Below are 144179 nucleotides of genomic sequence, written 5' to 3'. Positions count from 1 at the left end.
TACTATCGCGTAAAGAATGAAAACTTCCCTATTTTTATATAAGAAATTACGCGATACAAAATAAACGAGTGAATAGGATTTAGACAAAATAGTTGATTCATTGCATTGACATATTCTAAACAGTTGTTATAAAATCATTTTAAATCACCAAATAAAGGTCAACAGATTTCACGCGCGTCTTTATTTATTATTTATTGTTCTTTATTATTTCCGCTTTCTTATTTTAATTACTTATTAAAACTATTAATTCGTTATATTGGTTGATCTGGGCAGCCGGCTACCAAGAAAAATATTAATTTATTTTTTGAAATATTAATATCAAGTGTTTTTTACTACGTGTTCAATATTGTCTCTGTTATTAACTTTGTAATATCAACGGATTTGCGCAATAGTTATAGATTATTTATTTATTTATCATTCAATTTATAATCCTGACAGACAATCAATAACATGGAAGAAGAAAACATTCCAAATTTCAAACTTTTTTTCGAAGTTAGACGGAAATTGATAGGTTGAATGAAGAGATAATTTAGTAAAATTGAGTAATCAGAAGTAAAACATTGAAAATATCTGATAACTGAAAGGAAAAAGAAACTCCTGCAATTATCGCCTTTTACGACATGGAAGCAGGAACCTAGTGGATCTATTCTTGGTTCATTTTTTTCCGCCGGATTCCACACGGCATCTAGGCTGGTACAGTCCGGAGAGAACTAATAGGTACTATCAATCTCCTAGTGGACCCCAGCCCCAGAGAGAATCTCTCCGTATTGGGACATAGATTTACGAATATAAGGATCGATGACGCTTGAGGGAAGATCATGCACACGCACTTCTATAGCACTATCTTCCATATATACTGGAATGTTGTACTGCACATTATTATTCTCTTTTGCGAATTGAATTGCATCCAACTCTTTATAAAACTGGATGTAAACAACATTAATTGTCTTATTGCATTGAAGTAAATGCACACGTTTAATGTCAAGATGCATTTGTTCCTTAAGCAAACCTTCAAGTTCTCGTATCGAAGGTCGAATTTTGCACTGCCGGAAGTCAACAATAATTGTATTCTTTCGTACCGGCGGTAGCTTTTGTTCGTTCGGTTCACTCATTTTCGAGGTCGTTCTATTGTTCACTACACAATACTGTACTTGGTTTCTTTCGTCCCGAACGTAAGCGGTTTTGTTTTATCGACTGTCTTGGATGAGATGTGAAAGCGAACTGACTTTTTCTTTAGTTATAAGTGGTATATTTTCAGAGCAAAGGAGCTATGCCCTAAACGCGTTACATGCGTTACTTCTTTGTAAATTATAGGTGTTGAAAAGCTTTACACGGGCTATTTTTATGATAGTTGTAGGTGTTAGGAAGCGTTACATGCGCAACTTTTTTTTTTGCAAGTTATAGGTGTTACGACGCGTTGTATGCGTTAGTTTTTGTAAGCTTTAGGTGTGACGAAGCGTGACATGCATTATTTTGTCGTGAATACGAGTTACTTTACTATGAGGAGCCTTTTCAAAAATTACCCCATACAAGAATGGGTAGAACTTAATCGTAAATATCTATTGTTGTACTTAACGCAATCGAATAATTTTTTCTACAAGCTATCGGAAATATGAGATGAAATGAGATAACCACAGATAACTCAAAAACTAAGTTTTCTCAAACTTTTGGAAACTATGAGAAAATTCATTACGCTTGCTTGCCTTTTTCGCACTGGGACTAGTAATTCTAGATTCTGGAGCTAGATGTTTGGAATCTGAGTTTAGAATTCTTATCCAAAAATCTCATTATGGAAAAAAATCAGAATTCCGAAACAAAATTCATGATTTGAATTCTAGATCTGGATTTTGGAACAAAATGTAAGATCTGAACCAAAATTTTGAAACTGAATTGAATGGAATTCGGTTCCAGGTTTCTAAAACTAAATTAATGAACTGAATGCTTGATCTGGACTCCGAACCTGAACCTAGTCCCATGTTCCGAATTCAGTTAAAATTGTAGAATCGATATGAATGATTATTTCTATTAGAAGTTTTGAAAGAAGGATGTTTGTTTTGTTCGTTCTCACATCCTCCAGTTATGTCTCAAGCATAACCCACCCGCCTTTTTTCAGTAGGTTTTAAGCGTTACGAAGCGTTATTCGCGTTACTTCTTTGTAAGTCATAGGTGATACGAACCGTTACACGCGATACTTTTTTTGTGAGTTATAAGTGTTACATGCGATACTTTTTTGTTAGTTGTAGGTGTTACGAAACGTTAAATGCGTAGCTTTTTTGCAAATTATAGGTACTACAAATCGTTACTTGCGTTACTTATTCGTAACTTAGAGACGTTACATGCGCTACTTGTTTTTAAATTATTGCGTTATATGCGTTATTTTATAGTAGGTTTTAAGCGTTACGAACCGTTACATGTGTTGCTTTTTTGTTAGTTAGAGGTGTTACGAAGCGTCATATGCATTACTTTTTTTGGAAGTTATTAATGTTGAAAAAAAGCAAAGTCCTGGCATTACATTCATTTTGTGGAATTTGGCTTTTCTGTTTCAACAGACTTCGCAGCCGATTCTTAGTGTACAGAATCATTGCATGGCTAGTACTATGGATCCTACTGACACTAAGAAGCCTTCCTGGTCGGGGCTCGACAACTGGCTTGTACGACAACCCGGGCCGGTGTTGAAAAGCGTTACTTTTTTGTAAGTTATGGGCGTTACATGGTTAGATGCCATAAGATGTTACATGCGTTGTGTTTTTGTAAGTTATAGGCGTTACACGCGTTACGTAGCGTTACACACGTTACGTTGTAAAAACAAGTTTTTTTTGTAGGCTAAAGGCGCTACATGCGATACTTTTTGTAAATTATTAGCATTACATGCGTTACTTTTTGAAAATCATTAGCGTTACATGCGTTACTTTTTGTATATTATAGTCGTTACGAAACGTTACATGCGTTATATTTTAGAAAATTATAGGCGTTGTGAAGTGTGATGTTCTTAAGGTTAGGTGTAACGATCCGTTATGTGCATTACGAACCGTTATGTGCGTTATTTTTTCGTAAGTGATAGGCGTTAGAATGCGATACATGCGTTACATTTTGTGTAAATTACAGGTGTTACGAAGCGTTACATGCGTTGATATTTTGTAAGTTATAGGCGTTACATGCGTAAATTATTATTAGGTTGAAGACGTTACGAAGCATTCCTTTTTAGTAGGTTTTAGGCGTTACATGCGTAACTCAAAAACGTTAAAAGCGTTACTTTTTTTTAAATTTTAGCGTTACATGCGTTATTTTTAAGCTTTAGGCTTTATGAAGCGTTTTATGCGTTACTTTTTTGTAAGTTATAGGCGTTACACGCGTCACTTTTTGTATTTTATAGTCGTTACGAAGTGTTACATGCGTTATATTTTAGTAAAAGATACATGCATTATTTTTTATGGTTAGGTGTTACGAACCGTTTTGTGCATTACGAATCGTTATGTGCGTTACTTTTTCGTAATTTAGAGGTGTTAAAAAGCGTTACATGTTTTACTATTTAGCAAGTTATAGGCGTTGCATCCGTTACTTTTTAGTAAGTTATAGGCGTTACGAAGCGCTACATGCGTTACATTTTTGTACATTACACGCGTTACTTTTTTAAGTTATAACAGTTCGGCTGAAAAGTTCGTATCGTTTAATAGAAACACACATTTTTTGCCAAAATTCGTTTTTATTATTCAACATAATTGCCATCAGAGGCGATACAGCGATTATAGCGATCTTCCAACTTTTCGATACCATTTTTGCAGTACGATTTGTCCTTTGCCTCAAAATAGGCCTCAGATTACCTCTTCATTGCTTCTAAATTTTTTACCGGCGAGCATTCTCTTGAGGTTTGAGAACAGGAAAAAGTCACTGGGGGCCAAATCTGGAAAATACTGTGAATGAGGGAGCAATTCGAAGCCCAATTCGTTCAATTTCAGCATGGTTTTCATCGACTTGTGACACGGTGCATTGTCTTGATGAAACAAAACTTTTTTCTTCTTCAAATGGGGCCGTTTTTTGAAATTTCGCCCTTCAAACGCTCTAATAACGCTATATAATAGTCACTGTTGATGGTTTTTCCCTTTTCAAGGTAGTCGATGGAAATTATACCATGCGAATCCCAAAATTCAGACGCCATAACCTTACCGGCCGATTGTTGAGTCTTTCCACGCTTTGGGTTCGGTTCATCGCGTGCAGTCCACTCAGCTGACTGTCGATTGGACTCCGGAGTGAAATGATGGAGCCATGTTTCGTCCATTGTTATATATCAACGAAAAAAATCGGTTTTATTTTGATATAACAGCTCCAAACACTGCTCAGAATCATCAATTCGTTGTTGTTTTTGATCGATTGTGAGCTCACGCGGCACCCATTTTGCACAAAGCTTTCTCATATTCAAATATTCGTAAATAATATGTCCAACACGTTCCTTTGATATTTTTAGGGTGTCAGCTATCTCGATCAACTTCACTTTACGGTCATTGAAAATCATTCATCAAGCCATTTTTTGGTATCGGCGGCACTGTTTTTCATCCAAAAGTAGTGTTTCATCAACACACGAAATTCCTTTTTTTCCATTTTTTTTTCACAATAACAAAAGTAGCTTCACTCAAAATGCAATATCTCACAAATTAATAATCAGACAGCTGTCAAATTTATACACATATCTTTTGAAGGTTGGTACTAACTGAAAATGGTATGGATTTAATTCTGGTGGCACCCTCTCATAGAAACGATACGAACTTTTCAGCCGATCTGTTAGGTGATACATACATTATTTTGTTGTAAGTTATAGGCGTTACATGCGTTATGTTGTTGTTACTCTTTCATAAATTTTGAACGTTTCTTGCGTTACTTTTTTGTAAATCATAATTGCGTTACTTTTTTGACAGTTATGACTGTTACGAACTGTTACATGCGCTACGTTTTAAGATTAATGTGTAATGAAGCGTTTCATGCGATGCTTTTTTGTAAACTTTAAGCGTTACATGCGTTACTTTTTATCGCTTATTCGTTACAAATCGTTAAATGCATTACTTTTTGAATGTTAGGGTGTCAAGGCGTTGCTCCTTCGTTAGCTATAGGTGTTTCGAACCGTTACATGCATCGCACATTTCTAAATTAATCAACTTGGTCTATACAAAAAAAGAGAAAAAAATTTAGTGACCGGCTAAAAGATGCTCGGATGGACCACTAAACTCACAGACTCCGATACTGAAGTCTCGGGAAGTTTTGATTCGCAGTTCTTATTCGTGGAAACTGAAGGAAAATTTTAAATACCATCGCGAAACGAATAAAAACTTCCCTTTTTTGTCTAAATGGAATTGCTTGCTACAAAATAAACAAGTGAATAGGAATCAGACAAAATAGTTGTAGTTGTCAATGTAGTGACATATTTTATAGATTATATCAAATCATTTTAAATCACCAAACATAGGTCAACAGATTTCACGCGCGTTTTGATTGTTTATTATTTCCCCTTTATTATTTACTGCGAAAAATAATTAACAGGTTATATTGGTTGATCTGGTCAGAAAAAAATAATAATTTATCAAACAAACAAGTTTTTTCCTACTACTTATTCAATATACTGATTATTTCAGTACAGAATTATTTGAAGTCCAAAAATCAAAGCAATATAGTTATGGTACATGTTGTTCTAGACTACGTTTTCAGATGTATTTTCTTTATCTTTAAATTGTTGGTAGTTGTCTGAAGTCAGAACTGCGGTTTTTTACTAATTTCCAATATTTAGTACATTTGATATCGAAGGATATCGATCACAAATACCGTTAAATCGACATTTTAAATTTTTACTTTAAAAATCTGACTAGTCAGTTGGTATTTCATTTTATTATAACTCAAAAAAACTGTTGTTCAATTTTCAAGGACCATTCCAATAAATCGACATTTTATTCTTTTCACCTTTTCATAGATTCAGCGACAAACCAAACGAACTCTTCACGAGTCATATCAGTCGGTCCCGGAGTCGGTAGAAAAGGAGTCCCGAAGCAGAAAAGAGCTGTTACCGATCATCCATCCGCAGTCCAGTACCTAATGGATTCAGAAGACAAGCAAGTAATGTGGAAAAAAAGCACTGAATGAACTCCAAGAGCAGCAGTTGAAGGATTCGGCACTTATGAACAAAAAAAAACCTGGCCATAGGACGCAATAAAAAACCGATAAGACAACCAACAAATGGTAGTACCATCCCACCATCAGTCTGAGGCCGGCGTCTCGCTTATAAATATAAATAAAGTGGGTAAGGAGGACAGGCGGAGAAAAAATCATTGAGATTATTTTTTATATGTTTTAACGCGTCGCGACAATTCGGACCGTTTTATGCACTAAAGCCGCCGCCGTCGCCGCTGCTGTCGTCGTCGTCGTCGTTTTCATGCGGTACTCCACGCAGCATAAGAAGTTTTGCCGCTCGGCAGACGTTTGTTGGATGGATCCAGGATCGGTAGCCGGCATCGTTGCATACGGTATTAATGCCGGCCGAATCATACAGCTTACTTTATCTTAACTAGCCAGGTAGCATTTAAATTTCCCATTTCAGTACACTGCTAAATGATATTGATAATTACGTGAAGCGGTATTATTTGTTCATAAACTGTATAATCTTGGTGTTTGATGCTTCTGGTTCGAAATGTCAATCATCTTAATTTTTTCATTATATTTTTATAGCCACAATAATTATTATAATTTCACAGTGTATCAGAATTATTTCCCTTATTTAGCCAAAAACAAAACAAAAACAAGGGCAAATGTTGCTGGCATTTACGTTGAAAAATTGTTCAAATTGATGCTACTATAAGCGCGATCTGCATATATTTACACTTACTGTAGAGCCGGCCACATCATTTCGCGACCTGTGGTCTTCCCTCTCTTTCACTTGGGAAATCCGAGACCACACCAGTGCGCCGGAGTTTCTGCGTCAGTTAAAATGTGTGATCCTCGTCGCGGATTTCTGAACATGCTGTTTTTATTCCGTTCGCCGTGATTCGGTTTTTGTTTTACTCGAACCTCGTCCAGCAGCTCATAACACGACTGCGCGAAATTGAGTCCAGTACCTCCAGAGTAGAAAATCAGTATAATTAACTGATGGGGTCAATGATAATAATGGCCAATTCTGGCTGGCAATAAGTCCGACGTTGAGATTGGGAATTGTACGGAGACTGCTTCGAGAGGAAAAAGTTTCTCTTGTTAGGCTGCCGTGTTTCGAGGTCTGAAGCGACGGAGACTGTAAAATGGGGTATAATTTTTTCAAACTTTCGACTAACAGTATTTGGCGATTTGGACATCATTCTCACGATATTTTCCGACGTTTCAGTTTGTTTTTGCATCTCATAGAACAGGTAGAAATGATACCATTCGAATCAGTTTTTCTGATTCTGAATTGATTTTCACAAACTTAGATTCTTTCTCATAGAGCGGCTTCGAATATTACCAGAAAGAGCGTATTAAATACTAATGAAATTACCATTGTGGCAAATCTAGTAGCACTGGTTTCTTTCCGCTATCGTCACCATAACACTGTTAAGTGTGTGTGTTTCATCGGCTGTGCACAGAGATGCCAGATATTTTTATAGAAAATATGTATCTGCTCTATCTGTTTTCACTAATAAAATGAATCACTTTAAATTGGTTTAAAATTTTAATATAAATGTTTATCAGTGTTCATAATCAAATATTTGCACAAAAGATTTCCATTTTAACGTGTGATTTGTCCGTTGATTAATAAACTTTTAAAGAAGTACTGCAATCAAATACTAACGGATACTCAGAGAGAAAAGTCTAACTTCTTACTTCTCACTTTTTATGAGCCTTTACAAATCTGTATTAAATTTAGAAAATCTGTAATCTGATTTAAATCAGTATGAGAACGCAAAAATCTATACAATACAGCTAAATTTGTATAAATGGCATCTCTGGTTCTGCATTCTATTTTTCGAAGGGGCTAATACCTAAATAATAACAATTCTTTTTTTGTTGTTTTAAGTTCTCCAAATTAACTGCACAGTAAAATTTTAAACTTAAAACGAAAGGTAGCGAAAACGATCCAAAAATTTGTAAACGTCGAAATGATTCCAAACTGTTTCTAGAATTATCGTGTGTTGTCTCATAATTGGCATTAGACCCTTTTTAAGGAAAATTCTGACATTTTGAAACTGAGAGTGTAACAGTGCAATATTTTGGTTTTGATTGCTGTCGCCATTGCTAATTTATGGGATGAATAAAGGACCAACGATAGGATGAATATAAAACATTTGAGATGAAATTAGGAGCACAGCAGTGAACATATCAGAAGTGTTTTTAGCTGTTTTTTTTTAAATATTATATTAATTTCCAAGGAATGTGAATCAATTCCCAATGTGGTGCAAGGCGAATTAAGTAGAAAAATGAAAAAATCATAGTGATTTTAGTGGTTTTTAGTTTTTAAGATAGCGTCCTTATAAATGTGATGAAATAACAGTTCGGCTGAAAAGTTCGTATCGTTTAATAGAAACACACATTTTTTTTTATTTTTACGTTTCGCATTCAGCTCATCAGTGCGTCAGCAGTTTACGTTGAACTGCTAACGCCACCTTTTTTGCCAAAATTCGTTTTTATTATTCAACATAATTGCCATCAGAGGCGATACAGCGATTATAGCGATCTTCCAACTTTTCGATACCATTTTTGTAGTACGATTTGTCCTTTGCCTCAAAATAGGCCTCAGTTTCAGCGATTACCTCTTCGTTGCTTCTAAATTTTTTACCAGCGAGCATTCTCTTGAGGTCTGAGAACAGGAAAAAATCACTGGGGGCCAGAACTGGAGAATACGGTTGATGAGGGAGCAATTCGAAGCCCAATTCGTTCAATTTCAGCATGGTTTTCATCGATTTGTGACACGGTGCATTGTCTTGACGAAACAAAACTTTTTTCTTCTTCAAATGAGGCCGTTTTTTTTAAATTTCGTCCTTCAAACGCTCTAATAACGCTATATAATAGTCACTGTTGATAGTTTATCCCTTTTCAAGGTAGTCGATGAAAATTATACCATGCGAATCCCAAAATACAGACGTCATAACCTTACCGGCCGATTGTTGAGTCTTTCCACGCTTTGGGTTCGGTTCATCGCGTGCAGTCCACTCAGCTGACTGTCGATTGGACTCCGGAGTGAAGTGATGGAGCCATGTTTCGTCCATTGTTATATATCGACGAAAAAATTCAGTTTTATTTCGATATAACAGCTTCAAACACTGCTCTGAATCATCAATTCGTTGTTGTTTTTGATCGATTGTGAGCTCACGCGGCACCCATTTTGCACAAAGCTTTCTCATATCCAAATATTCGTGAATAATATGTCCAACACGTTCCTTCGATATCTTTAGGATGTCAGCTATCTCGATCAACTTCACCTTACGGTCATTGAAAATCATTTTGTGGATTTTTTTCACGTTTTCATCGGTAACAGCCTCTTTTGGACGTCCACTGCGTTCATCGTCTTCGGTGCTCATATGACCAGTACGAAATTTTGCAAACCACTTACGAATTGTTGCTTCGCCCGGTGCAGAGTCTGGATAACACTCATCAAGCCATTTTTTGGTATCGGCGGCACTTTTTTTCATCAAAAAGTAGTGTGATGAAACACTACTTTTTGATGAAAAAAAAGTAGTGTGATGAAACACTACTTTTTGATGATGACACACGAAATTCCTTTTCTTCCATTTTTTTCACAATAACAAAAGTAGCTTCACTCAAAATGCAATATCTCACAAACTAATAATCAGACAGCTGTCAAATTCATACACGTATCTTTTGAAGGTTGGTACTAATTGAAAATGGTATGGATTCAATTCTAGTGGCGCCCTCTCATAGAAACGATACGAACTTTTCAGTCGATCTGTTAGGGAGCCCTTACCCTATGTGCAAGAAATATGCATTCAATTTTCTCCGAGATGACAGAACCATTTTTCTCAAAAATAGGCTTAAATGAAAGGCTTTACAATTCCATGGAATATTATTGAATTTTATCTTGATATTACTTCAGTTTCCGGAATTATAGGATGCTAAGTGAAAAATTGATTTCTTATTTTTTTTAAATATAAATGACGACGTTTGTTAGTTGAAATGACGGTGTGCAATTTTAAGCACACTTTACTCTATGAAAGCATAAATAAATTCAATAGCAACCTATGGATAGTGGTTTGAATCGATAAAAACCTGTTTGAATCCACCTAGTGGTGTAATGATGCCTTTCGTATATTACTCATGACATAAATATTACATCATAATCTGAGGAATTCGCTTAAACAACTGTTCATTGAATAGAAATAGGAAAGTTTGTTCGGACCTAATCTAACAAACTCTACAAATCCTGTTTACCCTGTAGTTCCGGAACTGGAAGTAGTATCCACAAGAAATTTATTAAATCCGCATGAAACTGTAAGCCTTTTCATCTGAACGTATAGATTTGTGAAAATCGATTTGGCAATCTTTAAAGAAAGCGAGTGAGATCCTTTATGCAGTTTTCAATCGCCATTTCCAATTCTTCCGAAATCGGAACTGGAACTGGTTTTACTGCACTGGTTTTACTGCACTACCGGCTGTGAAAATGGCATATTTTTTCAAATAAATTTAAATTCAATGACATTCGTTTATTCTTTCGGTCGCACTTAAAAAAGAATAGCTAAAAATTTTATCAACCGCAGCACCGTCTTTTACCAATATCACACACCAGTAGCAGACATCTGTAGCCGTTTCTTTATAGCGTGTACGAAATAGAACAAAGCATGCATCATTTGTTTTGTGTTTTCTTCTTCTTTCGGTGTTGTACATATTTTCAATCTACATGGCGATTTGAAAACTTTGACACTCATCGCCCTGTAACTGCGGAACCGGAAGTCGGATCCGGATGAAATTTCAAAGTAGCTTTAAAGATAATATGAGCTTCAATTTTAGTCGAGATTTGTGAAAATCGGTTCAAGCATCGCAGAGAAATCGAAGTGAGTTCTATTTTAGAAGTTTGCCATCACCATTTTCGGTGCTTCCGGAACTGGAAAAGGGGGGACCAGTAGTGCCGAATTAAGTTTTTATACCCACAAACTAACAAGCCCTGCAAACTAGAAAATTGTGTCAGACAGTTTTATGGGTAATTTTCCACTTATCACGCTTTAGTTCCAGAACCGGAAGTCGGATCCGGATAAAAATTTCTAGAAATTTTCCGGAAACTATAAGACCTTTCGTTTAAATCTTAGTTTGTGAAAATCGGCTGAGCCGTTTTAGAGAACATTGAGTGCACACTTTTTCTCTAATTTTCACATATTACCATGTAACTTCGGAACCGAAAGTCGGATCTAAATGAAATTCGATAGCAGGCTACGGCACCATTAGACCTATCATTTGAATCTAAGTTTTTGAAAATCGGTTTAGTCATCTCTTAAAAAAGTTAGTGCATATATTTTCCATATTTTTGGTTTATATCATCCTATATCTTCGGAACCGGAAGTCCGATTGGGATAAAATTCAATAGCAGGCTATGGGACCATGAGGCCTTTCATTTGAATCTTAGTTAGTGAAAATCGGTTCAGCCATCTCCGAAAAAACACACCCAGTCATTTGCTCAGTTCGTCAAGTTGAGTCCAATGGTATATGAAATTCGGTCCTCCGGGCCTCGGTTAAAAAGTCGGTTTTCACAGTGATTGCATAGCCTTTCTATACGAGAAAGGCACGTTTTGCACGTTTTTTGAACTTAATTAAGTAGCTGCCAATAATTAAATTTCAGATATGTACGAAATTACTCACAAATATATATCGCGTATTACATTACTGAAAGCGCATTATTCAAAACAAAAAATGTAATTTATGAAGAATAAATGAGTTGTAGGTTCTTTTAAGGATCAAATGTAAATCAAGTTTACTTGTGTTGGTAACTTGTGTATTACGTACACTCCAAAAAATTTTGAATTTCACAGGTGACTTAATCCCTTTATACGATGTAATTCAATAAGACCTAATTTGTCAAATGACGGAAAATTTTATTTGTAATGAGTTAATGTTAAGTTAATAATGTAACTTGCGTTCTGCTAGCAGGTGTGACTGCATGAATTTAAATGCACATTTTACCAGCCAAGCAGATGCATGCTTCTGTGGCTCAGTTGATTAACAGACGTACTTGCGATCCAATGATTCTCGATTCATGTCGCGGCGGTTGCTATCAGTATTCTCTTTTTTATTTCAATGAATTTCATGTATGGAGTTTTAGACATAATATTAAATGTTCTTCGACGTAAACTTGCGTGAACTGCGACGCTCCATTTATGTTCATTTAATAAGATGTAAAGTCACAGGTTTTTGCCTTTCTCATATAGAAAGGTTATGCGATCACTGTGAAAACCGACTTTTGAACCGAGGCCCGGAGGACCGAATGCCATATACCTTTGGACTCAACTCGACGAACTGAGCAAATGTCTCTGTATGTGTATGTGCGTATGTGTGTATGTAACGTTTTCTCGGAGATGGCTGAACCGATTTTCACAAACTTAGATTCAAATGAAAGGTCTTGTGGTCCCATACAAAAATTATTTGGATCCGTCTTCCGGTTCGGGAGTTATGGGGTAAAATGTGCAAAAAAAAGAAAATATGTGTTCTAACTTTTCTCATAGATGGCGCCACCGATTTTAACAAACTTAGGTTCAAATGAAAGGTCCTGTGGTCCCATGCGTTATTCTTGAATTTCATGCGGATCCGACTTCCGGATCCGGAAATATAGGGTAAAGTGTGTTAAAAATTTTATACCATCACTGAAAAGAGCGAAAAACCGTAAAAAGTTTTCTAAATCGACCTCTTGCAGCAGCCCTAATTTTTCCATAGAAATCTATATCTTAGCTAGTACAGACAGTAGATCAGTAAAGTTATTGCAATGCTCACGACTGGCTATTTTAACACATTGCATCAGCCACAAAAAACTGTATTACCGATCGAATTAATTGATTATGTACATAAGCGACGCGATCGCAGTGAGTTCACGTATACCCATAGCTGGTAGTTATAGGTGGTAGTTAGTCAACCAGAGATATATATAAATATAGCTTTTTGTTAGGTACATATATTTGAGTATAAAAGGGTCGGTTTTTGATTTTATCGGGGCTTCTTGGTTCAACTGTTGGACCCAGAACATCGGATCTCGTCGTTGGTTTTTTCCACTTTGCATCCGTTGGTCGATCTACTTCCTTGTTTGTAACGCAGGCGGGGAATCAGATTAACCAGACGACCAGAATTAGTATCGGCTTGTAATGCAGGACGGTACTAACTGGACGAAGGACTCCACCCCAAAGACTATAAGCGTGTAGCATTTGTTGTGCAGGTGCTGCAAACTATAGATTCCATCTAGACTTAGAGGTGGCTTGTGCCGCAGGACATCTCTAACTAGAACCTTGCTCGACCGTCGGTTAACCGGTAGAAGTGATTACCGTAGAAGTTAGGTCAGGCACAAAATTATGTGCTGTAGGAAAGTTAGGGCATTAAAGTGTAAAAAATTATTAGAAGAATAAAAAGGAAAGATAGAATTTAAAGTGCGGTCTATAAGTGCATTGAAAGAAATACCCCTCTCGCCGCTCGGGTCGACGCACTCTAATCTTTTCCAATTGATAGTTTTTATCAGTAGACGGTCAAACAAATCTATTTCGGTTATTCTTTTAAGAATCGAAGAAAAATAATTTTGAAGAATACCTCAGTATTATATATGATACTATGATTGATATGAGAAAGGTATCATTACACCACTAGGTGGATTAAAACAGGTTTTTTTTAAATGTGTGCATTTTATTTGGTACGTATGTCATAGATCTATGTATTTAAATATGCAGTGCGATCAGTTTATCATAGTGGCTTGAACGATTGAGTTTAATACAATCTTGTTAGCAATATTTTAATCTCAAACCAATTTTAAGTCTGACTTTTTGGATGAAATATCAGTTTTGATCAAATTTTCACCAATGTTTGATGAAAAATTTCTTATATTCAATGAAAGTACATTTAAATTCCCTATTAAAAAGTTAGCAATACTGCTTCAATACGTTTGTGTTAGATCGCGCCACAAAATAAATAAAAATAATTTTTTTTTAAGTTTTCCGGAAAAATGAATAGTTTTACGACAACATTCCATATATTGCCTTTCGCGTGTTAAATTAATGGATCCGATTTTGCGGTATTACTATGTAAATAATTATTTCGCAATAATTTCTGCAAGAGAAAATCCATATAGGAATGTGCTCGTTACCAATCAAATGTGTTAGTGGAAGTATGCTGAAACTGAAATAATTTTTCTCGAGCAAGTTTTAGAAAAAACGGAAGAATTTAAGACTAAGATTTTCGCTTTTCTTGAATTGTAATTATAAACAGAATGAATTGATTTGTTGTTTTTTCAATCATATGGAAAATTTATTGATTAAAATCAGGAAAAGAAGCACAGGAATTTGATTTTACGCACACATTGTTAACATTACTCATACGCTTGCAAAGTGTCTTGCTCCTCAACTCAAATTGATTTCACTGTCAACTACCTGAATAATTTATTGCAACATTTATTTATCATCCGAATCGATATTACTTTCAGACGAATCGTATGAAAACTGTGCTTCGAAAATATTATTTCAAAATCCGCCGCCTTGCTGGACCAACTACTTTCGTTCTGTACGACTGTTTACCCCTAAATGACCATACCTGAATCGGCCAGTATTAGCTGAAAATAACGTTTTCGTTCGGCACGTCAGCAAAGACATGGCACTTCGGTGCTAATTAATCGGTTCGGTTCAAGTTGAACTGTTTAAGTTTGCATTAAGCAGTTCAATTTGAACTGCTCTGCACTGACGCGTCTAAGACGAAACGTAAAGAAAAGTATTATCGAAAAAGTTATCTGGTGACCCGTTAACATAGGAGCATTCCAATATAGTCTATCTGTCTTGAATGCTAGAATCAGATATCTAATTAAGTAACGCTTTGGATTCTCCCTTAAATTGCCACAGGTTTGTGGTTGGACTTATAGTGTTGGAATGATTCATGAACACTAGCGATTTAAAACTTTACAGAACTTTTACTGATTCCTTGAATATTTTCTACATTTGGGATATAAAATGGAAGTAAAGAAATGGATCTGATGCTGAATTTGTAAAGAAACGTAAACGTACTTTACAGCAACGTTTCAGACTACAGTTAAGACTGACTGTAACAAATTATGCCACGCGCTAACGGAGCCCGATCATCAAACGATGGGAATACTGCTCGTTGTTCTTTTGAAAATGGTACTGTTTCTGTAGAAATCTTAGAGACACAAATGCAATTATGCGTTGTTCGACAATCTCACAAGTGGTCTCTTCTGGACAGTGGATTAAATTAGAAAAAAAACAACTGTTTGAAAACTGCTCATATGTTAACCAATATGTATCCGTGGTTTTACTTGCCAGGTTCAGTTTATAAAATACTAATTCACGGTCAAGACAAAGTACAGTTTTTCAAAGTTTCCATTGGTCAACTATCGGAAGAGGCACAAGAGTCCATGAATAAAGTGATGAAACGATTCAGACGAGATCATACTCGTAAAACATGAAGAATTGAAACAAATTACGATCTCATTCACCGACTCTTGATAGCTTCAGATCCATTAGTTACCTCTTCAAGAGTAATTTCCCGTGAAATCCATGAAGAATATTCTGTGGATGCACAGTATATATTAGATTAATTTAAAAGTGACCTCGATTTGAATGATGATTAAATATTGAAATAAATTACTCAGGTAATTGACAGTGGAATCGACTTGAGTTTGAAAAACCTGCAACTCATTTTGTTCTTCATTTATAGAAATCACATTGTTTGTTTGCGGCTTCAGTAATGGAATAGTTTAATTTTAATGAGTAAATTATTCAAAAAACAACTAAAGTGTGTATGTACCATTCACACATTATGACAAGGTCACGCTACATGCTTCGTTACTTGAGAGCTCTCAAAAAAGTGTTTTAACATGGACTCTGCCTTCTATAAGTAGTCAAAGAGTAAAAAAAATGTTAAACTGTTGCATAACTTTGGAAGGAAAAGGTACATCGAAGCACTATGTTCTACAAAAATATGAAATTTTATATGCTTTGCATTTACTCTCAACAAAGTATGGGTGAAAAATCAACTCGAAAGATGCTATGCTTTATAAACTGATTTTAAAGAGGTTGTCAAAGAAAGCGCTACATATATCCGCAACGGTGCAACCTAGCCTTATGGTGTTTCCGACAATATTTTTTAGTAAACATTTAGGGGTTTTTGGTTTGTACAAAAGCACATATTTTATTTCAGCTTTCTTCACGTTTTGCTCTCGGCTCATCAGTGCTTGAAGCAGTTCAAATTGAACTGCCGTCTTCGCCTAACGGTTGAATTTTAACTGCTAAACAGACTCAAAGTTTAAACTATTTATATAACGACCTTTTGGATATTGCACCGTGATGCAATATCCTTTCTGATGGCTTGAACGAAAACGAGTGACGACTAACTACTGGTCGCCGCAAAGCGTGAATATTTAGGGGTTTTTAGGAATTTTTAGTTGTTCTACAACTTTATAGAAGAAGCCATATTTCTATCTCTCCAGGCAAAAAATATATATTTTGTCATAGTAGACCATGAATAATTTTGAATGCAATCAGATTACGCGTCATATATTTGTAAGTAATTCCGTAGAAGCAAATATTTGTCTGAAATTACTGTTTGGCAGCTACTAAGTTCGCATTTTCATCGATTCATACCACTGTAATTCGGGACTATGACAATTTTTATTTGAGCCTAAGCTTGTGATAATCGGTCAAGCCATCTCTGAGAAAAATGAGTGACATTATTTGACACATGTTCGCTTACATACATACATACATACATACACACAAACATTACCCAGCTCGATGGGATCAGTGCAGTAAAAATGTATTCATTTCATCTGACACACACAACGTTCGCTGACGTACCGATGTTCTTCAAAACACAGCTCAGTTTAACCACCGTCAGTTGATCTCTTGAAATAACAAAATATCTCTTTCAATAGTGTGAGAGCGGCCTTCAAATGAGGTTCATGTAACCATTCAAATTGGTTCAAGATAAAATATGAAAGAGTAACCAGGTAGCTGAAATATCAGTTACTGAATACACATAAATTAATAGTTTCCTCCTTCTGTTTTTAATACTTTACTCCATTTATAATTCTATTCATTCAAACTTGCTCACTACCAACAGCGAAGACAATAAAGCAGCTAGACTACTTGGCACTTAAAACTGAGCATGCAAAACTTCAAATGACTAGGTACGATTATTTAACTGACGATGAATTCTGGGAGCTTCACTTGAGAATGGCACCAAAAGTCATATGAATTTCTATCGATATGCTGACGGTCCGTTGCCATAAATTTCATTTTCATCTGATATCATTCGATTGAAAATGAAATTTTACCGCACTGGATGGGATAGGACACTTAACCCTCCGGGCCAATTGTCACTGGTCAATTTTTCGAGTGACTGCTTAGCTGAGAATGGCAAAAAGTATACTTTTATGGAACCGAATCGTTATCATGATTTTGTGATAATACTAACAAGTGGGTACCAATGAAATAAAAGAAAATATCAAGAATGGTAAACACTACAACTGGTTCCATCTAAGGTTTATCTGTATTGGCTTTTCTTGTAATTATTGTAGTGTAATTCCTTATGTGTTTTAAAATTCCTTCTGATAAGATAGAAAGATGGTGGCCTTGGTAATAATGTAAGATAGTAAAAATAAATGATTGTCAAATATAATAAGCTACCTCTAATAAAAAAATAGCTGTCTTTTTCAGATTCGAATAAATATTTTTTTTCATTTCGTTGCGCTTTAAGTTGTTATCATTTTCATATACAAATTTTCAATACAGAATTTCGATCCCTCGATACAGATTTACAGATTTTTTTTTCTGAAAAAAAAAAAAAGAAAGATTTATATGTGGCAGCCCTGCACGCTATACGAAAACGAACAAAGCACGTTGTGTGATTCATTCGAAAGGCGGTGGTGGTATCTTCTTCCGTACCAGCACGTACCGATGCGGACCGATTTTGCATCATCATTTTGTATGCCGGTTCGAAAGTTTTGACACTCATCGCCATAAAATTTCAGAACCGGAAGTTGGATCTGGATGAAATTGCACAATTTCTTTTAAGACAGTGATAGCTTTAATTTGAATTATGAATTGTGAAAATTGGTTTAATCGTTGCTGAGAAATTGAAATGAGTTCCGTTTTTGTAGCTTTTCTTTACTATTATCGGTGCTTTCGGAACCGGAAACCTGCTACACAGAACAATTCCAACCCAAAAGACAGATTTGTTTTTAAATTTTATTTTTGCATATTTTGATTAGGCTTTTTTTTTTGTTTCGATTATAGAGGTTTTAAACCTTAAGGTCATTCGCCTCTTCGGGCCAGAAAAACTTTCTGACCCTATGTGCGGGGTTGGGAATCGAACCCAGGCGGGCTGCATGAAAGGCATCGACTTACCCATCACACTATACCCGTCCCCCGATTAGGCTTTGCATAAGTATTATTTATGGTCAAACAAAACAATTTCAATCATCGATTTGCTATTTCTACTGTAGCCATACTTTCGAGAAGGGACTAAGCTAAAATCCTTTAAAAATGTTCAATAATATATGTTTCAAATAAATTTTTCATGATTTTCATAAATTTACATCATTTTGAAAATATGTAACTTTTTTAAATTTTATTTCTCCATTCCAGAAATTTGACAATGTTTTACTTTGGACTTCAGCTACAACATATCGAAAAATAAAAATCCCTTTTTTGAGATATTTGAACTTTAAGTGTTCTTTTCAAAATAAAAATCAAACAAAAAGATTGTTTCAACTGTGCTAAATTTTTTTTACATAGTCCTTATAATTATCAGACGATGACTCCTCAAGCCATCATCAAGCTTTTAGATTTTAGACGATGACTCCTCAAGCCATCATCAAGCTCAGTAAGAAAGGGACATGCAGCGACCCAAAAAAAATTCTACATTGCGAATTTTAATTATTCAAAATATGAAGGTATATATGTATCATTCAGAAAGCAGCAAAATTCATCACAATCACAAGTAGACTCATGTTTGCTATTGCATCAGCCACCACGGTATAACCACATTTTCATGAAAACAGAACGTTGCTGAAGCATTTCGAAGTTAGCAAAATATTCTTCTTTTCTTTTGTTGAAATTCTCTTTTCGCCGCTCAGGTAACGCACGCATATAAACTCTAAGCCGTAGACTTAATATTCAAACCTTTCTTCTATTCACTAAAATTCAGAAACTCTCGCTCGGTGACCGTTTTTAGCAAAAACCTAAACGGAGTACATTCCCAACCTCGGGACGGTTCATTGTTTCCATTCGATCCACATTCACCCGTAAGGCGCCTCCGTTGATTCGACTGTGTACCGCATGCGAAACACGACGCACAACCGAGCACAGTTTCGCGACTCGTGAAGCCAACTCTCGGTCGCAACTCGCCAACCCGATAATGATATGCTTCATGATTGGGACCTCACGCATCATCAACGTTATTATCTTTCGCCAGTCCGGTCGGACGCAGCATAAGCCAAGTAGGTATGCGCTTCGGAGCTCCATCCGCAGATTGCTTCCCGGAGGTACAATACAGTGCAGTGGTACCACTCGAAAAGGTGGAGACCCACTTGGGCTGCTGGTCTTTGGTTGTGGCTCTTCCTGACCACCCGACCGGCTTCAAATGTTGCGCGGTGGGAGAGAAAACCAAAACGAGACAAGGCACATGCGCCGGCGACATAAAACCCGCAACAAGCTATCTGGCGAGGACTGCACAGAACGGTCACTTGGGCGGGTGCCTCACTTGAGTACTCCAGCGGGTACTTAAATCTTAAACGCTATCTCGCCCAAGTCTTGTAGCTGGTGTCCTACCCCCTTCCCGTGCGTACAAGTAGCTAGACCTCGAGGCTGCTGCCCAATGAGATCGACCTCCGGGATGACCGCCGGACAACGATGTGTTAACTAACGATTGTTGTGTAATGAAGTTTTATTGATGTGTGTTCTGACGAATTTGACCTGTTCGACGTGAAGGGAAATTACGACACTGTTAATTGGATTTGAAACAAGCGGGAAAAGGCCGTTCGATGATAATGGGATTTATATTTATTTCCGGGCAACGTTATTTCACATAAGCTTGCGAATCGAATTTGACGGTAATGAATTATTTTGTTGATTGAATCAAGCAGAAACTTAAATTCTAGTCTCAAGTCAATTGCGTGCTAAGAGAGCGAAAATGTGATTATAATAACTTTATTGAGTATTTCGGTACAGAACGATTTTGCAACACGATTTGCTTCGCCGATTCAATGTTTTCTTCAGTAACAGATGTTGTTGGGCGACCAGGGATCTCATCATGATCCAAGCTTGTACGACCACCTTTGAAGCGTTTATACCATTCGTATGTCTGTGTTTTTCCTAGACACGATTCACCAAAGGCCTTTTCTAACATTTTCAACGTTTCGGAACACTTTAATCTATTTGCAACACAAAATTTGATGCACGCACGTTGTTCTAAATTTTCATCCATTATAAAAATCGCCACACGAAAATTTTTCAACTTCTTTGTATAGACGCCAAACAAAAACTAATCGTACGATATGCGTCAAAATTTGACAGAATGTGTATAAAAGTGTTACCAACGTTGAGAGAATAAAAGTTTACCGATTGGACAAGCGCGGGAATTTTAAAATGAAAATTCCGGTTCTTTTTTGATCTTAATGTATTATCTATAGAAACTAAGGAAGCAATTTATTTTTCTATAGGAAGCAATTTATTTTTCAAGTCAATCGAAGCAAAACTTTGCGCCTAGCTCTTGCCTTTTCGCAGTATGAGATAAGAAAAGATAACAACCCATAACTTCCAGAGTTTTGTTCCGATAGGCTTGAAAATTTGACAAAACATTCTTGATTTGTTTCTCATTATAACAAAATGCAAAAAAAAATGAAAATATGCACCCCATTGTATTGGTTCTTAATTTTTGTGTGAAGCTTTATAGTATAGTTTTAAACCATAACAAATTCGGTTTAGCCCCGGATTTCCAGAAATATTGTATTGTGGGTTAGTCACTTCTGCGCGATTTCGTATGAAAACCAATGCATATTCTTCCAAATCACAAATTGAAGGTTGAATCTACTCATCGTTAGAGATAACTTGGGTAAAAATCTAGTTGAAATGGATGTTTTTTTTTCAATTTCCAAACAGTGTCCGGCTTAGCCCCGGTCCCCCCATATATTTTGATAACTCTTTTTTTAAGATGTTCAAGTCAATCATAAAATGGATAGTAAATAACTTTATTGGAAGCGTAAATGAAATCCTTATCACAGAAGAAAAGAAATTTATTAGAAAATATTTTTGAACAAAATTCTTTATTGAATGCAGAGATAATGTAGTTAAACGTAGAAAAAATCTGATAACTGAAGGAAAAAAGAAACTCCTGCAACTGTCGCCTTTTACGACATGCAAGCAGGAACCCAGTGGATCCATTTTTGGTTACGTTTTTTCTCGCCGGATTCCACACGGCTGGTCCTGTCCGGAGAAAGATAATATGTACTATCAATCTCCTAGTGGACTCCAGCTCTTGATTAAACGATTATATATGATTATATAAATTTAATATAAAAAGTCAAGTCAACTTTCAACTCAGATTGGATACAATATGCACTTCTTAAATTGTCCCAATGTACCTTGTGTCATTATCTAATAGTGGTTAGCCTCAATTTACGAACTGAAGCGAAAGTTCGTAAAGCGAATAAGTTCATACCTGTTTCATCCACCTAGTGGTGTAGTGTTGCCTTTCTCATTAACATTTCAGGAGAAATCTATGCAAGTTTCATGCTGGGCATTTTGAAAAACTGTTTTCGGAACAGGAATCGGGAAAATGTCGTAAATGCAGTAAGTTTTTAGGGCCATTAACAAGCCAGGTCTGTAAGTTCACATAGTTTTACAATCTGTTTTAAAAGTTCGTACATTGTTGTGTCGTAATATATATGAAGGCTAGAAATTTTTCGACATTTCTAAAACAAACCTGATTGCTAGAGAAATTTTTTGGCTTTAGTTTTAAGCTAAAAAGGGTATAATTTTTGAGGTTGCATGATTGGATTTTTAATCAATTCATTGGCACAGCATGTCTGTAAATATTATTTAAAGTTTTCATTGATATTACATCACCGGTACGATATTACTCTACTGCCGGCTGTAAACATCATTGAAATTTTTCTTTCTTTTGGCTGCACATCTTGAAAGGTGGTTATGATTTGACTCTACCTCAGCACCGTGTTCAACCAAAATCACACACCGGAAACAGACATTCGTACTTGCACCGTGATTCTGATTTCTTCAACAAGGTCGAAAACTCGACATTTTGCCTACTCAACAAATTGAGTTGAATGGTATATGGAATTCAGCCTTCCGAGCATCGGTTCGAAAACCGGTTTTTGCAGTGATCGCATAATCTTTCTATATGAGAAAGGCAAAATAGTTTTCATTATTTGGAACAAATTATTTGGAACTTACAATATATCTACGATACTTAAATTTTGCTTCGCAAAAAAAGTTTTGAGTAATGAATATTGTAAAACCTGACCTTACGGATACTTCCGAAACTGATGTGCAGAATAGGTGCCGGAAAATAATATTTAAATTCGTTTCGAAATCTAAGATGGCGGAAACGGAACGAATTCGATGACTAGATGCCGGATAATGATGTTTGAGGTCGTTCCAAGTTCCAAGATTACAACTTCCGGTTAAACTAATTTCTTGGAAAAAACTACAAGGATCAGCCCCATGTGGTTGTTCGAGCCATTGATGTGGAACAAGGTAACCAAAATTTCTAATGATTTACAATCAAACAGTTCAATCAATCATCACACTTTTGAATCCGCTATTGCACGAGAGTCTGCCTAGATTTATCTTGATTAGGAACCAACACCGAACATTGTTTGTTTTATAGACTACGAAATTACACCAATATCCCAAATGTATGCAATTATATCTTTATACATATGTGCGATACGGATTTGGATATTAAAGCTTCTCTTCGTCAATCTTGTGTTCAAGTTTTGTATGCAAGCATTGATTTTTATAGCGTTAAATTTCTCTACCATTCTGCGATTTCTGTTGAAGCGATAAACTATTTCTCATTATCAATCTTAGTTCATCTTATATAAATTAGAAATTAATCTTACGCACTCAACATTTACCCTAGGGTAGTTGTCAATTTCTCAGGTGGAACGACATAACATGGAATTTCATCCGATCTTGCATGACACAAGATCAAAGCATACCAATTAAAGCTTCAAATAGTTTTATGGCACTTTTTGTCTTCCTGTCTAGCAACAACCTAACTCTAGCATGCTACGCGTGGAACTGAAATGTTAGCTATAATTTTGCTTCTATTTATAGATTCGCGTGCTTCCAACAGCTTCGCTTTTGCATCGATTGACCAATCAGAGCGATGCTATCCAGGGTTGCCACATTTAAATCTGCATTTTTCAGAAGAAAAATCTGTAAATCTGTATCGGGAGCTCAAAAACCTGTATTGAAAGTCTGTATATAGAAGTGATAAGAAATCGAAGCACAACGGAATGAAAAGTCTTCAGAACCCAAATTTTAATTAACCAAAACTTTTCTTAGTCTGAATTTTATGATGTTGTAGTTGAAAAAACGCTGGAAGTTGTTTTTGCGTTTGAGCCTCTCGAAATAATGATTTGCGAAAAACTTTTAAAATCCAATCTGAAAGTGAGAAGCTAGTTTGATTATTTTCACTTTCGTTCATTAGGAATAGTGCAATTGGCAATCTTTCTTCTTTACTACCTTACGTTATGGCCGAGGCCATCATCTTTCCATCTTATCAGAAGCAATTTTTGAAAGCATACGCAATCACGCTACACTAGTTGTAACTAAAAGTAAGCATAAACAAATCTTTATTAGCAGATATAACATCTGTGTTTACTGCCCTTAACATACTCTTTTATATAAGTTTTATCCTCTTTTTAGAATTAACACACAATCAGGATAATGTTTCCACTTTGAAAAATAAAATCAATACCATTATTTAATACATTTTAACACGATCATTATACAATTTTTAATCCACGCTATCAAAAATCTGTACAAATCTGTATTTTTTGGCAAAAATCTGTAATCTGCATATACTGAATCTTTGTCACAAATTTATCTGAAAAATCTGTAAAATGCAGATTAATCTGTATATGTGGCAACCCTGATGCTATCCCTTTGATATATCGCTTACCTTTTCAAAACCGTCGTCTATGGCAGGGAAATCCGATATGCCGGAGATTTTTCAGCAGACAAAATAGGACACTGCTCGCTACTAATCGAAATTTAATCATTTATAGTTGAAAATACGTGGCTTGATATATTCAAATCGAAACTTAGAAATATTTTCAATCAAATAATGAAATAATATTCATAATTGATACAATTTATACTGAGCTGTAAGTGTTTAAAACCTGACCACATTTCTACGTATATTTTTCCTTGAGTTTCTAATTTGCACCCCTATATAAAAAAAGATGTGTTCCACATCAAAAGATTTCTGTATCGGTATATCCAAGAAGGGGATGATGAATAGTTGCCTGAAAACGATGTTTGATATCGTTCCAAAATTCAAGATGGCAACTTCCGGTTAGTTGATGTTCCATGAAAACCTTTACAAAATTATTATTTTCGGAACGGACGATGTTTGAGGCCATTCCAAGTCATTCCAAGATTCTGTTTTATTGGTATTGTTTTGAAACCTTGGGTTCCTGAACTATCTTGCTCGTTTTGCTTCGGGGAAAAAGATTACGTTATTTGGGATTTGTTTCATAAAAAAGGATACTTGGACCCAATATTTCGTAAAATGAAGACTTCGTAAATAGAAATTTGAATGTTTGAACTCTTTGGTAAGTATTTTTGCTTAATTTTGTGATACTCCAACTCGAATAGTACACGGATACAATCACTTGTTCCTCTGTTAGAAGACAGTTCTCTTAGACGCCATGTTTTTCTACGTATAAGAAATCACGATTCTATTACCGTATTTTCTTCCACATTACGATAAAAAGTATTTAACCATTTTGCAGTCGTTTGGAATTTTTCCGAAATTTATAAATATTATTATTATTATATATCATTTATTTAATCCCGGTTTCAATGATAACAGGCCGTTCGCCTATATCGAATTTATTTTCCATTGAACTGAACTGTGAAAACGGCTATAATCATTAGTTTTTTTTACGATAGTATCGGTTCTTTTGCAACTTAATCTTGACAAAGTACAGTAATTGTCGAATTATTGGTACACATCATTGACCAGTTCAATCAAATAGGACATCTTGAATAAACCTTCGTTTTACTGAGCGCTCCTCAATAAATAAATTACTGACCTAATAGTTGGGCGATCAGTTGTTTAAAAGTCGGTGAAAAACTGCCGAGTTCGGTAAAGGAAACTATGGCCCTTATTACCGGTATCACTACACGGTGAAAACCAAATGAAGTGATTGTGACCCTTATTATCGTTATTACTGAAGTGAATTAGGGTTTTTAGTATGGAAGTCGCTTCAAAGACAAAAGTAATTATTTGGATGAGCTTGATATCATTGTGAACATCACTCCATCAACATTTCGTTGAAAAAATGATTTTTTTTCAATACAGTGATCACTTCACTATGCGTGACACTGGTAATAGGGAAAATCAAGTGAAGTGACATGTAAGTGAAGTGAATGAGAAAGTGCAAGTGAGAACGGTAATAAGGGCCTATAGGCAGTCACGTACCCAGAGGGGGGGTCAGAGGGGCCCTGGCCCCTCCCGAAATCATAAACAGACAGAACGGCTAAAAAGTTCATATCGTTTCTATGAGAGGGCGCCACTAGAATTAAATCCATACCATTTTCAGTTAGTACCAACCTTCAAAAGATACGTGTATAAATTTGACAGCTGTCTGATTATTAGTTTGTGAGATATTGCATTTTGAGTGAAGTTACTTTTGTTATTGTGAAAAAAATGGAAAAAAAAGGAATTTCGTGTGTTGACGAAACACTACTTTTTGATGAAAAAAAGTGCCGCCGATACCAAAAAATGGCTTGATGAGTGTTATCCAGACTCTGCACCGGGCGAGACAACAATTCGGTTTGCGGTGGTTTGCAAAATTTCGTACTGGTCATATGAGCACCGAAAACGATGAAAGCAGTGGACGTCCAAAAGAGGCTGTTACCGATGAAAACGTGAAAAAAATCCACAAAATGATTTTCAATGACCGTAAAGTGAAGTTGATCGAGATAGCTGACACCCTAAAGATATCAAAGGAACGTGTTGGACATATTATTCACGAATATTTGGATATGAGAAAGCTTTGTGCAAAATGGGTGCCGCGTGAGCTCACAATCGATCAAAAACAACAACGAATTGATGATTCTGAGCAGTGTTTGGAGCTGTTATATCGAAATAAAACCGATTTTTTTCGTCGATATATAACAATAGACGAAACATGGCTCCATCACTTCACTCCGGAGTCCAATCGACAGTCAGCTGAGTGGACTGCACGCGATGAACCGAACCCAAAGCGTGGAAAGACTCAACAATCGGCCTGTAAGGTTATGGCGTCTGTATTTTGAGATTTGCATGGTATAATTTTCATCGACTACCTTGAAAAGGGAAGAACCATCAACAGTGACTATTATATAGCGTTATTAGAGCGTTTGAAGGCCTCATTTGAAGAAGAAAAAAGTTTTGTTTCATCAAGACAATGCACCGTGTTACAAGTCGATGAAAACCATGCTGAAATTGAACAAATTGGGCTTCGAATTGCTCCCTCATCCACCGTATTCTCCAGATTTGGCCCCCAGTGACTTTTTCCTGTTCTCAGACTTCAAGAGAATGCTCGCTGGTAAAAAATTTAGAAGCAATGAAGAGGTAATCGCTGAAACTGAGGCCTATTATGAGGCAAAGGACAAATCGTACTACAAAAATGGTATCGAAAAGTTGGAAGATCGCTATAATCGCTGTATCGCCTCTGATGGCAATTATGTTGAATAATAAAAACGAATTTTGGCAAAACAATGTGTGTTTCTATTAAACGATACGAACTTTTCAGCCGAACTGTTATAATTATTTAGAAGGTCTCAGACATGTGTTACAGAAATGACAAGACAGGGAGGTAAAGAAATGTAATACAATAACAGTTCCAGTGGAAAAGTTTAAAGTGTCAAATAAAAACACTCATAAAAGGCACACCGACAATTAGGTACATAAGCAATTTTCAGTAATATTATTTTTTTATCTTTGGGCCCCTCCCGAAACGAAACGCTGGGTACGGGCCTGCCTATAGGTGTTTTGTTCGTGAACGAAGAATTTCAAAACAATATTTTTTGAGTGTAATTTTTTTTCGTAATCAAATCGATATTCGAACTACTTTTAAATTAAAATGAGCGAGGACAATATTTATCAAATTGTATTTACCACAAAAGTAACATGTTTTCTTGATCATTTCTATATTAACTTCACACTCAACTCACATAAATTTCCGATGAGAGTAGTTACATAAGAACATGTAGGACGATCACATTCTCGGGGGCATTAAATCAGTCTCCCGTGGCTAACACCTGAAATAAAACGGCAACTGTCGCCCTTCGTCAAATCGTGCCAATTAGTCGTGGCAGCTCCCAGAAGAAAACCACATGCTTGATCTTTCGAAAGCGTTTACAATCATCTTCTCGGATGTAACTTTAATTAAGACATACAGGGCAGGTGAAACGTTTTTAGGGGCTACCCCCTGGCTTCAGCACTATAACCATAAAACAAACCTTCATCTGTAAACCGACAGGGGAACAAACTAACACTCTGCGGTAGGATTATAAATGGTTGTCAACGCGCACCCAGGCGCCTGTTGATTCTTCCGCCAGTCGATTGTTGTGCGCAGTTTTCAAGTTCCATTTTATCAATTCAGCTCGATCTTTTTCACCCCACTGCACCCTAATTCGGTTAGAGTGAATCGTTATATTGCATAGATAGTATTGTTTCATAATATAGAAATATTTACCCTACCAAGTTATACAATACGAATGCTTCCTCCTTGGGCTTTCTATTACAAATTCATCAGTGAACTGAAATAAGTGAATGGATATTAAGCAATACCTTTCGATAGAAGTCAGTCATTTCGCCTCGGAATATTCATCGCTGTATGCAATTTTCGAAAGACCTTCAACCAATTATTGAACAAAACAACAACGATGTTCTGATGAAAAGATTGTCATCAATTCAGCAGAACCGTATCAGTTTCTGCATCTTTCAGAATCATAAATCATACCTTTTGAGGGTTATGTAGCTCCTGACTTTTTGGCTCCGATTGCCATCGTTGTGAAAACAACCCACTCACAACCTGCACCTGCCTTTGCTTCTGCTGTGGAGGAACGATCGGTGTTTGTGTTTTTTTTTTTGTATCTAGATCGCTGTAAACTGTCCCCGAAGCGCCTCTTTTCACGATGATACCTAAATTGTCTCGATTCCGTTTTCACCCTCCCAACCGAATGTCAGCGTGCGCTACATATAAAGTGGATAATTGATTAAACATTTTGTTTTGAGCAATGCCGAAAAAAGGCACCCGTGTTGGCTCCTTAAAACGCGCCCATAAAATCAAACGACCAGATAATAGAAATTAGCTAATAAATTTCCGCCTGTTCGGGAGAAGCTACTTTCAGTAAAGGTAATGAAACCACCGAAAATGCCATCGAGAGTGTGCGCATCCATCTGCCCCTTTAGTATTGGGGACCACCTGCACATTTTGGCTGGTTATCTCCGAAATTGATAGCAAGCACTCAGTTCTCCGCAGGAGGAGCTTGAGCAGGATTTATGTTCAACAAACATACCGCGGGCGGTGTCTCAAGTGGCTAATCTCACGAACAAATCGCTCATAAGTACCTAGTCGAGAAGTTTTACATATGTAATGATTACAACATTAGAGAAGCTCACGCGCCGCCACTATTCCGAGTGGCGGTGAATCGACGCAGCCCTCTATCAAGTACTTGCGGAAAGGCGGTACTTTTTACTCCGAATTTGAAGGGGCGATGGCGACTAGAGACCATAACTTTCTCCGGCGGTCGACAGTCGAGTTCTCAAGTTGATGAAATTCATTAGTAATTTGCTCTATTTCGGCATGCTAGCTAAGAGGCCAGATGATGAAGGCGGCTTTCGAATAGAGATGCACTATGGTACTTGGTTAGATATGTTGGCAGCTGTTGCCGCTAGGTACTTGATGACTTGATGACCTGTTTTTAATAGCTATAGCTGACAACTGCTGCGCTCAGCAAAATCTAATCAGAGTAAAACTCGTCTAAATCCGAAAAAAATGTCATAACATAGAGTGAATGGTAACTCATTTGCATAAAATATTATCACTCGTAATATCGTATGCGCTTACTCTATCTCTAACGTTTGTTCTTTAAGTACTGCACAGTGCCCTCAGTTACCTGTCTGGAAACCTTTTCTCACTTTTTAGCAAAATCTTTCCGTCCGCCGAATAACTTTCCAATTTGGGCGAAGTTATGTGGTGTTCGGAAGATTGGAGTCCTATGATATAATAGTTGATGCTCTCCAACGATCGCTTCGAGTAGTGGGCCGATGCCAGATCCAGCCAGAATACCGCGTCTTCGCCCTTATGGTATTTCTTGATGAATGACGCCGCTTCCTGCAGGCATTTCGTACCATAAATTTCCCCGTTAACGGACAGTCCGGAGCGAAAGAAGAGCGGCTTTGACATCCCCTTCTCGCTGATTGTCAGCCACAGCAGTACCTTGGTGTGTGAACTTGATGCGTGAAATGAACTTCATCTCGAAGCTCACTTCCTTTGTGGGGGAAGTAAAATACGAAGTGCCATGCCAGTCGTTACCATCCAGGTTGAGATAAGTCTCGTAGTCCATCACCACCGCCAAATTGCAATTCAGGTTGACCATCTTATTCAGCTGCTGCCGCTGCGTCATTACATGCTTCCTGACTTGTCTTTTTCACAGTTTGGCCGATTGTCTTTTCCCGGTTTTCCTCCTCAGCTTCCTCTGGAGCTTCTTGTCACTCAAGGTCGTTGGCCGTCCAGATCCGGGCTTTTTTTTTCCGATGCTCTGATTGTTATCTCATAGTGCCATGATATTGTAGATGCAGGAACGAGCGTATCCGGCATCTACGGCATTTACAAAGTGAAGGGATAGAACTGTCAATTTTTTTCGGTTGACTCATGGCTTACTATGATTGATGCTGCATGAGTAGTTTCGTCAGTGCGGGTAAACCAATGAAAAATCGGTAATTTTTGTTCATTTTTTAATGCAAACGTTAGTAGCCGTTTTTGCAGCCATTTGTTGAGGCAAACTTGTTGCGACATTGCACCTGTGAGTATGATGAATTTGCTTATCAAACCACAACTGCAAACAGCCTGTCAAACCATGCACTTCTTTCAGAATTTCGATAATATTTTGGCCTTAGAAAGATCATCGATCTTACTCAAGATCATGGCGCTACTTCAAGCCGGTTTTCCATTTGCTCCACGATTCAGAAGCACCATTTTGTCGCCAATTTGTCTTGCAGCTTACGCGATCTTGTTTTCAAGTTGGTTTCCTGCTTCTCATTACTGTTTGGGTTCTTCATTACCTGCTGTTGCTTCTCGTAGTTTTTTCAACTTCATCATCAAAACAATGTTTTTGTGCCAGCAAACCGTATGTCGAAATGTTGATACGCGCAATGTTATTGCGTTAGCAGTGTTTTTTACATTTTTTTCTGAAATAATAAATTAATATGATATAAGTTGACAACTATCCTTCTACGTTTCTTTATTTTTGTGTGTAGGACATTTTTATAATTCATATATTTTTTGAGCACTTGCCATTGAAGCAGTTTTATTGCAAAAACTTTTTGAAGCCGGCTTAAAAAAATTTCCTGTCATCCCTGATGTGAACTGCATGAATTTGTATTAAATTATTGTGTGAGTTTTTGATAGGTGGTTTGCACTGCAGTTCATACTTTGTTCAAACTAAAACGTTTCAGTTTTGATTTGAAAAGATGTAAAGCATTTTTGCAATCATATGGTAAAGTAGTGTGAGATGCCGCTCTGGGAGAGTTGCCCCGGTTTCCAGTTTGTAGTTATAGAAGTACTCTGGAGTTGTGATCGTCAGTGTGAATTATCCTCGTAAGACAACAAAAAGGTAAGTAAAAGTAGTGAATTATATTATATATAAAAATATATATAACCGATAGATTGTTAGTTAAAAAAAATACTTATTTCGCATCGCGTAAAAGATGGTATTTCATTCGAAATCCATCTCAAAGTAATGACATAACCTATCTTCGTGACAGATAGATCGTTATGGTATATATTTTCTCAATCACGTGTAAAGATTTTTTTTCATCATCATTTGGAAACCATTTGGAATCAAGCAACGTCTATACTTACAAATCGAATGTTTTGTTTCTTATTTACAGCATGCAGAATGCCTACTCAATATAAAATAAGGACTAGAATAATTCTAAATTTTTGGTCACCCGAAAAAACAGCATGTATCGTACCCGAAAAAACAACATGTATCGAAGAAAGGCAGTAGATATTTTCAATTTTTTCTTCATCTCAATTTTCCATCTTACATTCTGTTCAACATGGTTAACGAATAACAAAAATACATTCACAGTCGTTTATGCCTTTCTCTATAGAAAGGTATTAGAATTGCTGGAAATACCGACTTTCGAACGGAGCATCGGAGACCCATGGTGTTATATACCATTCGACTCAGTTCGAAGAGATCGGAAAATGTCTGTGTGTATGTGTATGTGTGTGTATGTGTATGTGTGTGTGTATGTGTATGTGTGTGTGTGTGTGTGCGTGTGTGTGTATGTGTGTGTTTATATGTGTGTGTGTGCACTTTTAGAAGATATTTATACGCGCTCAATTTTCTCAGAAATGGCTGAACCGATTTTAACAAGCTTAGGCTCGTTTGAAAGCTACTGTCGGGCCATTGATCAAGTTCAAATGGCTGTGACTTTTGGTTCCAGAGATATGATGGTATAAGTGACGTAATCGACAAAACACGTTGATTTTTACCGCTCTTATATATATAAGGTTGCCAATATTTTGGGATCACCTCTAATTTCGTAAAGCGCTAGTGCTCAAAAGTTTAAGCACCTGGAAAAATGTCCTCATGAAAAAATGTGGGCTAAATCGGACATGCGTAAGGGGTGCTGCCCGGCGGTTAAGGTTTGAAAATTTTCGATCTTGAAAAAGCACCATAGGGGGGAGTACATGAAATTTCCAAAAGCGAAAACATGTTTGATGCCAAAAGTCTCAAAACTGCATGAAACGTCGAGATTTAGTGTCATCTCAAAAAAATTTTGTTTTGAAAAAATCGACTTTTGGCATCGAAATTTTTTTTCGATTTCGAAAATTTCATGTACCTCCCCCTATGACGATTTTTCAAGATGTATGAAAATTCCAGTAAGTGGACTAAGAAGAGGTTTTTGAGATTAGCATCACTCTTCTCATACGCAACGCAAATGTCAAGCACTGACTGTGTGACATAAACACTGAAGCATGCTTTTGTGAACTACTCGAATCAATCTGAATCAATTGGTGTCAAAATTAGTATCCGAAATTATTTATTAAAAGTATGAAATATACTTTCATGAGACTGTTATGAAAGAAGAGAAAGGCATTATCACACCACTAGGTGGATTAAAAAGGTTTTTTTTAAATTATGACCAAGTACTTCATTTTTGCTTTACCCACCTCGATTTGATTCACAAGTTGTTTCTTATCTTGCAAAGCGGCATCTCTCACCAAATTTGAGCATCTCTCCCGACTTTATTCTATGATAAAAAGTTGGTCATTTCGTTTTGGTGAAAACAATTAAAATTATTCGGTATAATTCAGTTTGTTTTGGTTAGCTTCATCCTTTTGTCGTTGAATACTACTTACTTTGCTATGGGGCCCCTTTTCAAAATTAGCCATATGGAAGAATGGGCAGAACTTAATCGTGAATATCTCGACATGTATTAATGGCAGCAACATAATTCTTTCATTATTTCATCAAAAATATGATCAGGAATTTAGGATAATATTTTGAACAGTGTGAGATAACCACAAACAACACAAAAATTAAGTTTTCTCAAAATTTGAAAACAACGCAGAAAACTCTTTACTTTTGCTTGGGTTTTTCGCGCAAGGACGACGATTTTGAGGTAGTCAGGCAAATATATTCAACTGAACGCTATAAAAGGGGAACCGTGGTCGAAAATCGATCATTTCTTCTTGTGCGTTGGATGGAAGCAGACGTCGGGGCGAAAAGACAGCGGCATCGGAGAGCGCACCTTCTGCGTGGTTAAAAACCTCAAACGCTCAGGCCGTAGCTCTCATTTGACTTCCGGTCGTCAAGGCGAGAAGACGCATTAAACCAGTTTCGCATCAGCTGCTAGTCGTTTGTATCAGCTGCTGGTCGTTTGCATTGGAGAGAACAAGAAACGAAAAGTGGACAGCATTATATAAAATCAGCAATTCTAATGGCTCTAAATGATATCTAAAGAACTATTAAGATTACATCTTTGCAAATCGGTAGGTAGAAATCATCAGTTTAGTGAAAATCCAAAATAATTTGATATTTCCAAAATAATGCTGATTATGCTTCGTTCGAGAAAAATGTTCCGAACTGTGCTAAATACCGTAGAGAATTCCACAATTTGGTCGCTCTAAAAGGCAGAAATGAATCCTGCACAGCATCATGGTAGTTTCTTTCAATGAAATATGCAAATCCAAAATGAGATAATCGACGTCAAAAATCATTGAAAATTCAAGTAGTGAAAAGGGGGAAAGTTTCGCAATTCACACAATCAACTATCAATTCGAATTCGAAAGTGTAAAGAAATCGTGACAGTTTTATTCGTATTCACGACATCCAGTTATGTCTCTGACATTACACACTCGTACTTTTTTACTTCAACAGGGAATAGGAGAATGAGAGAGAGAACAAAATACGTCACCTGTCTTTGACTGAGTATACTTCTTCTTGGTCATTGAACTATCGAGTATCTCATTTGACAGACCATTTGACCGTACCGATTACAGTTGATTGATGATTTTAGTCAGTCTGTCATGGTCATTTGACATGACTGACAATTAGCAGCTCTGGCTGGTTCCTGAATATCGGCTCTGGAACTACATTAAATTAACCAAAACTCTAAAGTGGAAATTACTTCGACATATCATGGAATGTTTAATCGATTGTTACACTTTTAGATTCGAATTCGATCCGATTTGCAGTTTCGACATTACAGAGTAATGAGTGATTAAAATCTCAAATTGCCACTTAAAACGACGGACATTAAAATAATGCCATGAAAACTAAAACACCGGAGAATATTTATGCAACAAACACATGCGGATTGATAAGAAAAGGTATCATCTCACTGCTAGGTGGATAAGGCACGTTTTTTATCATAACGGCCAATAAGCCACCTATAAACATTCACTTTGAAGAGGAATTCCGAAAGACTCGGTACTCGCTGAGAGTAAGTCATAATAGTAAACTATAGTGAGAAGTTTTCTCTTTCGTCTGGTGTTTAAACTAACGTTCTTTTTTTCATAACTTGACTGCAATAAACTATGACTAGATAAACAATTTTACTTTTGTATTCTTTTCGTTAAAATTAAAAAAAGTTTTTAAAATTGTTAAAAAAGCACTCTATATTTTGGAATCTTTTTTATATATTTTATATTTTTTTTTCACGTTACGCACTTACTTGATTTAAGCTTCTCAAAAAGTTTATGTATGTGCCTTTTGGTCTGCGACCCTGTTTCCTATAAGTGCGGTTAATGTTAATGTATGTAAAAGTTAAACTATCAAATAACTTTGTAAAGGAAAGGCCGAATCGTACACAGTTTTTAACAAAAAAGTATAATTTTACGTTTTTAGTAATTGTCTCGAATATAATTATGCACCAAAAATTGATTTTAAGGGGTTTCGAACGAAAGTGTTTCATACATCCGAAGCTTTTTCCTTTGAACCTACAGCTTCTTTGACAAAGATTTTTCTCGTTAAAAGTTCAAAAACTTTCACATCGTTTTACCATCTCTTAAGGGAAAAAAGTTGTTGAAATGAACTTTTATCATAGTAGACTTTGTACATTTTTTTATTGTGATTGAATCACGATCAAATATTTTTGTGAATGAGTTCTCAAAAGAAACGATGTATATTGGATAAACGGTTTAGCAGCTAGAGAATTAAGTTCACGTTTTCATCTATTCAAACCACTGTGGCTTGGTTCTTTCGTTCTCCGTGTTAGTAACAGAACTAAAGCGAACGAGCAGGGTTGTATGTTACGACTCATCCAAAATGGCAAAATCAGTTAAAATTCTTCGATTAGTAGATTTTTTTATACCGCTTCGACTTTGATCACCATTGATAATGTAATGAATTCAGTTTTCTCTGTTCGATGAAATTTCCGCGACGACAAAAGATCTAATGACTGAAACCGAGGTTTAATAAACGTATATAGTTCAATTACCCAAGCTAATTAAATTGTCTCTATGTCTCTAAGTCTCTATGTTAGTGTATGAATCCTTTTGCTTGTAAACATTGCTATGAGGCAAAGCTTATCAATGGTATGATGACTTCGGAACACGAATTACTCTATGTAAGAAATGGATCAGATTCCTAAGAAAGGTAAAATGTTCACTATTTTTTTAGTACGTTAAAACTACAGTTTGTGTACCGCATAACATGTTTAGCTTCAACTTTCCTCTCATAACAGAGGAGATGGTAGTTACAGCCATGCACAAACTAAAGCTGTCATTCGCTGCTGGCCCCGACGGTATTCCATCATCTGTGCTGAAGCGTTGTGCGAATTCTCTGAGTTATCCGTTAGCTAGGCTTTTTAACATTTCTACTCTGCGAAGTGAGTTTCCTTTACGATGGAAGTTTTCATATTTATTCCCAGTTTACAAAAAAGGCGATAAATGCAACATTTCTAATTACCGTGGAATTACGTCTTTGTGTGCTTGCTCTAAGCTATTTGAAATAATCGTGAATGATCTACTATTTGCTAGCTGTAAAAGCTATATATTAGATTACGAGCAGCATGGTTTTTACCCAAAACGCTCGGTATCATCGAACCTTATTTTATTCACCTCAAAGTGTGTTCAGAACATGAACTCTGGATTGCAAATCGATGCAGCGTATATGGATCTTAAGGCTGCATTCGATCGAGTGGATCACGGAATACTTCTGTCTAAACTAAAACGACTGGGCGTCTCACCGACGAGCGTAGACTGGTTCAAATCGTACTTGACAAACCGTTCAGTTCGAGTGAAAATTGGATCTTCAACTTCAGATATATTCTCAAATCAGTCTGGAGTTCCGCAAGGAAGCAATCTTGGTCCATTACTGTTTTTGATCTTCATAAACGACGTTTCCTTTCTGTTACCACCGGAATGCAGATTGTTTTATGCAGATGATGCAAAAATTCTGAAAGTCATCAAGAATCTCGAGAACTGTTTTGAACTACAACAAATGATACAAAAATTCGCTGATTGGTGCTCAAAAAATTTCTTATGCTTGAGTATCGAGAAATGCTGTGTCATATCATTTCATCGGAAATCGGATCCTATTCTGTACGATTACGGAATTTCGGGAAGGTCACTGACGCGAGTAGAAAGCATTAAGGACCTTGGTGTCACATTGGATCGTGAAATTACCTTCAGACTCCACTATGACAATATTTTAGCCAAGGCTAACCGTCAACTTGGTTTTATCGTTAAGGTTGCTAAAGAGTTTCGGGACCCGTTATGTCTAAGATCATTATATTGTTCACTTGTACGTTCAATATTAGAGTCAAACGCTGTAGTATGGAGCCCCTACCATGCTCACTGGATCGCCAGGATTGAGGCTGTTCAAAGAAGATTTGTTCGGTACGCTCTGCGTTTGCTACCGTGGCGAGACCCTGTAAATTTACCGCCATACGAAGATCGGTGCCGCCTTTTGAATATCGAGCCATTGGAGTTACGACGTATAGCCGCTCAAGCAACTTTCGCTGCTAAACTACTGTTGGGGGACATTGATAGCCCCACTTTACTTATGCAACTCAATATCTACGCACCTGAAAGAACACTTCGCCAGCGGAGCATTCTGTTCCTAGATCCGAGGAACAGAGTGTATGGACAGCACGAACCTTTTCGAATAGTCTGCATGCGGTTCAACGAATTTTTTCATCTTTTTGATTTTAATGTGTCACCTGTTGTGTTTCGTCAACGATTGCTTAACCAATTCCACATTGTGAATAATTAGCTTTAAGTTTTTAGTCATTATTTTTATTTCTCTTTCATTAGGACAAAATATGTCAGATGATTCTATTTATACAAATAAACAAATAAACAAAAACTAAAAGGAAAAGTATAGCGTCTGGAATATTACAACGATAAAAGCATATTAACTATTGCAATAATTATTTTTTGCTACTGCAAAACAAGTAATCGAAACGCAAACTAAACAAAACGGCTACAAAGTAGGGTTCAACTTTTACATCAAGTTGACCTACACTGGCAGTTCGATTCAGGCTGCTGTGCTTTGTCGAATCGAAGACGAAACATGAAGGAAATTTGATTTTTTTCTATGTAACCAAGAGAACCCGCAAGTTGATTTCTAAATATATCTAATGCCAAGTCACTAATCTGTAATGATTTATACGATTTCGTTGAACTCCGAGTGAGCGTTCATTTGATCAGAATCTCCTTATTTGATTTAATACCTACAAATTGAATCATTCGGATGCCTGAACGTAAGCGCTACTTCACGATTCATTCCGAAGTTAACTTTACAGGTTTCTACGCGACCAACTTTACAACATTATAACTCCAAAACCTATCAAATCCAATTAAAACTCAGATTTAACGCACGTTTTCACCGCCAATCAATCCGTAGGCGCCATATTGGTCGTGATGGGTATTGTTGTGCAATGGTAGGCCGTCTGGGGGTAACAGACAGACGCAGGTGACGATCGTTGGCGCATCCACTGCCTATGCGCATATTGCGGAGCGTTTCAAATTTCACGCCATTTCGATTCCCATCCGACAACGTGATGCAACAGAAAGCTCATATCGAAAGGGTTTCACGGCATAGTAGCAGACGGCAGGCCGATAGATCATCGTCGGGAGGTCTTGTCGGAGTGTGGGTTTAAGGTTTCTGGTCTGTAAACGCTGTGTGAAGCAGGCCAGGAAGAAAAAGTAGGCGTTCCCCTTCGCAACCAATGAGCGACAGTTAATGAAGCACATGCGGTAAGGCGAGAGTGAATTCAAAGCTTGCTTCGTTTCATGTTTCACGCATTCGTGTACGATTGAACTAGTGTTCGGTGTGTGGGTGAGCACGAACTTCTTTTTTCGATTCTGCTCTACACACGTTTCATTTACCGATTCGTTTTGTTCTGTCTATTCGTCGGGCGGTTTCGGTCACTGGAACCTGTACAGCGGCTCGTTGTAAGTTGACCAGGTTGTTTATACTTTTCCACGTCGTCCCATGCGTTCGCTACGTTCGGGTTTTCTACCTCTTTTTTGCAGTTTTCGCGACTGTCGTGTCGTGGCGGTTCAGTGTAGAGCGCGAGCAGGGTTATACACTGGGATGGCCAGTGAGTGAGGCTATTTTATTGGCGCTGCAGTTGCGAGGCGATTTTTTCACTGGTTGGACGCGTGTTTGCAAAAGGGCGAATGAATTCGCTAACGGAATAAACAAACAATAAAAAAAGAGCTCTAGCTACAGCTACAGCGTCTCGGGCGGGCGGTGTCGCGACGGCAATTACGTGGCGTGGGTGTGTGAGAACAAAAAAAAAACCGGCAACGGCAGCAACAGGGGGCAATAACGGCAACTGCTATTACAGAAATGCAATCGATGGTGTGAATAATAGCGATTGCATGTGGGCTGTCAACATGACAAATGAATATTTCTGAATTTTCATGAATCAAGATTCTTTCAAGTTCCGCGAGGCGGCTGAATTGTTCCCATGAATGGTTGGGCGTGTGCTAATAATCGATATCGACCTGTATGGCGTTTATGTTTATGGTTAATGGTGATAAAAGCAGTAGTAAAGTGAAGTTGACTGGTAGCAAGTGTACGATACCATCGTGGATTATTTATACCGACCGTAGTTTTCCCGGATAACAATGACTGATATGATTGACCTGAGAATGCATCAGCACATTGCGCATGAGATCTACCGGCAGCAGATGATGCAAAGGATTCCAGGTAAGGCCATTTGCTGCGACGGTGAGGTGGGATTTTTAGTTGAAGTTACTTATTATTAATTTTCGATTAAAGTAATTTCGTTTTATGGTAAGTATGTATTGTAATTATTACGGATTTCCGTTTCTGCGTGAAACAGACACATGCAAACCATTCAATCGTAACATTTGAAGCTAAAACTATTCACATTTATAAAGCTTTTTTTTAATCAAAGTACATAAAATTGTTGAAAGATAACTTTGAATCATCCAAAAATTGCTTAAAACATTGGATGTGTGTAAACACGTTTCTTCTTTTTGTTCTAATAACCGTATAATCCATCCTGTTAGTACATATATTCCAGTAGTCTGATAATAAGTTTTTCCACCATTTCAACTATCCTGGAATACGTTTAAACACATCTTAAACTCAATAATTCAAATATTTTAGGTTTTATCGTTCTCCCGAGACATAACACATATTAAAGTTCAGGTTCTTACATCCTTTTTAGTAGGCTTAAAAATATCAGCATATAGCTGAAATTGAAAAAGAGGAAGACCAAAACGTTTCTGGATGGCATAAAACTGCCTTCATGTTTGATTGCTCTTATAGCTAAGTGCGAAGTACAAATATGACAACCACAGAGAGGTTCCTCCAATGATATTTTATTAAGTGGAAAATGTCTTTAAAAGGTGACCACATTTAGTTAGTCACCAATTTTGCAGCAACTTGCTTCTAAAAAAAGACGATGATGTACAGATATACTAATTTTAGAATTTAGTAGACATCATGAAAAAGGTTTTCATCTGTACTACTGGGGACAAAACATAGTAAGACCAAAGATGAATAATAAAGACATGTATGTGCTTACAAATATTTAAAACAAATCTGGTTCGTTCCCGGTACTTTCTAAAATGACCGCACTCACCGCTTGGTGGAGCGCGAGATTAACTGCATTGTTATCATTTCGACCAAAGTGTGCCATAAAATCTCAAGTGTGCGGTTCTCACGGTTTGACATTTGCATTATGAATGTGATGATGGGAACTCAGCAGTGCAACCAATTTATCACCATTGGTGCCAGTTTCACGGAGGACCGTACATGTACGCCAAAAAAGATCACTGTCATGTCTGGAAATTCGTTTGTGGTAAGACTTTGTTCAAACACTGATAAAAATATTTCCTGAATTTACATCTATTTTCATGCACATATTTGGAGCAGGAAATTGAACATAAAGTTACTTTACAATTCTGTAGGTTTCACTATAATTTAATCGCAAAACTAACGTTTAGTTTTGCTTCGATGATGGTTTTCAACCAAACTTTCGATTCAACCCATGTCTTTTCCATATTACAATTGATTTACATGTCGTGTAAATTTCATTATTTCTTTTCGTGTAGTTTCAAAATTCTTTATATATTCTTCCAAATCAATTTCGTCCCCCTCAAAGTATTCCCCCCTCAGCCACAATACACTTATGCAAAAATTTTTTTCCAATCCTCGAAACAGTTGTTAAATTCAATTTCCGGAGTAGCCTTTAATGCGCGTAGCAATTCAAGTTTGATGTATTCAATTGACTCAAAAAAGGTTTCCCCGGAGCGGTCGTTTGAGTTTGCTGAATAGCCCGAAGTCACACGGAGCTAAATCAGGCGAAAACGGTGGTTGTGGAACTATATTGGTTGAATTTTTGGCGAAAAAACCACAAAGAATCAATGCAGTATGCGACGGTACATTATCGTGGTTTAAAACCCAAGAGTTGTCGGCCCATGGTGATCTTTTAAAACGGTTTTTATTAAACATTCCGATATTCCAACGACCCCAGTAACGTCTCGGACTGTTAATAGTTGATTATCGAGCACCAATTCCGCAGTTAATGTTGATGGCCGTCCTGGACGTGGTTCATCATCAACGCGCTCTCGACTCTCTTTAAACAACTTGTACCCATCAGAAACACTTACTCACGACATACAATTATCACCGAAGGCCGTTTGCAATATTCTGAACATTTCGGCACCAGAAATCTGACACCGCACACAAAATTTTATGGAACTTCTTTGTTGAATAATTTCACTCACTATAAAAATCGCCGATTGCACTTTTAATGCTTCAGAAAGAAAGACGTAAACTAAACACTAATGAATATTTTGACGTGACACTTGCCGCAGACGTCACTAACAGTCATACCAACCTAGACAAAAAAAAATTTCGACGAATAAAGTTTCTGCGTGAAATATAATACAAAAGTCTTACTACTTTTTGCCCACAGTAATATGATTGTAACAAAATTAAATTTTAATCAAAATATTTTGATTTCCCAAGGCATGTTGATACTTAGATTTTGATTTTTGAGTAATTTTATCGAAAAGAAGTAGCAACATATTTGGTGCACATTTAGGTTGTTCCCTGTTTTTCGTATGGCTTGAAACATTCTGTCAATGCCACTATACATAGCAAATCATGTAAAACTTCCGATCTGATGAGCAGTCAAATCCCGAAATTCAAGAGCTGAATGTCTTAACTAAGCATCGGTTGGATTTTATTTGCTAAGACCAGAATTAGTCCGCTTAGACAAAATCATGCGCATCACCTAGGCATCGGAGATTTTCCGGCAAACAGATCTTTATTTAAATACATACAACCCTTACAAAGTGCAAATAATACAGTGTAATAAATTTCCCAGTACAACTTCACCATCAGGTATTACATCACAACGTTTCTATATTTGCGGCATAATAAAAAAGCAACTCTCTTCAATCGCAGTTTTTTAACTAAATTGCTGCCGGGTTATATTTTAAATACATTTTTATTCAGACCTATTTGCGTACAAGCTTTACGTGGCCGACTGAGCCGATTTTTTAAATAAAAATTTATTTATTTTCAATCTCGTTGTCACCCTTTTTCTGGGGGAAGAGGAGCTTCCATTTCCCTCCTGCGAGGATTGAGGGGCTTGTTCGTGGCTCGTCTCGTCATCCATTGACGCATCTGTGGTATTGTTGATTTCCGTCTTCTTTTCGTTTTCCTTGTTATTCGCAGTCTTGATCTCGTTGCTAGTTACTGTAGAAGCGCCTTGTTGTACATTGGTTGCAGTTGCTTGTTGGTTAGATGGTGAAGTTGTTTTTGAAACAGGAGCACTGCATTCACTAGTTTCCGTTGTTGAGCGGTTGTTCTTGTTTGTTTTCCACTCGTACGCCATTCCGGATACCCGGGAAAAAATTTCGCCATACTTTCGATGGAAAGAACTTCACCGTACTGTGACATAGTTTCCCGAACGAACTGATCGCTGGTCTGCGGTGGAAGGTCATGCACGTGTACTTCTATGGCATTGTCCACCATGTGCACAGGGATTTTATATTTAACATTGTCATGATCAACACTATGAACCCCGTTATTAACCGAAGCAAATACAATTGCATCTTTTTCACGTTTGAACATAATGTACACAAAGTTAGAAGCCTTGTTGAATTGAATCTCATTCACATCATCAACGTTTAGATGCATTTGTTCCTTAAACAAGATTTCAATTTTGGTTGCTGCTGGTCTTAATTTGCAGCACTTGAAATCAATACAAATTAAATTTGGTCTTAGAGGTCAAGTTTCTTGCTTTGTTAAATCGTATTTGCCCATTTCTATTGTCTCGACCGTAAACGATTTGCGACTGTATCGGATAAGATACGAACAAGAACTGTGATTACTGCCGGGTTGTTTCCATTATTGCATTTTTAACAGTTAATGATTAATATTATCAACAGTTAACAGTACATAATTAATATTATTAATTGTATAATAATTCACATAGCATTGTATAAAACATTATTCAAATGAATGTCTGGAATATTTATTTTGACTAGAACTATAAAACATCTAGAATAATTTGGAAGTTTTTTGATAAATTAGTAAATTAATTGAAAAGCATCAGTCAATTTATTTGTTTATACATTTATTTCTCTTCAAAGTGCATCAATTGTACGTTAGGTCGTATCCGCAGCAATCGTTCCATACAAATGTTGACGCAAATTCTTTCGGATTCTGCAATATATATTCATTCTCTCAGATTTCTGAAGAATTGAAAAACCCGTTCCAGTATTTATTGTTTCTTCAAAGCCTGACAATATACATAACAATATACAAAATAAACTTCAAATGAAATGATATTTTCGAGCCATCAGTGCGTTTGCTTATACGTTTAAGTTGAACTGTTAAATGGCAGTGGTGGTTCGATTTGAACTGTTAATATATTGATAAGTGGAAAACGAAGACAAAATAATTGATTTTTGCTGACTGACTGTGACTGTACCATTAGCCAAATTGGTAAATGATATAATCTACTGCAAAATTAGCTCCAGCACGGAGAAACTGATATCTGCTTTTTGAGGAACAAAACGCTCGATTTTATTAGTTTGGTTACACAGTAAAAATCTATTAAATTTTCAGATGACGCAAATCGTCACATAGCTCAATGAATAAGAACGCAATTCGTAAAAAACGACTGAATTTTACAAGAATGATTTAAATATGTGTCAAACAAACTTCTCTTTTAAAGCAGTCGTGTACATTTTCGTGTTTCAGCACTTAAAAATAAGTCAAAATGCATTAAATATGTGTTAGGGTGAAGCCAGAGTGGGCCCGACACGCGACGCGAAAGTTTTCCAATGATAGCGAGTGTCAAAGTGATAGTAGTAATAAAACAATAGAAGATAATTTTATTAATATCAAAGCACTAATCGGAGCAGTTTTAACGGAATGCGCAAGTGTTGGAGATTTGAAAACATTAGAAATTTAATTATATTTCTATTTAATGAAAAGAAAATGCTGATCAAAATGAATCGAAATCAACTCTTATTTAAGCCATCTACATGCTGTAGTGTTAATTGCCTGCAGCTCTATCCAAAGCTGTAGCTTTTTTTGCAGAATGCAAATCTTTCTCACGCGGCAATGTTTTTTCTGCAGTAGTTTCAACTTTCGAAGTTCTATTTCCAGAAATAATGCTGATTGGAAGCCAGCTTCTTAAAATTTACAACTAAAAATTTATGGAAAATGTATGAACTTTTTCCATCGACATAACTCGAAATATTCTAAAAACTCATTTAATGCACTTTCATTAACTGTACATGCCAATAATTTCTAATGTTTCCGATTAGTGCTTTGATATCAATAGAATTATCTTCTTTCGACATAAAGAAAAATAATTCAGGAAACCTTTGGTGGCTCGTTAATCGCATGAAAAACTGTGCACGTACTGCTTCGTTGTTTGTCGCACCGAAAATCGCTTGTCACTACGCAACGCCTCGTGTTTACTCTGAAATACATGTTAATTTTTTGCTGTAAACAAATGAATGAAATACAGAACTTTAATGATCGCATCGCTACGCGTCGCTTGTCGCTTTCTCTCTGACTTCACCCTTAGATATACTGTCAAAATGAGTCATTTTCGACGCTCACATATATCGGTCACAAAAACCGTAAATTTACATGATTTTTTCTAGGTGTGTAGCTATTATTAAGTAATATATTATGTTTTTTTCTCCACAACTGCAACTATAGATTTGTTTTTTTCAATCCCTTAAAAATATAAAATTGTTGGTTAAATTTACAATTTTTCGAGTCTGTTGTCAATTTTTAGCTAAGACTCAATGCAATATCCTTCTATTATTATTTAAGTTGAATTTGGAAACGAAATACTATTTTCTATTTATTTGAGTTTGTGGAATGCAATAAAAGACATTGATAAATTAAGTTATATTAGGGGATAGCGGGGCTAGTCCGGCCACGGGGTTAAAACTGATAGCTTACATATCTTCTAAGCCTGCAATTATTTCGACCCATGGATTGATTTTGTAAACGCGCTTTTATGTGACAGACAGACGTCAGTTAGCTGGAAGACGCTGCGTCAATTCAATTTGGCGTCAATCGTGTTTGTGTCAGAAGGTGTACGGTATTACCTGGATTTTTCTTAAACTTTTTAATTTCAGTTCATTGTAATAACAGCCTTGTAAGTGCTTTCTTATGTTCATTTCGTACTGAATCCAGTGATTAATAAGTGCTCTCGATCACGTGTAAAAAAAATTATTTTTGTGTCTCGAAAATGAATTATCTATGCAGTGCCTAACCGGACAGAAAAGTGGGGCTCAATAGGACACATAATTTTGAGCCTGAAAATCCTAATGCGTTCTTGAAACATACCAAAATATTGCTATCTATATTTCAATTCTGCTTCTTACCACTTATTAAAACTTGACTTTTTAACTAACGATTTAGTAACAACCCCATTTTATATCATGTATTCTATGTACTCATCCAGCAGTGATGCCAGATATTTTCATAGAAAATCTGTATTGCTTTGTATAAAAATCTGTATTTATCTGTATTCACTAATTAAATGAAATTTCAACTATAAATGATGTCATAAGCATTCATTCTTGTTATATTCGTAAGTAATTGCCGCGCTCATAGGAATATCCAACGAGGAAATTTAATAGTTTTTTATCTACAACAATTGCATTGTAATTCCATACACTTATCAACTTTGTAAATGTAGACTTCAGAAGTTGGTATAGAATTTCCACACCCAATAAGCCATGTCTAGTCAGGCGACACAACTCGTAGTCTGACAATAAAGTTTCATGATGTTGCTTAAATATCAATTCACCTTGATTCCCAATTGGGATATAAATGTATTTCAGTGTTCATCATCAAATATCTGTGCAAAAGATTTCGATTTTAATTTGTGATTTGTCCGTTGATGCATAAACTTTTTATCTCGTCATTACAATCAAATACTAAATGATACTCTCAGACTTTTAATTCGCTTTTTTTCTTACTATTTGTGAAATCTGTATAAATCTGTATTAAATTTAGATAATCTATATAAAATCTGTACTCTGTATTAAATCTGTATGTGCAAGTAAAAATCTGTATAATACAGATGATTAAACAGTTGCAAATTTTCTATTTTTTTTAACATGTAATTAGTATTTGACGAGAATTTTTTCTTCAAACTGAAATTTTGCAGATTTGTGTCCAGAGGTTTTGTCAACTAAAACTACCTTCTGAAATTACGAAATATTTTATCAAAACAAATGGCGAATAATAACTAATTTTGTTTTGATAAGCTTGGTAAATTTGTTGACAAATTCAACTAATCCAAAAACAAAAATATGAATTCGGCGAAGAGCTAATTTGTTTCTTTCCGTTAGTGTTCTGTTAATATATGGTAGTGTGATTTCCCGATCCACATATCATATCTCAACTTTTTCCGTGTTTGCTACTCGTTGGAAAAGTTTGTTACTTTAACTACCAACGAGTAAACGAGTTATTGTTACTATATAACCACTTGTTCTGAAAACGATTTTTTTTTGTTATAAAATTGTTACGGCTTGATGATCGGGTTCTGTTGTGTGTCAAGCAAATCTATTAAAAGAAAAGTTCTTCATTTGGTTTCCGAGTGAATAAGCATAATCGTACAACACGCGAAAGAGTCATTGTGGTTCACTTACTTAGTGCAATGGTTCGGATTAAAAGGCTTGCATATTGAAATTAATGTACTAACATTTATTATAGAGTGAGCAAGCGTATGTTATCGTTAGATGGAAAATTTGCACATTGAAAGGAAAACACGCGTTTATTTGTCAACATGCTACGTCTTAGCGGTCGATACAATTTTTCTAAATTTCTGTTTATGCTTATGAACAAATTCACAATGTTTAACAGATCTATTTTATTCGAAATTCGACTAACCCTGCTTTCCACTCCGTTACGGATCGGGACTAGCTGAAATCGTACAGAGAATCAGACCTGGGACTGACCGCAGAATTCTTTGATAAATTCCGGCGCCGAATAGTAAAAAACTATGAAATATGCAAGTGACGAAAATCCACTTATGACACAATTCACTATTAAACTTCCTCAGCCTATCAAATCTACGTGTAAAATTATATATTTCAGTACTTGAGAATGTTATACAAACTGTAAAAATGAGTCATTGTTGATGCTCAAATATGTCGGTCGCAGAAGACATAAATTTACACGTTTTTTTTTCAGGTGTGCGGCCAGGTCCAAACATTAGATCGACTCAGGAATGGAAAGATATATTAGTCTAACTCATGTTGTGACTATAGATCATTTCCCGTGACACTTGTGCGCATTACACAAATTTGTTAGTATAAATCTTAGTAATGGTAATATTCCCGCACGACTTAGTATATTCCGGTCTCAAGATGCTCGGATGCACCATAAAACTTATGGACTTCCTAAGCGAACCTGTCAGGAATATCCTATAGAATATTTTTATCCACAGTTCTTATTCGTGTAAATTGAGTTCGCATTTACTAAATGTTAAATTGGTTAAATTATATTTGTTACGTTTCGTCTTTGAAACATCAGTGCATTAGCAGATAAGATTAAACTGCTAATGCCACCTCGCGAATCAACATAATCCGATAAGCAGATATAAAGGTAATACTGTTTTGCAAAATACTTTTTTATTGTACTGAAGTGCAATGTTCTTCCTGACGTTCCGAAAGAACAGAACAATTTGACGGTTTACTGGCCGTTATCAGATTGTAGACATTCAAGGGTTTCGGTACCTCGTGGGTTACCAGTTTGTACAAACTGCCCATGACATATTCTTAACGTAAAATATAAGGAAACGTAAAAAATATTAAATTAGTCATGTGCATAAACTGGTTACCCACCAGATACCAAATCACTGAATGACCGGTTATAAAGATTGATCTGGCAGCCGACTACCGAGAAAAAAATCAACAATCTATTGTAAATTTGAGGTGTCGGTTATCAGGAATTTGGTGATTCATACAACCGGACGGATATATCTATGTCACTAAAATAATAATATTAACGAATTTTTGCGATGGTTGATACAATGTGTAATCTTGGAAAACAGGGGAAAGCATGGAAGAAAAAATCAAATCAAATTATCAAATAAAACTTTGAAGCAAGATAGAAATTGATAAATATTTCTGTTGGAAGATTATGAGAAATTTATTATTAATGTCATTTATTTATACACGACTTGAACCTTTTCAGTCGATTGAACAGAAGGTTTTACTCGTACACGGTTGATCTTTATACCACATGGAAGCACTACTAAACCGCGCAATCGCCAATGCATGAGTCTGTATTTGTATTAAATTTATTTATTTTGTATTTGAATACTTTTCCTCATCAAATGATCACAAGTCTCTATCTCATGCCTCCACGTGTTTCTTATGATTACCCGTGTCGACTGGGAGCTACCGCCTTCCGCGGTAGTAGCAGAATGAGAGGGTGCGAGCGAGCAATGGCGTGATAACCCTACCGTAGGCAGAATTAAGTACCTGTCGCTTATGTCAGTTATGTGGTGTGGTATACAACAAAGAAACCCCCACTATAGCGAGACAGGGGGTTGGAACAGGCCCAGCGAGCCGCCCGGAATCACTCGTTACGAACAATCTAGCCATAAACACGTATCGGAACAATCGGCATCGACCTAGGCGATAAAAAAAGGACAACGATTGGAAGCTCGACACATGGAAATGTAAAACGGTTGGTTACTTCACGATCAGTTGTAAACTCGCAAATTCGGTGTCGTAGCACTGCAGGAACTTTGTTGGACGGGTCAGAAAAAGGGTGAATAGAGCGGTTATTTTCTACCAGAGCGGTGGTACATCTAGTGTACTGGAAACTGATTTTATAGTGTTGACCAAGATGCGTTGGATGGGAACCAATCAGCGACAGGATGTTTGTGTGTTGAAGATTAAAGGTCGTTTCTTCAATTACAGCATCATCAACGTACACTTGTCACATGAGACGAGAAGAAAGTATTTTACGCACAGCTGGATCGAACCTACGACAGCTGTCCATGGTGGGATGTAATTCGCGACACTTTTCGAATCAATGTTTAGATACCATTCACAATTATATAGCCGTTTCAATTGCGAAATTGAGTTACGTTACACAACTTGTTCAGAACGGTATAGTCTTGCTAACTTAAATCGGGGAAACAGAAATCTGACGAAATCGTCCCCTTCCCTTTGATTCTACAACCAGCCCAACGCACGAGACGACCACACGAGCGCGGGTTGTTAATTATGAGACCATAACTTTTTTGTAACTGCTTCTACTGCCTGCAGCTACACACGTTCCCTACATCATTTAGACATGTTTTTGGAGCTTTTTTTTGCTGTAGACATACTTTTGACAATTGCTTCGTTGCTTGGCATTATCTTCCCACGTGAAAGTGTGCGACACATTTTGTCAACTCTTTTCTCGCCGTAATGAGTGACAAGAGGAAATGAGATGTTGCCTTTAATTATCTACGGGAAATTGAAAGCCACGCTTGACATTCTAGTCTCGAGTGTTTGGGTTTGTTGTTGTTTCAAACGGTGTGGGCCGTGTGTTGGAAGTAATGACGTGCCAAAATGGACCGCTAATGGTTTGTTAGTTTTTGGCACATGGTTGCCACCGGCATCTCAACTCACGAGGAGTGAGAATTGCCGAACTGATGATAATATGGCAAGTAGGTGCAATTAACGTTTACGTGATGGTTGTTTGGCTTTATTTTTTCACTAGAAAAATAACATAGTGAATCCTATATGAGAATAAAAATCCCATCAATCACGCAGAAACATTCGAAATTAATCATAAAACAAGAAAAATCAAACTGACACCCGCATGTTCGACTCTTGGCGTCACTCGGTTTGATCAAGATCTCTGTGCCTTGGAAATTTGTTCGGACGCATCAGAATTGACATTTCAACCTGTTAAAATTCTCTCCAGACATTCATCGCTCACATGATCATCACCTTTCGTCCCGCATTCCGAATCCGAGTCCGAAAACAAAATTAATTATTCCACACCCCATGGTTGTTTGTTTAATCTACTGATCCCTGACCGTCATCATCTCATCGATTCATCCCTTATGGTGCACATGGACAACGAATGTTTTTTTTTTCTTCAACCATGTGCTCTACGTACGTCTAGGGAACCGATTTCCAATTTTTCCCAAACCTTTCAGTCATTAATCATCCCCTGCGGCGAGGATCATCATCATTATCATCATCGAAAAGGGGCCCAAAATCGAAAAACCAACAGATGAAAGATTGAGGTGGGACTAATTTTCTAAAACAAACAGGATTCCATGTTGGTTCCGTAACCATGTTTGAAGATCCGTGTTCGTCTGTTGATTGTGGATGCATTTCTGAGTTGCTGTTTGTTCCAGTAACTATTGTGGAAAATGCATGAAAAACTTGCCAAGAACAGGATGATGAAGCAGGAATGCTTTTCACTCATTTTCGTTTAGTTGTTTCAATTGCATTAGAGAATATCTTAATTTTCCAAATAATTTATTGGAAATATTATAAATTACCGATCGCATGTTGGAATACACAATCCAGTGGTTATTCTGCATCCAATTTCATTCCTATGTGTAGTTTCAATAACAGCAACCAACTTTTAGTATAAAGGAAACTGGGGCCCGACTGGATATGGGTTTAAACCAGACAGCTTAAATATTTCATAAACCTGCAATTATTTCGATCCATGGATTGAATTTGTAAACGCGCTTCCGCGTGACAGACAGATGTCAGTTAGCTGGATTGCGTTGAGTCAATTCAGCTTGGCGTCAATCGTGTCCATGTAAAAACGTGTTCATGTTTTACTGATTTTTTTTTACACTTTCTGAATTTTTGGTTGATTTCTGTGCATTATTATGACGTTCTTATTTTTTTTTCCATAAATACGTTTATTTCTTAAGGCAGTTTACATAAGTTTTTCTTCGCCGTAGCATCACTTTTACATAATATTCTTATCCTAATTTAATTCTAACATAGTCACAACGTTTTGAATTTATTAAAACATATTCTCTTATAGCTTAAATATCATCTTAGGTAACTCGTCATTAATTATGAAATCTACTCGGAAATATTATTTGAACCAAACGATTAACTTCTATAAATTATAAAATAAGCTGTTATTTTCAGACATTTTGTTGATAATTTCATAAACTGTTTCGAGTTTGTTTGTATCATTACATAATTTTTATTCTAATTTAGCTATTGGTTGAACTCATGAAGGCAGCTGGGATCAGAACTAAGTCTTAAAAGGGGCCTTTATTAAATTGAAACTCCAATTTTCTTTATGAAATGATAAATAAGTTTCATGTATGAAAGGTCACGACAAGCAAGAATGTCTCGAACTGGGATATTGGATAGTTTACCTTGGGTACGCAAAGAATTTATTAGTTGAGATCTGACATCACGATACTCCACGCATGTCCAAACGACATGATCAATATCCCGATAACCTTCTCCGCAAGCACAATGATTAGTCTCGGAGAGCCCAATTCGAAGGAGATGTGCATCTAACGTGTAGTGATTGGAATTGAGTCTGGACATCACACGAATGAAATCCCTACTCACATCCAGTCCCCTGAACCATGCCTTTGTCGATATTTTCGGAATAATTGAGTGCATCCACCGACCCAGATCATCTCTATCCCAAGATGCTTGCCAGCTGGCAAGTGTTCTTTGGCGAGACGAGCTATAGAATTCGTTGAAAGCAATCGGTCGCTCATAAATTTCACCCTCAATAGCACCACGTTTGGCTAAATTATCGGCTCTTTCATTGCCTGGAATGGAGCAATGAGCCGGGACCCAGACTATAGTGATTAGATAATTATTATTCAATATGTCGTTCAGACACTGTTTTATTTTACCCAAGAAAAACGGTTCATTTTTGCCAGCAGCGATTGAGCGAATGGCTTCAATTGCACTCAGACTATCTGTGAAGAGGAAATAATGGTTTGGAGATAATGTGACGATTACACTCAAACTATAATGAACTGCTGCTAGCTCTGCTATATAAACAGATGCAGGTTCTTGAAGCCTAAATGAGGCCGAAACATTATTGTTGAACATACCAAACCCTGTCGCTTCTTCAATTCGCGATCCGTCCGTGTAAAACATTTTCTCAGAGTCAATATGCCTGAACTTACTTGAAAATATTTTTGGGATTTCCGTCGAGCGTAGATGATCCGGGATTCCACGCACTTCACGCTGCATGGATGTATCGAAAAATAAAGTTGAGTCAGGGGCACTTAGGATGCTGACACGGATATATGACGTTCTTATTAGTGCTTTTAGATGTTCATTTCGTGTTGAATTTAGCGACTATTATGTGCCTTCGATTAAATGGAAAACAAAATTATTATTGCGTCTCGAAAATCAATGCGGGGCTCAACAGGACAAAAAAAATGTAGTTCAACAGAATACATAATTTTCGACTTAATATTCTTAAAGATTCTTGAAACATACCCAAATATTGTATAACAATAATCTATTTTGCTACCACACTTCTTATCTCGTATTAAATACAGATTTACTATAAATTTAAACAAAGCAGTTTGTAAAAACTTTGAATGCAAAAACCGGATAAATACATTTGTTTTGGAAGAACCGGTTAAGTTTTTGTCCGGTTTTTGCATTCAAAGTTATTTTGTCCGGTTGTCGTAGAAAATATGTTTTTAAACGATTCTTGTATTGCAAAATCCATGACCGGTTTTTGCTCTCAATGCATTTATCCGGCTTTTGCATTCAAAGTTAAAAGGCGCCCTACTGTATTTGGTCCTCATTTTTGTGTGAAACTTCATAGGTCGGTTTAGCCCCGCGGTTTCTAAATGCTGGATTTTGAGTTGATCACTTCATCTTGTCGGTTTTCCTTTAAAAACTTTTTCTACAAATGTCGGATTGTTTTGCGGTTTTCGAAGGTTTTCTTTCTCGTAAAATTTCCTACGAAAATAACATAGGCACTGATGTTCAGAGTTTATAGGTTGATCTCCAACCGATTTTTTTTGTAAAAAGTCAATTTCCTTTATATTAAATCCAATACAAACTTGAACCTCTGGCGCGAAAATAGTTTTTATCCGGTCGAACTAAAATTTTGCATAGTTCTTATGGAACCCAAAAGGTTTCAAAAGTTGGAGGTGAGAAAATAAAACTAGGTTTTTGCATAATACGAAAATATGTGCTATGACAATATTCGGATTCTGTTTAAATTCGTTTCAAAATCGAAGATTTATGGAAATAACTGAAATATGGGCTTTTAAAATCGACTGAGTCAGTGGAACTGAATGACACTGCTTTCCGTTGCCGGCCACGTCCAGATGCAGATGCACTTGTGAAGAAAGGATTGTTAGTTCAATGCATGTTGCTAATAGTAACCGAGGAATCCGCTGCATTGTTGTGTTGTTTGTTAGTAAATTTTCGAATAATACAATCATGTGCTAATTGCTCTGGGTAGCCGGCTACCGAGAATACTTAAAATACCTGATGGATCCAAACAGTCACGTAACTCAGACATGTGTTACAGAAATAACAAGATAGTAAACGTAAAGAAATGTGGAAAAGTTTGAAGTGTATGTTAAAAACAAGGCACACCGGAAATTAGTTATATAAGCAATCTTCAGTAACATTATTTTTTAATCTTAGCGTTAAACCCGAAACGTTCCCCAAATAATCAACGGAGGTCAGTCTAGTCCGATTTTTAGCAAGTAGAAATATGATAAGACATTGTAAATAAGAAAAATGTAAAATATCTCTAAGGAACCATCTCACCAGTATCTTGTTTCTCCTATTTGCATTGCTGTAAACAACATGACACACCACTGCAGAAAAAATGAAATAAACATTTGCGAGTGGGTTTGCTGCAGACCAATTTTAGATTTTCAGCTTGAATCACACGATTGACTTGCAAATTTTCACACATTCCATATAAATCTGATAACACCGGCAATTATGTGCAGATGGCAATTCGATCGGTTGACGTGGTTTAATTTTGGGTGGTAAAGTCGCAGTTTTCGACGCATGAACTTTTTTTAGTTTCGCGAATCAGTAATAATCAATAAATAACATTAACTAATCAAAACACACTTGCCACCAGTGCAGTAAAATTTCATTTTCAATCGAATAAAATAAGATGAAAATGAAGTTTTTGGCCGCTGACAGTTAGCATATCCCGACTAATTCATTTAACTTTTGCTGCCATTTTCAAGTGAAGCTGCCGGAATTCATCGTCAGTTGAATAATCGTATCGAGTGCCAAGTAGTCTACCTGTTTCAATGCCTTCGCTCTTGGTAGTAAGCAAATTCGAACGAATAGAATTATAAATGGAGTAAAGTATTAAAAATGAAAACTAAAGGAGGAAACAATCATTTTATGTGTATTCTGTGATTGATATTTCAGCTATCTGGTTTGTCTTTCATCTATTTTCTTGAACCAATTCGAATGTTTACATGAGCCTCATTTGAAGGCCGCTCTCACACTACTAAAAGAGATATTTTGTCATTTCAAGAGATCAACTGACGGTGGTTAAACTGAGCCTCGATTGAAGAGAAATGAGTGATGAATTGAATGCTGCCCGTTCGGGCCGTCAGCAAACATTGTGTGTGTCAGAGAGTGAAGTTTACTGCATTAGAGAGATCGTCAATGTGTTCCACATTCAGTTTCAATTGAATTGAATGAAGTTTTACAGCACTGCTTGCCACAGCTGCACTATCACTCAAAATAACTGTTTCGGCAAATTACTATTCTATAAGTTGACGGATATATATTGAAATTAGACTTTTTTGAGAACAACACTTTGGCACCGCATCGTACTCCCAGTGATGCCAACTCTGCTCAAATGAACGGGAATATCGATGAACCGGAAGTCGCCGTAGAGAATTGTAGAACGACATCCGTTCCGTAAATGGATTACGTTTTACAAAACTTATTTTATGAATTAAATTTCAAACAGCTAAAACTATTTTTACGAACTGAGTGTATTCATTTTCTTTTTTCATATTTCTGATTTGCTCGATCGATTGAAGTCGAAAAATTTGGTAAGAAAGCTATGGTCTGGCAAGCAATTTGTAGCTGCGGTAAGATTTCGAAACCCTTCATCACCACTGCTTCAATGAACAGCGAAATATAAATCAAGGAATGTTTACAAAAACGACTTCTATCCATGATTCGAAGCCACAAGGATCCTGTTGTCTTCTGGCCAGATCTTGCTTCTTGCCACTACTCGAAATCAACGGTAGAATGATATACCACCAAAAATGTCACTTTCGTCCCAAAAGACATGAATCCACCAAATTGCCCACAACTTCGACCAGTTGAGGAATTTTGGGCATTAACGAAGGCACATCTTAGGAAACATGCCTTGGCAGCCGAAACCATTCAACAGTTCGAAAAAGATTGGAAAAAAGTGTCAAAACTTGTCGCCAAGAAGTCTGTACGGATCAGTAATAGCCGTTCAACCGAGAAGGTTGTGTATAGAAGCGTACAGTTTAATAACGCTGGTTAGTTTACACGCGTTAAATACGACAACGGTTGAACTACAGGTAGAGACCTGTTGGCAGCAGCCGTTAAAACGTAAAATCGTGCTGCATAAGAGAGCCCTAGTGCTGGGCCAAGCTGGTGAAGGAAACAACAAAGGGCGTTTCCCAAGCTCTACCCAGGCCACAATATACAGCCACAAGTGCTGAGCAGGAGAGTGCAAAGGCACATTGAAGAAGAAGAGTGCAAAGGCACACAGAAGCAGGAGAGTGCAAAGGCACACCGGTGCGAAGGCACTTCGGTGCAGAAGCATATCGGTGCGGAGCACAAGGAAGAAGGAGACAAGACAACTCGGTCTTTCCACTGCCATACAACTCGCAGGTATACACCGGTGACCTGCGCTGGTTACAGCTGGCGAAGACAAAAGAGAAGCGGAAATCGTGTGGTGCTGGATGTCAGGTAGCAGTAGCATCACATCCAACAATCAGCATCCAACAAGAACATCTAGAGCAACGAGGATCTACACGGCAGTGCAACGGAGATAGACAACAATTTCAAGGTAGAAGTTTTTTCTTTTCCTTTTGATTGAGTACTGTGTAGTGTTGGTTTCATTTTTTATTTTAAAGTTTGATTAAAAATTTTAATGTGATGGATGAATCCATGGACGTAAATCCTAGCATGAATCCTATACCCCCACGAACGAAAAAATATCAGGAGAGCTTTTCTGGGCCTTGGATAGTCTTTTTTAGACGTATATCAAAGCCATTAAACATTTACCAAATTTCTAAAGGTTTGACATCACGATACTCTTCAATCAAAGAGATCATAAAAGTAAATAACGATAAAATTCGTGTTGTGGTAAATAATTTGAAACACGCGAATGATATTGTCTCTTCGGAACATTTCATTAAAGAGTATAAAGTTTACATACCCTCCAAAGATGTCGAAATTGACGGTGTTGTTACCGAAGGGAGTCTTTCGGTAGATGATTTACTCAAGCATGGTGTTGGTCGTTTCAAGAACTCTATGCTTGAGGGTGTGAAAATACTGGAGTGCAAACAACTGTACTCAGTAGTTTATGAAGAGGGAAAAAAAGTTTATCGCCCATCAGACTCGTTTCGAGTGACATTTGCCGGATCTGCGTTGCCGTCCCATGTCTATGTCGATAAAATTCGCCTCCCTGTTCGGCTTTTTGTTCCAAATGTAATGAATTGTACGAACTGCAAAAAATTCGGACACACAGCTACTTACTGTAGCAATAAACCAAAATGTATTAAGTGTGAAGGACCTCATAAAGATAATGATTGCAACAAGGAAATTGAAAAATGTATTTATTGTGGGGAAAGTCCTCATGAGGATATTTCAGTATGCACTGCATTTAAAGTGCACAAAGACAAAATTAAGCTTTCTTTAAAAGCACGGTCTAAGCGCACATATGCAGAAATGCCTAAAACGGTCATTGATGTCCCCCCTTTGGAAACCGAAAACGGGTTTTCAAATCTAGAGGAACCAGAGGACTCTGACTCTGACGAAAATAGTGAAGGTAATTCGTTTATCACTACCCAAGGGTCAGTTAAGAGAAAGAAGTCTTCCTCCAAATTGCCAAAAAAGACACCTAAAATTTCATCTTCAAAAAAAGATCCCCGTGTTAAACAAAAAAAGTCAAAACCAAAGACTGTGCCTCCTGGTTTGTCAAATTCACAAACCAATCCAGGATCTAGCACAGAAAAAGATAATAATCCAGTGGGCTCCATTTCACAGCCACCAACAGGATTACTGAAGTTTTCGGAAATTGTTGAATGGATTTTCTCAGCATTCAATATATCTGAACCCTTAAAGACCCTCATAATGGCATTCCTTCCAATAGCTAGAACCTTTTTGAAGCAGTTATCAGCTCAATGGCCAATTGTCTCAGGTTTTGTATCTTTTGATGGATAATTTATCACCCGTCGCAAATGATACAATCACTGTCCTGCAGTGGAATTGTCGAAGCATCATGCCAAAACTTGATTCATTTAAAATCTTATTGCATAGTCAAAAATGTGATGTATTTGCTTTATGCGAGACATGGCTTACTTCAAACATAGCTTTAAATTGTAATGATTTTAACATTATACGTCTCGATAGAGACTCTCCGTATGGTGGAGTGCTTTTGGGAATTAAGAAATGCTATTCCTTTTATAGATTAAACATCCCTTCAACTTCTAGTATAGAAGTTGTTGCTTGCCAAATAAACATTAAAGGCAAAGATATTTGCATAGCTTCGGTTTATATTCCTCCAAAAGCACAAGTTGGACAGCGACAGCTTAATGAAATGGTTGAAGCCCTTCCTGCTCCACGATTGATTCTGGGGGATTTAAATTCGCACGGAATGATGTGGGGTTCCGTTTACAATGATAGCAGATCATCTTTAATACAAAACATTTGTGACAATTTTAGCATGACGGTATTAAATATGGGTAGCATGACACGGATCCCAAGACCTCCTGCACGCCCAAGTGCATTAGATCTATCTCTTTGCTCAACATCAATTCGACTAGATTGCACCTGGAAAATATTGCCTGATTTACACGGTAGCGATCATTTACCAATCATCATCTCAATTAGCTGTAACAAATGTATTGCTAATTCAGCTAGTATTCCATATGATTTGACAAAAAATATCGACTGGATTAAATACCAAAGTAGAATCTCTAGTATTTTGAATTCAATGGAAGAGCTCCCTCCACTTGAAGAATATGACTTCCTCATTTGTTCGATTCTGGAGGCAGCAGAACAATCCCAAACTAAACGCTTTCCTGGGCCAACGACTAACAGAAGGCCTCCCAACCCCTGGTGGGACAAAGAGTGCTCAGAGGCTAAACTCGCAAAACAAAATGCTTGCAAGACGTTTCTAAAACGGGGAGGAGGAACTCCTCAGAATTTTGAAAAACTTATGGTTTTAGAAACCAAGTACAAGAGCATACTTCGAGCCAAAAAATGTAGCTATTGGAGACATTTTGTCGAAGGTTTGTCAAGAGAAACCTCAATGAGCACTCTTTGGAATACTGCCAGACGAATGAGGAATCGTAACGTGGGCAATGAGAGTGATGAATACTCGAACCGATGGATATTTGACTTTACTAGGAAAGTTTGCCCAGATTCTGTTCCTACGCAAAGCATTATACGGGAATCTCCTCCAAATAATGGTTTTATTAATAACCCATTTTCAATGATGGAATTTTCTATAGCACTCTTGTCTTGTAACAATAACGCCCCTGGGTTGGACAGAATTAAATTCAACTTGGTGAAGAATCTGCCCGACCTCGCAAAAAGACGTTTGTTGGAATTGTTCAACAAGTTTCTTGAGCAAAATATTGTTCCGCCTGACTGGAGACAAGTGAAAGTTATCGCCATTCAAAAGCCGGGGAAACCAGCTTCCAATCACAACTCATATAGACCCATTGCGATGTTGTCCTGCATCAGAAAATTGTTCGAAAAAATTATTCTACGACGTCTCGACACTTGGGTCGAGACGAACGGTTTGTTGTCAGATACTCAGTTTGGCTTCCGTAGAAATAAAGGGACGAATGATTGCCTTGCATTACTTTCGTCTGACATCCAAATTGCCTTCGATCAAAAGCAACAAATGGCATCTGTATTTTTAGACATTAAAGGAGCATTTGATTCAGTTTCCATTGATGTTCTTTCAGACAAGCTCCACCAACATGGACTTCCAGCGGTTATAAATAATTATTTGCACAACCTTTTGTCAGAGAAGTGCATGTATTTTTCACATGGCGATTTGGCAACATTCAGAATTAGCTACATGGGTCTCCCGCAAGGCTCATGCCTCAGTCCGCTCCTCTATAATTTTTACGTGAATGACATTGACAGCTGTCTAGTAACCCCATGTACACTAAGGCAATTGGCAGATGATGGCGTGGTTTCAGTTACTGGGCCCAAAGCTATTGACCTGCATAAACCATTGCAAGATACCTTAGATAACTTGTCCGTTTGGGCTGTTCATCTTGGTATCGAATTCTCTGCGGAGAAAACAGAGTTAGTCGTCTTTTCAAGAAAGCATGATCCCGCGCAGCTTCAGCTCCATATGATGGGAAGAATGATCCAACAGGTTTTAACTTTTAAATACCTCGGGGTGTGGTTCGATTCCAAATGCACGTGGGGAGGACACATTAGGTATCTGATAACGAAATGCCAACAAAGAGTAAATTTTCTTCGAACAATAACAGGATCTTGGTGGGGTTCTCATCCGCAAGATCTAATAAAATTGTATCAAACAACGATACTTTCAGTGATGGAATATGGATGCGTTTGTTTTCGTTCCGCTGCAAACTCTCATTTTATCAAACTTGAGCGAATTCAGTACCGTTGTTTGCGAATTGCCTTAGGCTGCATGCACTCGACACATACAATGAGTCTTGAAGTTCTGGCGGGAGTTCTTCCATTAAAAGATCGATTTTGGGAGCTTTCATCACGCCTGCTAATAAGATGTGAGGTGCTGAATCCCATGGTAATTAATAATTTCGAACGACTAGTCGAGCTTCGATCTCAAACAAAATTTATGACAGTATATTTTAACCATATGTCACAGGAAATCAACCCTTCAAGATATATTCCTATCCGTGTCAGCATCCTAAGTGCCCCTGACTCAACTTTATTTTTCGATACATCCATGCAGCGTGAAGTGCGTGGAATCCCGGATCATCTACGCTCGACGGAAATCCCAAAAATATTTTCAAGTAAGTTCAGGCATATTGACTCTGAGAAAATGTTTTACACGGACGGATCGCGAATTGAAGAAGCGACAGGGTTTGGTATGTTCAACAATAATGTTTCGGCCTCATTTAGGCTTCAAGAACCTGCATCTGTTTATATAGCAGAGCTAGCAGCAGTTCATTATAGTTTGAGTGTAATCGTCACATTATCTCCAAACCATTATTTCCTCTTCACAGATAGTCTGAGTGCAATTGAAGCCATTCGCTCAATCGCTGCTGGCAAAAATGAACCGTTTTTCTTGGGTAAAATAAAACAGTGTCTGAACGACATATTGAATAATAATTATCTAATCACTATAGTCTGGGTCCCGGCTCATTGCTCCATTCCAGGCAATGAAAGAGCCGATAATTTAGCCAAACGTGGTGCTATTGAGGGTGAAATTTATGAGCGACCGATTGCTTTCAACGAATTCTATAGCTCGTCTCGCCAAAGAACACTTGCCAGCTGGCAAGCATCTTGGGATAGAGATGATCTGGGTCGGTGGATGCACTCAATTATTCCGAAAATATCGACAAAGGCATGGTTCAGGGGACTGGATGTGAGTAGGGATTTCATTCGTGTGATGTCCAGACTCATGTCCAATCACTACACGTTAGATGCACATCTCCTTCGAATTGGGCTCTCCGAGACTAATCATTGTGCTTGCGGAGAAGGTTATCGGGATATTGATCATGTCGTTTGGACATGCGTGGAGTATCGTGATGTCAGATCTCAACTAATAAATTCTTTGCGTACCCAAGGTAAACTATCCAATATCCCAGTTCGAGACATTCTTGCTTGTCGTGACCTTTCATACATGAAACTTATTTATCATTTCATAAAGAAAATTGGAGTTTCAATTTAATAAAGGCCCCTTTTAAGACTTAGTTCTGATCCCAGCTGCGTCCATGAGTTCAACCAATAGCTAAATTAGAATAAAAATTATGTAATGACACAAACAAACTCGAAACAGTTTATGAAATTATCAACAAAATGTCTGAAAATAACAGCTTATTTTATAATTTATAGAAGTTAATCGTTTGGTTCAAATAATATTTCCGAGTAGATTTCATAATTAATGACGAGTTACCTAAGATGATATTTAAGCTATAAGAGAATATGTTTTAATAAATTCAAAACGTTGTTACTATGTTAGAATTAAATTAGGATAAGAATATTATGTAAAAGTGATGCTACGGCGAAGAAAAACTTATGTAAACTGCCTTAAGAAATAAACGTATTTATGGGAAAAAAAACAAGTCTGTACGGAATTCAATGAGGAACATTCGCAAGAAGGTGCGCCAGCTAGTCTACAATGGCTAAGTAGCAAATGTTGAGAATAATATTCTGTTGTTGTAGTCTAATATTATCAGTGTATCGAATAAAATTTGAATATCTAACACGAGTATTGTTAAGCAGCGGAGTCAAGTATGCACGGTAATTTTCTTATTCGATTTTCCTATTTTCCTAGTTCGAATAAAAATGATCTAGTCGTGATTAACTGTTCACTCGGGGGTGTCATGCAGAGGAAAACCGCAAATTAGAGTGCCCGAGATTCTCATCACCAACCGCATTGGATCCCTATTTTCTAGGGTCACCATGTGACCACTGACGCAGGGCAGAGATCCAAGATTGAAACACCAAACTTAAACTCTAACGCTGGCTCCTCGACGTCGATTATTGGTACGTGCCTTTGTTTCGGAATATGTTCAATCAAGCTCACCTAGCTGACTGACAAACAACCGTACATGACACTGTTGACCAGTTCCTTCCCCCATCCCGTACAAAACCAGAGAGGAATGGCACCGAAGACAGTTCTTTTTTCTTCGGGTCCGTTCGATTGATGTGTCGTTCCGAAATGAAGTCTGTTTGCGTGTGGCAGCTGCCATCGAATGCGCGCCCCGTCCGCGTTCGGGATCGGGAGGATGATTTTGTGTTTTCAATTATGTTTATTTTTTACATTAAAACAAATTATGCTTTTTTTCGAGCTTGTTGGCATTTTGTTTTTTTTGTTTCGTATCCCAATCGTTTCGTTTTCATCTGAACTTTTTCTATGTGATGTAGTGGTACAGATGGACAAGATCCCTGGTGCGATAGGGATGTTTGACAAGTTGATAAACTTCAGATTTCTCCCTTTGAAGCAACTAAGCTCTTTTAGATGGGCTTCTTGGGTGGTTTCCATATATTTCTGAGTCATTTGAAAATATTAACTCTGTCGTTCTTCGGCACTGCCTAATCAATGAGTTTTCGCTCCAATGCTAAAACAAAATTGTTTTCAATCAACCTGTACTTGTTTTCAGACTGCCAAATTCCAGCATCATCCTGATTGCCGCCTTTCCATCCCATCATGCCCGGTATCTGTCGGTTTCGCGATTTAGCTTCCCATTCCGCCCCAGAAGATGAATGATTTATGAAATTGGGGCGTGCCAAGACGACTCGGTATCCCAGCATCCCGCGTTTATCATTGTTGGTCGGATCTGTTGCTGTTTTTTTTCTGTTTAAACTTCATACTCTAGTCGCGATGGGCTTTCCGTAAGCAATCAGTCTTATTCTTCTCATCACGGTAAACTGTATCATTCGCTCTATCACCGAAATGCGAGAATATATCCTCGTTGCAGGGTGGCAGAAGGCTTTTCTTATTGAGCATATGTTGATTTTTGTTATTTGACTTTCATCTATTCTTGTTTTCAATACCAATATTCTCGTTATTTTCTTGGTTGGGCAGTATATCACTTTTTTTTTCTTCTAATAAACCATTTGGTTCATTGTAATCTGTTAATCCAAGAAGTGAGGGGGTTTTATGCCTGTTGGAGAAAAGTAGGAACGACAGTAACTTCATCATGATTTTGCTTCTTTCTTTAAATAAGACAGAAGATCATCTAATATAGGCTAGTGATCTCGGGTTAGATAAACTTTTTGACAGGCAAAGTCTTGGCATTACATTCCTTTTGTGGAATTCGGCCTTTCTGTTTCAACAGAGTTCCCAGCCGATTCTTAATGTACAGAATCATTACATGGCTAGTACTACGGATCCTACTGACATTAAGAATCCTTCCAGGTCGGGGCTCGTACATCCGACAACTGCCTTGCAAGACCAGCGTCCTATGCATTGAACCGCCAACCCGGGACGACTTTTTGACTCAGCACGGAAAAACTGTCAATTATAAAATTGCAATATTTCAATTGATGACTCTTGTTATGGCAGTTTCAACTAAAAAGTTATTGATTTATTCAACATGCCTGTTATTTTTTCATATTTAGATTGTGGAAAAATTTATTGCTTTCACATGCTGTCAATTTAAGATGAACATTTCAAAAGGTTTTATTTTTTAAATAATCAAGATAATTTTGGACATTTATTTGTTTGAGGAGTAGTTTGGTGAACCCATTGCTTAGCTAGAATATAGGTAGAACCCATCGTTGCTAGTCACGGAAACTCTTTCAATTGTGACAACGGCGTTTTTAAGGTCGATCTACGAATGAATTATTTTTGCAAAATCCGGATCGCCATTTTTTGAGAAGTAAACTACTAAAGGGAATTTAGACGTTGTAACGGTGACAAATGTATCTTTCAATTGTGTTAAAAGTGGCTATTCTACTGTGTCAATACTTTAATTTCACCTACATCGGAAATTAAACCTTTCATTTTTAGTTGTATAGTGATCGCGGGTGGTTCCGTGTACGTGCAAAGTTGGGAATCGAACCGTGATAGGATGCTTGAACGACAATCGGCTTACTCATCACGCTATGCTCATACTATATGAAAAACCCATTTATTTCATTTTTTGACAACATATTGATTGGTTATGCACACGATTTACAGGTTCTTATCTTTCAATTTATTGTTATAATTGGGTTCTAATATATTCACAAGTGATTCCATTGCTTTTCCGTGTACGAAATAATCAGCATTTTATGCACAATCTTGCTAACGAGAAGCTCAGAACGAGAGTCGGAATATAAATGAGGCGCCAAAGCTGATTTTTGCTTTGCTTTGCTCCTGTTCAATTCCGAACTGAGTGGAATAGTAAGATAACAACAGAAAGTAGTTTCAGCAGAACAAAAATAAGTGCTTAACAGTTTGAATCGTTTGTATTAGAAATGACTATAAAAGTGTGCAGTGGCAACTGTCACAGGAGATTCAAATAGAGAGCATTTTATTACGATCTCCGGTTCGTTGAACATCTAATTAGATTTTGCAACTCCGAAGTTCGGTTTTATGTATATTAAATATCAAAATTTTGATAGAGTGGGTCGCAATTCAATCATTATCGGAAAGCTTTTATTCGAAGTATATACTATTAAAGTATACAATATGTTAATAGAAATCAAAATTAGCTTCATTCATTTTGTGTGTCCACTTTTAGTTTTTGGTCAGATTACAAAGCCTGAAAACGATTTTAAACTTTAAACCATCGAACAATTTACTTCTCAATGTCAATGTCAATGTTCAAGAATGGAAATTTCGGAAAGAGTTCTTCAGATTAGATAAATCTCATACACAGAAAGAAATAATGACATTTAAATCAACGGAAACAAGGGAAAGATTTCGTTTTATTCGAAAGTTTGATTGTAAACGATTATCGATGTAAAACTAAATTGGATTGCATTAATATAACTGTATCTTCTAATTACGCTCAGTTTTGCGTTTAAATTATATTGAAACGTACAGAATCGTAAATTTAGGTTTAATTTTCTGCTCCAGATATGTGCATAAAAGTAGATGTAATCTCGCAAAACATTTTTATCTGGATACACACTTAAAAATTTTTATATCTTTCTAGATGCACATAAATGGAGCGTCGCAATTCACGCAAATTTACGTGGAAGAACATTTAATATTGTGTCCAAAACTCCATGACATGAAATGCATTGAAATAAAAAAAAGATTTTGTAGCAACCCACCGCGACTTGAACCGAGAATCATTGGATCGCAAGTTCGTCTGATAATCGACTGAGCCACAGAAGCATGCATCTACTTGGCCGGTAAAAGGTGCATTTAAATTCATACAGTCGAACCTGCTAGTAGAACGCAAGTTACAGTCGAAACCAGTAAAATTCAAGCTCATCTAACATTAGGTCATTACAAATAAGTTTTTCCGTCATTTGACAAATTAGGTCTTTATGAATGACATCGTATTAGGGATTAAGTCACCTGTAAAATTCAAATTTTTTTGGAGTGTAGCTCTGCATTTTAATTTGTGTAATTTTGCAATTGCGTGTTCGAACTTTTTTAGGATGAATCCCAGCGTGGGGCAAAACTGTTGCTTTCCAGCGTGAAATAGTTTTAACTAGAACTAGTTTTAACGATTTAGAAAACCTAATTGAAAATCTGCGTTGATTTTTCGGAAAGTGAAGATACACTCTTCAAGTTTGCCGCGTTTTTTTTGGTGTTTACAAAGCCTGAAAACGAGAGAGAATATTACATATTTTTACATGTAAAACTAAGTTTTGTGTTTATTTCGCTGTTAAATTTTGTTCATTAGGCTGTACATGATTTTGGATGGAAATTTAAGTGAAGTGTGACGTTCCTTTCATGTACATCTATCGAGACGTAAAATTACATGATTTTTTTCCAAGTGTGTATAATTTAAAATCAATGCTCAGATTTTTTTCTTTTTTATATTCTCTTATTTTCACATTAGAAAAGTTTTGCTAATTAACTTACGAGTCCGACATACTCAAGCATAAAAAACGACACATTTTCACAATTGATTTAACATTCCGAATACCAAGGGGTTAAAAAGTTACGCGGACTACTAAGGCTACACAGAAAGAAATAATGAAATTTACACGAGATGTAAATCAATAGTAACATGGAATAAACATGGGTTGAATCGAAATTTTGATTGAAAACCTTCATCGATGCAAAACTAAATTGAATTGCATTGAATTTTCAATGAATATAACTATATCTTTCAGTTAACGCTTATTTTGCGATTAAATTGTATTGAAACGTACAGAATTGTTAAGTAATTTTATGTTTAATTACCTGCTCCAAATATGTGCATGAAAATAGATGTAAATTCACAAAATATTTTTATCTGTGTACCATGAATAGTGGGAACGCTAATTTTGACTGACTATATAAAGGCTAGTTGTTGATCGATTTCCAAATTTTTACCACCATTAGAGAGAAAAATTTTATTGAGAATGAAATCTGTATGATTTCGTACGCTATGAACCTGCAGCAGTCGAAACAGCACAGAAAGAAAGAATGAAATTTAAACGATATGTAAATCAATAGTATGAAATGGACATTAGTGGAATCGAAAGTTTCATTGAAAACCTTCATCGATGCAAAACAAATTAATTGTATTGATTTTTCAATGAAAAGAACTGTATCTTTCAATTTACGCCTAGTTTTGCGTTTAATTATATTGAAACGTGCAAAATTGTAAAGTAACTTTATATTTAATTTCCTGCTTTGAATATGTGCATGAAAATAGATTTAAATCAACAAAATATTTTTATCTGCACAGACAAAAATATTTTGTGATTTTACATTTATTTTCATGCACATATTTGGAGCAGGCAATTGAATGGAAATTTACATTACAAAACAAAGCGGTTTGTAAATATACAGCCTTGTTCGATGAAAAAGTAAATGCATTTCAATGTAATTTTACATCAATCATGGTTTTAAATCAGATTTTCGTTTCAACTGATGTCTGTTTAATAGTACGATTGGTTTACATGTCGTGTAAGTTTCATCTTTTCTTCCTGTGTTACTTTGATTTGCTGTTTTTCTTTTACCGTTGGGTGGACAATTCTATTTTGCATAACTCTAAGTAAATCTAATTCTCAATGTTTTCTATGGAGATACAATTTTTGAAATCGGTAAAAAACTAGCTGATATATAGTCGGTCAAGATTGGCGCACTCACTTCTTCTTACTATCTTTTGTACAGTTAGTTTTACCCAAAATGAACGCGGACGTGTAATTTTACATGTTTTAGCTCTGAAAAATATGTCAGAATGAATTGAACATGTTTTAGATCAACTGTAAAAGTGAATCATTTTTGACGCTCGAATATGTTGGCCTTAGAAGACTTAAATGTACACGATTTTTTCTAGGAGTGTAATTAGGTGAAACCACTTTAATGATTAGGTTACATATACATAGCGTACAGTTTGTATTTTGTTAGGTATGATTCAAGCCATTCCAAAAGTTTTTGTTCAATGCCATAGTTTTGAATTTTGAATAGTAATAATGGTATGTTCAATGAATTTCATGTCATTCTGTTGAAAGCTTTGCTGAAGTCAATATAGAGAGTTTCTACATAATTTCCATTGTCCATAGCTTCCAAAGTGAATGTAATGATAGCTTAAATGGCCTCATGAAAAGTATTAACTTCACCTTATAAAAAAATTATGGCAAGTGAAACATTGTTTAGAAAAGATTGAAATTTGAATTAGAGAAAATTGTAGATTGTACACTCTTAGAAAAAAAAAGGAAAATTACGCTTGATGTTAATTCAAGCATGGCGTAATTTCTTCGGTGATGACACTAATCCCTTATACGATGCGGCGGTTACTATCAGTGTTCTTTTTTTTTATTTCAATGAATTTCATGTCATGGAGTTTTAGACACAACATTAAATGTTCTTCCACGTAAATTTGCGTGAACTGCGACGCTCCATTTATGTGCATCTAATAAGATGTAAAATCACAAGGTTTTTTTAAGTGTGTATATCACAATGTTTGTGCATGTATCGTTGTAAATTTCAACTAAATTAACTGTGAAGTTACTGATATGATTTATCTTCACATTCTTGGATTTGTAAATTTAAGTGTATCACGACTCTCCTTTATGTGCATCTATAAAGAAATAAATAAGTGTGTAGTTTTACCTTGGAAATTTATTTTTTTCTCAATTGCCATTTCCCGGCGTTTCATTAATCTATTTCGTTCGCTGTTTTTTTGCTTATCATTTCAAATAATTTGGACTACACTCCAAAAAAATATTTTAATTTTACAGGTGATTTTATCCCTCAAACGATGTCATTCATAAAGAACTAATTTGTCAAATGACTGAAAATTTCATTTGTATGACTTAATGTTAGATGAGCTTTAATTTTACTGGTTTCGACTGTGATTTGCGTTCTGCTAGCAGGTGCGACTGTATAAATTTAAATGCACCTTTTACCAGCCAAGCAGATGCATGCTTCTGTGGCTCAGGCGATTAACAGACGTACTTGCGATCCAATGATTCTCGGTTCAAGTATTCTTTTTTTATTTCAGTTGCTATCAATATTTTTTTTATTTCAATGAATTTCATGTCATGGAGTCTTAGACACAATATTAAATGTACTTCGACGTAAATTTGCGTGTGCATCTAATAAAATCACAGGGTTTTTTGAAGTGTATATGTTTCGTAGAAGCAAATGGCCTGATTGAAACAAAGTTAAAAATAGACGATTGATTTATTATTTACCACAGCATTGAAATGGGAGATTTCGCGAACATATTTTAAATCATTCAGTTACTTGCTTATCAGTTTGATGAGGTAATTGATAAGTTCCTGTGGTCCAAAAAATACCAAAATAATCTCAAATACCTTTACCCTACGAATGCTAGAATGTAGTGCAGTTGACATAAACTGTTAACTTTTTTCCATATTATTTTATTCATAATTCATTTTTGAGATTTAAACTGTCATTTAGGGGTTATCCTATTTTGTGCAGCGGTTTATGTTGAGCTGCTAGGTTACATAACAGTTCAACATAAACTGTTATATACTGACGAGTCGAAGACGAAACATAAAGTATAGATTTAAACAGTTTAGAATAAAAAGAGTAAAGACAGTAAAGACAGTAAATATATTAAAGACAGTAAAGACAGCAAAGATTGTAAAGACAGTAAAGACAGTAAAGACAGTAAAGACAGTAAAGACAGAAGACAGTAAAGACAGTAAAGACAGTAAAGACAGTAAAGACAGTAAAGACAGTAAAGACAGTAAAGACAGTAAAGACAGTAATGACAGTAATGACAGTATAGCCAAGCGTGCGAGTTATGTCTCTGAGTTAGTGTTTTTGTGTCTTCTGATTTCGTGTATGTTTTTAGAAAGATTGTGATTAAAAGTGATGCTAAGTTCATGGCGATTTAAAATGACAAACAACAAAATTCAAAATAAATCGTTTGCATAATAGGTATTAGGCACTGATGAAGGTAACAAGTATTGATCGAATTTCGCATCTAAGACTGTACATTGTGGCTAGTTTCGTTAACTTATGCTGCCTAGAATGGAGTTCAAATTTGTGGAATTGAAGTGAGTTGAATCATTAGTGTTTGAAAAAATAACGGCTCAAACAAAAGTGCTACTGTAGTAATCATTAAACTATGCTAGTGCTTCGACTTAACAAATGAATATAGGCAAAATTATCCAAATTTGCAACATGAAATTTTCGTTTGAAGAAACAACTAAACTATCTCGTTTCACCCGTCGTTTCTCGCTAAGCTGCTGCCTGCGGAAGCCGTTATCGATTCTTTTCACACGAACTGATTGATGACTCCAAAAAAAAAAAACACTAGCGCTGATGTAGATCCGTTGGGAGGAAAGTTAATTTAATCAAGCAAATCATGCGTTTATTGAATTTTCTAATCATCTGATTCACCTGTGCTTACCCAATTTTTCTATTTTTCTATCATCTCGACTAATTTTCATGATTGCCTGTGCGGTGGCTGCTGCTGCTGTTGTTGTTGCTGCTGCTGTTGCTGCTATTTGGATGAATTGGCTTCGTATTGATTGTACTCTGATTGATGTTCTTCAACTTCAACTCTGGGATTGGTGGTGAATTGCATGGCTAATGTTCGGGCATTATTACGATAATCATGATGATGATGATGATTATGCAGATCCTTTCCCATCGATGCTGCCGGTTCCGGTCCCACCAATGCATGCGATGGCCCTACCACCAAGGTACTCTCTACCCGGCGTGGAAATCAAACTACAAAACAAGGACCTTTGGCGGGAGTTTCACAAAATCGGTACCGAAATGATCATCACCAAGTGTGGAAGGTAAGTTGTTGAATTCATGAATTACCTCGATTTCAGTATTAAATGACCATCTGTGAATATGTTCTAAATATGCCTCAAAGAATCCGACAGTTTCAAATACATGACAAAGGAAGCAAATGTTGATTCTACGACAAAAAAAATGATCACATTTGGCCGTTCCACTAAGAGCATGCTTTTCACAAAAAAAAAACAAAATAAAACAAACGTAGTTTAGCAGCATCGGTAAGATCCTAGAGAAAACATAAAATTTGTGTTTACAATCCCGAAAGAGCACCTCGCGCTTCTCGTGATGTGCAGTTTCCTTGAGAAAGCGTCCTGGCGCCAGCCGCCGGAGACCGCATGCTGTTTTGAGGTTTCAGAAAACCAAGCCGAAATGTTTGTTTCGTGCTTTGTTTTTGATCATTTTTGTATTTTTTTATGCTTTTTTTTCAAATCGCATTATATCCACCAGCAGTTGACCAAGATCTTATCATTCGGCAGCCAAGAAGTCAAGTGCTTTAATCCGTAGGGATGAGTGAATCAGCTCGTTATGGATAAGACTTTCATCGGATTACAAATCGGTTATGGTGATTTTGCCGAATAAATCTTCCTAACAACTTTGATGGAATGTCGTACATTTATCATGGTTGCTAGTAACCACGCGGCCGTTGAAAAATGGACTTATGCGAAACTTTTGGTCAATTATGTTTATTCAAAAATTAACCATATTTTGTGCTTGGGGCACCTAACTGTTTTAGGATTTTTTTTATGTTTCGTCTTAGACTCATCAGTTCATGTTGAACTGTTATGCCACCTAGCAGTCTAACATAAACCGTTGAGCAGACGTTAATTATGACTTTATGCATGTCACATTCAAAGTAGTTTAATGGCCAAAATAATTTTCACGGATGAAAACATTTCTATTATTTTATTCATATTCATCAGTCGTTTTCCAATCTGTTCTGTTCCCTGATTGAGTACTAATAAAAACTTACTAATGTTAAACTTTTTGATTTTATATTAAATTTTATAGTGTTCCAAATACAGTGAGAGCGTAACGATGACGCATTCCAACGCCATTACTTTTCGAGCCAGAGCTGCCAACTATTTGAAAAAACTGTATTTGTCGGAAAAATCAATCTGGGCAACACTTATGATGAATCGATCTATTGTATCGTATTTTAAGGTATTTTAAGAGATAAATCGGTATAGTTAACAGTGTTGTTGTGAGTAGCGAAGGCTTTCTCGATTTGCGTGAAACTTTTCACATGTGTTCAGCATGCAAATAAAGTATTTTTCACTAGTCTAGAGATTTTTTCACTCAAGACTAATTTCTAAAGCGGCGTATGTGTTTTAAGTCACATTATTTTCGAACAATTATAACTCGAATTCTATAGCTTCTTTGAAAATTGTATCTAAGAAGTTGTAGGTAATCAATTGAACTTTCTAAAAAAGAAATATACACCGAAAAAAATCTTTCGATTTTTAAAAAATCAATAATGAAATAAATTTTTCGAAATTCTCAGTTTTTCCATCGTACGATTTTTTTATTTTATACCACAAAAAACGTGAACTTACAAGGAAACTAATGAATGTTTAAAAAAGTTTGAGAGATGATCGATGAAAAAGTTTCCAGAAGAAAAACTTTTTAACGATGTTCGAAGACAATGTTTTCATATGAATAAATGTGTCTGAGCAATGAAGTGTTATTCTCTAAGCTACGCTTAGTGAAAAATTTTATAAAAAGCTACTGAAACAAAATCGAGAAAATGGATATCTCATGAGAATACGGCTTTTTGCCTTTCTCATATAGAAATGCTATACAATCACTGTAAAAACCAACTTTTGAACCGAGGTCCGAGATGGCTGAACCGATTTTCACAAACTCAGATTCAAATGAAAAGTCCTATGGTCCCATAGACTGTTAATGAATTTTAGCCTGATCCGACTTCCGGTTTCAGATTTACAAGGCAATATGTGCAACTTTATGAGAAAATGCGCACTCAAACTGTCATACAAAATGATGCAAAATCGGTACGTGCTGGTACGGAAGAAGAAAACGCCACCGCCTAGCACACAGCGTGCTTAGTTCAATTTTGTATAGCCTGAAGGGTTGCCACATTGAAGTCTATATCAACTTGATATAACTGTTTACAAATGGCAAAGGTTGTGGTAGTTTATACCAAAGAAAGTTTTTGATTTTATTCAAGTTAAAAAAAACTTGACAGAATGATTGTCATGATGTTTTTTTTTCTGATATAAGTACACTGGGGTCTCTTTTTACGCGGATTTCCCAAGTTACGCGGTTTTTTTTTGCGCGGTTTTGTTTTATGCGGTACGTATCCCCCGCACGGAAAAGCCAGCGATCGCAAAACAACTAAAATATTAGTTGTTTTTCTGATTTTGGTTGGTTAAAATTTGGTACAACTAATCGACTGTTGTTTTAACTAATCTGTCATTTTTGATTTATCGTGTTGGCAGCTTAGCAACGACACCCAATAAGTAATGAAACGTTTCAGTTGAGCAATGCCAAACACCCTGAGCGAACAATGAAACGTTTCAATGAGATGTCACTCGTGCAATTGAGCAAAGACACAATCCCAGCAAAGTTACTTGTATGCATGAAAGCAAAAAAATGTCTCAATTGTTTCAACCAATTATTCAGTTATTTGAACTTAAAACGCCAATTGCAACAAATATTTTTTACTGTTACACTCTTCGGGGGCAGCTAATCGTTCACTGCTTGAGCAACGAAATTTTACCTAATTAACTGCTTATATCTTTATCACTAAACTCACAAAGGATATAGAAATGAACAAAAAGATAACAATTCTCAAAAGGGAACTCACCAGAAAAATGGTCACAGGGAATTAGGAAATTTTTCCTTCACTTGCAGAATGGCTCGCTGGTAAACCTAATGCTACAGATACACTTTCAAGAAAATACAAATGGTACCACTTCACTTTAGCAGCAAATTTTTAAGCGTTTAGTGGTTTTAATAACATTGACATGAACCGTCCTAGAATACATTACTCTCAGATGAAATTAATACATTTATACTGTAGGAACATCTATTTAACACATGGAAAACTTGTTTTACAATTAACTGTTATATTCTTCTGCATACTTTCACTTACATAAAACGACCACTACGTAACTAACATAAATGACGTTCATTTACCATTGAAAATTTTCCATATGAAACGCTTCTAGTGAAATGAGGATGTTTTTTGTTCTACCTTTTACTTTCTTCGTTCTCCGCCAAGTGGCAGCATTTGAATGCAACAATTTCGGTTACCTGAATGGTTATGTCAAACCAACAGATATGTTAGTCAAATCAACAACATTTTAGTTGAAATAACCAGGGCGTGAAACAACAATTGCAATATTGTAATTTTGTGATCTGCGGGTTCTCCGTGCGCGTAAAAAGAGACCCCAGTGTAATATAAGAAAGGCATCATTGCACCACTAGGCGGATTAAAAAAGGTTTTTAAAAATTGTAATTATTATTGTAATTCTTAAGAAATCTTGAATAAATTATTTTTTGACATCAAGACGATGCGGGCAGTTGTTTTCGAGATGTTTTGAAAACGAAATTGAAGAAAAAGCTTTGATTTATAAAAATACGTATTTTTTATAAATTAAGCGCGGTTTTTCTCAAGGCGTCATTAACAAGTTTCCAAATTTGAAATACTTAACAATACCCCCCCCCCCTCCCTTTATCACAACTAGTCACAAATTTTTAAAACCTCCCTAAAGAATTATGTAACGACTTTCATACCTTCATACCAACAAAAAATAGATTCTTTTTTATAATGCAATAACAACACAACAGTTTCTTTGTAACTGTATATCGGGCACAGTATCCGTTTTGTAAAATTGTTAAACCAAGCACAGTATCCGTTTTGTAAAATTGTTAAACCAAGCATTCCAACAATTTTCTAAATTATGGGATGGGTATAGCGTGATGGGTTAGCCGTCGATGTGTTTCACAGAACCCGCCTGGGTTCGGTTCCCAACTCCGCACATAAGTTCAGAAAGATTATCTGGCTCGAAGAGGCGAATGACCTTAAGGTTGAAACCTTTATAATGGATACAAAAATATTTTCTTTCTGAGTTTACCTACTTTTAAATAGCTATAACTTTTTTGTCCATTATTTCTCCACCTTGACCTAGAATGCAACAAACTTATGTAATTATCTGTAACAATATATCAAACATAAAACAAAATGTTCTAATCCACCTAGTGGTGTGATAATAATTTTATCAATATTACTCATACTATCAATAATACTACCGTGGTGTTCTCCTCATTGAATAGAAAAATGAAAGTTTGTTTGTTCTGGCGTAAACTAGATACAAAGTTCGAAGAAAAAGTTTTCTTGAGATTTTACATCTTATAAGATGCACATGAATGGAGCGTCACAGCATACGCAAATTTACGTGCAAGAACAGGTAATATTGTGTGATTGAAAAGTTCTATGTTTCGTTGAAAAAAAGCGAGAATGGTGACTTGAACCGAGAACCATTGGATCACAGAAGCCACATCAGCTTGGCTGGTAAATGGTGCATATAAATTAATTCAGTCGTGCTTGCTAGCCAAATGTAAATTACAGTCGGAACAAGTAAAATTCCATCTAATGCCACATTAAGTGATCAAAAACGGAACTTTCCGTCATTTGATAAATTAGGTCTTTATGAAATGCATTGTATGTGAAGTTAGGTTACCTGTTTTTGTGTGTCTACAACTACAAACCGAAATAGTTTTGAGCCAAGATTAGAAAAATTTCTAACGTTTTTTGCGGCATCAGTCTAAATGACAGTTTGAAATTTTAAGCAAACATGACCCTGTAGTTCCGGAATACCTTTCATAGGGCCATTTTTTTGTGGAAATCGGTTAAGTCTCGAGAAAAGTGAGTGAATTCTGTTTTAAAGTATTTTGACCACGATTTCCGAAACTGTATTTCGGAGACCAGTATATCCGATGTGAGTTTGTGTGGTCGTCAATTTGTCAAACATGTGAACTAGAGAAGTATATTTACTATTTTTGAAAAATTAGCTCATCTTTTTTTCACTCGCCACCTTGTAATTCCGGAACAGGCTGTCAAATCTTTATGAAATTGAAAAATAACTTTGGGGCAATAGTCTAATTTTGATAGAATTGGTTCAGCCATGTCGGAAAAAATTGTATGCATATACCCAAACATATTTTGTGTACTCGACGAACTGATTCGAATGGTGTGTGAATACATGGTCTTCCGACCCACTGTGATTGCATAGTCTTTTTATATAAGATAAGAAAAAAGAGATAAAAAAATAATTATTGCTATATTGTTCATAGTGCTATAGCAGTTCATATTGAACTGCAGCTGCACTTGACGAACACGTGTTATGTGCACCTTAATCTAAACTGTTGCTCTTTGTGATATTTTTTAGAAATTTTTTTAATTTCAACTACTCATGAGACCAGACTTCTATGAGCACTTTCCCGGTAACCAATAATCACATATTGATGCCGCATTATGACAGCTAATAATCGGTAATTGGCATTTCAATCGCTTTTGAGAATGAATTAAAGGCGACTTTGGCAAAATATATGGATATGCATAGATAATGATTATTTATGGCTGGTGTGCATTCTGAAAGCTGAATACTGATTGATACACGACAGATGAGCTTTCGGGTTGCAGATATTGAGCTACAAGCGTAATGGGTGCTTATAAAAGGCTATTCTAATGCCATTATTAGTACTTACTGATTACCTGGGTTGTAACGAAAACTGTTTTTGCCTTTCTGTATAGAAAGGTATTAGAATTGCTGAAAAAAAACCGACTTTTGAACAGAGCCTCGGAGACCCATAGTGTTATATACCATTCGACTCAGTTCGACGAGATCGGAAAATGTCTGTGTGTGTATGTTTGTATGTGTGTGTGTGTGTGTGTGTGTGTGTGTGTGTGTGTGTGTGTGTGTGTGTGTATGTGTGTGCACTTTTCGAAGATATTTATACGCGCTCAATTTTCTCAGAGATGGCTGAACCGACTTTAACAAACTTATGTTCGTTTGAAAGCTACTATCGGACCATTGATCAAGTTCGACTGTGACTTTTGGTTCCGGAAATATTATGGTATAAGTGATGTAACCGACAAAACACGTTGTTTTTTACCGCTCTAATGTATATAAGGGTGCCAATATTTTGGGATCACCTCTAATTTCGTAAAGCGCTACTGTTCAAAAGTTTTAGCACCTCGAAAAAAGTCCTTATGCAAAATTTGAGCTAAATCGGACATAGGTAAGGGGTGCTGCCCAGCGGTTAAAGTTTGAAAATTTTCGATCTTTTTTTTTTATAAAAATTTTTTTATTCAGGCCAATTTGCGTACAAGCTTTACGTGGCCGAATGAGCCATGTTTTTATTAGATAAAATAATTTTTTTACCGTTGGATCTCGTTGTCACCCTTTTTCTAGGGGGAGAGGAGCTTCCATTTTTATCTTGCGATGAGTGAGGGGCACTTTGTTCGTGGCTCGTCTCGTCCTCCATTGCCGCATCGGTGGTATCGTTGTTGGCTTCCGTTTTTCCTTCGTTTTCCTTGTAATTCGCATTCTTGGGTTGGTTGTTAGTTGCTGTAGACGCGTCTTGTTGTGCATTAATTGCAGTTGTTGGTGGGTTTTATGGTACAACAGGAGTACTGCGCTCACTAGTTTCCGTTGTTGGGCGGTTGTCCTTATTTTTGTTTAAAGATGTCCTTTTTGCAGTTTCAGTGCAAGGTTTGCCGTAGTGTGCAGGTTGTTCACAAAACTGACATGTAACCAGTTGATTTTCATACGTAATCAGCGTTTTACACGGATGTATCCCGTCTTGATCACAAATGATGTAAGATGGAATTGCTTTACGTAGTTGCATACGCACAACTCGCACGCCATTCCGGATACCCGGAAAAAAATTCCGCCATACTTCCCTTTCGATGGAAAGAACTTCACCGTACTGCGACATACATTCCCGAACGTACCCCTCGCTGGTCTGCGGGGGAAGGTCATGCACGCGTACTTCTATGGCATTGTCCACCATATACACAGGGATTTTATATTTAACATTGTCATGATCAATACTGTGTACCCCGTTATTAACCGAAGCAAATGCAATTGTATCTTTTTCACGTTTGAACATAATGTACACACAGTTAGACGCCTTGTTGAATTGAATCTCACTTACATCAGTAACGTTTAGATGCATTCGTTCCTTAAGCAAGATTTCAATTTCGGTTGCTGCTGGCCTAACTTTGCAGCGCTTGAAATCAATACAAATTGAATTTGGCCTTGTAGGCCAAGTTTCAGGCTTTGTTAAATCGTATTTGCCCATTTCGTACACTCTATTGTTCACTACACTATATTGTCTTTGTTTCTATCGTCTCGACCGTAAGCAATTGTCGACTGTGTCTGATGAGATGCCAGCACGAACTGGATTTTCGATCTTGAAAAAGCACCATAGGGGGGAAATGAAATTTTCAAAATTGTACATTTTTTTTTGATGCCAAATATCTTAAAATTGCATGAAACGTCGAAATTTAGTGTTAATTCAAAAAAAAAAATTTTTCCAAACTTTCGATCCCAAAAAATCGATTTTTTCTAAAAAAAAATTTTCTCGAGATGACCCTAAATCTCGACGTTTCATGCAATTTTAAGACTTTTGGCATAAAAAAAATTTACAATTTCGAAATGGTGCTTTTTCAAGATCGAAAATTTTCAAACTTGCATGGTTAAAGTTTGAGACTTTTTGCATCAAAACCCCGTGGTGATTTTTCAAGATGTATGAAAATTCCACTAAGTGGACTAAGAAGAGTTTTTTAGATTAGCATCACTCTTCTCATATAAATAGGTAACGTAAATGCCAAGCGCTTGATTGGAAAAACGATACCGAGTATGTGACATAAACACTGAAGCATGCTTTTGCGAACCACTCGAATCAAACTGAATTAATTGGTGTCAAAAATGAGCCAAAATTAGTGTCAGAAATTATTTCATAAAATTATGAAAAATTCGTGAGACTGCTTTGAAGAAAGAGAAAGGCATTATCACACCACTAGGTGGATTAAGAAGGGTTTTTTGTTATAAACTTATAACTGCTTGCTAGAACATTTCCGAAGACACTTAATCGATCGCAAGCTCGTGTTTTGAGATATGTCCCTGAAATTTCGAAAAGGAATTTTTGCTAGGCCCTTCTCAAAAGTACTGAAGTTTTTCACGAACCTATTTGGAGAATAGAGATTTGGGAAGAAACCCGAAGCGGCAGTAATGCAACTGCGTCATGCGACTCTACAAAATCTAAAAAAAGTGTTCGAAGATTCCGGAAGCAACACTCTTGACTCTTCCAGAATGAGAAGCGTGAACTGGAAGAGACAATGGATGCGCTTTAACTTACCCAATAAATTCGCAAGTTCTACAATAACCACGAAATAGTTCTGTGCCACGAGCCAAAATGTGCCGAGACAAGAAGAGAGGCCTATCGGATGGGTGGAAGGTGATTGATAGTAGAGATGGACGCGTCTCGGATACTATAACCCGAATATCTGAACTCGCAACCCAACCTGGCGGATTCGGGATTTGAAACAAAAAAGTTCGATGTTTTAAGGTTTCATCTTCGACTCATCGGTGTATTAGCAGTTTACATTGACCTGCCAATGCCCCCTTGTGGTTCAACATAAACCGCTGAACAGATGTCATTTACAGTTATTGGCCAAGCACTTGCATTTTTCTTCGTGATGCAATGTGCTATCAGACGTGCCCAAAACCAGAGCGGAGTCGAACTCGAGGGGTTTCGGGTGAGATTCGAGGCTCAACTGCACCTGATCTGCAAATAAGTTGTACGAATTGAGAAATTTTCGAAGCTCTGCTTTTTGAGGATATATTGTTGTAAGTTTTGTTAGATCATCTATCAATTCCAATCTCTTTTTCGTTGTGTATGTAAATCCGCTGCTTCTTCCTTACTGGGAATGATCAAAAATTAAAATCTCTATCATCGTATGGAATTGATATTGATAACGAATCAACCGCACAACCTTAGGGTCCGCTATCATTGAAACAGTTCAAAATCAATATTTCCAGAATTTACACTTATATCTGCTCTGCAATTCGATGGCATATGTTATCCAAGCGCGTACGATCTTCAAGTGCGCAAACATGGAATTATGTACTTCGTTGCAGTCTCTTGGCTTCCTGGTTCCTGACTATACCGTTGAGACGTGGAACCCTGATCAAGAAACCCATTCCACCCGGTAGCAGTTTATTCCTTCACCGAAACTATGAAAACATTTAATGCACAGCATAATTTAAATGGAAATATTTCTTCCGATAATTATAGGTTTTCAAGTTATAAATAATCTCATCACACATCATCTCGTGTATCTTCGCCTGTTTTATGAAAAGCTTATAATGTTGGGTTATTTGCTTTCTTGTGGTGTGTTTTTTCCCCTGTGAATGTCGGTACCATACACTCTGCTAGTTCGGGGGCCTTGACTCCGAGTTTTTTTATTTTTTATTTCCAATAGCATTCAAAGCAAATATTCATTCAATTGTGGCCCATTATGTAGCGTAGCTTTCAGCATTTCGCGCGCTTTATCCGTACACTTTTACTTGGTGTGTATCACAGATCATTGGCCACGGTTTCCAACACATACGGTTTTCAACTGTTAGGCTTCAACAGCCCTCAATTAATCCAATTTCAATTGATCCTAAACGGCCCATGCTGCAAGAAGAGAAGCGGCTGGAAGATGAGCCAACTTCTGTACCGTGCTCTCGTAATTGATCTATTACGAATTAATACCTATGGCACGATAAGTGCGCTCGATGACTGGCAAGACTCGATTGGAACGTGTTTCGGTCAACCACTCGAGTTTTTTTTTGCGGCAAAGCGATCCGCACGCGAAAGTACTGTTCGCTTTTTGTGGGTCTAGGTCCAACCGTTTAAGGTCCTTGGTAAGCTTCGAAATGATGACACGACCTCTCGCATTTCTCAAACGCGAAGGACAAAAACGTGTTCGATCAATGGTGGGAAACACGAAATTACCAGTTGGTTTCGGCTTACCGAAATCAGGAAATCCGTGGCCTGGAAAAATAAACACAAGGGGGCTTCGAGGGATGTTGAAGTGGAAAACAAAAATCAAAACTCATCCGCAAATAAACACATCCCAGAGCGACAGAGAGGAAAGAAAATAAAGCACACATTCGGAACCGTTTATTCATTCATTCTGCATGATCGCAAACTGTTGACAGCCTGCATTCGTGAGAAAAAAGGAATCAGAAAATATGACAATGACAAACAAATAAACATGTTTGCAAAGGAACAACTGGGACTTCTCGGCACAGATAGCCAAATCTGTGAGGAATAACACATTCCGGTGGACCGTAACTGAAGGCAAATACAGTTGGCGCCGTATAACGTTTGAGAAGGAACAAGGATCTGACTGTTAGTTACTTTAACTTCAAACCATTATATCCTGGGCTTATAATAGTCGATACGGATTTCAGTTGGATCTGGTTTCTTTAGAATTAGTGGTATCACACATGTAACGCTTCGTAACGCCTATAACTTACAAAAAAGTAACGCTTCGTAATGCCTATAATTTACAAGAAAGTAACACATGTAACGTTCCGTAACGCCTATAACTTACAAAAAAGTAACACATGTAACGATTTGTAACGTCGTTACATGCGTTACTTTTTTGTAAGCGACATTTTTTGGCCAGCGACAAAGCAGAACTGCACATTAGATGAATTATATGGGCCATTCAGAGGTTTTATTTTCCTTTGGCATCGTCATCGACACGGCTTAGATGAAAATGGCACAATGGTCCCGTAGATACGTTGATTTTGCTCTGTAAAATCATTGCTAATTGACTATTTTCCATTAAGAACTTGAATTTTTGATATTAACCAAAAATTGGGTGTGCTGTAACTACTGAAATTTTTAAAAGACACGATTTGCATAAACGTCAATGTGTTGTTTTGAAAAACATGCCCCCCAATATTTTGACAACTGGAATAAATATTAGAGAATTCGCTAAAGATATCTTATGATATAACACTTTTTTCTGTTATCCCGTAGTTGGTCTCCGTAATCCTTCATATTTCTTAACTAAATTACTAAAATTTTACAACTAATATACTACAATGTGAAATGTGCTATACTTTACCACTTTCGAATATTTGTTATTACTGGAATAGTAGGAAAAATGTTCGTGATTTTTACTTGGTTGCTTTTTATTTGCTCTAACCTCTCCGTTTCCTTTATAAAAATGCGTTATATATTGCAAAGTTCAATGATCTGCAGTAACATTTTTTGTGCCCCCCCCCCCCCCAATATTTCATGGAACTTACCGCCCCTGCATATTAATACTAGTATGCGTGTCGTTTCTAAATATGCCGTGCGAAACAGGGTTGCCACAAAAACAGATTAATCTGTATTTGTATCTCCTGAAAAATACAGATTTAAATGTTGCGAAAGGAAAGAATTTTTCATTTCATTGTTCGCTAAAAATCCACATTTGTTTAAAAGGTGTTTGGAATAAGCGGGATTCCAAATCCGGTTTTGATTGGAAATCGACATGGTATGTTTATGCTATTTTTTCTATCATGTCTTACATATATTTTTTAATATAGTTATTGAATCTAATGGTTTGTTTACTTATCTTGAACATACTTCTGATGTTATTTGTTTCTCAAGAAATTTCTAATAGTATCGAAGTAATAATAATACTAACAATCATACGATATTATTGTTATTATCATTGTTGGTTTTCCTATATTTTGAATTTGTGCCAGATTTTTCAATACTTAAAGTTGAAGTTCTTGATATATTCCAATAATTTTTCATTGTGTGGATTAGCTTGAAATTTTGAATGGTTGATTTTATTATTTCCAAATTCTTTGTGAAATTTGGTCTTTTGTACATTATTATTAGTATTATTTACATAATATTAATAATAAAAATAATAATAGTTGCTGTTATTATTATTTTTTTTATTATTATTATTATTATTATTATTATTATTATTATTACTATTATTATTATTATTATTATTATTATTATTATTATTATTATTATTATTATTATTATTGCATAAAAAAGATCGTCGATACATTTCAGTACAGGCGGTTTCAATTGTCTCTTAATAAAATTTCGTGAAGAATTAGATATCTTCGAGCTTCTTAGTTTAAAAAAAAATACAAATTTGTTGTATCTATTAATCTAAAAGTACTTGTGTTAAGTTTAGAATAAACAGTTTTAGGATAGTAGCTGTTTAATGTAACTATTCTGTACTTTAGTGTAGGTGCATCGTTCAAAATTCTAGTAGTGAAGAAGCAGAAAGCTTGCACAATTCACACAATCGATTAATTAACTGACATTTGGAAGTGTGAAGGAAGCTAGTTTTTTTTGTATTCACTACATCCAGTTATGTCTCTGACTTTACCCACCCACCTTTTTAAAATTAAATTCTATACCTCCTAAAAAATCACCCGTTAGTAATTTACAATTTTTACATTAACATTCGGAATAAATAAGTCGAAAAAAAATTATCTTCAATTACTATTTGTTTTTGACGAAAAAATATATGGCTCTTAAAAAACTTTGAGATTATGTAAACAGCATTTTTGGTTCTTTCCGCTCAACAGGCACTAGGGCAACTAACTTTCATTTCAACATTAAAAAATACTTAATCACCGCAATGGTTTGTAACAAAAATCTAATAAAATACGACGGAAGCCAGTGTAATACAGTTGATATTATTAAAGCGATATATTTCTATTCTGACTGTTCAACTAAATTCGATTATTCAATAAACTTAATCGGGTTGTTTCTCGAAAAATTGTATTCAGTAGATTGAGATTGTCTATTGGAAAAGAAAAGATTGAAAGATTCGTAATTAATAGTATCATAAAATTTTGCTACAAAAAATCTCGCGGCCACGAATTCCAAATCTCAGCCCATCCCTGCATTCCACTGCGATCTGACTGGATTACTAAGAGCTTTTGATATACACATTAACAGAAACCACAGCGCACTAACTGAACCCGTCCCAGCGTAATCTGATATTGCATTTTAATCCATAAATGTTCCGTTACAGAATCTAGCAACCGACGAGAATCGCTGCTGAATGTAGCTACTTGCTAACCAACAAAGCGTTTCACATTACCAGCCACTTGTCACTTTGCTACAATTTCAGCTCCGAGTCCCAAAACCTGTCCGCTGTGCGACCAACCCATCCATCATCCGTCCCGAGCCGTTGCAGTGCCGAACGCATACCCATGTCACTTTGAAATTGGTGCGATGATGCTGCGAGTGTTGTCACTAGAATTTCGACAAACAGAACAGGCAAAACATATGTCCAGATCCAGTCCATTCGGTGGCGCCAGTTGTCAATTTTCCTGTCGACGTCTGCTCGTTCTCGAAAAATGTACTTTTACTTGTGCCTGCTTGTTTCAATGTAACCGGGCATTGCATTGCAATGTGAGGAAAAATGAAAAACTAACCTCCGGTGGCCTTACCATGTACCAGTAGCTACCGGTGGTGCAAGTCTCGAAGCGTTAGCGACAACGATGACGACGAAGACGACGACGACGACGACGACGATGATGGTGAAATTGATACCTTCAATTTGGCCGCAATCCCGTACAAGGCTCGAGAACGTGACTGACAGATTGTGGTGGTACCCTTCCGATCGATACGTTTAGACGGTTGCAACTTGGAAGCTAACTGATTCAGTTGATTATGGTCGGTCGGCTGATCTCGACACTGGACGCATTTATCTCGATGGACGAGAATTTCCTCAACAACAACAAAAAAATACACAAACATCATTGCTTGGGCGATGAATAAATTACATCGTTGACTTCCCCGATTTCTTCGAGACATCCGGACAATTGAAAGAAACAAGGTAGTAGCAGAAAAGAAATTGCTGAATGCACTGACTGATCGAGTGTGTGAAATTAAAAACAAATTTGTCATTCAATTACGACCTATCCTGCACCTGCTCGCTACAGTACGAATCGTAAGAAAAAGGTGAACAGATGTAAAAAATAAACTAGCAGAAAAACGATACTAGACAAGATTCCCGCTGTTACGCTGCTACCTACGTGGGATGATTGGCGATGTACAGTGGTTTGAGAAAGAGCAAACGTTTACTTAATTTATTAGCACCAATAGCTATGAATTAATCTACCTGAAGTAGCTACAGTAAATTAATCGTAAAATTATACCTCACTGGTAATAATCATTAAAATTAGTCATAGCTTGATAAAGAACTTACAATAAATTTGATTTTACCTTCGAACAATAGCAACGTAGGACTTCTCGAAACAAGATATCTTTATTCGCATTTTGAACCAGGTCGGAATTTAATAGTGTTTTGACGTAGGACTACGACTTTCTTTACTATGCTCACCTTGGTACATTTTCGAAATTGCCCAACACGAAAGTGTAACGAAATTACTCCAGATTTAATTTCTTAATAACTTTTTCCCTGTTTGAGTATTTTTTTCTAATTGTTGGTAATTACGTAACATTGTTGAAATCGAGTGCTCATGCCTTTATATACGATAAGACAATGGAACTACACCCGGTATTATTCAACTGGTGCTTCAGTCAATGGCAAATGTGAAGTTCCGTTCTTCAAGCCTAAACGCATAAAAACAAGAACTAGTTCTTCTGTGGGCATATCTGCCGTTGGACATTCGCAGTGTGAGTTTCGATTCAAACAAAAGCGATTGCGTCACCCAGCTCTGGTCGTTTTATTGGTGAAAAAGGAAATGAAAAGTGGACAACGATGGGGAACATTATACAAACTCAGCCGTTCTAATCCCTCCAAATGTTATCTAAAGCCGGTTCGGATAGTAAATGGTAGAAGACCTTTATCACTACTTTCCGACATACCAGAGACTTGGGTGATTCGCATTGTTCAGATGCCTAAGCCCAACTCCTCTGGTAGAAGGTAAAAGTTAAGTTACTAGAAGATTTCTGCTTGCTTAAATGACCCTCTGTCACGTCTCATTTTTCCGTTCTATATTTTCACATCCTTGCTCTCCCTTGCGTACTATCATTCTATAATTTTCATTGTCTGTTTCTACAAAAAAAAAGATCTCTGGTTAGGAGAATATCGCAAAAAGAAAATAGAAATATACTAAACTTAGTCGTTAAAAAAAGAAAAAGAGTTATCTAAAGAACTATTAAGATTACTTCTTTGCAAATCGAAAGAAAAAAAAACCCTTCTTAATCCACCTAGTGGTGTGATAATGCCTTTCTCTTCTTTCTTAACAATCTCATGGAAGTATATTTCATACTTTTATTATATAATTTCTGATACTAAATATGACACCAATTGATTCAGATTGATTCAAGTAGTTCACAAAAGCATGCTTTAGTGTTTATATAACACAGTCAGCATCATTTTTCCAAACTAGTGCTTGACATTTGCGTTTTCATTTTCATATGTCTTGAAAAATCACCATAGGGGGGAGTACATGAAATTTTCAAAATCGGAAAAAAAATTTTGATGCCAGAAGGCTTAGAATTGCATGAAATGTCAAGATTTAGTGTCATCTCGAAAAAATTTTTTTTTGAAAAAATCGACTTTTTGGGACTTAGAAAAAATATTAAAATTTTTCTAAGCCCCAGAAATTGATTCTTTCAGAGAATTTTTTTTTTTGAGATGACACTAAATTTCGATGTTTCATGCAGTTTTTAAGAGTTTCGGCATCAACAAAAAATTTCGATTTTGGAAATTTCATGTACTCCCCCCTATGGTGCTTTTTCAAGATCGAAAATTGTCAAAACTTTACCACCGGGCAGCACCCCTTACGCATGTCCGATTTAGCTCAAATTTTGCATGAAGGCTTTTTTAGAGGTGCTTGAACTTTTGAGCACTAGAGCTTAACGAAAATAGAGGTGATCCCAAAATTTTGGCACCCTTATATACATAAGAGCGGTAAAAATCAACGTGTTTTGTCGGTTACGTCACATATACCATCATATATCTGGTACCAAAAGTCACAGCCATTTGATCTTCGAACTTTATCAATGGCCCGACAGTAGCTTTCACACGAGCCCAAGTTTGTTAAAATCGGTTCAGCCATCTCTGAGAAAATTGACCGCGTTCAAATATATTCGAAAAGTGCACACACATACACACACAGACATTTTCCGATCTCGTCGAACTGAGTCGAATGGTATATAACACTATGGGTCTCCGAGGCTCCGTTCGAAAGTCGGTTTTTCCAGCAATTCTAAAACTTTTCTAAAGGCAAAAACATCCGTTTTTGTGCAAATCTAGTCAAATTTGATTAGCTTTTTGCCATTTTTGCAGTGCGAAATTCGCAACAAATGAGCGCAAATAAAGTTGGAATTTGACTGCATTGCACTCGAAAAAAATGTTTCGAACAGTGCTTAATTTCGTAGAGAATTCCACAATATGGTCCTTCTGAAGGCTAGAAATTATTCCCGTAAAGCATTTTGATAGTTTTGTTTGACTGAAATATGCAAATCCGAAATGAAATAATCGACATCAAAATTCCATATGTTGCTATTTTTGTGGTGGTTGGGACCGTCCATTTGTGACAAAGCTACAAATGAAATCACATAAAAAGAAAGCTATTTACCAAAATTGGTTCAGTTTGGAATCAATTGGCACTGTCAGCAGGTGTGTTGCGGGTTGTTCGCAAAGCCAGTTTCGCTTCACACAAGAGCGATTGCGTCATCCAGTTGCTGGCCACGGGCATTGACGACAAAGAAAACCAAAAGTGAACTACGATGGGAAACATTATGGCTTTTATTACCGGTATCATTACACGGTGAAAACCAAGTTACAGCTGGAACAATTTACAGATATATTCGAAATTTCAAGTTTCATTTAAACAGTAGAATATTATTCTACAGGTTAAAAGCAATAAATTTGTTCATGATATCCTTTCTTCTAAAAGTAGCTGTTCTTGAGATACTTGGATATTTAATTATAACACCATTTTTTATATTTCCATGAATTGTTTATTTGCTTGCTATATCTACAATTATTTCATTATATCATATGACTTTCCTTATAAGCCCGGCTTCGACAGTGATCACAAATGCTTAACGTGGTATTCAATTTAACTTTGCACTTTTAAGCTTATCATTTTCTTTGTGGTTTCTGTTAATTGGAAAAATTTTCCAGAACTCACAAAACCAGGAAAAGGTTTACAGCACTTTAGGAAAACCATATTATAGTATTGTAACTGCTTCGAAAGAGATTTGTTATAAACTGATATCTGTTCTACGATGCATAGCTATTTATATGTGAAACCGGTAGAATTTAGGTAAGCAATTCGCCGGTACGTACGTTGGTTGTAAATAGTAGGTAGTCAACTGGCACAATTCTTTGATTCTACATGTGTTTATTCGTTTTGACGTAGTTACGTTACTTCTACTGTGTAAATGATTTTCTTTCAACGAGAACTTGAAATTTCGAATATATCTGTAAATTGTTTTAGCTGTAACTTTTTAATTTTTTAAAAGGCACGGATGGGATAGCCATCAATCTGTAGGTTTTATTAACAGGTTTAAAAAAAAATTTCAAAAAAAATTAAAACCAATATTTTCTTTTAATGAACTTTTTCGAATTATTGTGTAACTATTGAGAAAAAAATCAAAAATTCCTTTTAGTGTATATTTATTTTTAGAATGGCCAATCGATTCCCTACAACTTCTTCCTGAACGTCATTTTTGTACAATTAACGGTTTCCGAGTTACAACGATTTGAAAAAGGCATTTTTTGTGAAATGCAAAAATACATACGCCCTTTTTAAAAATCAGTCGTGAGTCGGATTGACCTCTCCATCGGTTCAAAACTTATGGTTTGCCATACTGAAGCCATGTGCAAAGTTTCATCCAAATCGGAGAAGGTCGAGTCTGATGACTGCAAAGCATTTCTGGAATTGCTCATGAACGATAATACTTGGCTTGTATTCATTTCATTCTGTAGCCTGTCAAGGTCAAAGTTTTAGTTTTGCTATAAAACTTGCTATAATCTAAAATAATATCTGTTATATGATATTACACACCGAAGCATTATTGCTTTAGCAACATCAATGCATTGAACTCAACAGAGTTGGACATTTTTAGCATTATAAATGACAGTTACTTAGAAAATAAATCATTTCTTACAATACCCATTTTATTGTATTCAACTCGTTTTCATTTCAACACAAAGCCCAATGCTGCATAAATTCGCATCATTATTTGATATGTAATTTTTGCTCACGATATAATGCCACCAAGTCCACCGTGCATTTCTCACACCACCTCAATACGAAACAGCAGCGCACAAGCAATAAAAAAATGCGGAAAAGTTCATGTAAACTTTTCTAAGTTTCGGATGTTTTGGCAAATTTTTTTAAAATTTTGAGTTTCATTTTCAGGTTCTTTGTAAAATTCTGCTACAAATACTAGGAAATAGGCTACAAATACTAGTTCTAAAACCATCCCCGTGGAACGGAACAGTAACCGTTTATACATTTCAAAAACCAATAACGGCTCAGCGAAGCAAAATTTCAAAACTCTAAGAATACTTAGTTGTGATAAATTTGATTTCGAAAACTTAAGTGTTTTTAGTTTTTCGAAAATCGGTCTAGTTTTTGAATAATTGATCGAAAGCGCGATTCGCGCATTCCGCTACATTTCACCTCGAGGAAGTAATTGAAACTCTAAAGCAGGGGTTCCCAAAGAGGTCGATATAGACCCCTTGGGGTCGATATCCCTTTTGCGGGGGTCGATATAAACAACAACTGACTATGGGAGCCGACGAGGGCTAGAAAAATATCCCCTATTGTTTGATATAAGTTATTTTTTGAAATATTTACGCTAAAAAAGTTGTGTTTATTTGACTATCCGCAGAAATTGGTAAATATTTCACATAAATATTAAAAAAGCAAGAATTTGAATTTTCAAAGGAATTTGTTGATGGGGGTCTGAGACCTAAGTTATTTTTAGTAAATGGGTTCATGACCCAAAATAGTTTGAGAACCCCTGCTCTAAAGCGTTGCTTAAAGTCTTGACTGCAATGCCCTTGTGTACACACCAAATAAACATGTTTTTCTCTTCCGTTCAGTTACGCAGTCTGTAAGTAGTCTTCTATTGCTGAAAGAATGCTTGCTATTGAAGCCTTTTCTTTTTTAAAGTGTTTTACGAAAAGTTTTTCCTAGAAAGCCTACAGCCTCTCTGGACCATTTCGGAGCATTTGTGCTGGCTTCAATTCATTACCGGACGCTAATTCTGTTCTCTGATGTGTAATAGTAGATTCAGGCTTCATACTTTTCTATTCCATGGCCAAACACGCTTCCGAAGTTCGCTTGCGTTTGAGTTTTTGGACGGGAGAATGCGCGGCACCCAGCGGCACAATATTTTTGTTTTTTTCATTTCATAATGTTTCGGCCCGTGTAACCGTATCGAAGGGGCTTACCGCAGCAAACTTCATCGGCAGGGCTCCATGAAATTTAAATTTAACATGTCTGACTAAATATAAATGGACAGTAAGGCATCGTAACCGATTTTTGAGATTACAACACATTTCGGCAGTCAAGTAGGTTGCTTAGGTACTCGTAAACCAAACATCCAATAAGTATTCCGTTTTCATTTAATTAATAACTTCATTTACCCTGCTCAGAATGCTATCGACATAAGATAGCAAAACTGAACCCCAGCAGCAAACTTCAATTCAGTAGCAATCGTAGTTCGTTCTCAGGCAATCGTAAGTTTCTCAAAAAAACGGTGAATTGATAGGGAATCGTAATTGGGAAATGGTCGAGATAATTGAATGATAAACAAGATAATCTATGCCGATTTTTGTTCTCATCCGACCCCGTATTCAAATATGCTCCTCCCACCACAGTGGAATGCCGAATGAGCCGACCGTTTTTTTCTTCTTCCTGCACTGAGAAGGGAACAAACAAATCAATTCGCTTAAGTTCCGCTTTTCCCCTGTTTGCCGAGCAATTCTAGTGGGAAATGCAAAATGGACTTAATCGATTAACTAGTTGTTGGTGGATTCGTAACTGCTTCTACGTTGGCTGCTGGTCCCGATTGCTTGCAACATTGTGGAAAATGCTGTTTTGATTAGTTGGCGAATAATTGGCCAGCTGGTGTTTCAAAAATTTCGTTACGAAGCTTTCATTTATTTCATTCTAAGCCACTTGTAAAACTCGGGAGTGGCAATTCGATTGGACAATACTTCGGAAACTGTACTTCTGTCATTTATGAAGTTCGGATCATATTAGCATAGCATCGTGGCAGCAGTACTACAGTACTGGGTGGTGTTGTGCAATGTTGAAAACCTTTACGGGCTAAACTAGGCAAAAGTAGTTGAGCGTGGTTACGAACTTTGCGTGCCACTCGGGGACCTGATAGGCTACAGAGCGCAAATTGGCCCCGTGAGCGGTGGCATGCCGATCTGGGTAAGGAGGTAGCAATTTGAGCTATGCTCCGAAGTGTTCGAGTCTTCGTGGATAGGCGTAGGCAGATTGGGAGCCTGAGTGGGCTGCGCTAGAGCAACCGTGGTATGAGTCTTCGAAAAAAAAACAACCTAACGTATTATCTACATTATTTCGAAGATATAATTGCTCATTAAAAAGTGTTGAAAATTACATACAATCAACACATTCGAATTACAATTACCGGTGATGATTTGATTAGAAGTAAACAATTTCCAGTTGGAAAAGAAATACGGGGCTGTGGGACGGAATGGGAAGGACCCCTCGCCGATCATTGCCACGGCGAAGAGGCAAACGCAATGATTCGGGCTAATACGTGGTAAAACAATCAACTCAATCAGAGATCTGGTATTAACTTAACTGATTTGTGGAATGTCTATTACGCCTCGCAGTTCAAATGAGTGCTACGGCTCGCCAGACTGCTGTCGACTGGAGATCGTCGAAGGCAAACAAATCAGTTGAAATTATTGGATATTTTGTTTTATTCTCACTTTTTTCCACCTTGTTGAGACGGGCGTTTCTTGCGCGTACACATTATTCGGCCTAACAAGCTCCGATTCGGTATTTTTACTCGTTTGTTTTCCTCGCTCGTTGTCCGATTTGGGTGATTTTTGACAATCATCTATTATTTTACAGGATAATTACCTAGCCAGGGTGGTGTGCCAGAGTACGGTGCAGAGCGGAGCAGAACGGCGAGGCAATAATTCTGAAAATTGAAAAATTAAAAATAAACTTTTCCATTGCCTTCGGCGTACCATACTCACGGTGGTTGTAAGTTCGGAGCATCTCCGAACGGCGAGCTAACTCCGCGGGGACAAGAGGGAAGGTCCGAGCAAAGCCTTGGAGTTCTGTCCGTCGTACGCGAAGCGTTACGAGGTCTCGGTAAGCATCCGGTAGGCGCCAGCTCAGTAATAATATTTCGTTCTGCAGTCACTCCTTCTTCTGCCCCTCGCATCGTAACATCGTATCAGACAGCAAAACCTTTTGCTGGAACGCGTTCCCATTGATATTTATCGTTTCACAGTTTGGCTTCTTTTGTTTTAACTCTGGTTGGTTGGTTCCCGCGGGTGCCACCACCGAGATATCCCGTGTAACCTACCGACGGAATGGATCTGGGAATCTGGTGGGTTAAGATGAGGATTGAAATAAATCAAACGAATAAAATATTAATTTTGGACGTTTGCTTCGGGGCCGGTGCAAATGATTGCACGGGCGGTGGCGGTGGAGGAGAGCAGGTTCGTCATCCAGTAGAGGTCTCCGACGCTAACGATTGACGCCAACCTGTTGTTGATGTTGTCTGATTATTGTTTTCTATTGCTAGACGATCAAATTTTTATATGTTTATAATCTCGTGTTTCCGTTGATACGTTAGGAGATTTGATTAGGCAGTCGGACGGTTGGTTCCATTTTCATCTCATTAGCCGAGTTATCACACTCTTTAATTTATTTATATATTGAAGGACAGTTGATAACTATTAGATATATTTCGTCGTCAAACAATAGTCAACATTTCATAACACTGATAATTACATTCTATAATAAATTTAATATAAACTTATTTATTTTTTTAGTTCGTCAAGCCAATGTAGACTACATATAAATAATTTCCTTCGTTTACTTATACTACGCATTATTTCTACGGTGAAGTTGGGTGAAGTTGATGTTTTGATATAGTAACAGGAACAGAGCCGGTGAAACATGTTAAGCCCAGGTGGGTAGATTTTCGTACCAGGGAGAACAACCCACTATTTTGAAGTATTATTTAGTCGATTTTTAAATAATATTTTGTTTCGCTATAACTTTGCATGAGACGCGTAAATTCGGAGCGTTTTAGATATTTTGTTGTAAAACAAAATTGCACATTTAAGGGTTGAATACAATATCAAACTACAACATTTATGCCAATATTTGTTTGGAATATTAAGTCAGCAGTCTATTAATTTCCGTATGAACTTATTTATGTTTTGCAAATTTTCGAAATTATTTCTTTGAGAATTTTGGTTACCCAGATCGTTTAGTTGGTTGGGGTTGATGGTGAAAGATGTCCCGCATGAATCGAAAGCAATGTTTTGGCATTACATTCCTTCTGTGGAATTTGGCTTTTCTGTTTCAACAGACTTCGCAGCCGATTCTTAGCATACAGAATCATTTCATGGCTAGTACTACGATCCTACTGACACTATGAATCATTCCAGGTCGGGGCTCGAACATATGACAACTGGTTTATAAGACCAGCGCCGTATGCATTGAACCGCAAACCCGGGCGAATCGAACGGCGCACAAAACAAATCCAGCCGCTGATGTGCATAGCACATTGTTAAAAAAGTCCCGGGATCGACTGAGATGACGTTTGTAATGTCAAACTATCATCATCGTTCAGAAGACAAGTGTTTTCACGTCAATCGCACCACAAACACTAAACTTACCGACATATAAGTGACATTACTTTTTGAAACTTAAAAAAAACGATTTCCGTTTATTGATAAAACATTGCTTCCTATAAGGAAAAACCGAGCAATGGTTTAAGAAGTGTTACCCACACTCAGATTAAAAACAAAGATTTGTCGTATTCTGATGTTAACGTCACCAAATTGAGCAGTCATCGGGAAAAAAATGTGAGCAAGTTTTGATAATCGTGATGGATGAACACAAAATCAAAGTCCGACTGAACTGGAAGAGCTTTTACGATCGTATGCGAAAATCTAGGCATGGAAAAAGTCTTTTCCAAATAGATGCCTCGTTCGCTCTCAATCTATCAAAAGCAACAACGCATCAGCAATCCAGTGAGTTGATCGGCACTGTTTAGTCGCAATAAAAAGGATTTCTTGCATTGGTATGAAACAGTGGACGAAACATGGATCTCTCTTTTTTCTCCGGAGTTGTTTCAACATTTAGACGGGGAAAACGCAACAGGTAGCTGCAACAAGTATGGCATCAGTTTTTAGATGCTCGAGGTATAATTAACGTCGACTAGCAGAAAAAATCATCTTTAACCAAGACAATGCACCGTACCACAAGTCACCGATCTGTTTCTTCACCCACCATATTCTTAATAACTTAGACCCCAGTGACTTCTTGTCATTTGATGATCTGAAAGAGTCATCGCCGCAACTGAAGCCTATTCTAAGGCCATGGAAAAATCATTCTATAAGTATGATATAAAAAATTTAGATAATAAATAAAGACGGCAGTATCGAACCGCACAGAGTGCAAGTCGATTCAACACTGAATTTTGTTTTCTGTGAGTAATTTTCTCAAATGCGAACGCACTCATTTAAGAGCAGAATTCATATGGAAACCGTGAACTTATGTATACGAAACCAATCAATTAGAGGAATGACAATGGTTTGAAAAACAGGAAGAATTAGACATTGTTCGTGGTTGAGTTGTAGATGTTCAAAACCTAACCACTGTCTTATATGGTTTTACTTCTATATTTTGAATTTGTACCCCGGTATAGAAAACAAAGACGCAGTCCTACGTCATAAGATTTTGAGCGATTTCATTTATGTGAAGATAAAGAATGGAAAGGTGAGACGTTACAAGGTTGATTTTAGCAAGCAGAAATCTTTTAGTGACCTAACTTTTACCTTCAACCAAAGAAGTCGAGTTTAAGCATCTCATTCATGCAAATCACTCGAGTTTCTGGTATGCCGGAACCATGACCATTGCCACACCTCACCTTTTTGTTGTATATCTTCACATCCTTGCTCTACCTTGAGTACTAGCATTTTATAATTCTGATTTTATTTATTATTCTCAGTTACAATAAAAATATTTTTATGGTTATCATTATCAAAGCGATGATCACAGACATAACTGGATGTTGTGAATACGAAAAAACTGGCACGCTTCCTTCGCACTCCCGAATATCAGTTATTTGATTGATTGTGTGAATTGCGAAAGCTTTCCCTTTTTTCACTACTAAAATTTGAAACGATTCACCTACACTAAAGTGCAGTTTAGTTACATTAAACACTAGTTACTATTCCAAAACTGTATATTCTAAATTTGAAACAATTCTTTTTTAATTTGCTAATATAGACTACACAGTTCGAAAAAATCTTGTGATTTCACATCACATATTTTCACACAAATTTATATTCAAGAACATGTAAAATTGTGTGGTTCGAAATTACATAAAAGATCGATAACAACAATGCGACATGAGCCGAAAAACATTAGATTACAAAGCACATTGGTTAATCGACTGAACCACAAAAGCACATATCTGCTTGTTGAATAATTGATGCATATAAATCCATACACCGGGAATCAGTAACCGAGTGCAAATTACACTCGGAACGTATAAAATTCTTTGCTAGTATTATGTCACCTGTAAAATTCATAATTTTTTTTCTGTGTAGGAACAACAAATTTGTAGTTTATTTTTTTGAATACCTTCAAGTAGAGACTTGGTTTTGCAATAGTAATTTTAATAATAATAATAATATTATTATTATGATCATTATTATGAAAATAATACTAATAATAATGGGCAAACAGCCAAATTTCAGAAAGAATTTTGAAATAATAAAATCGATTATTCAAAATATCGATTATTCAGCGCGGATTCAAGCTAATCAACAAAATGAAAAATTATTGGAATATATCAAAAACTTTAACTCCGCTATCCATAATAATATCACTAGTATTTCATCAAATCTGGCACAAATTCAAAATATAGAAAAACCTACAATGGTAATAACAATAATATCTTATGATTATTATTCCATTATTTTAGTAACTTTTTTGAAAAACAAAAAACATCAGAAGTACGTTCAAGATAAGTAAACAAACCGTTATAAACAATAACTATATTGAAAAAAATATGCCAGACATGATAGAAAAATTTAGCATAAGCAATCAAAACCGGATTTTGAATCCCGCTCACCAAATTAATCTGTATACGTGGCAACCCTGTTTCGCACAGCATATTTCCAAACGACATTCATACCAAAGATAGACTCAAGTTGGTTAATGATTTTTCATGTAGCATCCAAATAGGATCCCTCGATGAACTAGATTTACTGTCAGTCGTAGTTCAATGATTAGTTGAACCGAAACAGTAAAGGTCTAGTCGCTCTATGCGCCGTAACTATGACGATGTTTGTTTTCATATTAGTAACAAATCGTCTTCAAATATGCATGATATCGAACAATCTCGTAACACTTTCCGTGGTTCTTTGTATTTGAATGTAGAAGTAATTTAATATGTTCAACTAGCCTAATAATTGATTTAGTAAGGCGGTTCAAGCCATTTTAGAAGCAATCAGATCAAACATTTTTTTACGTAAAACTTGTAAACTTTTGGTTATTTTCTTCTGGTATTGTAGCGTAACCATGGTTTTTTGCGTCGCTTTTCTATGTTTATCGACGCTTTTTAACAAGGGACAAATAAAGCAATACTATTACTGAGTTCTCGGTTCACAAGTTTTTTTCTTTGATTTATATGAATGGCTGAAAACAAAAATTGGATAAGTGCAACTTAGTTCGGAAAACCCGTTTAAGTATTTTTGAATGCAAAAATCGGATTAAAACATGGAGAACAAAAACCGGACGTGGATTTTGCAATGCAAGAATCGTTTAAAAACATCTTTTCTGCAAAAACCGGACAAAATAACTTTGAATGCAAAAGCCGGTTTTTGCATTCAAAGTTTTTACCGACTGTCGCTGTGGACGAAGCGTGGTTTGCTTGTTTGTTAAGGGACGGGTAGGGTCTAACACTTTTGAAAAAACATTTACTATTTTCTTTATACTTTCGTATATTTAAACATCTGAAGAATTTTCTGTGAAATTTTCAAGCCTATTGGAACGACACTCTGGAAGTTATGGACCTTTATCTATGGCTATCTCATTCTACGAAGAAGCAAGAGCTTGGCGCACAGGCCCAAGATTTATACTTCGATTGAATTCAAAACTTAACAAAACATTCTTGAAATGTTTCATTGTAATAAATTATAAAAGAAAAAATATGATGTTTAGAAAATGTTAGACCCTACGGGCTCCCTGTAGTAATTAATTGTTTCCATTAATTTTATAGACTAAAACCTATAAACGCGTTTTCCTCGAAAGCGAGTTTTGAAAGTCCGTGTCCATCGTCATTCAAAAACTACTGCACCAATTTTTTTCAAATTTTGCACACACTTTCTACATGTAAAGTACCAGACCCCAATGTTTTCCTTTTCGTTGTTTGTTACTTTGGGGAGGTTTAACAGCTACAAAATGGCGGATTTTTTCGTGAAAAATCGTAGTTTTCACTTTGAACAACCACCAAAAATTAAAAAAAAAACAAACAGAAACGTTGGGGTCTAGAAAAACTTATACTCTAACTATGCTACGTTTATTTGTTCACTTCTGATTAGTCTGCGATGAGATACAGTGGACATCGCAAATCATAATTTTTAAGAAGCGTTCTCAAAAATACCTCTTCACTGACTTATATCTCAATATTTTTCCACGAAAAAATCACAAAATGTTGTTCGAATTATGCTTTTTACCATGCAAAACATTTGAATTTATTTTGTTGAACGATAATTCTGGAAAAAAATCGCAAAAGTTATGATTTTTTTCATCGTTTAGACCCTACCCCCACCCTGATGAGTCTGATGCTTTTGATACGAAATGGAGAAAACTCATTTAATTCCTAATGATGATCTGTAGAACTGAAAATTTCTTTGAATTGTTACGACCAACAGGATCTGCATGTAGATCCGAGATGGTTCTTTGCGTGTACACTGATGACGTCAACTGGCAGGCTTCTGGTGTAGTAATGCTGTGTGCTCGGCCCGATGTAGCGCTCGTGTGTGTCTCGCTTCTATAACCGTTGCACACAAAACAATGAAATATTCAGTTTTTATATCGCTGGAGCAGCACATATTTTGTTCTCTTCTTCAGAACGCGTTCTGATTGGCTGGTGCTGAAATGGCTCAAATCAGATAGGTTTTCCAGTAGTATACTATTGAAAAACTTAATGTTTTTGCAATACACGTTCAAGTTGAAAAATTTCAATTCTATTGGTAGTTAGATTGCATAAATCATTCCACAGATAACTGAGTTATAAACTTTCAAAATACGAGAAAGGCGAACGCGCGTCATGTGTTTTCCTCTTTGATACAAAATATTTCAGAAAAGTTTAATTTTGAATTATTTGAGATTATGTCACACAAACTGAAAATTTTATCGTAAGATTGTGATCGTATTTTCGATGGCATGTTGCAAAAAATATGTTAATTAGTTAGATACAACAAGAGATATTCACGATCAAAAACTTATCACTCTCTCAGAGAGTAAATTTTTAAAAGGCGCCCCATAGTAAAGTAAGTCGTATTCAAGTATCATTCTTGATCCCAAGCTATACCAGCCTCTGCGCAAGCTTTTATGATGTTTATTGTATCAAAAAATGTTACCTTGCACTAATACGCTGTATTGGTGAATACGGAGTTACAATTTGGGCTCATGTTCACATAGGTCTTGACTGAACCATCTTCAATTACCACATTACGAGAATAGTGGTTCCCTCATTATCCTACCGACTCTGCAACAGAAGACGAACACTTCTTGAAATCTAACAGAAGTCAATATATAAAAGATATATTGAATAGAAGAAATACTTTCTGGATCGATTCAATGCGTTCTTTGTGGATAATATTATATGCATTCAATACTAGGCTGCAATATTCCAAAATAGGCCTGACATATGTACTATATAATAATTGAATTGTATGTAGGTCCTGGAAGTTACTACTGAGACGTTAAATAAAGCAGATCATATTATTTGCGTGAATGGTTAGATGTTAGTAACAACATCTCAGATGGTAGATGTTAGACGGTTTATGTTGGACTATTAGGTGGCAAAACAATTCGACATAAACTGTTATGCATTGACGAGTCTAAGACGAAACGTAAAGAAAAGTCCATTGGGTTATTCTGTACATCTGTACATACTGTGCGCGAAACTGATCGCCGTATAAATTATTCGCTTATCCCGAGAACGTTGATATAAGCCGTTTTTCGAAATATTCATGGAAAATTTAAACATTATCAAAATGAGATCATGCAATCGTCGCATCTAATCTGCTTACGACGAAACCACTGTGACCAGTTAACTGATTAGGATAAAACTATCTAAATTTAAAGAAATAACTCATAATACACAGCTTTACATACAAATGAGTGCCTCTTGCTTTCGTACCGAACATTGCAAATGTTTTCCGCCTAAACGAAATCATTAATTTGACAATCATGAAATATGACCTGTATAAAGTCGTTATACTCTTATCAAAATTTTGATATCATCTCAATGCTACAATATTGTGGATGCATCAATTCATTTTGTTTCGTACTAAAGAATGTACATTCATAAACAAACAATTTCTTCCACCAATTTGTTCTAGCTGTTGCTCTGTTAAACGTTAAACCCATGTCTTTTTTGATTATTGTATAGGTATAGTGATCTCCTTCCCCGGTAATCAATACCTTTTCTAACTCACACTCTTTACTTTGAATCGCGGTTGGCGCCACTGTGCTTAACCGCATAAATCAACGAAATCTCCCAGCGCTAACAAGCCACGAAACTCGGGCATCGCACATTTAATACGATTCGAGACGGTTATTTTCCGGATCAACCTCCGGGGGGATCGTCTCGGGTTAAACAGTGGATACAAAGTATCGCAGCCAGTTCGCAGGTTTTGCTTCCAGCAACCCGATCACCTCGGCTCTTCGCATAATACCGTCCGTACACGTGTTCTCCGATGCGATAACCGTGAAATTGATCATTTTTCTGGTCGGTTTGTTCCCCTCGCTCCGGGGCCCGGCTGGCGCTGCTTTCTGCTTTTGGTAGCCGTGAATTCAATGCCTAACGATCCATTTCAGATTAGATGCGCGGTTGTAATCGTACCGTGCTGATTGTCGAATCCCGGGCAGCAGCCCAGCGACCCCAAAAACTGGTCCGAGTTTTGCGCGACTTAAACAAGTGCTAATGAAGCACTCACCACAAACATCGGGAAACATTTTGCGCACCACTAAGCTCAGTCTTTTTCGGACCTAATATAATCACGATCAAATTGATGGCTCAGGAATTACGAGTTTGGGATTCGGACGGGCGGAATCGTTGGCGGCTCATTTCAGACTGGAGCTGGTTGTTAGCGTTCGGAATAGGGGGGAAACCGGCAACCGGAGGTGAGGTTGGATTCAACAAAAAGCCAAATCATCATAATCATCATCGTTGGCAGCTCGCTCAAGAAGCGGAAAAGAAAAGCTTCCCCAACAAAAGGCGAGTGAGAAAATGTGATTTTAACACCTCGTGGGTAATTAAATTTTTTGATATATGAAGACTCGCCACTTTTTATGGGAGTGTTGAGTGCTGTTCGTGCGGTGGAGGTGATTTAGTTCGGCAGGCCAACAAACAAAATTTATGAATACAACTCACACACACACGCACACATCCACACAAACAGACGATTGCCATCAAAGCTGTTATGGTCCATTGTGCTCGGGGTGCTAATTGTGAGATGAATTATTTATATCGAGTCGAGTTTGCGGAACGAAGGCTCAATTAGATGATTATGAGGTGTTTATTGTTGTCATCAACATAGTTTGCAATTTGTTAAACATTGGCAATTCCTCACGAAAGGTAGTTGTTGTAATATTTGCAATATTATTTTGGGGATCATTTTGAAAAATACAATAAAATACGTGTTGCGGAATTTGCATTTTTCCACGGATCTTTGAAATATGATGAATCGCCCGTATCGTTTATTATGCAAACAACCGTTCGTGGGTATACGATTTTCAGATGAGGAACGATATTTTCCTTGAAAAAGGCCATCCCTAGCGGTCGAAACGTCGGGCAGTAGAAAACAACCATTCTTATATAATGGACCGCTGAAATTGAATACATAATTATTGCTAATTTCTATAGATCGATTCCACGAACTAATAGTTAAAAAAATGGTAAAATCAATATAAACCTGCTACGGTTTGGATGGAACTTTGAACACGTGTTCAGTATGACAAACCATTTGTTTTGTATGGAGAGACAGAACGATTCGACCCATGAATAATGTTTACAAAGAGCGAATGCACTTCCTTCAAATAGCTGTACGTCGATAACTATTTCTTGTATAAAAAATGCTGCTGCTGATTTGATTACTGTTCTCCAGAAGCGAAGAATTAGTCGCCAGGACAGTTTACAGAAAGTTGCAAAACTACAAACTTTTTGTTAAAAAAATGAATTAGTTTATAATGACGTAGCCATGGACGAGACATTTAGACATGAATTTCAAAGAACTCAGTTTTTGTAGAATTCTATTGTTTGTGTTTTGATCGTTGCAACTTCCAAAACTATCAATTGCACAAAAACGGTGTCCAAGTCCAACTCGTAGTAAATCGGTAGGACACTGCAGTAAAATGCTAAAAAAAGGATACATTCTCAAGGATTGGAACATTAACAGTAAAAATAGAATACAAAAATATGCATCATTAATTTTCTTTTGGCTGTATTTTTGGCCTTAATAAGATTAGTATTTTTCCAAAAAAAAAAAAATTAAGAAATTCCAGTTGAAGCAATTTAAAAATATTTTCCAAACTTCAGGTTTTTGATGAAAAAAGACTGGTGGGTAATATCAAAGAAATAACTGGATAACGTGAATACAAATAAAACTGATATGCTTTTCCACACTTCGAAAAAAATTCCTTAGCGAATTCTATACCTATTTATTATATAAAAGATAAACAAATAACTGATCGGATTAATCTGAGTAATAAGAGTTTTTAAGGAATTATATAGTTGTATAGGTGATCAGTCGACTTCAACAAGTATCACACTGAGTATTCGCATCTCTCGCTTATGTACTGAATGAGCATTGCAAAGATTTTGATCTGCAACGTAGAATGAACAATTTCGCTATAGTCGATAAAATCAATTGAAAGAGCATTTTGGTTATAAATTGAATGACTAAAATGGCTGTCTCAAACAACATGCTCAAACATGTCCTCCTCATTTTAGTAAAAATGCTCATGGTTTTATCACTGAAAATATTCCGTATTTCTATGTGTCGTAGATTTCATCACCCTGACCCTGGTACTTAAATTGTTTCAGTTTCTTGTGCGAATGACCGACTTGATTTGCGTATTGCTCGATTCTGAATCAACACATTCTCGCAACTCGACCGGCCTGCTAGATTTTTAGTTCGATGCACGATTGTAGATTACATTTCCTAGGTTAGAGATGCTAGGGTTCCGCTTGTAACAGGAACCACTGTTTATAATGATTTTGCGACATCCGAACTTGAATTTCCATTCGATCTGGACTTACAGGCTGTCGACAAACGATCTCCGAATACTTTTATTACATTAGCAACAGTTAATATGGTTACATTCATCAATTTAGACAACTTTACGAACAAGTAGTATGGATTTTCGCGATGCACAAGCAAAATTTGGATTAGTCACTACTATTACAAAAATGACCATTTCCACAATCGAGAAGCAAATATCAAAATCGAACTTGATGCTTGATTTACACTTACAACACGTAAATTCTTATTCGAACGCCAATCAGTATTGATATATTCGTACCCAAACCTCCGTTTACGAAAACTTTTTTGCGTTACCTCTTTTACGAACCAGATCCCAAATAACGTAAACTTTTTCTGTGAACCTACTTCGTAAAAGAAGTTTATTTTTAGAACGGGTTTAAAGAGTAGTTTCTGGAAAATTATGTTTGAGCTATTTTGGAAATTCAAGATGGCGACTTCCGGTTTATTGATATTTCTTGAAAACCCTTACAACTTGAGAATTTTTGAAATGGATTATCAATTTATCAAATGCCGGACAATTTCATTTGTAATGACCTAATGTTAGATTTGCTTGAATTTTACTGGTTTTGATTGTAACTGTATGAATTTAAATGCATCTTTTACCAGCCTGGCAGATGTGTGCTTATGTGGCTCAGTCGATTAGCAGACGTACTTCGCGATCCAATAGTTCTCGGTTCAAGTCGCGGCGGTCGCTATCAGTATTATTTTTTTTATTTAAAAAAATTTAATTTCATAGAATTTTAGACATAATATTAAATGTTCTTCCGCGTAAATTTGCGAGAACTGCGACACTCCATTTATGTGCATCTAATAAGATGTTGTCGGGTAATCATTCTGTTCTCTGGCGCATAATAATAGATGCAGCCAAACATGTACTCGAAGTGCGCTTGCGTTCGTCTTTCTAGCCCAAAATAAGAATGTGCGGGATCCAGCAACAGGATAAATTTACCATCTGCAAAATCTTGCTTAACTAAGGCATACTCGCACACTTTCTCTTTCCGATCGTATATTACAATTTTATGTATTATTATTATAACTATTATTAATAGTTTTATTTTACACCGGTTTTAACCTCCGTTTTACGTGGTTTTGACACTGTCAGTGGTAGTGGAGTTTTTACCATCACGTAACTCTCAAAACCTCTACCTCACGGTGTAATCTACAGTATTAACAGCCCCATAATAACAGTTCGGCTGAAAAGTTCGTATCGTTTAATAGAAACACACATTTTTTGCCAAAATTCGTTTTTATTATTCAATATAATTGCCATCAGAGGCAATACAGTGATTATAGCGATCTTCCAACTTTTCGATACCATTTTTGTAGTACGATTTGTCCTTTGCCTCAAAATAGGCCTCAGTTTCAGCGATTACCTCTTCATTGCTTCTAAATTTTTTACCAGCGAGCATTCTCTTGAGGTCTGAGAACAGAAAAAAGTCACTGGGGGCCAAATCTGGAGAATACGGTGGATGAGGGAGCAATTCGAAGCCCAATTCGTTCAATTTCACCATGGTTTTCATCGACTTGTGACACGGTGCATTGTCTTGATGAAACAAAACTTTTTTCTTCTTCAAATGAGGCCGTTATTTTGAAATTTCGTCCTTCAAACGCTCTAATAACGCTATATAATAGTCACTGTTGATGGTTTTTCCCTTTTCAAGGTAGTCGATGAAAATTATACCATGCGAATCCCAAAATACCGACGCCATAACCTTACCGGCCGATTCTTGAGTCTTTCCACGCTTTGGGTTCAGTTCATCGCGTGCAGTCCACTCAGCTGTCGATTGGACTCCGGAGTGAAGTGATGGAGCCATGTTTCGTCCATTGTTATATATCGACGAAAAAATCGGTTTTATTTCGATATAACAGCTCCAAACACTGCTCAGAATCATCAATTCGTTGTTGTTTTTGATCGATTGTGAGCTCACGCGGTGCACAAAGCTTTCTCATATCCAAATATTCGTGAATAAAATGTCCAACACGTTCCTTTGATATCTTTAGGGTGTCAGCTATCTCGATCAACTTCACTTTACTGTCATTGAAAATCATTTTGTGGATTTTTTTCACGTTTTCATCGGTAACAGCCTCTTTTGGACGTCCACTGCGTTCATCGTCTTCGGTGCTCATATGACCAGTACGAAATTTTGCAAACCACTTACGAATTGTTGCGGTGCAGAGTCTGGATAACACTCATCAAGCCATTTTTTGGTATCGGCGGCACTTTTTGTCATCAAAAAGTAGTGTTTCATCAACACACGAAATTCCTTTTTTTCCATTTTTTTCACAATAACAAAAGTAGATTCACTCAAAATGCAATATCTCACAAACTAATAATCAGACAGCTGTAAAATTTATACACGTATCTTTTGAAGGTTGGTACTAACTGAAAATGGTATGGATTTAATTCTAGTGGCGCCCTCTCATAGAAACGATACGAACTTTTCAGCCGATCTGTTATTTCTCATACTTGTTTTTCGTTTCTGTTTCTGATTTCGGGAACTGAACCTGGTCCAAAACTCTTGTGACGCTTTTTAACACCTATAACTTACAGAAAAGAACACATATAATGCTTCGTAACATACAAAACTTACAAAAGGGCAACGGATTTAACGCCTCGTAACGCTTGTACCTTTCAAAAATTTAACACATGTAACGTTTTGTAACACATAAAACATACAAAAAGTATACGCATGTAACGATTTGTAATGCCCATAACATACAAAAAAGTATTGCATGTAATATTTCGTAACGTCTTAAACTTATTTAAAATAACGAATGTAACGCTTCATAACTCCTCTAACTTACACAGAAGTAACGCATGTAACATTTCGTAACGCTTGTAATTCACAATAGAGCAACGCACGTAACACCTACAATTCACAAAAAAACTAACGCATGCTACGTTTCGTAACGCCAAAAACTTATACAGAGTAACACATGTCACGTTTCGTAACGCCTGTAACTCACAAACAGTAATTCTTCTAAACGACTGTAACTTACAAAAGATAAAGCTTCGTGATGCCCAAAACTTATCAAAAAGTAATGCTTGTAACGCATCGTAACGCTTATAACTTACAAACGAGTAACGCTTGTAACGCTTCATAACGCCTTAACCTTAAAAACAAATAAAGCTTGTAACGCCTCGTAAAACTATAACTCAAAACCAGTTACGCATGTAACGCTTCGCAACCTATATAATTAACAAAGGAGCGAAGTATATAACACTTCGTAACACCTATACCTTCCTTAAAATTAATACATTGTAACTTATTTACTGCACGGATCTAACCTTTATAACAGTTTTTAATATTAATAATTTTCATAAAATAACTCATCTTTTAACTCTCAATTCAAGAAAATTATCGTATGCAACGCTTTCTAGCTTCTTTGATTTAACGTAACGCTTCCCATCTCACGAGAATATCGAGTGAAACGCTTTGTCGTCATGGGTAGATCAGTGCCGTTCACGCAACCGCCTGGGTTCGATTCTAGCTTTTTCTAGCTCGAAAACGCGAATGACCTTAAAGTTAAAGCCTCTATAATCGGAACAAAGAAAAAATCCATAGTACCTTTACTCAGGCGTTGACTCAGATAGGCCTCACGGTGTAAACTACAGGATCAACAGCCCCGCATAATATTTCTCGAAACTTTAAACTGTAAACTTCATTTAATAATGCGAAAATTTGAATACCTATTTTTACATGCATTTACTTACATTTCTTCATTCTTCTCGAATTAAATTATCGTTAAGTTTTATTGATTTACGATTCTTAATCATCTGAAAAATTCAATGTTGAAGTAATAACCGCTTTGAGGAAACAAATGTTTCGTTAAACTACAAGGCTACCGAATAATTTTCGATTGATTACCATTATGCCACCACGAAGCAACTTGAAATCTAGGAATGTAACAACTGCTCGTCATCCATGTTTCTCTCGTTGCAAGTGCAGATGCTCTTACATCGTGTGTGTACAGGCGGCACACCTATGCCACCACATGATGCAATTTATGCTGAGTGAGCAAGCGAGCGACCACATAATGAGCCACCGCACACATGGTGTCCGAAAATTTGCGCACCGCCGGAATGGCAGAGTAGGAAAATTGGTCAAACCCAAAAAGTTCAAGTGAACAAACAGAAAGTAATGGAAAAGGTTACGAATGGGCCAAGAAAATGGAGAGAAAACAGCAATGTACTACATCACAGAAAATTTGTGAAAACGTATCATTAAAATTGATTTGTAGCGATGAAATAATAATTTAGGAAAGGCCCCAGAAATTATACACGGCTCGATGAGGTCCGTTTCGAGACGGCCCTGTGGATGGTGAGCAATAAATTGGGAAGGATTTTTTTTGCTCTTCTCAATTCCTCTGTCCACATGGTGTCGAGGTCGGGTGGGTTCGCAGGCAAGCGTCGTCCCTGTCTGTCCGTCAGTGGTGGTTTTGTTGGTTTTTCTTCCGATTCTGCGGGGTGGAGGAGGTGCTTTCACAAATTATGCTGCATTTTATTGGCGTTTCGGGCTTACGGCTTGGCAGCTTGTGAGTTAAAACTGTTTTTCAACATTAATTTTGGCGATAGCTTACGATACTGCTGGTACTAATAAGTGCTGTGAAAAGTATTGCAATATGTAAAATAAGTAAATTAGCAGAGCTTGGAAATGTTGAACTCTGGCAATGCTAACTGACTCGATAATTAGTACCTTTCAACAAAAGCTTGCTGCTGATGATGATCAGTCGAGTCGGTTGAGCCCATCTCATAAAAGACACGGGACAGGAAGTGGGCTGACACGGCATCAAAACACAAAAAAAAATTCAAGTGAGAGAAAGAGATGATTATTATTGACTGATGGCGGTGGAGTCGAACGAGTGCGTGGTCATCGATTTACTTCCGCCTTGAATTCATCAGTTTTTTGTTTGGTTTTTCTTTCCCGTTGCAGGCGAATGTTCCCCTCGATGCGTCTCACCGTGGACGGACTGGACGCGGACACCAATTATTGCGTGCTGCTGGAGATGATGCCCATTAGCGACTGTCGGTTCAAATTTAGCGGATCCCAGTGGGTTCCGGCGGGTGGTGCCGAGCCGCAGAGCCCGCAGCGCTTTTGCCTTCACCCGGACAGCCCTGCCCTCGGCACCCACTGGGCCTCCCAGCCGATCGTGTTCAACAAGGTGAAGCTAACCAATAATACGCTGGACAACAACGGACATGTGAGTATTTGAGGATGGTAGGGCCCCGAACCTAATTCAACGGGGGTTCATTATCATGACTGGTCTAATACTGCGTGTCCTCTGCTCTTGTTTTGCTTGTTTTGGTGCACAGGTGGTGCTGACCAGTATGCACAAGTATCAACCACGGATACACGTTATTCGGACAGCGGATCCCTCGCAGATTCCCTGGTCAGCTCAGCAGGCGTTCGTCTTTCCGGAGACCGAGTTCGTTGCAGTTACAGCCTACCAGGTAAGAGCAAATGTTTTGGTAAAGTGCAGTTTAATAGCTGATAAACAATTCAAGCAATATGTGCCAATACGAATTTTAACAGGTGACCTCAATCCCCCTGTATAGACCGAATTTACGAACACTTATTTACGTTATCTCTTTTTACGTAACTATTTTTACGAACAAAATCCCAAATAACGTAAACTTTATTACGAACCTACTTCGTAAAAAGAAGTTTTTGCATGCAATGAAAATTATTTCTAGCTCATTTATATTCAATGGGAACTACTACAATATGAATATTTTTGGAACGGGGTTAAATAGTAGATTCCGAAAAATGATGTTTGAGGTATTTTGGAAATCCAAAATGACGGCTTCCGGTTTAATAATATTTCTTATAAACTCTTACAATATGGGTATTTTTGGAACGGGATTGATGAGTAGATGACGGAAAACGATGTTCTGAATTCCATTATAGCACAGCCATCTGCTCCAGTTCTTTATAGTCAGAATTTTGCTCTATTAGGGTGCGGCATAATGTTTCAAATTTGAAAAATATGACCATTTTTCCTTACCCTTTGTCTAGCTTAAAATATCTTAGTAATTTGAAAGTGATATTGTACCGCTGATCCAAAAAATGTAGGTGCTTACTCATCAATCCCGTTCCAAAAATACCCATATTGTAAGGGTTTTTAAGAACTATCATTAAACCGGAATAATTTCTCGAATTTCCAAACCACCTCAAACATCGTTTTCCTACATTTATTCATGAATCCAAATCCAAAAATACCCATATTGTAAGGGTTTTTATGCAATATCAATAAATCGGAAGCCGCCATCTTGGATTTTGAAATGACCCCACAAACCCATACAATATGGGCGTTTTCGGAATTGGATTCATGAATATTTCTTGCATCTACTCTTCACATCCGCTCTAAGAATAGCCATATGATTGGGGGTTTCCACATTCAGTACGCAAAACTTTTTTGACTAAGTAAATTCCAAATAACGTAAACTTTTTTTACGAACTACCTCGATTTACGAACCCCCGTTTAGCTCGTAAAAGGAGGTTTCAGTGTAATGCATTTCATAAGAACCTGTCATGACTTGTCATTTGGTAAATGACGTAAAATGTAATGTTGCATTTGATTCAATTTTACAGTTTTTATTTTTGAATTCTGATTAGCACTTGGCTATCGAGCGCAACTGTTTAATTTGATGATAATCAAAATATAGATAATTAATCTGTCAAGAAAATGAGATATTCTGTGGTTCAAAAGTCCATTAACACACGTACTTTGAAATCTATACAGATCGAAAAAATCTTGTGAATTCACTTCTTGTAAGATGTATATACGTGAAGGATCGTATTTCACACAATTTTTTTTTCAAGAACATGTAAAATTTTGTGAAAAACAGAAGATCGATAGCAACACGACTTGAACCGAGAAACTTTAGATCCCAAAGCAAGTCAATTAATCGACTGAGCCAAAGAGGCACATATCTGCATGATGAATAGTTGATACATATGCATTAGGGTGGGACAAGGTTGTATGGGAAAAATTATTTTCTCGCTCCACCTAACTTTTCGTGTTCCTTTTGGGTCCCATAGAAACTATGCAAAATTTTAGCTCGAAAGGAGAAACTATATTTTCGCGCCCGCGGTTCAAAAGTTTGTATGGAATTTAGTATGGGAAAACTAACTTTTAACAAAAAAAATCATCTGGAGGTCACTCTATATACTCAAAAAATTAGCGAACATGTAATTTTCGTAGGAAATTTAATGAGGAAGAAAACCTTCGAAGACTGTAACATAATCCGACATCTGTAAAAAATGTTATTAAAGAAAAACCGACACAAGGTCCGAACGATGGCTCATTCCTTAATATATCTAGCACCACTGCTGCTAGTGGTGGTAATATGAGTTTGCTTTCTTTTATTATGCTACAACGGCTGATCTGAGTTGTTTGATGTCTTCACAATAGTTGCTCAGTGTAGTTTGGAGATTTTTTTATACTTAAAAACCATGTTCTAAAACTCACTGTAAAGACACACAAAAAACTAACTTTTTTATTTGAAGAAATACAATTTTGAAATCTTCCACAATATTGTTGATAAACTCAAATACTATAATTTTGTCGAAAACATAAACCATCTGCCTCATATGGTTTAGAAGATAACTGTAGTTAACTGTATCGTTTGAAGAATTATGCCACCTGTAAAATTCATTTTTTTTCTGTGTAATGATTTTCGGTTCTAGTAGCGGTTGGTTTTCTTTTTTTTTTTTTTGGTTTCAAGCTGTGTAATTTTCAAATCTTACTATTCGCATGTTCTAGCTCACGCATGTTTGTGAGCAACGACGCACGATTTTTTTGGGCTAGGTGTCCACACCAGAGCTAATAAAAGTCATTTTCATTGACTAAAAAATAGACGAAAATGACAAGAAACTACTGTCACTCTCAGCTTCGCTTGCAAACAATGAGAACGAAATCCTTGTCCAGTCAATGACATAAGCGGGACAGTAGTTTCAAAATTGTGTTTTCTCTTTCATTTGCCCTTATAGTTTTCAGTAAAAATGCCATAACATGCAGTGTCGATATTCAACCGAAACTGTGAGAATTCAAAATGACAGAAAAAGATTTCACAATAACTTTTACCTATTGCACGGAGAACCCGCAGATCACAAAATTACAATATTGCAACGCCCTGGTTGTTTCAATTAAAATGTTGTTGATTTAACTAACATATCTGTTGATTTTGACATAACCATTCAGGTAACCAAAATTGTTGTATTCAAATGCTCTCACTTGGCGGATAACGAAGACAGCAAAACGCAGAACAAAAAACCTCTTCATTTCATCAGAAGCGTTTCATATTGAAAATTTTCAATGGTAAATGCACGTCATTTATGTTAGTTACGTAGTGGTCGTTTTATGTAAGTGAAAGTATGCAGAAGAATATAACAGTTAATTGTTAAACAAGTTTTCTATGTGTTAAATAGATATTCTTACAGTATGAATTTTTTAATTTCATTCGAGAGTAGTGTATTCTAGGACAGTTCATGTCAATGTTATTAAAACCGCTTAACGCTTAAAAATTTGCTGCTAAAATGAAGTGGTACTGTTTGTATTTTCTTGAAAGTGTACCTGTAGCATTAGGTTTACCAGCGAGCCATTCTTCAAGTGAAGGAAAAATTTCCTAATTCCCTGTGACCATTTTTCTGGTGAGTTCCCTTTTGAGAATTGTAATCTTTTGGTTCATTTCTATATCCTTTGTGAGTTTAGTGATAAAGATATAAGCAGTTAATTACGTAAAATTTCGATGTTCAAGCAGTGAACGATTAGCTGCCCCCAGAAGAGGCTAACAGTTAAAAATATTCATTGCAATTGGCGTCTTAAGTTCAAAAAACTGAATAATTGGTTGAAATAACTGAGACATTTTTTTGCTTGCATGCATACAAGTAACTTTGCTGGGATTGTGTCTTTGCTCAATTGCACGAGTGACACCTCATTGAAACGTTTCATTGTTCGCTCAGGGTGTTTGGCATTGCTCAACTGAAACGTTTCATTACTTGTTTGTGGTGCGTTTCTTTGTTGGGTGTCGTTGCTAAGCTTCCAGCACGATAAATAAAAAATGACAGATTAGTTAAAACAATAGTCGATTAGTTGTACCAAATTTTAACCAATCAAAATCAGAACAACAACTAATATTTTAGTTGTTTTGCGATCGCTGGCCTCTCCGTGTGGTGCTCGAATTTGTAGTAGTTTTGGTTTTCAAAGAAGTTCTGGGATGTAACTACGTCGATTTGCCATATTGTAGTCACGTTTTATAGCCAAGCATCACAGATTTTCAATACATCGATGAAAGAATAAGAATTGAAATTCAGCGGATGCTCCCTGAAGACGTTAGTTTGGTTCCGTCTTGTCATAGAGGAAAGAGTGACGTTGGCGTGCGTGACAATTTTAAGCTCTGGTTCGCACATTTCAAAAAACCCTGTGATTTTACATCTTATTGGATAAAAAGAACGTCGCAGTTCACGCAAAATCTATGTGGAAGAACATTCAATAGTGTGTATTAAATTCTATGACATTAAATTCACTAAAATATTAAAAAAAAATGAATCCTGATAGCGACCGCCCCGACTTCAACCGAGAATCAGAGGATCACAAAGTACGCCTGTTTATCGATTGAGCCGAAGAACCATACATCTACTTTGCTGGTAAAAGGTGCAATTAAATATGCACTATATGCACCTGCTAGCAGAATGCAAGTCGTCGAAACCAGTTTAATTCATGCTGAACTAACATTAAGTCATTACAAATGAAATTTTCCGTCATTTGATAAATTAGGTATTTATGAATTACATCGTATGAAAGATTAAGTCACCTGTAAAATTCAATTGTTTTTTGTGTGCAATTTATTATCGGGCTTACTGTACCCTATTAGATAACCATATCAGAATCAGATTAAAATTGTAGCTCGTTTTGATATTTATACCAAAAACCTGTTTCAATCTACCTAGCGGTGTGATGGTGCCATTCTCATGTTACTCACACTCTCATAAATATTACCATAGAATCAGTGTTGGGGTTATCATTCTCAAAAAATCAAAAATCAACTATCATCACCGATAATAATCGTCGGTGATTATCGTTTAAAAAATCAACATCGACGAAGGTTCATGAATTAATCTTCATGACGAAGAAAATCGTTTGATTTTCTGTGATTGATATTGGGGTAGCATTAGCACTTCTGATCAGTGTTGCGCAAACAATCTATCTAGTATAACTAACGCTCGTATATTTGTTTTTACGAAAAACAGTACATTTGGCGTAGAAATCAAGAAAATACAGTACATTTTACAGCATGCATTTTTTCTAAAAATAGTGAATAAAAAACAAAAACAAATAAATTTGATCAGCATCTTACGAGGCAAACAGATTGAAAAAATGACATGCGAATACAACTATGTAATGGAAATCGCGAAAAAGCCACCGCTGAGGGACTCGAACACGTAGCTAGCTTAATTTTGCTAATTAAACTATCCTGCATGTGAAACACATGTAGAAACAGCCTAATTGAACAAAAGAACCGATCATGTTTAGTTGTGCTCGGGCGCTGCGGCGTTCCTTTGTAATCATTTCTCTATAGCAACCCCTCCGTCAGATGTTTCAGCCCTCAGTTAGTTAGTTTTTTTGTATGTTTCACATGCAAAGTAGCTTAATTGGCAAAACCATTTTCCCCGGATAGGAGCTAGCTTCGGGTTCGAGTTCCGTCTCTGCGGTAGCTTTTTCGCGGGTTTCATTACCCAGTTGTATTCGCATATCATTTTTAACTCTGTTTTCCTCGTTAGATACTGATCATGTGAAAAACTTGCTCAATACGGCTACATAATCTCAATTTTTTTTTCTTTTAAGGACATTTTGAAGTTCGACAAAAACTGAAAAAAATCACGAATTATTCATCTTACATTCTATGAGAAGCGAATATTTTTGATAATGATTTTGATTTAGAGTATATTTTTTTTAACACATTTGTCTTATTTTTAATCATTAAAATTTCGCTAAACTGTTGTGACGCGCTCTGAACAAGAATTATTATTGAAATAATTGTTGTGTGTGTTGTTGTGTTCTCATTCACATTCGCTACGTGCTGTCACTGTTCTTTCTGACGTTTTGTACTGCCACAGATCTAAATGCGATGCGTTAAATATTTGAAATTCTGTATTAATTTTTAGTGTAAAAAGTACAGCACATCTCAGTTTAAAAATACAGTACAAATAAAAATACAGTACATTTGAGGGTAAAAAACAGTACGCAGTATTTCGCTTGAAAATACAGTACAATACTGTGAAATACAGTACGGATACGAGCGTTAAGTATAACTCATACCTAGCAATATCACTAACATACTGTCATATTACTTAAATGGATCAGGGTCATTTCGCCGAAAGCCATTTCGCCGAAAGCCATTTAGTCGAAAGTCATTTTGCCGAAAGGGTCATTTCGCCGATTCCTGCAATTGTATTATGTAATATTATAATTGGAATTAATTTAAAATAAACACAAATTAATGATAATACGTTAACGCCCGTTTTGTTGACCTACAATTGTACTTCTTGAATGAAGATTAATTCATGAACCTCAGAACGGAGTTCCCAAGGAAACTTGTTGACTATTGGCCACCAAGCAAGGTGTATCTACCAAGCAAATATATGTGGTATTTTCCGTTTACTAAGTGAAAAACTATCGAACGCGACTTCGTCACATCGATTCGTGTGCTGTCCGATCTTGCTACCGTTTGATCGGTCCTAACCAGAGTTGTCAGGTTATTTTTTTCGAAAATCTGTCAAAAATCAAAAAAATATCTGGATTTGTCTGGGTCTACTATAAACAAGGAAATTTTTGCCGGGCTTCATTTTCAGTGAGCAAAAAAATGGTCTCCCCACCTATTGTATAGAAGGCAAAACCGTAAAGATCTAGCGAGATCTGACAAAATCTAGGAAAATTTGGTAAATCTGGGAAAATTTGGCAAATCTGGCAAAAGATCTGGTTACTTTGAGTGTCTGTCGAAGTGAGAAATATCTGGCATTTGCCAGACAAATCTGGCAACCTGGCAACGCTGGTCCTAACTAAAGCAAAGAAACCTAGCTTTGAGTAGACCGGGCAAACGAGACGGTTACAAGTTTGTATGCAAGAGGCCGCCGCTTCCGACGGCGGCATTTCAGCGAAATGACCTATTCGACGGCATTCGGTGAAACGACTTTTCCTTTAAATTCAAACATGATTATGAACGATCATTTTCAACCATGCAGCCATTTTCACTACCAGATGTAGATATTCAGATGTCGGTAGTGCAATACGCAATGCAAATACAGCGAATGAATAATGATTATAGAGACAAAAGACTTTGTTTTAACTACAGAATTGATTGAGTCTCAAGGTCAAATTAGGTTAATCCTAATTAAACGCTATTTAGGGTTTTCCAGTAATTGTATTTGAGAGCAAAATTAATGAAGTCAAAATTAATTGACGAACAATCCCTTCGACAATCATATACATAGAAATTTATCTTTTGTCTGCTTGATGATTATGTTTATTTTTTAATTGAAACACAACAATAAACGATAATCTTTTTGCACAAAAATATTGAACATCATTCATTAAATAACTTCAAAACTTTATAATCCTAAATAACTTTAAAAACTTTATTATCAATCTAGTAAAGTGATAAATTTTGGCCATTTCAAAAAAGGTGTTCGGTTACCGGCACCCCAAGAAGTTTCGCTAAAAATGGAAAATTAATTAAAGACTGCAAATATTCAAAGAAAAAATGGATTTATTCTTTTCGTAGGCGTTTTGGACTAAAGTATTCATTGCCTGATGGAGACTTCGCCTTGTTTCTCTTGGCCAATGATTTGGATGGTGGCGCCTTTGGTGTTGATTTGGTGGTCTTCCACTGGCTTTGCTGCATTAAATACGTTTCTGCAGTCGAATTTATTGGCTTCTTATCCACTAAGCAACGCTTAATGGCATTAATCAGTGCATTAAAGTTCATTTTCCTTAACTTGGACAATTTGTTTGAAGTCACCACACCAAAAAAATTTAAATTTTACAGGTGACTTAATCCCTCATACGATGTGATTCATAAGGACCTAATTTGTCAAATGACGGAAAATGTCATTTTTAATGACTTAATGTTAGATTAGCTTGAATTTTACTGGTTTCGACTGTAACTTGCATTCTGTTAGTAGGTGCGACTGTATGAATTTAAATGCACCTTTTACCAGTCAAGCAGTTGTGTGCTTCTGTGGCTCAATCGATTAACAGATGTGCTTTGCGATCCAATGGTTCTCGGTTCAAGTCGCGGCGCTCGCTATCAGTATTCTTTTTTTTATTTAAATGAATTTCATGTTATGGAATTTTGGACACAATATTAAATGTTCTTCCACGTAAATTTGGGTGAACTGCGACGCTCCATTTATGTGCATCTAATAAGATGTAAAATCACAAGGAATTTCTGGAAGTGTGTGGCTAACAGAACCAGAGAACCAAAGTTTTTACTTATATGACGGATGTATTGAAGCCGTCAAGTTGTCCATGTGTTGAATATCACCAGAGATGCCAGATAATACAATAAGTTTAACTGAATGGCTTGGAATTGGCATGGTCTGATCAAGCTAAATATTTAGGTTTAACGTATGACAAAAAACTCACTTTCAAGGATCACATTGAAGGAATCCAGGAAAAGTGTAATAAATATATTAAATGTTTATATCCTCTTATAAACAGAAATTCTAAGCTCTGTCTAAAAAACAAATTGTTAATTTATAAACATATTTTCAGACCAGCCATGCTTTATGCAGTACCAATTTGGTCAAGTTGTTGTTCCACCAGGAAAAAAACGCTTCAAAGGATTCAGAATAAAATTCTGAAAATGATTTTGAAGCGTCCTCCCTGGTTTAGTACAAATGAGTTACACAGACTCACGAATATAGAACCATTAGATGTAATGTCACAAAATATTATAAGCAAATTCCGACAAAAATCGATGCAATCTTCAATTGAATCGATTCGCTCTCTGTATTAGTTAGTAAGTTAGTATATAAGTTTCTTTTCCCCATCACACAATACAAGTAGGTTTAGAATTTTCCCCACACAAAAAATCTCAGAATTGCGGAAGCAAATAATATCCCCATGGTAATAACCAAATCATATATATAATAGGGCTGAAAAGTCACCACTTGTGGCTGAACACCCAATTTAAATCTTAATAATTTAATTTTAACTCATATTCCCATAAATAGTTATTAAAAAAAAAATTAAAAAAAAAAAACAATACGTTTAACTAGCAAAAACGAAAAGATCGCACCAATTTTCGAAAGTCTGTAATTTCTCGGATGAAAGTTTCAAAAGTCTGTTAAAAGTCTTTAGACGAAAAAAGGTTTACATGTTAACTGAGAAATTTGATAATTTACAGACAAATTTGCAGACTTGGCATCTCTGCATATCACTGACAAATTTTTCGCGATTTGTCGAAAAAATGGGATGCCGGTAACTGAACACCTTGGGGTGCCGGCAACCGAAATCGGTAGACATTTTGAAAATGATGAAAAAAAAATTTGGTTGCGAAATTATTAAATCACGGAATAGATCGATTTAGTCCACCCACCTTTTCGATTGATGCATTTCAATTTTTGATACTATAAAAAAGTCATAAAAAACTTTTGTGTTGATTTTCACGCAATTAAAATTTGTTTTGAGCGCAGCAAAACGTACAAGCGTCTGTTTGCTTTAGTATTCGGCACAAAAAGAACGTGCTGCTATTACACACACATGACATTTATCGGAATGACGCTATCTGCTTTCTGTCAAAAGTTACGGTGGGGTGCCGGCAACCGAACATCTTCCCTCACATTTTTGAATTCTATAAAATCCTACAACTTTTAGTAACAATAAGTCAAGTTCGGATTTAGTGAAAAGTTTTCAAAAAAAATCCCCGGCTTGGAGGTTCAATGCGTAAAGCGCTGGTCTAACAAACTAGTTGTCGTATGTTCGAAACCCAACCTGGAAGGAAGGCCAAATTCCGCAAAAGGAATGTAATGCCTAGACTTTGGTTTGCATTGAAAAATTATCGATTTTTTCAAAGATGCGCCATCTCACCCATTCTTCTCTATAGATTTTATTCTAATCTTGCTATTGAAATTACTACTTGACGTAGATGCCTTTTAAAAATTAGGAATATACAGCTAAAGTTTTATATACAGCAATACATTTACTTCTGGTGATCTTTTATCTGGATTAGTAATCCTAGAGAGACTCATTTTTGTCCAATTACTCCGACAAATCACTTATAAAAGCGTGACCTATAGTACCAGCAAGTACAGTACTCTGACACGTGTCAACGAAAATTTGTCGAAGTACTCCGTATTATAATTTGGATTTGGTACCAGGCTGATAATACTGTAAATAATGAAGTGACCCCAGCACAGTTCGCAAATGTCGAACGGAAAATTTCAATCCTTCCCGAAACTCAAATAGCATTATTTGATAAACAAAAGTCCCGCCGCCAGCGCCGCTTCCTGCCATACACAGAAAGATCCAGGATCAACCGGCGATAATCTTACCTCAAACGCAAGAGTGCCGCCGGTTGCCGCTCAGATCTCCGTTACATAATCTTCAAAGTGGTCATCAGATCAGTTTATCATTATGTTTTCCCCTCTCTTCGGCGATCGGATCAGAATTCCTCTTTTTATCCGTCATGTACCGTCTTCGTACATCTCCTGGTTCGACCGAGTGGGTAATGCTCTGTGGGCTTTGAGAGTCTGTGTCACATTATGAAAACAGCGGCCATTTCCACCCCGCACGCTTCCTCGCTTCGATGACTTTGCCAACAAAAAAAGAAATAACATGCCGAAAAAATAAAGAAAATAAACGCGAAAGACCGGCTTTCGGGATCCGCTCTGATCGTAATGCTCACTCACCGTGTTCGATCGGATTTATTTTGGCGGAATGGAAAATCATTTTTGATGTACGATCATATCAACGCTGAAAGGTGATAAAAGAACATGATACATAACGACATTTTTTTCGATTCGTCGATTTTTTTCCTGCCCACCGTACCTCTCCAAACCTCTTTTGCTGTTGGTGATAGGGGAACAGTTTGGCGGCAGTTGCTTTTGTGTGACCGGCTTTACCACCGACACCAGACCGTCCGTCCATTGGTTATTGGACTCGATAGGATGGCTGACGATGGCTGGTTAGTATTTGTGGGTAAATAACTCTTTTAAAGCTCTTAATTATGATTGAGAATGAACTTTCAACGCCGGAACGCCTTTTCGGCGTTTTTTGCTTGGGTTTTTTTTCGAAGGAACTGGTTACGACAATCTGTTGGCAGAAGTGCTGCCATCTGTTCAAGTGTACCGATAATTTGGAGCTGTTTTCGAAAAGTATGAAATCGAAACCGCCGATTGATGAATCTGGCAACCTACATTACAAACGAATTTTGAGCCGAATGTCGCAGATAGTCCCAGTATTATTCAGTACTTCTTTTATCGATTTCTTTTTTTCTCTCTCTCTCTTTCTTTATACTTGCAGAACGATCGAATAACCAAGTTGAAGATCGATAACAACCCGTTCGCCAAGGGATTCCGCGAGACGGGTCAGTCCCGTTGCAAGAGGAAACTGGGCAGTGGCGGAGGCGGGACCAGCAGCAATACATCAACGTCATCTTCGTCGTCGTCGTTGTCGTCATCGGGAACATGTGGCCAGATGACAGATGACGAGGATCGCAACGATATGCAACAGCTCCACGAGACCAAGCGGGTCAGATCAAACGAGCCGGACCCATTGGATAGCCGACTGTTGGATCCCCGGTTAATGGGAGGATTAGAGGATGGCTCCGGGGCTGGATCAGAAGCGGCGTTGCGGCTGCAGATGCAACATATGCAACGACGGTTCCCACCCGGTTCTCCTGCGGCAGCGGCCGCCGCCAACGAACTGCTGATGCGTCAGTATAATCAAATGTTCAACCCCAGCTGGATGGATTTGATGATACCGTACTTTGCACGACATCCTTACCATCCATCGTTGGGTCCTCAGGCGCCACCACAGATGAACCATCCGTTCCTGCCGCTGGCAGGCCATCGTGAAACGCCACTTCCGGTGCCAGTCAGATCTCCACTTGTAGCGCCACAGATCTCGCCGTCGGAATCTGACCGGTCGTCGGCATTTAGCGTTACTTTTCCACCGACGGATGATCAATCGGCGGTTCAACTGTCACCAGTGCAGCCATCCGTGGCGACCGGCTCTCCGTTGAGAACTTCACCGTCCGGAAGGCTCGCTCCGAACGACTCCAGAGAGGAGACCAGCGACGACAGTAAAAAGGTGAATTTCAGTATTGCTTCCATTTTGTTGCTGTAGTTGTAATTGTGTGATATTTGTGAACTGTAAGATACAGACTTGGGGTAGTATATTTATGAAATTCATAGATCGATTTCAGAGCAAATGCCTGATGAGATTGATTCACAGTACATATTGAGATTTTGTACAGATATTCCTGTAATAAACGATTTTGAAACCATTTTCAATTTGTTCGGTGATTTTCTTTGGCTGTGAATGACAATCGACCTGGGTAAGTATCAGAAAGGGTGCTGCTATTTAGGTGTATTCGTCTCATTCGGTACAACATGGACTCCATTTGCTTTATAGCATTCCAAAACATCTTTGACGTAGTGAAAAGATGCCAAATCAGGCCAGATTGGTGAGGGAGCGTCATGGCTGCGTAGAAATGGTTACAATCACCTCTTTATGCATTCTTCTTTATGTTATGTATTCTTTTACGTATATTTATTTCTATTATTTATTCTTTGATGCACATTTCCTAGTATACCGTTTCAGTAGTGATGAAGCTTTGGCTTGTTCAACAACAGCTGCATAATGCTTGCTTGCCAAACCAAATAATTTTTTGGGAAATTTGGCTGTTTTTTCGTCCATGAATGCTTCTCTACGCCGTTCCGTCGCACGGTAGTGTAAAAAAATATTCCGATTATAGCCTTCCAGCACATAAGTCTAACCGTACATTATCAAGTAGGACAATTTCGTCAATTATTCGCGATCCAACTTGCGAGCACGGGTTTTAGCCGTCACATTTTGTTCATCATTACGGTTCGGTACAGTTTTCACCTTGAACGACTTCTTACCTTGCCGGTGCCTGGAAGTATGTGCGACAGTTGGAGACATTTTTTACGTACGTATCGAAAAATCTGATCTCTTCTGCAAAATTCGCTTCACCTTTGCGTCCTCCTGGTAGTTCATGAGGTCCGTTTTCCCAGCGTCCCTGGCTGTTGTCAAACGTGTATCGAAAGATTTTAGAACGTTATTGACTATGCTTGAAGGAAAACGAAGATTTTTTGCAAATTTTCTTACTGACAGATCCGGATTTTCATTGTGACCGCACACAATTGCTTTTCGCACTTGCTCTTCTTTCGACGCCATCTTCGGTCTAAAGGCTAGTTGTTTCACCAAAAACTGTGTTTACACAATGAACAGACATACGGTTTATCTATTTGCGAAATATTTCACACGTTGAGGAAGTATTTCCGGATATTTATGTATTTAGGGGCAGTGTTGGTGATTGTCGAAAATTTGATAGAAGCTGCTCAATATTTATCTATATTACTTACCTAACAGCTATAGGCCTGGGGTGTCCTTTGCTGTATCAAGCATACGTCTCCACATAACTCGATCCATGGCTGCTCGTCGCCAACCACTCAAGGCACGGATGCTTCTGAGATCACCCTCCACTTGATCGATCCACCTTGCTCGCTGCGCTCCTCTTCTTCTTGTACCAGTCGGATTAGATTCAAGAACCATTTCCACTGGGCTGTCGTCCGACATTCTTATGACATGCCCAGCCCATCGTAGACGTCCGATTTTAGCTGTCCGTACGATAGGTGGTTCTCCTAGCAGCTGTTGCAATTCGTGATTCATACGCCGTCTCCACATTCTGTCTTCCATCTGCACTCCGCCATAGATGGTCCTCAGTACCTTTCTTTCGAAAACACTGAGTTGGTCCTCTGCCAGCATAGTCCAGGTCTCGTGGCCATAGAGAATAACCGGTCTAATGAGCGTTTTGTAGATGGTCAATTTCGTGCGGTGGCGTACTTTTCTCGTTCGGAGGGTTTTTCTGAGTCCAAAGTACGCACGATTCCCTGCCAAAATACGTCTATGAATTTCTCTGCTGGTGTCATTATCGGCGGTCACCAGTGAGCCCAAATACACGAACTCGTCAACCACCTCGATATCGTCACCGTCTATCAATATTCGTGGTGGGAGGCGTAGTGTTTCTTCTCTGGAGCCTCTTCCTCTCATGTATTTTGTTTTCGACGCATTTATGGCCAGTCCGATACGCCTAGCTTCAGCTTTCAGTCCGATGTAGGTTTCCGTCATCTTCTCAAGGTTACGTGTCACAATAACAATATCGTCATCGAAGCCAAATAGTTGTGCGGACTTTCGGAAGATCGTGCCACTCGTGTCGATCCTCGCTCTTCGAATCACACCTTCCAGGGCAATATTGAACAAGATACGAGAAAGTCCATCACCTTGACGTAGCCCTCTCCGAGATTCGAAGGGACTCGAGAGCGTCCCAGATACTCGGACGTAGCACATCACTCTATCAATCGTTGCTTTGACCAATCGCGTCAGTTTATCCGGGAAACCGTATTCGTGCATTATCTGCCATAGCTGTTCTCGATCGATTGTGTCGTATGCCGCTTTGAAGTCAATGAATAGGTGATGCGTGGGTACGTTGTATTCACGACACTTCTGGAGTACTTGTCTTATCGCGAATATGTGATCCGTAGTGGCGCGGGCTCAAGTAAATCCCGCTTGGTACGGCCCTACGAATTCCTTAGCTATTGGTCATTTATCTATATTGTATACAACATTTTCAATCCGGTAGAAGATGCTACAAGAACTCGAGTCTCTCAATGCATGAACCGCGAGAAATTTTCTCTAATTTTCTTCCCTCCACTTCTTCATACTCTGAGTATTTCACGCCCCTTAAAAAAATACAGTCTGATGATGATTGGTGCTGTGTGGAATGTACCAAGAGAGAATCGAAAGTTGACAATTATCGCAGAAAATCGAATCGATGATTCGACTTGATGATTCTCATACTAGGTTGCAATATTTCAAAACCGTTGTGTGCATTCACATACATTTTCATAGACACAACTTATACAAAGGTTATATGCACATAGTTAGAATAAACGGCAATAGTAAAATGATTCTATCGCAATTATCCACTGCCCATACAGAATCGGATCGCGAAACGAGAATAAGCGACCGTTTGTTGCTTCAGAGAGAATCCCCACAGCAGCGAGCTAACCTTTGATTCTCAGACAGGTCATCGAGAGAAATTCGCTCTCGCACTGGTGTCTATTCTATGTTAAATGAACCATACCGGCTGCGATGATATCCGTCTCTTTTCGAAGGCACTGATTGAATCGTGTTAAGAGTTGCTAGAGAGCGTTCTTTGATACGATAAATGCCATCCTTGTTTAGGGGTCTTCGGATTTTGTCGCGAACAAGCTTTAGTGGCTTTCGAACGAGCCTAGGACTCGAGTCGATCATCTCCGAGAAAATGGTGTTTTGTCGGTTATGTCACTTATACCATTATATCTCTGAAACTATAAGTGACAGCCATTTGGGCTTCGAACTTAATTCACTTATCAAGATAAGCTTTCAAACAAGCCTAAGTTTTTTTTAAAATCGTCTCTGAAGCTCCGAGTAAAGGCGGTTTTCCACTCTAACACCTTTCTATGGAGAATGGCAAAACTGCATAGAGCGCTTCTTTTCAAGCATCCTAAACTAATAACATCCACGAACTGATCTCAAATTGCTTCTCGAAATGCTAGCACTAATACCAGAAGCGTTATTTTTTGACGAATAGGTTCGTAAATGTTCGTAAAGGAAAATACGTCTGCACGATTTGAAGCAGTGATTTCAGTGGGCAGTAAACTCAAAATGGTCAACAGGTGGGCAATGAGTCGCAAATAGTGGGCTTCTTCATGAAAAATCGGAGAAAAGGTCAAAGCAAATGTAGTCCAGGGGAGTTGGTATAGACATATGGAATATTTTTCAAGAAATCATTGCTAAATACTGTTCAGGATCAAGTAAACCTATTAGTGACTAATATGATGAGAATAGAATAGATCATTAAATTTTTGCGAGATTTATAAGAAAGAAAATTAAAGTGAGCATTTGAAACTTTCAGCAAATGCGAATATCCGGGCCTGTTTATTGACTCCTTTTAGTGAGTTTAGTACTGCCTTCTTGGTAGCTTTCCTCGTCAGAGGAATTGCATCTTGTCTGTTTGCGTTGAACTGCATCTTGCTGACTGTAGCCTGTCGCTTCAAAGTTTGCGCTTAAGCAGGACGTTATTCGTGAAATGCCATTCCTCATTCCTTGATGCCGAGATGACAAATCCGGTTAAACCAGAACGGTACTGCTTGAGAAAAGGAAACAAGAGCTTGTTAAGGCGCTCCGGTACATACATTTTTGGTCCATGATATAGAGGTTTTAACCTTAAGGTAATTCGCCTCTACGACCCAGAAAAGCTTTCTGACTTCATGTGCGGGGTTGGGGATTGAACCCAGGTGGACTGCGTGATTCGATTAACCCGAATAAAAAATATTGTAGAAAAACAATACGATTCTCTGTTACAAAACCTGTCACAATTTTGCTTTGATCATTGAAAAATATTTTAATGTATTGTACAACATTCAAATGTACAGTTTGCATATTGTTTGAAATACCACGTGTACAATAAATTCAATTGTAGAATCGTAGAAACAATATATTGAATCGTTGGAAATGAAAACAATATTGTCAAGATACAATAAAATATATTGTAACCCATAAATCTAATCGTGAATCAATTGTTTGTGCTGTAAAATCAATGGTTTATTTTTTCATGGGAACCCATCACGCAATACACGTTCCCGGTATAGACATTTCTTTGCGAACTTTCAAAGCTCAAAGTATTTGAAGTTATCTTTTCCAGTAGCCGTAGGTTTTACATTTAGTATCAGTAAGTTTGGCCACACTCATCAATTTCGACTGCTCAGGGTGGCAAGTGAATTGCCGATTTCAATTTCCCGGGTTTTTCCCGGTTTTCAAGGTGCGCGAGACAAAAAATTCCCGGTTTTTTTAACAGCCTCAAATCGCCTATGTTCAGTATATTTTTGAATATTTTTAGAAATCCCATATCCAAAAGAACATCGAGAGTTGAGAAATAAAGTATTTTTTGGGTATCTCGATTTAGAAATAGAAAATATTCATTATGCCAAGTGCACATAACAATGGCAAGAAGTCTTTCTTGGCTTTCTCATATAGATAAGTTATGCAATCACTGTGAAAACCGATTTTGGAACCAAGGCCCGGAGGGCTGAGTGTCATATACCATTCGAATCAGTTCTTCAAGATCTGAAATTGTGTATGTATCTATGCAACGTTTTTGAGCGATCAATTTTCTCAGAGATGGCTGGATCGATTTTCCTAACTATTTGTAAGACTACCACTAAATAAGTCTTAAATAGACTATCTGGAAAATCAGTAGTTCTTAAGACTCTTAGGATTTAACTTAGGAGTGTATTCTAGAGATGGGCAAAACCGTTCATTACAAAGAATCGCTCAAAACTTGATAGTTCTATCGAAAGAATTAGTTCTGTTGAACCGTTCTTTCGTTCTTCTTTTTTATATATCATTTGTTTTATCCCGGTTTTAACCTTTTTGATTTCGTTCTTCTGAAACTTTGTATGTTTCTTCGAAAATAATATGAGAGATACAGATTACAGATTCAATAATAGTGAGCAGTGCAGTGAAACTTCATTCAATTCAATTGAAACTGAATGTGGAACACATTGACGATCACTCTACTGCAGTAAACTTCACACTCTGACACACACAACGTTCCTTGGCGTACCTAACGAGCAGCATTCAGTTCTTCACTCTTCACACTTCCAATCGAAGCTCAGTTTCACCACCGTCAGTTGATCTCTCGAAGTAACAAAATATCTCTTTCAATAGTGTAAGAAAAAGCAAAGTCTTGGCATTACATTCCTTTGGTGGAATTTGACCTTTCTGTTTGAACAGACTTCGCAGCCGATTCTTAGTGTACAGATCATTGCATGGCTAATACTATGGATCCTACTGACACTAAGAATCCTTCCAGGTCGGGGCTCGAACATATGACAACTGGCTGTAAGAGCTGCCTTCAAATGAGGTTTATGTAAACATTCGAATTGGTTCAAGACAATACTGCCCATACTCGCATATCAGTCCCATAACGATTTTCGCCAATATTTAGTTAGCTTGAGGAATGCAAACTATCCTCAATATTTTCTCAGAAATTGCAATAAAAGTTGAGGGTTTGTTCAGTAAAATGTGAAAAGAATATAAACTCATGTCTGTTCCATATGTGAAGTACCGCATATCAGTCCCATTCAGTGTAAATTTCAATAATTTCATTTGTTGCAATATTGGAATAGCAAAGGTGTATTACCGATATTTCATGTAATAATACCATAATTTAGCATTAGGTGTCACAATAAATCAAAAAATTCGAAAACAAATGTTAATCGTCTTTTTCTCGACATGCCGATTTTCCATATGGGATATGAAAGTATGGGCAGAATAGATGAAAGACAAATTAGATAGCTGTAATATCAATTACAGAATTTTTAATGCATTTTTAATGCTTTACTCCATTTATAATTCTATTCATTCGAACTTGCTCACTACCAACAGCGAAGACAATGAAGCAGCTAGACTACTTGGCACTGACCAGGAAAACTTCAAATGACTAGGTACGATTATTCAGCTGACGAATAATTCTGGGAGCTTTACTTGAAAATGGCAGCAAAAGTCAAATGCATAATATGCTGACGGTCAGGGGCCATAAATTTCATTTTCATCCTATATTATTCGATTGAAAATAAAATTTTACCGCAATTTTGACCGGAGTACTTTTTGCATGTATTTCTACCAACAATCATTCTCTTTTCATACGTTATCAAAGGTCACGAATGTGTGTAACTTCTACCAAATTTCTCGGATCAGCAAACATTCCTAAAAACGCAACTAACTTGTATACATCCTCAAAGAATTCGATTACTTTCATTTCTATATAGAGAACTATCATTCTTAAATAAAGAACTCCAATTGACTCACTTTTCGAGGAGATATAACTCGTTGAACTGTTCGTGAACGGATTGCCCATCTCTACTGTATACCAATACTATATTAGCCTAGTATAGTCTAAAAAAAGTAAACCTAAGGTTGAAAATGAACAAGAAACAATTCTCCTTCCGATTCCATCTAACAACATATACGATATTCTTTCAAAATTGAGTTTTGACGAAATAGAACAAAGTCCTTCTAAAATTCTTGAAATGGACTCTTGTCGCTTTGGAAAACCAACAACAGTCTATGCCTCTAGTGACTGAGATGATCTAAGTTTGATTCTTCGTCGACATCAACACCCGCATTATTGTGATCCTACTATGAAATCCATCTGTAATATAAATTAAACATTAAACATTCACTGAACAAATCAAACCATCTTCTAAACCTTTCTAAGATTTTTCACAAACTCTCAGGAACCAATTTCAGCTTTCAAAGAAGCGAATCAAATACTCATTGCAAACGGTGGACAAGGCCAAACCCTTACAAAAATTGTTGAACGAAACATGGGATTTTGGCCCCATCTCCAATGAGTTGTGTACCATAAAACCTGTGTGGGACAATACGATGTTTCAAAACTTTTATTGAACTTCTCACTCAAACACAAAATGGAGTATTGTCTCCAACTTTTCATTTCTTTAATGAGGAAAATCATGATGCTGAAAATCTTTACTAAGATTAGGACTAGTAATTTTTTTCCGGCATTTGCACTAAAATTCCCGACTTTTTCCCGGTTTTTCCCGGTGAGACGAGATTACCGACTTTTTCCCGGTTTTCCCGATTTTCCCGGTCACTTGCCACCCTGACCTTGACCTTGACCTTTCGATTCCATTTGAGGCAAATTTCGAAATTAAACAGTACGCATGATGCTTGTAAAGATCGAAGGCGGCATAACGTATTTTAAGCACGTTAGTCAGCTTGCTATTGCGACGCGATGACATTAAGGTTTCACATGCAAATTTTTAAAGTTTAAGCGTAATGTGGATGTGGGAAGTTTTCAGAATCTCTATACCTCACCCAACGACAGGATCTGCAGAAAGACTGCTTAAATTTAATTTTTTTTCTGAACTTTAATTCAAATTTCGACGATATCTTGAATTTAGGTATTTTTGTTTTTCAATATGTAGAGATAATTGTTAGTATAAATTTTCATCTATGAATCTGTACATTAAAAAAGTCAAAGTTATTCAACGTTTACATCAGTTCACATCAAGGAATACGCAAAAGAGAAATTTGAAAATTTAAATTACTGACAATTAGCAATTATTCGAATAATGTGGAATTAGATGCAAAAACTAATAAGTTGAATGAAACTCTCTACTATTTTCATCTCAGTGCTATATCAAATTATTAGAATTCGAATTCATGGAAATCGTTCTGCCAATTGAACTACTCTAGATATTATTAAACACAGCTCATAGGACTTCCCGGCAAAGAAAAACTTGTTATTTTACCTTAAAGGATTGGAAAAAAATTCGCCCTTTCGCTATTTCTCTCTATTATAAATTTGAAACACAAGTTAACCTGAAAAAAAACTAAACGGAAATCAATCAACCCAAAATTTTGAATTGTTCATCTTGGTGGGCAGTAGAAAGACAAATATATTCAAAATGGGTTTGGTAACCACCGATTTAGAGTATTTCGCTAAAGAGTTTGAAAAATTACTTCAGTTACTTAAAAAACGCCAACCATGGAACAAGTGTAAAAAAAACTGTAAAAAAACATCCTACAAACATCAGTTAGTCATCAGCGAATCCAAACTATTCTTCAAACGGATAGGTCCGTTATCGATTTCCGAAAGATGGTCAGCCTGGAACGGGACCGTATATCAGATTACCATGCGTGGGAAAGGCTGGTCCGCTCACGGAAGGTGTCAAAAGGCGCTTTCACACATTATTCACCAATTTTTACTGGGAATTGAATAGCCTTGAACTAAACCAAACGAGACGATGTTCCCCTTCGAAACAAAGTCACAGGCACAGCGAGAAATAACAGAAACCAAAACTACTAAACGATCTAGGCTCTAGGTCTGCTTGGCTGGCACCAAATGGACCCGCAATCGGAGGCACCGAAAGACAAGTTTTATTTTAATAATTTATTGATCAACCATCTACCGGAGCTAATGGTTCTCCAGAGTCCCATTCGGTGTTCCTGGAACGGGTTTCCAGCGGCGGTCGTTTCCAGTCGATCGAGAGCGAGAGAGAGAAAGAAGACAAAAAAACGTAATTAATATTCGTATGGTTTTTAGATATCACGAAATCCACCAGTTGCTGCCGGTATACGGTGGGATCCCACAGCAAGAAACGTAATTTTGAATGAAAACGAGCTGGTGATGATGATGGTGATTCAACTGAAACCCTCGTGTCCACTTTTGGGTGAGAGGAAATTAACAAACCGATAATGAGCTTCGAACTGATCGCCACGATGAACCACCGCACATGGCCGAGACTAGGGTTCCGTTCGAACCGAGGAAGGTGGGAGTGTACGAAGTGGAGAAGTGGAACGGTTAATTTTGGATCAGCGCCACCAGCAACAACCGAATGTCCACGATACCGATAGCTCGAGTTCCGTCAACTTGCTACGAACATTCCTAATTAAACTTATCACTTTCCAGCAAAAACATAACACCTAAATGATTTTCAATTTCCGGTCAATTTGTTGAACCGCCGTCGTCGCTTGTGACGTGGGACCAATGTTTCTCACATTTTATTGGTGATTGGGGTTTGGTTCGGAATGTCATAAAACGGCACGAATAGAGCAGGGCGTGTAATTGAAAAAACGTCGATCTGTGCTGCGAACGGAAATTGTATCGTTGCTGCCATACTCGTCGAGGTTAGAACGGTTTTGTTCTAGTAATCCTTGGATAGCTCATGTGTTCCACTAATCCAGCGAATGAAGTCTCCAAAAGAAGAGTATAGAGAGAGAATAAGTATCTCACAATGCAGTTTTGTTTCTGATGTAAGTCCCGCTCCGGACAATCCAACTTCAACCGGACAAAAATTCGAGTGGTCTTATATTTTATAATACTTACAGAATTGTTCCCGAACACAAAACCGGATTGTTCTTTCCTTGTTGCTCCGAGGATCAGCCCTCTCCAGAAATCGTATTCATCGATTCTATTCCTCAAGTACTGGCTGCATTGAAAACTATTCTACTGCAAAATTAAATTATCCGGTAGCCTGAGTTGCTCGACCAAATATTTGTGTCCGCTCACAAAGAGCAGGCACTCGAACCGAACTAAATAAAAGGTTTCTCCCAAGAAAAGGAGGATCTTCTTCCGAAGAGCCACTCAAATAATAAGTCTTAAAATTGGCAGATAATTGTCATCCAGTTTAAGTAGTTGAAACTAAGCCTAAGTATATGCGATATGCGAATAGGTCTACTTCTTGCAAGACGAACGAACAATGGTCGGATATGAATCGATTGTTGAGACAAAGACGATTCCTGAAAGATTCCGGTCACAGAGACAAAGTGATCGCCCTTTTGGCAGGGTCCACTCAAGGAGGTCTTGTCTCGAAATAATGAAATCCACTCGAAAACTGAGCCAGATTTCATTATTATGTTAATTCGAGAATTTAATCCATTTTAATGCAGATTAGAACTGCAGCCCAAAGGAGATTACCGAAAAAGGGTCTCGTGGCCCTTGGTCGGCCCCGGCTTCTGTGGCGGCGATCGACTATCGAGAAGAAAGGAGACGGATTGAAAAAAATAAAACAAATCCAAAGAATCCCGAAAAGGGACTTATGTGATGATACCTATTTTTCAAATTTCCTGAGCTCTTGAGTTCTTTTCTAGAGACTTTCGGCAGCTCGCACCAGCAGCAGGAGCTTAGAGGCAGTGGAGCGTGTGCCGAATGTCGGTACTCCAGAGTTGACCCTAAGAACCGAGTCGTACCGCATGCAGCGGGAGGAATAGCTCACGTGGTCACCGGTGCTATGAAGCTTTTTTTTTGAGTTTTGACAATTCATTAAGGATAATGATGCCGAATAATGAATATCGAAAACTGCTTCACTGTTGACCCCGGTTGAGGTCCAGCAGAAGTACGATTGGAAGTTTTCAGTTCAGAATTGGATAACCAGACAATCTTATCAGTCCAAACGTTTCAATTGTGCTAGACTTGTAACTTCCCAAAAGAATGTGTTTTTTAATTAAGAAAAATCTGAATCTGATCGTTTCTCAGTTTGTATGGATACAATGATTGAATGATTTATGAACAAGAGTGCAAAGTGGATCCGGAAATCGTCATTTCTTTCAACTAATGTAATTTTCGTGGCTCAAATTGTCATGACCAAAACAAACATTTTTTTAACATAGGTTTGCTATTTTGGCTCAAGCGTCTAACTAAAAATTCCTATTGAAAATGAGCAATTCCATATGAAATCGAAGGTCGATTTAGTTTTGGAATGTTTTGATTTGCACGGAAAGACCGAAATCAGCATTTTGGCGAAAAAATTAGTTGATTTTCTGATTTTAGTTAGTTATTTTTTGAGACAACTAAAAAAATCTTACTTTTGCTAATTTAGATTTTTTAATTCTAATTCCCTTAATAATAATAAAATATTTGTTGAAATGGCTATTTTTTTTAGTTGAATTCACCAATTAAACGTGCTGTCGTTTCTTAGCTAAGGCACGATTCCTATCCATTCAACTAATTTTTTAGTTGAATTAGAGAAATAAAGCGTTGTTTTCAACCAACATAAATGGTTGAATTGGTTTCTGCCATTTGCAGCTATATGGCGCTCTGTCACCGAAAAAACGTTAACACCGTAATGACTACTAGCCACTAGATGCACATTTCATTTGCTGCTGGTCCAACTTTGCAGCGCTTGAAATCTATACAAATTTAATTTGGTCTTGTGGGCCAAATTTCAGGCTTTGTTAAATCATATTTGCCCATTTCGTACACTCTATTGTTCTCTACACTGCACAGTGGTTTGAACCGACAAAAATGTGAACTTAATTCTCTAGCTGCTAAACCGTTGATCCGATATACATAGTTCCTTTGGAGAACTCATTCACAAAAATATACCTCGTGATTTGAACATAATAAAAATGTGCAAAGCCTACTACGATAAAATTTAATTTTAACAACTTTTTTCCCTTAAGAGATAGAACAACGATGTCCAACGAGAAATATCTTTGCCGAAGAAGCTATAGGTCTAACGCATAATGTTTCGGATATATGAAGCATTTTCGTTTGAAGCAACTTAAAATCAATTTTTATATATAACTTTTTTCGCAATTATTTTCTGTGTCTACTGTGTTCAAGACAATCACTAAAAACATAAAATTACATATTTTTGTTGAAGACTGTGCACGGCTTGGCCTTCTCCCTAAAAAGTTATTCAACATTTAAACTTTTATATAAACTAACTTTAACTACTAATAGGAAGCAGGGTCGCAGACCAAAGGGCACATACATATACTTTTTGGAAAGCTTAAATCAAGTAATATAAATCTACGAAGTGTGTAGCGTACCCTTTTTAAATTGTGTGAATGAGACAACAAAATATAGAGTGCTTTTTTGACCATTTCCTTAGTAAAAACGTACATTAATAAAATTGTTTATCTTCATATCACGCGAGTTTTGTGATACCGACCGATAAGTTACCATTAGGCAACAACTTTTGAAAAAATTGCAGTCGAGGTATAAAAAATAGAGCATTAGTTTTAACCCAGACGAAAGAGAAGACTTTTCACTATAGCTTACTATTATGACTTAATCTCAGCGAATACCGAGTTTTTTGGAATTCCTCTTCAAAGTGAATGTTGATAGGTGTCTTATTGACCGTTACTACAAAAAAATCACGAGATATTACCGACTTCAGTAGAAAATGTAATAGAATTGCCAAAACTTAATTATTCGTACAATATTTTATATTTTTATAAGGCATCCTGCGGTTCCAGCCCAAAACACTCTTGCGAATAATCTTATCAATTTTTGTAAACTATAGTATACGCTAAAATCCGTTCTAACATCTTGGTTGACGAGAGTGTGTGGGACATTCTTCGTTATATTTTTCTCATCAAATCTCATCATTTCCACCTTTGTTAGGAGCACTTACATATCAGTTCATCGATTTTGAAAAATACTCATATACTGTGATACCTTTTTGACACTTTGACCAGTTCTTATTCATACTCATTGAACTCCAATGCAATTGTAAAAAAAATCAACTGTCATAGAAATGTTTAAAAATGGAAGTGGAGCATAATTAAATTTTTTTTAAATTGTAGGTCATTTGCATTTTAATTTATTTTCATTTCCAGCTGTACAATTTCAAGATTAATTCATCTTAATATCATTCACTTTATAAAGACTCCGTAATACATAAAACTACATAAAAATCTTCTTAATATCATCCGACGATTGGTGTAGATTAAATTCATTCGGTTTATGGTATGCGATTATATATACGAACATCATACGCTCTACAAAAGGAATAGTATTTCCTATATGGCTGCTGTGATGATTAATTTTGAAACAAAAATCATCTACATTTTGGATTCATTCAATTTATAAGTGTATGTGCTTCAAACAAACTTTCAATGATATTCATACAAATCAATTTGTTTTTGACAGTGGGGAAATTGAATGGCCGACTTTTTAAAACCATCTGAAAATCGTTATGGGGATCGGATGAAGCAAAAACCATTCAGCTTGTGGCCGGTAAATTTTTTAGTGTACTTGCTTTGTTCACAGGCAAAAACCTACTAAGCAAAGAAATGTTATGTAGCATATATCGATATATTCCTCGTTGTGCGAAACTTCATACTACGCAGAACGATGCGGTGCTTTTTGTGCATGACATGAAACCTCTCTATAGCAACCAAATACAAATTATTAAATAACTTGTACTTGGTAGAACTGCTACTGCTAATGAAATTCGACGTGTAAGCAACGATCGAAACCATCGGCCGTGTGAGAGAAATCAAACGGATGACATCATGATGGCGTGCTGTGATTGGTTCGTGAAAACATAGGTCAAATCAATTTCACAATATTATGCTATTGAAATACTGAAACGACATCGCCATACATGTTTAAGTTAAATGTTTCCGAATCGATTGATTGTTAACAGTCCCGCATCCAGGATTTTATTTCAGGAGGAGAAATCCAGAAGCATCGAAAGAAGCGGTCAAAAACGTCGGAAAGGAACTCACATTGATTTCTCAGATAATGCTTGGCCTATTTCATGAACTCCTATTCAACTGAAAGGATTTATAATCCCGTATGACATTTAATTTCATCGAGATCCAGCTTCTAGTTCCAGAAATACAGGGTGATGGGTCGTCATTAGAAGTAACAATTCAATGGTTCAGAAAAACAGTGTTTCATTTTCAAAGCCTTGTTAGTTGGTTTTCATACAAACTTGGCGTAACCGCTTTCGGCTCTGGAAGTAGCGACCAAACATTCCGAAACAGATCGCGAAGATATACCGGAGCGGTTTCTGGTTCTAGAAATGCTCAAAATCTCAAACAGTTTTACACGTTTATGCTTCATCATTGACTTCTATTAAAGGTACACGTCTTTATTCACATAATCGAAAGTTTGGTGAGGATACAGCGATTCTCTTAACGTGTTAATTAAAGCACATGTTACTTTTCACAGAACTTTTTCAATTGAAATGTCATTATTGAGTTTTTAAACAAAACTGGTGACTGTGTTCGAGATTAGGTTACTGTATTACATTTCTTTACATTGACTGTTATGCCATTTCTGTCATACATATCTAAGACCTTCTAAATGTCCATTAATAGAGCAAGACCTATGATGATACGATAGATTTTGAGAGGTGGTCGCACATACTCCGATTCGTAGAGAACGGAAAACATCTTTTAAAACCAACTTACTTTGGCTACATTGGTTTCGGTTTCAGATTTTGAAAGTAGTGGTCAAAAATTCTAAAATTAAACTAACATCGACTTCTCAGAGATGGTTTGAGGTCGGGTACTAATTCTGTACTCTAGCGTACAATTATGGATTCAGCCAAACATGTATTCGAAGTGCGCTTGCGTTCGTGTTTTTAGTTCTAAATAAGTATGTGCGGAATGCAGCGGTAGGATATATTTCTCATCTGCAGAATCTTGAGCAACTATGGCATACTCGCGCACTTTCTCTTTCCAGTTATCCATTCAGTCATTTTATGCAGTTTTGATTTGGCCCTCCTAACGTGTCTGGTAGTTAAATTATATAAATCCATCAACAAGTAATTGAATTATTATCATTCAAAATAATGACAGAAAAATATTACGCGGATAGTTCTGAATTTTCTAATTGACACCCGGCCTCGTATAGTGAAGAGTAAAACATTTTGAATGCCAAAATAAAACATGTTATAAAATATCAAAAGCAGTTCATTGGAATAAATTTCGAACTTACTTTCAAACCAAGCTGAAAAAACGCAATAGTTCGCTGCTCATCGCAAACATATCATTCAACTTTTTTATATGATTAAAATTAAACAAAACAAATCATCTGTCTGCGAAAAAAAATCAATGATTTGTCTGAAGTGTGTAGAACGTTCCGTGCTGCGTACTTCGTAATTGATTTTTCACCATGACAGCTGATGACGGCCTGTTGACGGTTTGATTGGCAGCTTCAAGTAAGAACTAAATGCAGAGAAATTTATTACTGAAGATCGTAAGTTCACTGGGTACTCTAAATACGGTAGAAACAGAGTGGGTTTATCGGTAGTGAGCTGATCAATTTAAACCGCAAATACCAATAAAGGGTCAGCCATCAGGTTCATTCTGGAACAATTAGAATTCCTATATCGAATGAGTTCAATAAAACTTACCGATACAATTTCAATTAGCTAGAAATAACAGTTTATCATCCAAATGATATATATGTTCTGTTTCTAGCTTTACTTGCTATGATTCCGACTTCTGATCTCGAGAATTATGCATTACCTTTATTCTGTAAAGTGAGTTCGATCAAATACCGCGTGTAAACATGATCAATAAATTCCAATACAAAACCAGTAATAGAGTAATAGTAATATATTGGCAAAATATAATACTTCTCCAAGATTAAACCCACGGCGATCTTGAGCCGTCGCGGCACCATCCGAAAAACGAAACCAGCTCCCGCCGCGTAGATCAAAGAGAACTTGATAAGCCGCGTGTTAAATTATTCAATCACCTTTTCATTTTAACTCCCCTGAGCCGTTCTTTTTGTTTTTACGCTCGTCTTATTCCAGTATCACACTTTACAATATTTGAGTTTCATTCCGCCCCCGTGTCTTTCGCTCCGCTCCACTCTGTCGGCTCCGATAATCCGCCGACCGACCGACCAACTTCGGAAAGTTTCCCACTATCTGTGACGCTGCCGACAGATGAAAACGTAGAATCCATAATCGATTTGGTTCCCGCCGCCACGATTCGCTGACTGATGCCTGGACCATGAATGGACAATGCGAGTGCGAATCTGGCCGCCAATCCTTCGGTGATCACTGAAGATGCGCCAGTAAAACAAATTATTGATGCGTGGATAAGCGGCTTCTGCCGCAAGGCCTTTGAAGATTCCGACAGTTCCGACACCGTCAGAGAGGTGCAACGGATATTTGTCCAACCGAGTCCGGAGGTTTGTCACCGATGCGAAACGGGCAGCTTTACTCACACACCTACTTGAACCGAGCGATGATAATACCGGTCCTGTCTGAGACTGAGGCTGTGCACGGATGAAGTAGAGTACCCGCTCGAGGTAGGCCAAGTTCACTTTCCAAATTCGGTAGCATCAAAGTACCAGAGTCCGATGGGGGTACGGAGTGGGTTTTTTTTCTTCGTCCATAGAAGTACTTCACAGCGGAAAAAAACAGGTCGGCTCTATTGGCATCCGTGCCAGATAATCCGTTCCGGTATGTGAAATTTGATCCTTTGGTTGGCCTATGAGTGAGAGAATCGGCACTCTTGAAATCTGCGAACGCTGAGCCACTGGTGCATGATGGAGCAAGAAATCGTTCTGATTCAACAAATTTGATTGAGAAAGCCATAGATCAATCTGAAGTGCGGGGTCGAAAACGGGTATCTTCCGTTTGAAATTTTATCTTTTGTTCGCAAATGCCGGTTAGAATTTTCATATTGGAAGCGCAATTATGCTGAAAATAAAATGCTTTCATGATGGTCAATTGTTTTACTACATTTTAGAAACACGCTGTCTAATATTACATGTTATTAATATTATCAGTACATTCTCTCCCAAAACGAAACTATTGGGGTTCTATAATAATTCACTACCAGCATACTGAGTGTGGAACGACAACACGCTTGTATAATATATTAAAATTTAATTATTAGGAGCTTTAATGCATTAACTGTTTTTTGGTTATATTTGCAAATCAGGTACTTGTTACCCGAGTAACTGTCAAACCTTGTGTATGTATATATAAAGCGGATGTATGGCAATGAAGTCTTATTGGCGTATTTAAAGGGAATATAGGGCTCTCATCGAATCGATTAACGGATTTCATGTACAGAACAGCTTGTGCTCCGAATAGAGATGGTCGGATAAGCACTCGTACTCGATAAAAAATACTTATCAACCTGTATTTCCGGAAGCGGAACCGGATGAAAATCGGTATGATTCTATGGGATTGTAAGACCTTTCATTTGTATCGAACTTCGTAACTCTAGAACCGGTAGTCGGATCCAGATGAAATTCAATAGCAGGTTATGGGATTATAGGGCCTTTTCTGAGTTGAAGAAAATCGGTTAAGCGGTCTCTGAGAAAGTCGGGTGCATTTTTTTTCTTTTTGTTGCTCATTTTATTTCGTTACTTCAGAACTGGAAGTTCGATTCGAAGAAACCATAATAGCAGGCTATGGTACCAACAAACCTTTCATTTGAATCCACGTTTGTGAATATCGATCCAGCCATCTCCGAGAAAATGTGCACAGTTCTGTTACATGCATAAATGGTATATGAGTCGGCTTTCATATGAGAAAGGTAAAAACACTGATTAAATAACTATATCAACTTTAAAATGAAAATATGCCAATCCTAATCTTGAAAAATCAATCAGCTTTTTTCGGTGTATTAATTGTTTTTCGGCACACCTGTTTTGGCATTAAAATGCCTTAAGGAGTATATCGAAAATAAGCTATCCACAAATTTTTCTTTCAAATTATGATAAAAAACGATATTTTATTCATACTAAAATTTGATCCATTAATGTACGAGGTTAATCTTGAGCATAATGAAAACGGATGAAATTTAAGTTATTCCTTCACGAATTTTGGAACTTTTAATCGAACGTTCTTCATCAAGTTCCGGACAAGTGTTGCATCGCATTTTTGGACGCTTGAGCCCAATTTTTTTGAAATCCTGCATGTTCCCAGCTGTCTTATCAGTTTGCTTGGATATCCTCTGAGGGCAATTTGGTGGATTGATATTTTTCTCAACGAAATTTATACCCTTTTTCGCAAGCCAATTGAGAGTGGTTTTGGCATAGTGAGGCGGCGCTAAATCCAGCCAAAATAGTGGAGGTGTACTATGCTTCTTATGTAAAGGCAGCAATCTCTTCTGGAGATACTCAGATCGATAGATTGCTGCATTTATAGTTCCGGTAGTGTAAAAAATGATTAATTTCAAACCACAGGAACATACTGCTTGTAAAACCAGTACCGTTCCACCGAATTTCTCAAATTGAATCGACCTGTCCGCATCGCTCGCACACTCCCCAACGACGACAGTAAAGTATTGTGGACCTGGAAGGGTTTTTGAGTCCTCCTTTACATAAGTCTCATCGTCCATCAAAACGCATGCATCCGGACACTGCAAAATACGCGAATACAATTTACGGGCCCTTGTTGCTGCTCGCTTCTTCTGTTCTACACTTTGTTTCGAGATTTTCTACTTCTTTTAGGTCTTCAGGTGATTTCGCCTCTTGACACGCTGGATCATTCCAGCACTCGTTCCTGCTTTTTCGACCAAATCACGTATTGACATTGATTTGTAGTGATTAGAGATACCACGTTCTGGTCCAGTTTCGGATTGGAAGAGCAGGGTTTTCTGCCTCTTCGTGGTAGCTCATCCAAAGAATACTGGTCTCCAAACTTATTAATGATGGTTTTAACACTGGCATGATGAATTCCAAACCGCTTCGTCAATTTTCGCATAGTAATAACTTTCTCACTTAGCCACGTGTCCTGAACCTTAATTTTCATTTCCTTTTCAATACGCAACATTTTGAAAATGAAGAATTTCAACCGCACAAACAAGTAAACAAACGAAAGATGACAGCCAAACGCACAGAATGTTTTGATCTGAGCATAAATAACCATCACAAATACATGCGCACAACACAAATGTATGTGGATAGCATATTTTCGATACACTTCTTACTCTTCACTATACGGGGCCGGGTGTTATAATTTTAAACGTTTCTAACTCAGTCATTAGTCGATGGATATAAATAGTTTAACTACCAATCGATTCGGAAACATTCAACTTGAACATATGAAACAATATTGTTTAAGTTTTTTGATAGTATACCATTGAAAATCGGTATGAATTGACCTTCACGAGGTTTCCACGAGCCAATCAGAGCTTGCCATAATGATGTCATCCTCTATATTTATAGATTCCCTCTTTGTGCGAACTATCGCTCAAAAAGGGAATCTATAAATATGTGACACGACCATTTTTTCCAAAGACTGCTTCGGACTGTGAGCGAGGCAAGTTATTTGATTAGTGAGTGGATGACAAAACTGCATTCATTCGCTCGAAGGATTATGCATTGTGTGCGGTGTGTGGATGCCATTTTCTGTCTGCTTCACAACGTGTTCGCTTGAGTATGCTGAATATCAATAAGCTGTTGATGTTGATTCTCCGGTAACTAACAAATTGTTAGGACGTTCGACGATAAATTTCTCGGGATCAATTTGAAGCGCTTGTATCTCGGTGATTTGATGATGGATTTACCACATTTAACTTGATTCGAAAGCAATACAATACAATATTGTACGCTTAAAAATGGATTGGTTTGTCGACTCAGTTTAGCAATCGAAAATTGTAGGGGCTGAGGTCCACTAGGAGATTGATAGTACCTATTAGCTCTCTCCGGACAGTACCAGCCTAGATATCGTGTGGAATCCGGCGGGAAAAAATGAGCCAAGAATAGATCCACTGGGTTCCTGCTTCCATGTCGTAAAAGACGACAATTGCAGGAGTTCCTTTTTCCTTTCAGTTGTCAGATATTTTCAATGTTTTCCGGATTACTCTATTTTATTAAATCATCTCTTCATTCAACCTATCAATTTCCGTCTAGCTTCAGAGAAAAGTTTTATTTGGAATGTTTTCTTCTTCCATGTTATTGATTGTCTTTCAGGATTATAAATTGAATGATAAAAATCAACTATTAAGATTTTTCTCGATAGCCTGCTGTCCAGATCAACCAATATAACCAATTAATAATTTCAATAAATAATTAAAATAATAAAGAATCAAGACGCACGAGAAATCTGTTGACCTTTAATTGGTGATTTAAAATGATTTTATAACAACTGTTTAGAATATGTCAATGCAATGAATCAACTATTTTGTCTAAATCCTTTTCAATCGTTTATTTTGTATCATGTAATTTCATTTATAAAAAATAAGGAAGTTTTTATTCTTTACGCGATAGTATTGCAAATTTTTCTTCAGTTTCCTCGAATAAGAGCTATGAATCAAGACTTCCCGGGACTTCAATATAGGATATTGTTGAAACGTTCACTCGGGAGTGAAGTGAGTTTAAAGGTGCATTCGAGCATCTTGAAACCGGAACATACTGAGTCGCGCGAGAATAATACCAATACTGAAGTTTTTACTAACAAATATCCTTCTCTCGTGACACTTGTGGTGTGCGCAGTAGTATATACGGCCTCTGGTAACAACAAGTGTTGGACTAACATCCCTTAGACGATCTACGTTCGGGCCTGGCCGGCGCCGGTACTGATCAATGAATTCTGGGATTACCAGAAGATGTACAATGAAGGATGATTTACCAGTCCCAGGTAGAATCATCTAGAAACTCCCTGTACAATTCAGCTAATCCCGATCAGTAACGGAGTGGCAACCAGGGGTGGTCGCTCAAGCTCAATTTAGCATTCGAAAATTGTATGAATATAATGGAATAATTCTTAATTTCAATTCTCTGTAGTTTTGTGAAAAATAAACCGAAATACATAAGTTCTAAGAAGTAGATCCGTAGAGTGCGCAGAAATTCGTTGATATGCGCGTTGGATGTTTTAATTAAGGCCTTTTCGAAAACGGCAATCTGTTGTGGACTTCATTTTACAAATAGGTTGAAAAGTCCTGGGCCTAACAAAGAAAACACGATTTTTTTGGTTCAAAATTAACTATATTCATCAACGCAATCTCCATCAAGAGCAACGCAATCATTGCAGCACCGCTCTAACATTCCAATACCACTTCTGTAGAACGATTTATCTTTTGCTTCAAAATAACCCTCAGTTTCAGCGATATCCTTTTAATTCGTGCGAAATTTCTTACCGGCGTAGCCACTGGGAGCCGAACCTGGCGAATACGGTGAAAGTGAGAGCAATTCGAAGCTCAATTCATGAAGTTTTGCATTGTTTTGATTGACTTGTGACACGGTACGTTGTCTTGATGAAACAAAAAAAAATTCTTTGAAATTTCAGCCTTCAAACACTGTATAATATTCACTGTTAATGGTATTTACTTTATCAGGATAGTCGATAAATATTACACCGCGCACATCCTAAAGTACCGATGCCATAACTTTTCCAGCTGATTGCCGTGCTTCCGAGCGCTTTGGACAAGGTTCCCCAGTTGCTGTCCATTCAGATGATGATCGTTTTGATTCCGGAGTGGAGTGATGAATCCATGTTTCATCCATTGTCACATATCGACACTAAAATTCTGGTTTGTTACGTTTAAACATGAAAAAACACTGCTCAGAATCATCAACACGTTCTCGTTTTTGCTCACTCTTAGCACAATAACTCACAAACTAATGAATAGAATATCATGAAATTTTAACAGCTGTCTTTTAAAGGTTAGTACTAACTGAAAAACGTGCTTAATCCACCTAGCAAAGAGATGATACCTTTTTTTTATCAATCCTCATGTGTTTTTTTGCATATTCTTCGGTGTTTCAGTTTTCATGGCATTATTTTAATGACCGTCGTTTTAAGCGACAGTTTGAGATTTTAATCACTCGTTATTCTGTAATGTCCGAATTGCAAATTGGATCGAATTTGAATCTAAAAGTGGGATAATCGATTAAACATTCCATGATATGTGGAAGTAAGTTCCACTTTAGAGTTTACGGCAATCCAGAATCGGAAGTCAGAATTGGATAAAATTAATTAATTTTGTATGGGACTATAAGTTTATTTTAATTTGAATTTTTGTTTCTGAAATTCGATTTGGATTTTTTTAGAAAATGATTGAGCTTTGAGAAACGATTCGATACTGGAACCGGAATTCGAAAATCGGTATGGCCGAAGTCAGATAAATTCACCTGAGTAGCTGTATAGTTTACATTTGTTTCAAAATATTTGAAAATCAGTGTAGACATCTTTGAGAAATCGTAGTACAAATTAAATTTTTTGCTGCTTTCCAAATCGAAAACTGAATACCACTAAAACTTAAATAGGTTTATTTGGTTTGGTTATGGACTATCCAAATCTGCTAATTATCGGGATAATTTATGTGAAATAGACATTTTTATTCTAATCCCCGAAACCAGAAGTTGGATCTAACTGAAAAGCAAGATGTTTTATAGAATCTTAAAACTTTTCGTTTGAATCTTAGATGATTCTTAAATTTCATTTGAATCTTAGATCGTTTCAGCCATCTACGAGAAAAACTAGGTACACATATTTAAATTTAATGAAAATGGACGGATTTCAACAATCTATGGCTTGTTAGATAGGTATTACCGTGCGGAATTTAAGTCTGAAAACATATTCTGTTTTCAAGGTCAATTGTGACAGATACTGAAAATTTTGACATAAAACTTCGCATAATTCAAAAAGTAAACATCCGATCTCAAAACCATTCAATAGCGTTCTGGGAGACCTTTCATTTGAGACTATTTTGATCAAAATCGGTCCAGTCATCTTTGAGATCTCGACCTCTTTGTTGACAACACATATATAGACACACACACATTGACATTTGCTCAGTTCGTCGAGCTGAATCGACGTATATAACATTCGGCCCTCCGGGCCTCGGAAATTTTTTCTAAATTTTGAGCGAATTCTATACCTATTTTTTATATATAAAAACGTGATTAACCCACCTAGCAGTGAGATGATACCTTTTTTTATCAATCCGCATGTGTTTTTTGCATGAATATTCTTCGGTGTTTAAGTTTTCATTACATTATTTTAATGACCGTCGTTTTAAGCGACAATTTGAGATTGTAATCACTCATTACTCTGTAATGTCGAAACTGCAAATACAATCGAATTTAAATCTAGAAGTGTGATAATCGATTAAACATGCCATGATATGTAAGTTCCACTTTAGAGTTTACGGTAATTCAAGGTACTTCCAGAGCCGGTATTCAGGAACCAGCATAACCCAAACCGATTCGTATGGCCATATGACGAATAAATTACAGTTTTCAGTACAACTTTGAAGCTTAATTGGATAAAATTAATTAATTTTTGTATGTATGTATAGAACTAATTAATTTTGTATATAAGTTTAATTCAATTTGAATTTTTGTTTCTGAAATTTGATTAGGCTTTTTTGAGAAAACGATTGAGCTTTGAGAAACGATTTTATACTGGAACCGGAATTCTAAAATCGGTATGGCCGAAGTCAGATAAATTCACCTGAATAGCTGTATAGTTTACATTTGTTTCAAAATATTTGAAAATCAGTGAAGACATCTTTGAGAAATCATAGCACGAATTAAATTTTTAGGTGCCTTCTGAATCGACAACTGAATACCACTAAAACTGAAAAAAGTTAATTTTTTTTTATCGACTATCCAACTCTGCTTACCCGATAAACCTGATTAATTTATGTGGAATAGACATTTTTATACTAATCACCCTGTATCCCCGAAACCGGAAGTTGGATCTGACTGAAGAGCAAGATGTTTCAAAGAATCTTGAAACTTTTCATTTGAATCTTAGATGATTCTTAGATTTCATTTGAATCTTAGATCGGTTCAGCCATCTACGAGAAGAATGAGTTACACAATTTTGATTTCGTTTCATATATCATCCTGTAGTTCCGGAACCAGAGGTCGGAACCAAACATAATTCAGGAACTTTGTTTGGGAGCATACGAATTTTCGTATGAATCTGAATTTGTAGAAAAGAAATTTTCAGAGAAAATTGAGTGAAATTATTTGTCACACACGCATTTGCTGATCTCGACGAACTGATTCGAATGGTATATGGATGTTATGTTCTTCCAGCATTTATTGCTGTAAGTAGTTTAAAACAATATAATTAAAAAAAAATCTGCCATCATCTGGTTTATATATGTCATATTCGAACGATTATGTTGCCAAAAACGAGCCGTGCTAAAATCGGTCCAAGGCTAAATGTTATGAAAAAGGATGCTGTACACAGTCTTTTTGGTACTTAGAAACAATTGTACGTAACAGAATAAAAAATCGTGTTTTCCGTTGCTCACAAGCATTGCTTTGTCATACAGCGCTCAAAACTCCTACTGCTGGAATAGGGGGAAAAGTCGTTTACACAAAAATTTCGATATCTCGGGCCTCGGAAAAATTTTCGAAAGTTTGAGCGAATTCTATACCTATTTTTTATATATATAAAAAA

General features: G+C 36.8%; 1 protein-coding gene across 1 annotated transcript; it reads left to right on the top strand.

The window, feature by feature from the left end:
* Positions 1 to 38699: 38699 nt before the first annotated feature.
* Positions 38700 to 119677, top strand: LOC131436774 (T-box transcription factor TBX6-like). The gene is made up of 5 exons (XM_058605682.1): positions 38700 to 39356; positions 70258 to 70420; positions 107157 to 107424; positions 107537 to 107674; positions 118750 to 119677. The coding sequence occupies exons 1-5, from the start codon at positions 39275 to 39277 to the stop codon at positions 119572 to 119574; spliced, it is 1476 nt and encodes a 491-aa protein (XP_058461665.1). The 5' UTR covers positions 38700 to 39274; the 3' UTR covers positions 119575 to 119677.
* Positions 119678 to 144179: the final 24502 nt, after the last annotated feature.

The sequence above is a fragment of the Malaya genurostris genome, chromosome 3 (assembly GCF_030247185.1).
Source record: "Malaya genurostris strain Urasoe2022 chromosome 3, Malgen_1.1, whole genome shotgun sequence".
NCBI classification, from domain to species: Eukaryota; Metazoa; Arthropoda; class Insecta; order Diptera; family Culicidae; genus Malaya; species Malaya genurostris.
Note: the sequence above shows the minus strand (reverse complement) of the source record. Positions and strands in the feature narration are given on the sequence as shown.

Coding starts and splice junctions, on each gene's coding strand:
- LOC131436774 (XM_058605682.1), top strand. CDS start 39,275: ATGACTGATATGATTGACCTGAGAATGCATCAGCACATTGCGCATGAG. Junction 39,357..70,257: donor GATGATGCAAAGGATTCCAG/GTAAGGCCATTT, acceptor ATGATTATGCAG/ATCCTTTCCCATCGATGCTG. Junction 107,425..107,536: donor CGCTGGACAACAACGGACAT/GTGAGTATTTGA, acceptor TTTGGTGCACAG/GTGGTGCTGACCAGTATGCA.